Source organism: Asterias rubens, unplaced genomic scaffold (genome assembly GCF_902459465.1).
Source record: "Asterias rubens unplaced genomic scaffold, eAstRub1.3, whole genome shotgun sequence".
NCBI lineage: Eukaryota > Metazoa > Echinodermata > Asteroidea > Forcipulatida > Asteriidae > Asterias > Asterias rubens.
The window spans coordinates 1-121,826 of record NW_022985723.1 but is presented as its reverse complement, the minus strand read 5'-3'; the positions used below and the strand labels follow the sequence as shown (position 1 = coordinate 121,826).

General features: G+C 38.2%; 5 protein-coding genes and 1 pseudogene across 8 annotated transcripts; 3 read left to right on the top strand and 3 right to left on the bottom strand.

Annotated features, from left to right (window-relative positions):
* Positions 1 to 426: 426 nt before the first annotated feature.
* LOC117306370 lies at positions 427 to 2,505 on the top strand (annotated as a pseudogene).
* Positions 2,506 to 8,867: 6,362 nt separating this feature from the next.
* LOC117306369 lies at positions 8,868 to 17,643 on the bottom strand. Its single transcript, XM_033790974.1, has 8 exons — positions 17,564 to 17,643; positions 15,935 to 16,103; positions 15,151 to 15,268; positions 14,449 to 14,590; positions 13,411 to 13,622; positions 12,394 to 12,594; positions 10,319 to 10,460; positions 8,868 to 9,282 (listed from the first exon to the last, which is right to left on the bottom strand). The coding sequence occupies exons 2-8, from the start codon at positions 16,074 to 16,076 to the stop codon at positions 9,244 to 9,246; spliced, it is 996 nt and encodes a 331-aa protein (XP_033646865.1). The 5' UTR covers positions 16,077 to 16,103; positions 17,564 to 17,643; the 3' UTR covers positions 8,868 to 9,243.
* A 373-nt stretch (positions 17,644 to 18,016) lies between these two features.
* Positions 18,017 to 30,383, top strand: LOC117306371 (COMM domain-containing protein 7-like). 2 transcript variants are annotated; one of them, XM_033790977.1, is made up of 9 exons: positions 18,033 to 18,119; positions 20,735 to 20,788; positions 21,891 to 21,993; positions 22,708 to 22,764; positions 23,434 to 23,471; positions 24,128 to 24,218; positions 25,688 to 25,737; positions 26,717 to 26,765; positions 28,144 to 30,383. In XM_033790977.1, the coding sequence occupies exons 1-9, from the start codon at positions 18,033 to 18,035 to the stop codon at positions 28,218 to 28,220; spliced, it is 606 nt and encodes a 201-aa protein (XP_033646868.1). In that variant the 3' UTR covers positions 28,221 to 30,383. The 2 variants fall into 2 exon arrangements, with proteins under 2 accessions (XP_033646869.1, XP_033646868.1); XM_033790978.1 differs by lacking the exon at positions 20,735 to 20,788 and having other exon boundaries at positions 18,017 to 18,119; positions 28,144 to 28,220.
* Positions 30,384 to 33,231: 2,848 nt separating this feature from the next.
* On the bottom strand, positions 33,232 to 90,041 carry LOC117306366. 2 transcript variants are annotated; one of them, XM_033790969.1, is made up of 30 exons: positions 89,513 to 90,041; positions 78,488 to 78,538; positions 77,924 to 78,090; positions 76,990 to 77,100; positions 64,859 to 64,997; positions 64,091 to 64,408; positions 62,541 to 62,735; positions 61,418 to 61,511; positions 60,710 to 61,024; positions 59,707 to 59,942; positions 55,857 to 56,252; positions 54,985 to 55,145; positions 53,730 to 53,843; positions 53,133 to 53,385; positions 51,708 to 51,857; positions 51,024 to 51,312; positions 49,540 to 50,084; positions 48,756 to 48,916; positions 46,707 to 46,855; positions 44,764 to 44,828; positions 44,024 to 44,184; positions 43,349 to 43,459; positions 41,512 to 41,650; positions 40,134 to 40,394; positions 39,505 to 39,793; positions 38,303 to 38,847; positions 36,819 to 37,179; positions 35,713 to 35,823; positions 34,613 to 34,987; positions 33,232 to 33,753 (listed from the first exon to the last, which is right to left on the bottom strand). In XM_033790969.1, exons 1-30 carry the CDS (start codon positions 89,642 to 89,644, stop codon positions 33,497 to 33,499), a joined length of 6,651 nt encoding a protein of 2,216 aa, XP_033646860.1. In that variant the 5' UTR covers positions 89,645 to 90,041; the 3' UTR covers positions 33,232 to 33,496. The 2 variants fall into 2 exon arrangements, with proteins under 2 accessions (XP_033646860.1, XP_033646861.1); XM_033790970.1 differs by lacking the exons at positions 77,924 to 78,090; positions 78,488 to 78,538; positions 89,513 to 90,041 and adding an exon at positions 77,432 to 77,537.
* Positions 63,274 to 74,216, top strand: LOC117306367. Of its 2 annotated transcripts, XM_033790972.1 has the most exons (6): positions 63,274 to 63,343; positions 65,862 to 65,928; positions 66,892 to 67,613; positions 67,929 to 68,027; positions 70,310 to 70,375; positions 70,890 to 74,216. In XM_033790972.1, the coding sequence occupies exons 2-6, from the start codon at positions 65,909 to 65,911 to the stop codon at positions 74,027 to 74,029; spliced, it is 4,047 nt and encodes a 1,348-aa protein (XP_033646863.1). In that variant the 5' UTR covers positions 63,274 to 63,343; positions 65,862 to 65,908; the 3' UTR covers positions 74,030 to 74,216. The 2 variants fall into 2 exon arrangements, with proteins under 2 accessions (XP_033646863.1, XP_033646862.1); XM_033790971.1 differs by lacking the exon at positions 63,274 to 63,343 and having other exon boundaries at positions 65,774 to 65,928.
* A 2,915-nt stretch (positions 90,042 to 92,956) lies between the features above and the next one.
* Positions 92,957 to 115,736, bottom strand: LOC117306368 (the record flags this gene model as incomplete). The annotated part of the gene is given in 20 exon segments (XM_033790973.1): positions 92,957 to 93,273; positions 93,943 to 94,311; positions 94,673 to 94,771; positions 96,073 to 96,463; positions 98,181 to 98,725; positions 100,000 to 100,288; positions 101,672 to 101,932; positions 102,781 to 102,919; positions 103,773 to 103,883; positions 105,061 to 105,221; positions 105,820 to 105,875; positions 106,260 to 106,396; positions 107,134 to 107,294; positions 107,976 to 108,523; positions 109,936 to 110,224; positions 110,981 to 111,124; positions 112,157 to 112,267; positions 113,122 to 113,263; positions 114,302 to 114,409; positions 115,567 to 115,736. Coding segments are annotated over 20 exon segments (4,455 nt in total), but the record flags the coding sequence as incomplete, so codon positions are not given.
* Between the last annotated feature and the right edge of the window lie 6,090 nt (positions 115,737 to 121,826).

The following is a 121,826-nucleotide window of genomic DNA, read 5'->3' as shown; positions in this document are numbered from 1 at the left end:
TCTCTGGCTGACTTTTTAATTTTCGAGCCACCCAGAAAAGCCGAATTAGCGTGATTACTGCTTGCGGATACCCACCCGAGTGTGCCGGTGCAAATTTGAACCCTGTCAATGTTTTACTTTGGCGGTAATCGACGATTTTTGGTCAAATTATGACGTCACGTTTGCACCAAAGAGTTGTAATTCCCAAGGTTTTGCGAATTTTGCATGACTCCACACAGGAAAGTTGTTCAGGATGCTAAACTTAGTCGATTTGCTCCGTCAAAACGCGATTTCCAGAGTTGACTATTAGAAAAACAAGATGGCCGCTCTTCCCTTTCCCCTGCCCGGGGAATAAACTTTTTAATTTTCGAGCCACCACGAAAAGCCGAAATAGCGTGATTACTTCCTGCGGATACCCCACCCGAATGTGCCGGTGCAAATTTGAAGCATCTGTTTCTGTGCGAGTCTTTAGTATTCCATGTTGGTGATGAGTGGTTGGAATTCTTCTATCAGCTCTCAAACCATCGGTGCATTATATACCCGTGTCTAAGGATCTCAAAGAAACCAGGTAAATATATATCAGTTTTATGCAAGCATTTGTTATGAAACCCCAAATTTATGTGTATGAACTATGTGTATGAACTTTCTGAGATTTTATAAGACAAGCAGTTTTGAATCGGAGGCCTGATGCTTTTTTCTTGAAGGTGCAAGGATCTCTCTTTTGTAAAGGGCACCTTTATGAGGGAATTGTAAATAACTATTGGAATATGCGGTAACACCATGTGTGTATCTACTTGCCAGGTAATAATAATAATAAGACTTGTAATGCGCACATATCCTCCCTGATGGGTGTTCAAGGCGCAGTAAAAGAAAAATGTTTTTCTAACAGACACAACAAAATTAGTCCTTGATAACCTGTGACATAAGATGTTTTTAGAAGAAATTTGAATTCTGTGGTACAAAGACAAGATCTAAGGTTAAGTGGTAGAGAGTTCCAGATGCGTGGCGCAGCTGAAGAAAAATACTTGTCACCCCATGAGTGCCGAGACTTGGGTTAGATGAGGAGAACACATGGAACTTGATCGAAGATTTCTTGATGGAGTGTAAACTTGAAGCAGTTTAGGAATGTAGTGGGGAGCCTTGCCATTAAGAGCTTTGTGGACAATGAGCATCAGCTTGAAGATGATTCCTTGAGACTAGACTTAGACTTTGTCGTTATTAAAGTCAAACCAAATAAATGCTGATTTATATCTTTACTTAGACCATGTAGCTTTATTGGATTCAAACTTTTCAATTGTCATCAATATCCTCCAGTCTAATCCACACCCAACATGTTATTTAAAACCAGGGGTTTAAACTTTTATGAGTTTTTGGAAACTGCTGAAAGTGTTGTTGGTTGTTCCCATACATTGGTGTCTTAATGATTGCTAAAGTGAAAACTTTTACCAGCACTTGTTTATTCAGTGTAATCAGTTCCAGTAATATGTGAGTGAATATGTAGTGATGGGTTTTAGAATTTAAATTGTGTGTATTGATTTTCTCTGTACAGGAATTTGATAGAATTTGCAAAAGCCAATGATCAAGTTGCAAGGGATATAGCTTAACGGTAAGCTATGACCAAATCTTTCGATACATGTCAGGACTGACCCCTGTTGGCCTCAAGACATTTGGTGATTCCAAACTAATTATTTTTTAGATTGAATTGCATTATGATCTTTATGATAAATCAAACTGGTTTGAGGCCCTATTTCATACAGCTGCTTAAGCAGAAAAAAAATTCCGCACACCTTTATGCTAAGCAGAAATGAGCAGGATACCAGTCACATGTTAGTTTAGCTGGTACGGTAACCTTAGTCTTGTAAGCAAAATTTTGTGCTGGGACTCAACCCCACACTCTGCTGATCTGAAACACCAGAGCTTGAGTTTGGTGGTCTGATCTACTTGGGCACGACACGCCACAAATGATGAATGAGATTTCTGTCGGCGAGGCAGTTGTGTTTGCAACACACCATTCATAATCTAATGAATAATAATAACATACAATTTATGAGGCGCACAGTATCTGGAATGGTACCATTCAAGGGCGCCGGATGCTAGCAAGCAGACAAATTGAACAGATAAGTGTTGAGGTTGTGTTTGAATATTGACATATCAGGTTTGTCCCTCAGCTCGTCTGGCAAGAAATTCTAGAGACAAGGTGCGCAGCTGGTAAAGGCATGGTCTTCGTAACTTGGGAACATAGAGTATGTGTGATGATGATGACAATCTTTTACCTGGTATCACTGTAATATAATATTTATTGATTTGTGTGTTTTAGAGGGAGAGACTTCATCTGGAATAATCTACGCATGGAGGATATCTCTTGCTATTGGAGGAAGCTTCTTAAAGAATACTCAAAACTTATCAAATATAAAGTGGTTCGTAACAAAGAGCTGCAACAAATACTACCACAAGAGTAATGTACACACGTGAAGGCACTGGACACTATTGGTAATTACTCCAAATGATTGTTAGCACAAAACCTTACTTGGTAACGAGTAATGGAGAGCTGTTGATAGTATAAAACATTGTGAGAAACGGCTCCCTCTGAAGCAACATATTTTGTTGAGAAAGAAGTAATTTTTCACTGAAATATTTGAGTTAAATTTGAGACCTCAGGAATTCAAGCATCCGAAAGCATACAACTTGTGCGACAAAGGTGTTTTTCTTCCATTATTCTCTCGCACCTTCGACTTTGGAGGTTTGTTATTTTGTGCATTATGTTAAGATACACCAAGTGAGAAGACTGGTCTTTGACAATAACCAATAGTGTCTAGGGTCTTTAAAGGGGATGGCAGTACTTTGGCTGACAACCTCATTTCAACAATACTTAAAAAGATGTTATTTAGAGGTTGGCTTGAGGTTTACTATAACTAGGGAAACTTAATATTCTAACACCCCTGGCTTTTATATTTCTTTTCTAATAAGTGGTGAAGGTTGTAGATTTTATATGTCGGAAAAAAAACACCAAGTGTTTTTATGAAAAGTACAATATCTGAAGTTAACGTTGAGTAGTTTAGATGGTCATTTGTTTAAGATACCATGAGATTATCAGTTTATGTTGTGAGTCGTATGAGTTGCAATATGGGCTGTGCCACCCGGTTGGGAAACTGGGTTTGACATTAATTTATCCTTACCATTAAAAGCATTCATACATTTGACATGATTCAATATCCTTGGTGCATTGCACCTTGTAGTACAGAAAGTTTGCATAGTGAGTAATGAAAAGGCTGTCAAACAAAAATCCAGACTTAACAGAAGGACACGGTTTCAATGTTACTTGAAAATCTAAGTGATACATTTGTCATCATTCAAACAAGTTAAAACATAACAAACCTTCATACTTATAGGGGATTGTTATACCACGGTAATAAATTGTGAAGGTTTATTGGTCGAGAACCAATCACGTGATTTGATACAAAAATGCATGTTACATGGCTGAGGATGCCAATACGCGTAATATAACACTCGGCATAGGGTAACATGATTTTTGTTAACCGGTTTACATTACCTTGATCGTCCCCACATTGATCGATTCCTAGCGCTTTGTACAAAACAGCCCCAGGTTGGAGGGAAAAGTGAAGAATTGTTTCTTAAACGAACAACTGTTCGTCTGCTTATTAAACTATGCCTACACCGCACAATAATGTTTGAAGTTGACAACAGAACTTCAAGAAGAGGAATAATAATGTTGCCATGGTATAACAAAACAATGTTTGCACACTGTGATGAGTTCCATGGGTTTTGTACACCCTTGGGTACACCCTTGGGAGGCAAATACCATTTGCCCCCTCAGGTGTACAAACAACACACCATTGATCCGTCACGCGTGCAACAATTGTATAATGTTATACTTTTAATAATAATGACTTGTGTATCACAAATGTCCCCCCACCTCATGAAATGAGCCACATAATGTGCAGCATAAGTGTACAGCATTAACCACAGTGCGTCTGTCAAGTCCAGACACTTTAGGCCAGTGTTCATTCTTTGAGGCAGGTAGAAGCTTACGATTTGGATTGCCTGGCACTCCAATAGACCCTATGCACAAGGCGCAGCGCTCATACATGCGCGTCTCCCCCTGTCCGCTATTTTGGGTGTCAAAACGTGCACAAAAGAAATGGTCGACGCGCATTGTTTGGAGGTGCGTAAACAAGTGCACCATCCTTTTGTGCGTGTTTTTGGCACACCAGATGGTACAGGAGACGTGGGTGCAAATACGCTGGGCGTTTTGCAATGGGTCTAATATTGGTAAATTGCAATGTCAAAACACTATCTAGTTGTTGTTTGGTTATGCCTTTACATTTGTTAACCCATTAAAATTTCACTTAATTCAGGTATTTCAATTCACAATCATGTTTTATTTTTATGTCGAAGTGCCTTTTACAAAAATGGAGAAAGAATGTATATTTATTATGAGGTTGTACATGTATATATTGAGAAACATCATTTCATTGTTAGGTTGTCTTTTGTGATATACATGTATACATTTCATACTAGACGATGTACATGAATAAACCGAGATTCTTTGGAAAGGAATGTTTTTTGTTTCTTTTTAGTCTCCAATGATATCAAGGTACATATAGTACAAAGTGTTTATTTTGTTATTATAGCAAATTTCAACAAGTAAATAATCATGTTCTGTATACGTGCCATAGCAAATCATTTTATGACATGAACTATCAATTCCATGGTTACTCATGGTTTGACGGCAGCGAAATTGTGATCAACCAGGCTGTCGGTTACCATGGCCAGCAAAATGGCGAAGATGATTATTATATACAAAGCCCATGGAAGGGCAGCTTGCAATCACGAAAAGGGACAAGCTCAGGGTTAAGACACTATGGACACTTAGTTGTCAAAGACAAGTCTTCCAACTTGGTGTATCTCAACATATGCATAAAATAACAAACCTCAATTGGTCGTCGAAGTTGCGAAATAATAATGAAAAGGAAAAAAAACACCCTTGACGCACCATGGTCACACGAAGTTGTGTGCTTTCAGATGCTTGATTTCGAGACCTTAAATTCTAAATCCGAGGTCTCAAAATCAGATTCTTGGAAAATTACTTCTTTCGCGAAAACTACGTCACTTCAGAGGGAGCTGTTTCTCACAATGTTTTATACTATCAACCTCTCCCCATTACTCGTAATCAAGAAAGGTTTTATGATAAAATTATTTTGAGTAATTACCAAGTGTCCACTGCCTTTAAGGTCTGTGGGTTTTCATTACAACTCATTCCACGGTCTTTTCTCTATGGTATTTTGCACGCAGTTGTGGTTCCATGGAGCCATAGCCCAAGCCGGTGTTTGAGAAATGCCCCTTGGTTCCTGTTCCAAAACTTGGATTGTTTTCCAGACTCCGGAGTAACTTTAGTTCAGTGCTTGAGTTGTCGAGGTCTGTCTTTTAAAGCACACTTCAAGGCGCTAGACACGTCTTCCATACATAATTGGTTTACATAAATATCTGCTTTAAAACATCACTTCAGAGACTTACTTGCATTTTCATACAACAAAGTCTTCTAAACATGTTTATATTTCTATAAAATAAACTATTCTGCCACTAGTCATTAATTTTGTCCATGATTTATTGTTTGCTTGCATATTTCTGTGCATTGTTCTTAATGCTGCGTAGTCAATGTCAAAGATAGAAAGAAAGGAACTAAGAAATAAAACATTTAAAAAGATAAGTCTTCATTCAAAGATAAATAATGAAAATTGAAGAGTAAAACAGAACAGATACATATTGTCATACAGGGCTACATGTAAGTCCGGTTTATACTTCCTGGGAATGCCATACAAATTTTGACATCACAAAACAAATAATTCAAAGAGTTGAGCTGTGTTCAACTCCTGTGAGCCATTCGCACCGAAACAGCCATGTGACGTCAAAATCCGCTTCGCATTTGCATTTGCAGTGAGTATGTACCTGGCTTTAGGCCAAAGATTCACAAAAGCAATGCCTTTTCCAACAGCACAGCTCTTTATCATTGAATGTATAATAAGGAAATAAAAGGGTAGCGACGAGTTCTTACACGGCCGTTTAAAGCTGGCAGGGTCGAATTGCCGTGTCGAATTCCCATTAATAATGCCCTTTTGTTAATAAACGTTAAAAAAATACAATTACAGACACTTTTACAGTTGAATATTTGAGGTTAGAAACATTTTGTTCAAAAAATTTGTGCTGTGCGTGGGTTGTGTGTACGCGCGCGCACTTAAAAATAGATTACACGCGCGCGCTTAGAAGTAGGTTCCACGCTGTTACTAATAGCTATGAATTGCGTTCCGCATGATAATCTTGCGCGCCTGACACGCGGAAGCCAGCCGGTTATAAACACTGGTCATTATCAACCGTTTAAACACCCTCCACCAATAGGAGTAGAGAAACTGTCTGGGGTATTTATGAATAAGTATTAAAAGTATATTTTGGCCATGTGAGGAATGGGAATGTATTTTCAACACAAATTGATAATACCTGGGCCCAATTTCATAAACCTGCTTAAGCACAAAATTTGCTTAAGCTAAAAAAAAAACCTTGCTTAGTAAAATCAGATTACCGGCCAAGACCCCATTCAATTGTAATGCTAAGTAAACAACAGCAATATCAGTCACAAGCAATGTATATATTTTGGCCAGTATCATGTGTAAAATAAGCAAGCTATTTTCATGCTTAAGCAGCTCTATGAAGTTGGCCCCTGGTCAATTAGTAAACCACATGCAATATAAAACTTTAATTATTTTTTTTAAATACAATTATATTTACCATAATAGCAAACATACCTCCACTCTCAAATATATTACGAGTTATTATCATTAGTTGCTAATATAAATATCATACGCTCAGTTAAAACTATTGAGTTAAAAAGAATCTTCCAAAAATGTACAAAAGATGACATTAGAGCTACAAAATATGACCTAAATGGTCTAACACATTGAGTTGATTGAGCCGTTAGATTGAGTCATATTGGAAGAGCTTGACTGATGACTCAATCTTAAACAATACAATTTTGTCTTGCGAAGCATTGTTGTGTTTAAAGACACTGGACACTATTGGTAATTGTCAAAGACCAGTCTTCTCACACTTGGTGTATCTCATCATATGCTTAAAAAAACAAACCTGTGAAAATTTGAACTCAATTGGTCGTCACAGTTGCAAGAGAATACTGAAAAAAAAAATACCCTTGCTGCACAAATTTGTGAGCTTTCAGATGCCCAATAAAAGGCTTCAGGTCTGAAGTCTTTTAATATTTGAGTGAGAAATTACTTCTTTCTCAAACACTACATTACTTCAGAGGGAGTCGTTTCTCGCAATGTTTTATACCATCAACAGCTCTCCATTGCTTGTTACCAAGTAATGTTTTATGCTTTTTTGAGTAATTAACAATAGTGTCCAGTGAAGGAAAATCGAATCTGAGGAAATTTGGTTTCATTTCCTTGTAGGCCTACACTGCTTCAGCAGGAAATGAAAAGTTGTTAAAGTTTATGCATGTTATATTTAGAATCGCATGAAATCAGAAACCTAGTGACTCCTTTCACATTCTACAAAAGTTAACATTTTCCTACCAAAGAAACTATCAGTGGAAGAAAGTTTGTTTGGTCCCATTGCAATCTTGAATAAAGTTTGGGCGCCGTATAGCTGGGTCTCGGTTTATTTAAGATCAAAGACACAAATCTCAATCAAATCGAGACCCAACAACCCACGAGGGACAAAGCAACCTGGCACCATTTCATCAAAGCTGCTTCTACTATTCCGTCCAAGGACGAAGGATGATGATGATGAAAACGATGATGTATAGCAATAGTATGACAAACTTTCTTTTTAAAAATAGTTGTGTATTTCACAATATTAACGTAATGTCATTGTCATTAAGCAAGGCATATCAAAAAAGGTTCAAAATCAGTCAATTTAATCATTGGTCTATGTTTAATATGTTCTACCCATGCAAATAACAAATGTAGTTGTGTTTCATGTATTTAATATATGAAACAGCCATCAGCCCTTAACTTTATCATGGTGTTTTTATTTGGTACCCTTAAGCCCGGTTAATATTTCCTGTAAAAGCAAATTCGCAACGAAAATTTTTGTCTCAATTCCTGCAAAATATTCGCTGCCAAAACGTAGCTGTGACGTCCAAAATTCTGATTGCATTCACAGGAAGTGTGAAGCAGGCTTTACTCTTCTGAAAGAATTACGCTTCCAAAATACCTCAAGGACCAGAGTTTGTCACAGTCTTCAAAGCAGCAATCATTGTCTTGGTGCCCTTTGAAATGTACCCTCACAATTTGTATTCCCTCATAGCGGTGCCCTTTACTAAGCAAAATATACCTCGTCCTAATACGACGCTGAACCCTAAAGCCTGCATAGGTCTAGCACACAAACAAACAAACAAAACCAAAGACACAGCAAACAAACTGCTGATTTAAATTCTACTTCTCACAATACATAACTTAACTTAAAGGGTGGAGGTTCCAAATTGTCCATTAACATTGTTCTACAATGATTATGTGGACGTGATTTGTTTTAAAGACACTGGCCACTATTTGCAATTACTCAAAATAATTGTTAGCATAAAAATTACTTGGTAACGAGCAACGGGGAGCTGTTGATAGTATAAAACATTGTGAGATACAGCTCCCTCTGAAGTTACGTAGTTTTTGAGAAAGAAATAATTTCTCACTCAAATATTTGAATTTGGTTTCAAATTGGCTTTCAGAAATAGATTTTGAGGTCTTGAATTCAAGCATCTGAAAGCACACAACTTGACAAGGGTGTTTTTTCTTCCATTATTATCTTGCAACTTATCTCCACAACCAATTGGGTTCAAATTTTCACAGGTTTGTTATTTTATGTATATGTTGAGATACACCAAGTGAGAAGACTGGTCTTTGACAACTAACAATAGTGTCCACTGCCTTTAAAGCCACATTTAAAAAATGGTTAGGCTAAGTACAATGTTAAGTCAACAAAAGCCCGGTTCATACTTCCTGTGAATGCTAATGCGAAGCAATTTTTGTCGTCACATGGCTGTTGGAGCACAGCTCAACTGTGGCAAATTATTTGTTGCAAATTCACAGGAAGTATGAACTGGACTAAACTTTCAATGGTTTAGTGAAATTGTTATATTTAACATAATCACAATACTCAATGGTACTGATGCAATAAGAGATAAAAAAGAAACACATATGAAAGTAAGATGTAAGTAAAAAGAGTATCTTGGAAGCATTCTTACATGACGTGAGACTTGGTTCCTGATGCAGATTTCACCTGAAAAAATAATCAAACATAAATCTCCTCGTAACTTGTTCTCACATTGAACTTTACAAATCAAACCTCTAAAAAATGCAGTACAGTGCTAGTAATGTCATGAATGTGGGCAAAAACTTCTGATACAATAAAATAATTGTAAAGATATGCAACAAACCCTTCACAGAGTAATTCTCACTATTTTTTTTGTAACAAAAACAAATTGACTAGAGCGGGACTTGATAAATGTGTTGGTGCTCAATCAATTGAGCCATCTAGCCCTATGTTGGTGGTCTCCCTAGTTTGTCAAAATACTTGTTCTGGGGTTTCAGTCTACGAAAGCTACACAACTGTTAACTGCCGTAAAGCCAGGGATCACACCCAAGTTTACGATACAAAATGAGAAGCGGCAACAGAGGGATCACCTTTAAGGGGTTGCGACTTTCAATTTTAAATACCAAATATTACAAACCATTTGGGAAACTGGAGTTCCAAACAGATGCAGTACATGGAAAGAAGCCTGGTTCATAATTCAAATCTATGCGAATGCGATATATATTTTGACGTCACAAATTTGCAACAAATAACTCCTATCATTTGACTTGTGCTCAACTCCTGCGAAACGTCAAAATTTGTATCATATCACATTTGCACCGGGCTTAAAAGCAGTGGACACTTTCGGTAATTACTCAAAAAAAATATCAGCATAAACCCTTACCTCGTGTAATAAGGAGAGGTTGATAGTATAAAACATTGTGAGAAATGGCTCCATCTGAAGTGATGTAGTTTTCGAGTAATTTTACACGAATTTGATTTTGAGACCTCAAATTTAGAATTTGAGGTCACGAAATCAAGCATCTGAAAGCACACACCTTCGTGTTACAAGGGTGTTTTTTTCTTTCATTATTCTCGCAACTGCGACGACCAAATGAGCTCAAATTTTCACAGGTTTGTTATTTTTTACAAATATTGAGATACACCAAGTGAGAAGACTGGTCTTTGCAATTACCAAAGATGTCCAGTGTCTTTAAAGCTGCTAATGGTTCAATGTACTTACCTTGTTGATTATTTCTGACTCTATAAGATCTGATGATTCTGATGCATAGACAGTTACATGAGCTGGTAAGAACACTTGATCACAGTCACCTTTACGAGTAGCAACTTTGGCTTTGGTCATCGGTTTTACCATATCACCAACCCTGTTATAATAATAGTATAAATTATAATAGTGGCTTTGTATATAGCATGCCTCTCCTTCACTCAGTGATGCTCAAGGCGCTTCAACATAGTATTTCCTGCAAGGTATGTGGGACTACGTTTGAATTATGATAATAATAATAATAATAATAATAAGACTTGTAATGCGCACATATCCACCCTGCTGGGTGTTCAAGGCGCAGTAAAACCAAAAACAAAACAAAAACAAAAACACAACACGAAGAAAAAAACAGACACAACAAAATTAGTCATTGAAAACCTGTGACATAAGATAAGTTTTGAGAAGAGACTTGAATTTTGCAGTACAAAAGAGACCTAATCCTTAGCACCATGTAATGGTTTACAAGATGTTGTGGCGCAATAGGCTGCCAATCAAACCAGGAACACTCATTTGAACCCACACTCTGCTGATCAGAAACACCAGCGCTTGAATATGGTGCTCTTAACCGCTAGGCCATATGGTGACATTAAAAATCATTTCAACCAAATAAAGAGACCCTCATGAATGTGTGTTCTCCTCAACATGGGTGCATTCAACAAGCCATCCGGATGAAACCAAAACGAGAACTAACTGAACACCTTCCCCCAGCATTCACTTATGCATCATGGGACAGTTGAGCGGGACTACTTTCATTGCATACATTCATCCAAAATCCTTCAGGGATATCACAAAAAGATCCTAAAATAATTGTCCTCACTGTAAACCTGCAACGATAAATTAATTCTGGGTCCTAGAGGTGGAAGGCAAGGAAAGGTACATGTACCACTACACCAGCCCAACCACCCTGGGTTCAAAGTCGCTTTAACTCATGGTTCAACCCGATCGAGTTCAACTCTGTGTGTCTGAACAGTTCTAAATTTAGACCTAATCAAGTTCAACCCACAAAAGGGAGGGGGGTTAATCTTTAGACCACTTCCGGTTTATCTTTTAACACCATGTGTGGACTGAATAAAAAAGACCACACCTGGTTTAACTCACAACAGACTACCCATTGACCTCCGTAATCATTAGGTAAACACACGGTGACCAATGAACGGAGTAACGAGGTCGCGTTTACTTTGACCTCTTAAAACCAAAGATAAACCGGATCAGGCTTAACTCAGTGCTGTCTGAACGCGAGGGAATTTCCTTTTTTACGACCACCCCCCGCTGCTCATAAAAGTTAAACCAGTTCAGTAACTTAGTACGCTGTCTGAACATACCCTATATGAAGTAAGATAACAATTGTTGTTCCCATCACAAGAATGTATTTCAAATTGTCAGTTTGTCTTCAGGATATCCTTTGATAATCATAGTAGTAACAATACATGTAGTTATATTTATACAGTGTCTGACACATTCAGGAAGAGATAAAATGAAATGATACAAATATTGTTTCCACTGTAATTACAACATGAGCAATATGTTTCTTTGTCATTAAAGAAATATGACACATGACATAATAGATAGGAGGAAATAATAAACTACAGTTGTTAAATTTGCATCAGGAACAGGAATGTGTTTCATGTTTTAAAGGCAGTGGACACTATTGGTAATTACTCGAAATAATTGTTAGCATATAAACTTACTTGTTACTTGTTACCAGCAATGGAGAGCTGATAGTATAAAAAAATGTGAGAAACGGCTCCCTCTGAAGTGACGTAGTGTTCGAGAAAGGAGTACTTCTCAGCGAATTTGGTTTTGAGACCTCAGAATTAGATTTTGAGGTCCCGAAATAAAGCATCTGAAAGCACACAACTTCGTGTGACAAGGGTGTTTTTTCTTCCATTATTACATGTAGCTTGCAACTTGCCGACCAATTGAGTTCAAATTTTCGCAGGTTTGTTATTTTATGCATACGTTGAGATACACCAAGTGAGAAGACAAAATAACCAAAGGTGTCCAGTCCCTTTAAATAAACGTGAAACTCTTACCATGTGATGTAGACGAATTTGACGGTAGTGATATCATCAACTAGATCAGTGACTCGCAGTAATCCATAGAGAACCTTATCACTTTCTAAGAAGCCTTTCATTTCATCAAGACCATTATCTCCTGACCCAACGGTGACGATCGGTGCTTTGGGATTCCCTCCTTCGTAACCAGCTAGTAACCAATTTGTAGAACTTTCAGATCTATTACAAAAGAAAAGTGAAGAAAAGTGAAGGACAGTGTAGGTGTTTGGAAATGTGCGAGCGCCAGACAGGTGCATCAAGATGATCGTGAATCAAGGATTTAGGTGTGATGGATTGAGAGTAAAGCCTGGTTCATACTTCCTGCATTTGCGAATGCGATGCAAATTTGACGTGACTTGATGTGAATGTGACGTTACAACTCTGTTTTTTGCTGCGATATTCGCAAGAGAATTGAGCACAATTCAACCCCTGCGAATTGTTTGTTGCAAGTTATTTGTTGCGAATTTGTGACGTCAACATTCGTATCGCATTCGCATTCGCAGGAAGTATGAACCGGGCTTATGAATATTTGTTGCGTTTAAACTAGATCCAGAAAGGTGGATTGCGATCCGTCATTTTTTTAAAGACCGGAGATCAAGATTCAGTGTCGCGCTTACACCAGTGCTTGATCCGGCTCCAGTCTAAGGCCTCAAAATAACCCAACAGCACCCACAGCAATTGCAGCGGTGCCCTTTGACTTTGCTGTGGTGCTCTTTGCAAAGTTCCAATGCAAAACTAGCTTTTCTTCTCACAGCTTGCCCCTTACTTGAGGAAAACTGCCATGCCCCTTACTTGAGGAAAACTGCCATTCCCCTTTAAGAGCGTAGTTCACAGCCTGCAATCCTCCTTTTCAACCAGATGTTTATTGGCAAAAAAGTCAAGACTTATTTACTCAGAGTTTTTAGTTCCACCTTTCTGGATCAAGCGAAACAGTGTCTAACATGTCTAAGATTTAGAAAACGAGCAAATGAAATTTAAAACAAAGAGATGTCTTACCTAAGATCTTTAATGATTTCTGAAACTTCTGGGTCGACTGTTACTGGTGAACCTTGTGAACTAACTGCAGCCATTTTGGTGCTCGAGTTGGATTTTCCAGGAATACCGACCGCAGATTTCTTGGTTTGTGTTTGTGTAAAGCCTCGTTCTTGTACACCTTCTACTTCACTTCGCTCCCGCACTTTCGACCTTGTTCCTGCTGTGTCTTCCAACTATCACAAAATAAATTTATTTACAGACACTGGACACTATTGGTAATTGTCAAAGACCAGTCTTCACAGTTGGTGTATCTCAAAATATGCATAAAATAACAAACCTGTGAAAATTTGAGCTCAATCGGTCATCGAAGTTGCGAGAAAATAAGGGAAGAAAAAAACACCCTTGTCACACAATGTTGTGTGCTTTCAGATGCTTGATTTCGAGACCTCAAATTCTAAATCTGAGGTCTTGAAATCAAATTTGTGGAAAATTATTTCTTTCTCGAAAACTACGTCACTTCAGAGGGAGCTGTTTCTCACTTGTTTTATACCATCAACCTCTCCCCATTACTCGTAATCAAGAAAGGTTTTATGATAATAAATATTTTGAGTAATTACAATAGTGTCCACTGCCTTTAGTTCAATATAACAAATGTTCAATATAACAAATATTACTAACCACCTGGGGTATTGACAACACAAAGGTATTGACAAAATTGGGAGACTGACAAATATAGGGCTAGATAGCTCAGTTGGTGGAGCATGTGTTGTGTTAAGAACGCCAAAAGTACCCAGTGCACTTATCCTAAAGAGAAGGGATTCACCCAGGTGTTCCTGGTTTGATTGTCAGCATATTGCGCCACAGCACCAGGTCAAAGTTTACATGGTGCTATGTAAAAGGGTAGTTCATTATAACATAAATCCTCCTGTCTCGATGGTCGAAGGTCATTATGTTGAAGCATTGAGCGTCACTGAGTGATGGATAATAAGCACTATATAAAAACCACTTTTACTATTATTATTATTATTAACTAACTTTGATTGTTAAAACTATTTCTACCTTTTGCCGAATGACTTCTTCAGTGATATCAGCAGTTGAGTCTGTCTCCATTTCTAAGTGACATGGCTGGAAATATTTCCTAACAGATTCATGTACCACCCCAAAACGGCCTTTCTTTGAAAATGGCACATTGGTTCCAACCCTAAAGTAGAGTGCAAAAGATAAATAAATATTGAGCGAAATATGTATCAAGCACAGAATGGCACCTACTGGTGGTCAAAGAGTTGAGACTAGGGCCTCATTTTTAGGTCCTCCATTGCATCACAGTGTTGTAGCCACGAATGCCAGTCATTTTGCCCCCCCTGGCAAAGTCGCCCCCTGCAAAGTTGCCCCCTACGAAGTCGCCCCCCAGCAAGCTCACTCCCTCTTGGTACAAACTCAAATCATTGAAACAATAGGCAAAAATGTGTAGGGGGCGACTGTGTTTGGGGGGGGGCGACTTTGTTAGGGGCAACTTTGTCGGGGTTCGACTGTGTCGGGGGCGACATTGTGAGGGGGCGAGTTTGTACACGGAGGGGGCGACTTTGCAGGGGGCGACTTTGTAGAGGGCGACTTTGCGGGGGGCGAGATGACTGGTTTCCGTAGCCACAGTGAGCAGGCTGCCCAGAACTAACCAATTTCGCCCTGCACTCTGAGCAAACTACACTGTGCTGCCCAGCGGGACAGTGTAACAACTATAAATACCTTTAAATACTTACTTACCAATGAATATACACAAATTTCACAGTAGTTGAGAGGTCAAATGTCGTATTCAGTCTCGCCAGAACATACATCACTTGTTTATCATCAAGGACTTCATTTATCTCATTTATGTCTGGACCTGGCAAACAAACAAACCAAGAAATCTTTAGTTTTTGTTAGTTGTCAACAAGTTTAGGTTTTTTTCAGCAGATGAAAGGATTGTTTCCCTTTTTCCATTTGGTACGTTAAATGTAAATTTGTAAAATAATAGGCATGTAGGGCTTTAGAATCATTACTTGCCCAAAAACATAGACCAACTATTTGGAATCTAAGTATTAGCTAGAGGCGTGTCTGAGTGTCTTTTGGACACCCTGTTTTGAATTTGGACACCCTGTTTTATCTGTAATTTACACTTTTTACATGTAAAGTATTGTAAGTAAACAATTTTGACCAGCAGTTTTTTAAATTTCCAGCAACTGTTGACTCCCTTTTTTGACACATCCCTGCTAGTAGTAATACCTTGAATGGAATGCCAGGGGTGGATTTCACAAAGGAGTTAAGACGAGTCTTATCCCCTGGTAAGACGAGTAACTCATCCTAACTTAGGACTAGCCTTAAGTTTTTAATATCTCCTACCTAGGAAACTGACCCCTGACTCCTTGTAAGCATTGGCCTGCCAACCCAAGCTGCTTTTAAATCCTTCATTTTGGCAATTGGATATAGGAAGTATTGGGACTCAATGGTTTAAGCGTCTAGCAATAATCTCCCAAGTTTCATTAAAGTTTCAGATCTGTCTTCTATTTACCTGTGAATATGACATCTATTGCGTTGGGTTCATTGTTGACATGACCAACAATCACTAATTTGGTTTCTGTTTTATCATCTCGTACATCTTGAAGACTCATCTTGAAGGCATCCTCATCCACAAGCTTCACCTCGGTACTCATCTTATTCTTTGTCAATCTGAAATAAAACTAATCAGAAATGAAATGATAGATGTTAATTTGCTTTTTTTGCTTTGGGGATAGAGAATATAAAACTTTTCTTTTAGAAAAAGTTTTCATAAAGCAAATATTATGTTTTAGGAAATTTTAGAATTTTTATGTTATGTTTTTGAGTTGTAATAAAATACAATGTTAGAATAAGAAATGTTCTTTTGCGCCTGAATGAGCGGCAACCATTTTGTCTGTTTTGATACGTTTGTTGTCGGGAGGAGGGTTACGTTATCGCAACTATGATTTCGAGAGGTTCCCAAAAGTAGATCTCTGTGTTTCTTTTTCTAAACCCTAGACCCTCCAGACTCTGTTCTTTGAAGTTTGAAGAAGTACTGGTGGTCACCGTGGTCAAGTGGTTAGACTGCAGGACTTGCAATCACAAGGTTGTGGATTCGAATCCCCCAGCTAACCACTGACTTCACAATGACTAGAATAAATATTGTCGTCTAGTTACTGAATCACAATTTCTTGATTTGTGCAATTCATGATTATATATTCATAGACGTTAAAACAATGATTGTTTGAGAGATTGGTTGTTGCCAGCTTGGTGTTTATATCCCCTTGTGGGATTTTGCAGAGTCCTCTTGATGGGAAGATCACTCAAACAAACAAACAAACAAACAAACAATACACAGAAAGACCCGTCCACCACTCACACTCGAATCATTAAAACATGGCGGCGCCCAAGAACATGTCACAATAAATGTAATTTTTGTACACTATTTTTTGGACCAATTTTCAAATCATCACATCTGGACGAAGTCATCATTTAGTAAGCCCTGTTATGTGTCATAGTAATTCCACATGTAAGGAATAAAATGAGGTATGTTGGAGGAGTATTGGACTTTTTTAAATGGGAGAAATTTGCAATCAAACTACCACGCATTTTGCGACCTTTGAAAACTTAGCGTTTAAGACATGTATCGAAGGTGGGCTGTAATGGTGACAGTGATGAGACCGATGTTAAAAGCGGAGCCATTAACAGCTCAACAAGGTGGGCTAGGCTAGTATTTTTAGTAAGGTATCACTATCAGAGCATCAGATCACAACAACTTAATTTCAAGTTTTTCAAGTATTTCAAGTTTGCCCGCTTGATTGGTAGAAATGTATTTATATGAACAAGATGTGAACCACACAACTCAAAGTTCAAGCTTCATGCTAAACCGAAAAGCCCCTGAAGCAAGAATACAATACAATCAAATGGAACTTGATCAATGCGGAAATCCCGGAAGTGGGCATACACACAACACAAGCAGTGCAATGTTAATCAAATCAGCGTGTGGGGCTGTGAGTGCAGTGTCTGTTTGCACCCGGCCGGCTTAGTCAACTCAAATTCTTCATCTTGGTTGATTCAATACAATATTTCGAGTCTCAAGTAAACGACCACTATCAAGTGATTATCAAGTAACTTTATATTAAAAACAACAAAAGAAACTTACTCTGATGAGTCTGATTACTGTCTGTGTTCACTTTGCCTGGCGCGCCCCGCTCGCTCACTGTCATTCAATCTGTGTGTGGGTGAGGTGGGTGTGGGATCGAGGTGAGCAACCATGCCAAGCTGATGCAAACAATTTCGACCCCGCCTTCATTATCAACAAATATAGTTCGAGGTTGAAAAGTTTCGATTGCGGTTCACCGCAGAAATGCCGAAAAGTTTGTTTCTTTCTCAATGCAAACAAATAGATAATAACCCTACGTTTTGACCATAGCAGATTCTTTCTCGAAGGCCGAATGACAACACAAAATAGGTATCGTGGGGCATACGTGGGGGAACTTAGAAAAGTAAAAGCCTGTCAACCCCCTTCGACAGCCCCGCCCCCTTGAACGTCTGGTAACCAGTCGTTTCTCTGCGCATGCATCAATCATTTAGTAGACGGAACCACACTGTTCATACTACACACTTCCGAAATGGCTGCCACCTTTCATTTTGCGATGGAAACTCCTCCAGATTCGATGTTTTCAGAAATACAGACTCTCAATAAATTTAACGAAGAGGTAAACTGCAAGATGTTATTATGAAGCTCATTATGCATTTATGGAAATTAATTGTATATTTGGAGATTTTTCGTATCAGCGTAGGCCTATTTATTATGATGTTTTTGTAAAAAATACTGACTTGAGTGACTGACTGAGCTGTTGTGCGCAAGCATGCAAACGGCACGCCGCCACCATCGGCTGCTCTGACCAATGTTTGACCGTGATATGTGCTGGGTACAAAACTTTGGACCCGCCCCTGGCAAGATCCAGAGCAAAGCAATTTGCATGTCTAGCTTTGATAGAAATATCTACCGTCCTTTTGTGTTCTGAGCTCGGGATACGCTTCCGTATGGCACCACCACTTTTCCATTTGATATTTGATATGTAATTGTAACTTGTAAGTTACCTCAATCAAAGTCAAAAGAGATACCCCTAACCCTATGGATAACTTTCCGTATGGCGGCACCACCACTTTTTCACTCATTTTTACAAAAAGGGATATCTCATTGAGGTAAATTAGATACTATATAACTAAACTATATTATTTTATACCGAATGAAAAAATGGTGGCGTGATACGGAAACTTTCCCTCCCTATTTGTAAAATTGAGTGAAAAAGTGGTTGCGCCATACGGAAAGTTATCCTGAGCTTGTGTTGTAACCTCAACCTATTATGAACAAAATAAATGTAATATTGAAAAAAACACTTGCTAAGCACAGAAGAATAGTATTGCTTAGCAGAATCAGGTTACCAGCCCAAATTTACATTAGTTTGCATTTTTGGCTGTAGTGTAGTTGCGATAACGTAACCCTCCTACCGACGGCCGCTATTTCGACAGCTAGTCAACAGATTTGCTCCATTTTTACTAGGCCTGGGCGAGTTATTCGAATATCCGGTTAATGGCGAATAGGTTTTCCTATCCGTAACCGCGAATGCCTTTTTTTTTTTAACCAGATATCCGCAATGGGCGCGAATACCTATTTATAAACCGGATAGTTCTGTAATTTCAACCAAGTAACCGGATATTCTTTAATATCCGAATATCCGCAGACTGATAGGAATGTTTTGTCTGAATCCTTATGAAACTTCTATTAAGACAGCATAAAACAGCATAAATTAAGTATTTAACTATACTCACCTCCGTGAAGAGTTAAAACAATGACATTTCTGACGTAATTTGTTCAAAGATTACGAAAGTTTTCCTTCACATAGAGTCAATCATGATCAAAAGAAAAAAGAAAATCGCCTTCTTTAAATTAGATCCGGTTATTTTTATGAATGAACCGAGTGACACTGTCTAAAACTAATATTAATCCGCCCATAAGATCTTTTTTTATATATATATATATTTTTTTTTATAGCGCCCTCTAGCGGCGAAAAAACTATTTGAATATCCAGTTAATTTCACTATTCGCCCAGCACTAATTTTTACCACTCTCAAAAATCGTGACACAAATTCTAGGGACACGAACGTAATCCACAATGTCTAATGAAATGAATCCTTTACTAACACTCAAAACACATAAAGGACAAAAACTTACCAGATCCTTGAGCGAAACAGTCACAAATTTCCCAGGTTGATATTTGAATTTGTCGCACACTTCTCGATATGTTTAACGCTTTATTTTTTGGTCACCAAGCGCTGGATTGGATTGACGAACTGAATCAGGACTAAACCATTCTGTGAAATGGGTGCTACAAGGCAGTGCGTGTGCGATGTCCACTTACAATGCCCGCTGTTCACTCATATAGCGTGCACGCACTACCGCACTGCTTTGTAACACCCCTTTTACAGAATTGATTAGTCCAACTCGAGAATTGTGGCTTCTGTGCGTGCGTACTCCAAGTTAATACTAGGCATTCTACGCTTACAAGGGTAGCGCAGAAATTCGGCACTTGCACGTAAGCAGGAATCATGATCGTAAGCGCAAAATCCGGCGGTAAGCAGAGCCATGAAATTGGGCCCTGGTAAGTTGAGCCGATAGCCTTACCATCAGCTCATACTAGTTCTAGGAGTATCAATAAAAAAAGAAATTGTGTACAGTTACTGGTTTTGTCGAAGACCATTTTAGAGATTATAGAAAGTGGATCTAAAGAGAAAGACATGACTCGTGGCCGAGCGGTTAAGAGCACCGAATTCAAACTCTGGTGTTTCTGATCAGCAGAGTGTGGGTTTGAATCCCCAGCCGTGACACTTGTGTCCTTAAGCAAGACACATATAACCATTGCTTCGTCCTTCAGATGGGACGTAAAGCCGCTGGTCCCATGTGTTGTGTAAACGCATGTAAAAGAACCCAGTGCACTGATAGAAAAGAGAAGGGGTTCGCCCCGGTGTTCCTGGCTGGATTAGCAGCATGTTGTACCGCAGCCACAGCACCTTGTAAACCATTGCCTGGTGCTTAAGGATTAGGTCTTATATCTCAAAATTCGCCCCACTCCTTGCAGTAATAATACCTGGCGCTTTGTAAGGCGGCGCGTTATAAATACGGTTATCATTATGACTGGTCTTCAAAAGGTAACAAAACATCTGATATCGTTGTTAAGATTGCTAAGATGTACGGTGTAGGATAATTTAAATGAGTACCTTAGAGGACAATATATTATCAACAATTTTGTCTTGATTTTTCTTACAGCAATTCAAGCAAATAGTTACCATTGTCTTAACCTTCCTTCTGGAGCCAGCAAAGGTAAATATGATTTTAACTTAAAAAAAACGGATGTTTTTTTGTCACTTTTCTGAAAGGGTCTTGTTATCAAATTTGTTCACAATACAGTGTGCCCTCTAAAGGTTACTTAGGAGAATCAGGGAGAGGCATTAGTGAGCCTTCAATTTGGGACGGTAGGGCGTACAGGATGGAAAGTAACCAAACGCTCACGCTTCCGCCTGATATGTAAGCTGTTTTGATTTCTAGCAGGCTGTGGACCAAAAGGTGACACGGCCACAGGATCACAGGTAATTGCAGTGCATAACAACTATAACAACGTGGACAAAATGAAACCACTCGGTCGTGCTTATAGACCGGATGTTATTTTACCCCAAGACCATCCTCAAACTCTGCTGCAGGACGGAGACATGTTCAGTTTCCCACATGCGCAGATCAGTTTTTCAGCTCCCTTACCGTCCCCTTCCTCCTCCCGTCTGGAATCATTGGACAGTGCAATGTCATGAATGTGGGAAAAACATTTCAATGTAGCACCTGCTACACAACCCGGCTCAAACTAATTTGTCAGGTCTCAGTTGGAGATCACTGATATGTTTTAGCCCTCCACAGTCTTACATCAGGAGCTAGACTGAAACCACAGGGCGTTCAGACTGAGACTAGTCTTGGAACCTGTCACATTGGAGAATCGGACAGATACATCATGCAAAGAGTAAAATATTACAGCTTACAATAGCTGCCTTGACAACTATTCCATTTAGGCTGAAATGTTCAGGACAAAGCCCAATTTCATAGAGCCTGTAAGCATAATAACTTGCTAAAGCACAGACAAATTTGGTAACCCGTTTACAGAACCTGGTTACCAGCCTAAATCTATAAATTTTACATTGTTGCAACTGGTGCGCCACTAATTTTTTGCTCAGCAAAGACAGAGTAAGAGAGTAGTATTTTCTGCTTAAAACATGTAACAGCTTTTTGAAATTGGACCCTGGTTCCTGGGCTTAATGCAAGGCTTACAAGGCTAGCGACATATCGGGGAATCGTGATCGTAAGTGCAGAATTTGGCGGTAAGCAGAGCTATGAAATTGGGCCCTGATTAAGTGTTGTTTGCACTAATTTTTTATTTCAGTCAAGTCAGTTGGTAGTTCATCTTGATGACTTTGCCAGAGATGAAGGTATCAGTGCAGCCCCTTTAAGAAATATCGTCAGAAGCCTCATCACAATACTCAACAGTAAGTCAACACCCTTGATGTTTCAAGGACTGAGTGAGCTGTCTTTAACTTTGTTAGTTTTATCAAGTACCGGTAGTACACTACCAAGGAAACTGATGGGTAAATTTAAATGATTTTGTTCTGAACAAAGACAAATTTATTGAGACGACCTCTGGATTAACAAGCGACCAAATAAGCTACATCATGTACATGTAACCGGCCCTATGTTGGTGGTCTCCCTGTTAGTCAATATCTTTGTTCGGAGGTATCAGTTAGAAGCCATACAACTGTTAACTGTCGTGCAGTTTTAGTAATGTGTTATTGTTGTGTCAGTTTTACTGTAATCATTCCAATATTTCCTCACACTTGTCATGATCCTGTTTTGCATATCATGAACAAAGGCTGTTTTATTGTTATCACTAAAATATCTGGTCAATTTCTTTTCCCTTTTTTTACTGTGAATTTCTACACATCTTAGTGTGTGTGAGGTTCAGTTTTTAACATTGAAATAGCAGGTAATGGGGACCAGCTGATCTTAATGGCACTATTGGTAATTACTCAAAACAATTATTAGCGTAAAACCTTACTTGGTAGCGAGCAATGGAAAGCTGGTGATAATACTAAGTGAGAATACTGGCTTTGACAAGTACAAACGTGTCCAGTGCTTTAAAGTGATTATTATGTTCTAAATTGCATTGAATGATTTATGTATGTTTTATTGTTGAATATTTGTAGATGCAGTGAAGAGAAACATGACTCCATCTCAGCTGAATGAAGACCTGGTAAATCTTGGTAAGAACAGCCAGCCTATGTGTCTCATGCTTTGTCATATCTGTTGGGTGTGACCCCATTCCAATGTGATCATTTTACAATTGGTGCACTCTGTAATGGGGGTCCAAAGTAGGTGAAGCAGGCCGAGGGTGCCTGTTGCCCCAAGAGTCTTCAAATTCAAAGCCCATGGATCCCATCACAGCATGCAGCAATTGTTTTATTTACTTTGATAGAAGATTGCAGGAGGGATAAAGAAACATTAAGGCCGAGTCACACTGCATCGATAACGCAAATGATAACAATCACGACGCAAAGAGAGCACATTCTAATGGTTGAGTGAGCGTGTGCGTATTCTGCGTGGAGCAATTCAACCAAGAGACTGCGTTCTCTTTGCGTCGTGATCGTTATCGTATTTTTCATTGCTGCAGTGTGACTCTGCCTTTATGAATAAGTGTAATAGATTATAAATATACTAAAATAATTTATTATTGAAGACTTCATCTTGTTGTTTCTTTCTAAACAGGAAATCTTTGGTTGAAAATCAAATTTCTAGTCTGGTCTTTGGAACAGGAGAGAGGTTCCTCCAGTCTTGCTTGGGGTGATCTGTTGTCCACATTGCACTCATAAACATTCATTATTTGTATGTTATTGAATCAATTAATCATATGTGTGATATTGTTTTCTACACAGGTTTATCAGAAGAAAAATCATCTTATTTATCAGATCAGGTAAGTTGAAATCTTTCATTTAGTTGAGTGTTTTGATTAAGGAGTGGCTAGCTTACATGTGAGGAGAACAGTTAAAGTTATTACCAGTTTAAAGGCACTGGGCACTTTTTGTAATTACTCAAAATAGTCGTTAGCATAAAAACTTACTTGGTAACAAGCAACAGAGAGCTGTTGATAGAAGCAACATTGTGAGAAACAGATATCTCTAAAGTTACATAGTTTTTGAGAAAGAGGTAATTTCTCGCTTAAATATTGCCCGACTCAATCATGTGGCAACACAGCAACTTGGGTCAACTGAGTTAGTGAGTGAATATTAAAAGACTTCAGGCCTGAAGCACTTTTTAGGCATCTGAAACTTGAAAGCACAGAAATTTGTGCGACAATGGTGTTTTTTGTCTTTCATTATTCTCTAGCAATTTTTATGACCAGTTGAGCACAAATTTCCACAGGTTTGTTATTCTATGCATTGTTGGGCTACACCAAGTGAGAATACTGGTCTTTGCCAATTACCAAAGGTGTCCAGTGCCTTTAAGTTTCAAGTGTTATCTTTGAAGTAAAAGGTGAACACATCCTGAAGTTTCCTGTATAGTTTGTAATACATTTGTGATTTTAGAAGTTAGCTTGACATCTCATCCATGCTTTTTATTTTTGTCCAGTGGAAGAGCAATCTATTGGGTTTATCAAGAACAGCCGTTGGTCAGACGCTGATGGTCAACCAGCTCATGGATATGGAGTGGAAATTTGGAGGTACACAAAGCATTTATCACTTCATTCACTCAATACACTCATTTAAGTTTGAACACACGATGCTCTGATCGTCGTTCTCCAGGAGACGATCAGAGCATACTGATCGAAACGTCGAGTTAAACCAACGGTTCTTTTCAGAACCACCCCCAACTCATTTAGAGATAGTCATTACATGGTGTTACCGCAAACTCTTCTATATCATAGTTGTATAGTTGCGTAGCATCTTTGTAAGTTGTACACAAACATGGCGTTTCAGTGTCAGGTAACAACCCAGTTCCTGCGTTGAAACGTAGGTTTACAGCCCTTACTCAGACCGAATCTGAAATAATAAAATGTCAATGGGATAAGCACACATGAGGAGTTTTATGGTATGGTAAAATCTATTAGGTTCGGTATAGGGTGTGATACAGACTACATCTGGTCTCAGGAGTCTGTATCAGACTCGGGCAAGCGCCTTGTCTGATACACACTCCTCGACTAGTTGGAGTCTGTATCACACTCAACCTTTAAAGTGTTTGAAGTGTTTTATGGTATGCTAAAAACTATTAAGTTCAGTTTAGGGTGTGATACAGACTACATTTGGTCTCAGGAGTCTGTATCAGACTCGGGCAAGCGCCTTGTCTGATACAGACTCTGAGTCCTAATAGCTTATACCACATGCTTCTAAAATGTATGTCGTACCTGAAATATACATGTGCAATCTTGTAGCTATGCTTGGGTAGGATGCTGCAAGCTTAAATCCACGCAAAATTTTTTTGCAAGCTTAAAGGAACACGTTGCCTTGGATCGGACGAGTTGGTCTATGAAAAGCGTTTGAAACCGTTGGTTATGAAATGCATATGGTTAGGAAGATGTTTTAAAAGTAGAATATAATGATCCACACAAGTTTCACTCAAAATTGCACGGTTTTCATTTTACGTCGCAAACTAACACGGTCAGCCATTTATGGGAGTTAAAGTTTTGACTCCCATAAATGGCCGACCGTGTTTGTTGACGAGGTAAAACGAAAACCACGCAATTTCGAGTCATATTTGTGTAGATCGTTGTATTCTACTTTTACAACATCTTTATAACCATATCGATTTTATAGCAAACGGTTACAAGACGCTTTTGAAAGACCAACTCGACCGATCCAAGGCAACGTGTTCCTTTAAAAATTCATCAGCACACTTGCCACAACTTGCAAGTCCATGTGCAAGATTCCAGATAGAGAAACATGCTTTCTGGAAGCTTGAGGTTGTACATGTGTATATCTTTACCAAGCAACCGTTGCAAGCTTGCAAGTGTGTCAATTGCTTGCAGGTAGGTTGCGTGCAAATTGATTCTCATACAAGCTTAAAAAATTGCGATCTGGTATCGACCTTACAGCAAGCTTACTTTTCTGTATGGGGTTAAACACAAAGTGTGAACAACTGCCTTTGAATGAATGTAATTATATTAACAATTTTGTTGTGCGTTTATTTCTATAGTGACTGCAGCCAGTAGTGAACTTCAACAAGTTGGGAGTACATTCCTGCAGGTAAAGTATCAATGAAATCTTATGGTGCACCAACTGACCACAGTCTAAACTCTGTGGTTGAAGTCGATTATTTTCTTTTAACAAAATTTAGTATAATCAAAAAGCTGACTTCGTCATTTGTCAGATAAGAACTGTCAATGTGTTTTCATTCTTGCACTGTTATAATGAGTTATTGGTATCTGAACACATATTTTGTGAAAATGAAAACAAGACGCGCTCGTAGAGAGCACTGTGTACAAAACAATGCATTATGTCGGTTTATAAAACTTGAAGATGCAGAATGCACTACCCGTGTTTGGCACCTGAGAGTGCTATGGGTTTCAGAGAATAAATTGGTGTCATATCACTTCATGGAAACACAAAACGGCAAATCTAGAGATACATCGGTCTTGATAATAAGTGTAACTGTGAAGAACTATAGGAAGGTCCTGAAACTTGTGAACAAATATAAAAGTAATGAATTTGTCAGTAATTTGAGGTCTCGAAATGAAGCATCTGAAAGCACACAACTTCGTACGACAATGGTGTTTTTTTCTTTCATTATTATCTCGCAATTTCGACGACCGATTGTGCTGAAATTTTCACATGTTCGTTATTTTATGCATATGTTGAGATACACCAAGTGAGAAGACTGGTCTTTTACAATTACCAAAGGTGTCCAGTGTCTTTAAGTTATTGGCTCAACCGACAAAATCTTTCAATCCCTTTTCTATTTCAGGCTGAAAGGTGTCCAGTGTCTTTAAGTTATTGGCTCAACCGACAAAATCTTTCAATCCCTTTTCTATTTCAGGCTGAAACTTTTTACAATGTGAAACTCACATTACTTTGGTTTTATCTTTGAATTTATGGGTTTGATCTCCCCTGAATATTATGTGGATTTTGGTTTGGCATGACTTTGAAAGTATGGAGTTTATATAGTTGACCCCTACTGTGGCTCTTGTATTACTTTATGTTTTATCCCTCATTGTTTTTTCTGCAGCTGAAACTGGTTGTGAACAAAGGGAATAAGACAGAAAATGTATTTATGGGTAAGTTGATTTTGGTATTATCTGTCCTCGGAAGTTCATACCTCCTGATGCTACCCACCTGTACAAGGCAACTATACGTCCCGTAATGGAGTACTGTTGTCACATTTGGGCCGAAGCTTCTACCTGTCCTTATACAATTGTTGCACGCTGTGACTGGGGTCAATGGCGTTTTGTACACCCGAGGGGGGAAATGGAACCCGAGGCGAAGCCGAGGGTGCTATTTTTCCCAGAGGGTGTACAAAACCCATGGACCCCAGTCACAGCGCGCAACAATTGTTTTGTTATACCTTGGTAACATTAATATTCCTCTTCGTGAAGTTCTTTTGTTATCTTCAAACATTATTACGACGGAGTATTCATTGTTTAATAAGCAGACGAACAAGAAACAATTCCTTACTGTTCCCTCGAACCTGCGGGTGTTTCGTACACAGCGCTGGAAATCGACCAACACTGGGAACGATCAAGGTGATGTACACCGTTGTACATCACTTTTTATGCTACCCGCCGCGCTGTGCGTTACGCTTAGCGCGCATTCTTAGCCTTGGTACATGCGTTTTTGTTGAACGTCACGTGATTGGTTCTCGACCAATTAAACTTCACATTTTGTTACCGAGGTATAACAATAATGATTGTTAGATAGAGTGCAGAAGTGTATAGTTAATCTTTATGGTCAAGGGTGGGAAACAACAGTACCAGCTCTTTATACGGAAGTGTATACGGCCATCATGGTTATGCGTTACCGAGATAATTTATCATTGAAACACAGAACTAAATAGCCAGCCTTTGATATTTTCATGGTAAATGTGCCATAGTTGTGTCCAACCTGTAGTTTCTTCTATTAGGATATTTGATTAAGAAACCAGGCTTTCTGTCTGTTCTCACCCATACACTCTTGCATTGCTGAGATTTAAAAGAAAGAGCTGGATGTAAACGAAAGAGCCGTTCCAACAGCTTTATTATATCAATTTTGGTTTAACCCTTACCTTGAGGTAAACACGGTACGATCCCGGATTTTGTGAAAAAATCACAGGCATATTCTATGTTCTTTATCCCCGATGCAAATTTAACATATATTAAATCGTTGCATTACCTGCTGCTATAGAATTCAATCTGCCTGTGGCCACCAGGCAATCTCAGTGGTCTAGTTGGTAAGACACTAGAACAGCAGAGGTGTGGGTTTGAATCACACTTGAGTAATTAGGGCGAAGTTTCATAAAATCTCTTTACAAAGTTAATTGAAAGCTACAGTGAAAGGAGAATAATCTGCGTATTTCTAAAAAGTAACAGACAATGTTTTGTCATCAGGAATAGAGACAATGTGTACACGTTCTATACAAAATGATGTATTTATACTTTTTACTTTTACTTTTGTTGACAGAACTTTCAGTGCCACAGTTTTACTCATTCCTCCATGAGATGGAAAAAGCCAAAATGAGTCTGGAGTATTTTAGTTAGCAGCTCTTAGTATGCTCATCAGCATGCATGGACATCAGGTACCACTCTTTATTATTTCCTTTTCTAAAGAATTCTCACGTGGAGTCCAAGTTGAACAAAGACAATCTTTGCGGGGTCTATTGTTTTAAATAACTCACAAGGGCGAGTGGGTAGGTCCACTCAGCTGTGTGTGGTGCATACACTTTGTGGACGTTTCTTAAGAAGAAAAAATATTCTTCAACACTGTCATGACTGTAAAGTAACAGTGTGGATGTGTACGTGTATGTCCACATAGTGTTTCAAAGCCCTTTATTTTGTGGACCTCTTTTGTTCCCAGGTCCACAATTCGTATGTAGCCATTGAACACCTTTTGGCTCCCAAGTTGCAGGAATTTGCACAGGTTGTGTGACTGATACAATTAAAATGATCTCCATTTGTATTTATTGTACTCTAAATTTCTATTTTGTAATTGAATAACAAATTTGTAATTAATATTTTATTATGGCTAACAGCAATTAATATAATGTTTTATGCACAGTTGTACTGTTCATGAACAATGTATATAAAGTAAAGAAGAGGCCCAAATATTGGCAGCATATTGCGCCACAGCACCTTGTAAACCATTACATGGTGTTATGTAAAAGGAGTAGGTCTCGTACTGTAAATCAAATGTAGTTCCACATACCTTGCAGGAAAATACTGAATGTTGAAGAGCTTTGAGCGTCACTGAGTAACGGATATGTGCGCTATGTAAGAAGCCACCATTAAATATGCTGAGTAAGATTAATATTAACTCAAATTATTACATTACATGTAACAAAACTGCAAGACATCATGTAAATGAGGTTTGTTATTAAGCCTGGGCGACAAGTGAAAATTACCACTCGACTAGTCGCACCTCAAATAGTCGCGACTTTGACACTGGTCGCGACTAATTCTTTATTCCAAAGATCTATTCCGGCATAATGTTTGCCGGAAGCGCAATATACTAAAAGCAAATGTGCTGAAAGGATTGAAGGATTGTGTCACTGATGCCTGATTGTGTTTTCTAAGTAAATTATGTTGGGAGAGAATAGTTGAGAGCGACACATTGGTTCACCGAACAGGAAGTCGCGACTATTTTTGTAGCAAGCACAACTATTTTCGTGGTAGTTGTTAAGCACGATTAAGTGAGTAGTTGAAAAAAGGTAGTCGCAACTCCACTAAGCAATTAATAGTCGCGACTTCAACATACATTTAAGTCGCCCTGGCTTATAGTTACCATATATATTTGAAAGTAAGCTTTTGGATAGAAATTACAAAATTTATTTTTATTTTTTACTATTACTATTATTATTATTATTTATATTATCATTATTTTTTATTATTATTATTTCTTTTTTTGGGGGGGGGGTCATAATATGATCATATATTTAATTTCAAAAGCAGTTTTCTGCAAACATACATGTGAAATAAAATGCACCGTAGGATTAGTTTGTTCATTGGATGTCGCTAAAGCGGTGTTCGTGCGTGTTTTAAAAAATGGTACCACGATCATAAAGCGCATGACAAGTAGAATAGTGCCTGGGCTTCATGAGTACTCGCGTGCGGGCTTGGAAAATAGCAAGAAGAGCACCTATGTAGCACCTGATAATGAATGGACCAGTAAGAACTCTACTCTCGGTTATGAATATGTATGAGGTATAGTAACACAATATAATAACTTTACACCAAGTAAGTTCTAGAAAGATGTTTTAAAGAAATAAAAATGTGCAGAATAAAACCACTTTTACAAAGTATTGTGTTTGAAAAGTTTGGTTTAATGGCTTTTTTAACCCCAATATTATACAATGGTTATTATGAAGTAAAGCGTACAAAAATAAAGTTATACAAAAGTTATATTTTTGCACATTTGACCATCAGACAATAGCATTAAGCACTGCAAAGCAATTTCTCTAATAATGTGCATCCTTACCATAAATGATATAAATATACCCAAGTTTACACTGTATTTATATACAGTAATGTTTAAAGCCGCAACCCACAAAAAAAACTGCAGTAACTGCAAATACCTGAACCTACATTGGCAAATTTTTGTTTGTTGAAATGTTGGGCACCTCTGTTGAAGCTTAATAATAAAGCCATTGGAAACTTTCGGAACAGAACAAAAATAAAAGTTCACAGATTTACAAATAACTTACAGGGTATACAGAAGGTAATGGTGAAAGACTTCTCTTGAAATATTAAAGTCTCCTGAGCAGGTTTGTTATTTTATATATAAGTTGTGATACACGAAGTGTGGGCCTTTGGACAATACTGTTTACCGAAAGTGTCCAATGGCTTTAAGGGCATCGCAGCAAAAAGAGAAAACTTTCCCACAACTGCAGTAATGTAGGTCAAATTTTTGGAGTTAAATTATTCAGCACTCTTGTCTAAAAAGCCAAACAATTTACAGGTTAAGCCAATTTACATAAGCTTAACTTCCAGAGTTACATGGGTACAACATAAAAAACACACAGGTCAATTTATAAGCACAACCCTCTATTTCAGTTAAATAACCTGTAATGATTGACAAAATTCAAGGCTTAAATTTTTGGGGAAAATCCACATGGAGGTACATATTTAGTGAACCACAATTTGTTGTCAAGACCAAATCAAAATGGAAAAATTATTATTCATAAAAAAAATAATATGGCGTGTCATGGCCTAGCGGTTCAGAGCATTGAACTCGAGCTCTGGTCTGGGTTCGAATCCCCAGCCATGACCCTGTGTTCTTTAAAGCAAGACACTTTTAACCATGATGCTTCATCCTTCGGATTGGACGTAAAGCTGTTGGTCCCGTGTGTTGTGTAAAGCACATAAAATAACCGTGGGTTTGTCCCGGTGTTCCTGGTTTGATTAGCACCATATTGTGCCACAGCACCTTGTAAACCATTACATGGTGCTAGGTCTCATAATCCAAAACTTAGTCCCACATACCTTGCAGGAAAATACTGAATGAGAGCTTAGAAATAGCCGTATTAAGCGCCTAATAAAAGTTGTGTATTATTATCATTACGAGAGTTTAATGGCCCAATGATAAAGCAACTGGTCTTGGGCCTCTTAGTCTTTGGTCCATTGTAAATTTAGAGCCCTGAAAACCATGTTTAGACAAAACCAACTTTAATTTTAATCATCAATCTTTTTACAATGTGCCAACCAACTAAAAACTATAGCACCAAGCTTTTGGACAGAACAACGTTGATTCTATTTGGTTGTTACCACCTCATTTTGTAATTTTTTTTATTTTTTTTTTAAATACAGACACTAAGCGTCATGTAATTCTTGTTGTATAGAATATTCCTAGGAGTTCCTATTTAGTGTGTAATGAAATTTATTATTTTCAAATTAAAGGAACACGTTGCCTTGGATCGGACGAGTTGGTGTATTAAAAGCGTTTGTAACCGTTTGTTATAAAATGCATATGATTGGAAAGATGTTTTAAAAGTCAAAAATTTGACTCCCATAAATGGCCGACCATGTTAGTCGACGAGGTAAAAGGAAAACCGTGCAATTTCGAGGCATGTTTGTGTGAATCATTGTATTCTACTTTTACAACATCTTTCTAACTGTATGCATTTAAGAACAAACAGTGACAAATGCTTTGCAAAGATCAACTCGACCGATCCAAGGCAACGTCTTCCTTTAAAGTCACTGGACACTATTGGTAAATGTCAAAGACCAGTCTCCTCACTTGCTGTATCTCAACATATGCATAAAATAACAAACCTGTGAAAATTTGAGCTCAATCGGTCATTAATGTTGCAAGATAATAATGAAAGAAAAAACTAACTTGTCACACAAAGTTTTGTGCTTTCAGATGCTTGATTTTGAGATTTCAAATTCTAAATCTGAGGTCTCAAAATCAATTTCGTTGAAAATTACTTCTTTCTCGAAAACTATGTTACTTCAGAGGGAGCCGTTTCTCACAATGTTTTATACTATCAACAGCTCCCCATTCCTCATTACCAAGTAAGGTTTTATGCTGATAATTATTTTGAGTAACTACCAATAGTGTCCACTGCCTTAAAAGGGCAGTAGTAATGAGGAGAGGTTGATAGTATAAAACATTGTGAGAAACGGCTCCCTCTGAAGTAACATAGTTTTCGAGAAAGAAGTTATTTTCCACGAATTTGATTTCGAGACCTCAGGTTTAGAATTTGAGGTCTCGAAATCAAGCATCTGAAAGCACACAACTTCGTGTGACAAGGGTGTTTTTTTTCTTTAATTATTATCTCGCAACTTCGACGACCAATTGAGCTCAAATTTTCGCAGGTTTGTTATTTTATGCAAATGTTGAGATACACCAAGTCAGAAGACTGGTATTTGTCAATTACCAATAGTGTCCAGAGTCTTTAAGTAAAGTCTCCATAAAGCTTTAGCATCCATTTCATATAAGAAGTTTGATTGATGTATTGCATAGCTAACCATCTACATGTACATGTACATGTATGTTTCTATTTTTTTCTATACAAATTGTATGAAACTTATGGCCATTTAGTCCTAAAAAGAAGGTCTTAGAAATGCGTCCTTTTGTCCACATTGATACAATCTACATTATGGATTTTATAGTAAAAAGGCAAAATAACACTGATATAAAAAATTAAGATTATGAATTTAAGAGTAAAAACCAAGTGTCCAGTACTGGTAGTGATGGTATGAGGTATTGCATCATCACTTGAAGGGTCTTCGGGTACTTTTTGTAGGACACAAAACACAATATCCTCAGATTGACATTAAACTCACACAGTTTGAAAATAATGATGGTAGAAAGCTTCCCTTGAAATATTACTTGTTGAGGTGCTGTAGTCTTGAGAATTGAGTGCCAGTCACAAAAATAATTTTCGTCTCGTAGACGAAAAATATTTTAGCATGTTAGAAACATTTTTGTGACATTGTTTTACTCATTTCTCAAAAACTACAGCACCTCAGCAAGTAATATTTTCAGGGAAGCTTTCCACAATCATTATCTTCAAACTGAGCAAGTTTAATGGAAATCTGTGGACACTGTGTTTTGTGTAATACAAAAAATACCCAAATCCTGTAAGAGTAAAATTCAAGTGTCCAGCAGCCGATTTCACAAAACTTTACGCAACTGCGTAAGTCAACTTGTGCGACATTTATGGCGTTAGTTTACGCCATGGGCAACGTTTATGGCGTAAATATTCGCCATAAACGTTGCGCAAGTGGACTTACGCAGTTGCGTAAAGTTTTGTGAAATCGGCTGCAGTACTGGTAGTGATGGTATGAGTTATTGCATCATCACTTAATCATGTTAATTACATTGTCCCAAAGAGATCGGATAAAAGGTAGTCTGTATAATGACCTTTGATAATTCCATCTGCACTATCATGAGATGCCATCCAACAGCTAACTCTCTTCTTACGCACATCGTTGTTGCGAGATCCTCCCCGCACTTTGATATGGCGCCCTCGTATGACAAGTTCACCGCTCTGTCCATCGTGTGGTTGGCTGTTGTTGACACCAGGTACTCTGTCTGTGGTGGATACGTGCACTTTGGTATGCTGGAATTGGCCTTTATGGGAAAACAGAATTTATTAACATGTTATTAAATGTCACATAGATATAGGTTTTTCCAGCCAATTGCAACGAAAATCCATTCATTTTAACAACCGGGTTTTTCAATTTCTTTTGAAAATGAATGCTTGTTAAATCAGCATTTAACAGTCAAAAGGAGTAATTCAATTTCACTTGTCAAATCAGATCTTTCAATTTCATTATGTCCCAAGACTCATTCAATGTCATCAAAGCAGTAGCAAAAAAAGGTCAACCACTCACTTTTGTCAAGTTTAAATAGGTAGTAGAAATTCGACTAAAGCCTGGTTCATACTTCCTGTGAATGTGAATGCGAAGGCGAAGCGAATTTTGGTGATGCAAAAACTCGTAACGCGCTCCTTTTCCCTTTGTGACGCAATGAAATTCGAATCCAATAAGCATTCGCATGAAGCATGAACCAGGCTTAAAGAATGTCAAAGTGTAATCTAAAATGCCTATTTATGAAATCTGAATATCTTTTCAGAAATGGCAAGTACAATTTTAACCGATTTTGTTAAAATCTTTGCAAATAAAACCTGTTTTAAAAGATGTTATATTTGCATCGGGGATAAAGAATATTAATTTTGTTTTTTTTACCCATACACCGATGTGTGTTAGCACTGTATACTCAGTACTTTCCCGAGTCCTGTGAAAAAATATCACAGGCATGTTACTCGGGTGGGATTTGAACCCACGACCTTTGCAATTCTAAAGCAATGTCTTACCAACTAGACCCCAGAGATTGCCCGGTGGCTGGATGCAGTTCGAATCCTATGTTTAGCAGCGGGTACTGCAAACGATTTAATAGAACATGTGTCATTATTCAAAGTGTATCTTACCAATAAGTCCCTGTGCTCCATCCGAGAGTCCGCTCCCATCATTCATAAAGAATCCCATGAAGCTAGGTTTCTCTTTGTTAGAAGGCGGCATCTTGTGTCGAACAACAGTGAATCCGATACCCTCGCCTAAAGTCACCGTTGCCTGTCGACCATCTACAGCAATATGTAGTGGACCTAGTTGCAGTGTTGTCTTACGTCCCCATTGAATCCTATGATTAATGTTAACGGTGATTGTAGAAGGAGTAAACCACATCTCATAGACTCCTGTACTCTTTGGTGGGGAGTAGATGCCACCTATTTCACCGATGTATGTCCGCTCCTTTTGTTTGCTCTTCGGTGACGACTTGGCTATGATTTTACCGTTGATGAAAAGCCCTGAACAGAAACACATGACATGTATGGATAGTGGGTGAGTTTTTATCAAGGAACGTCACTTCATATTTTCCAAGAAAAAGGATGTGTGAGAGATAAAACAGTTTTCTTCCTATTTAAACCTTTTGTTTTTGCACACAAACTGTCCAAGAGATAAATGTCATGCCTGGCTGACTGAAATTTGTTTTGTGTCATATTACAGTTTGCTATCATGGAACAATATCTAAATTTAAAAATTCTTATTGCATTTTATTTTAACTGACCCTCTAATATCTAGAATGTCTACAAAATATAGGCCATCAGTTGTTTGACATCACCACTGATGGCACACTTACATAATAGATTAAGGTGCCAATTTAAAAAAAAAAAAAATCATTTGATGTATTTTTTTTCAATGAATATGTTTTGTGTCTATTTTTATGTTTTTTAAAGTGGATAGTATCAGATCAAACTAACCCTAAATGCTCTTTAGAGGGAGTCTTGGCTCTGAAAAGAGCTGGTGTGGTCTCGACGTTTCAGACAGTTTACTCTGCTCGTCTTTAGGAGAAAGCAGGAGAGCAGAGTGGTGTTTGAACGTCGAGATCACACCGGCTCTTTTCAGAGCCAACACTCCCTCAAAAGGGATACTATACTTCAGGATGCTATACTTGGTTGTACCCGCAAGTTTACTATTTATTTATAGTTTTTTTGCTATTTATGCAATATTTATATTTAGAAAGATGACATACCTCTTCTTTTATCTTTGACTAAGCTGAAGACGTCGTCAGCGTGTCCGTTGATGTCGAAGCACAGAGACACATTGCTCTTGGGTACATTGACTACAAAGTGAGGATCACCATCTGTAGGAAGAGGTTCACATCAATGCAGTGTTAGAGGTAACTTTTTTTCAGGCACTGAGTTAAGCCTGGTTTGCACTTCCTGTGAATGCGAATGCGAAGCACATTTGACGTCACATGGCTGTTTTCGGAGCGAATGTTTTGCAGGAGTTGAGCACAAGTCAACTGGTGTGAATTATTCATTGTGAATTTGCAACATAAACATTTGTATCGCATTCACATTTGCAGGAAGTATGAAGCGGGCTTTATACAACCTATCTGTATTACTTTTGTACATGATTCGGCTAGTGACCAAACTGCTGGCTCAGTCATATATTTGTAGTGGTTAAGAGCATTGACATTCTGGTGGTTAAGTCATCAGGGGTGTGGGTTCAAATCCCAGTCATCAACTTGTGTCCTTGAGCAAGATACATGTACATGTACTTTACTACAATTGCTTCTCTTCACCCAGGGGTATAATTGGGTACCTGCAGTGCATACAAATGAGATTGTGTATGAAAAAGCCTTTGGAGTGCCCTAGCAGCCTGGGGATGTATACTCGCCAAAGGGAGCTGAGAAAGATTACAGGAATGTGACTGCCCAATAACCAGGGCACTATTGTAAAGTGCATTGATACGGTTCTTGTAAAATGTGCTATATAAGAACTATAGTTAAATTATTTTTACCCTTGCTCATAATAATATTGTACCCGTAAAGAAGTATAATTAAACAAATATAACATTGTTTATTCCAGGTGAACAGTTTTGTATAAGTTCCCCTCAACATCGGAAGTTGACAAACCAGTTTAACATTGTTTATTCCGGGTGAACAGTTTTGTATAAGTTCCCCTCAACATCGGAAGTTGACAAACCAGTTTTCAAGGCGAACTAACTTCCAATACCTTGGGGTGGCTAATAACGAGTGTTCATTATCAAATCATGTTATATTTGTATACATCTTTCAGTAAGCTACATGTAGAGAACACAAGACATAAAGACTGTTTCCAGCACCACACATACCAACACCAGTAGAATCATCTCCTCCTCCGTTACCCACAGGCTTCTCAGGCGGAGTACTCGTTGGAAATGGACTCAACGCTAAACTCAGACTATCTCTGATTTCAGCTGGTAGCTGTCGATCCCATACCCTCATTGCTGCCGGTCCTCGTACCGATCCTAACTGCTCGCCTAGCGTCATCCTAGTGTAGGGATTAAGGTAAGCATACTGTAGGGCTGTATCTGTGATATCACGTTGGAGTCCTGGGGTTGGATTCACTGTTAGATCTCTCTTACGTTGAAGTGTTTGGATCATGACGTAGGCCCAGATACGCTCTATTAGGTCCCCAGGTATGGATGGACTCATAAGCACACTAGAAGAAATCTGATAAGGATAAATTGTTTCAGAATGTTTAATCTTTTCAATACTCCATGTTGCTAGAAATCCTTCGCTTTACACAGCTAAAGCATTACTTTGGTGCTTGCACAGTACAGTAAGCATTCATTCATTCAATAGTTTATTAAAAATCTATTCAATTCGCTGTCAACTGAGAGGGAGAAGTATACTGTACACTCTTATAGGGAGGAGAACAGTTACTTAAAATTGATTATTTAAATATCTGAGAAAAACATTACAATCATAATTTAAATGGTGTAAAAGCTATTACACTCAAAAACAGAGATGGTAAGCTGAGAATGGGGATCGAAAGCGCATGATAGACCGATCCATTAGGCTCCGCCCACAGCGCACGTGTGAGCAAGAACACGTGAGCCTCCCTCCGCACAACTCTGCCGCGCGCCAAGCATACGCCCACAAATGTTAGACCTTATTTTGTCTGACATTTGGTTGTGCAATGGGTTGTGATTGGTCAATACGCAATGGGGCGGAGCTTAAAGGCAGTGGACACTCTTAGTCCGGAAAAAAATCTTTCTTGGTGACGAGTAATGGGGAGAGGGTTGATGGCATAAAACATTGTGAGAAACAGCTCCCTCTGAAGTGCCATAGTTTTCAAGAAAAAACGTTTTCCACGAATTTGATTTCGAGACCTCAGATTTAGAACTTGAGGTCTCGAAATCAACCATCTAAACGCACACAACTTCGTGTGACAAGGGTTATTTTCTTTCATTTTTTTATCTTGCAACTTCGATGAACGATTGAGCTTCAATTTTCACTAGTTTGTTATTTTATGCATTTGTTGAGATATACCAACTGTGAAGGCTAGTCTTTGACAATTACCGATAGTGTCCACTGCCTTTTAATGGATCGGTCTATTCAGCAGTAAGCAAAGGAATGTTGGGCCAAAAATTGAACGGCCAATATATTGTCACTTTTCTTGAACTGATTTGAATTCAATAAACATCAATAAATGTATTGAAACTATGTTTGAAATCACTAAACTGAACTTGCAAATACCAATGTGTATTTGACATTCTGTGAATACAGGCAACATTCTGTTTACCCTTTCTTTAAAATTCCCAATTTTAGTAACTTTCCTTATAATACTCACAGCTGTATTGGTGTCGGTCGCCAGTGAGATTTCTTCACTTGCCGTCTTTCCATAAACAAACGACCGGAGAACATGACTTGAAAGTCGAGTCTCATCCAACTTGCCGACGACGACAATCTCCGACCCGTTGAAGTAGTTGGGGAAGAATCGTTCGCTGAGAGTGTTGGGTACCACGCCCTCTGAGTAATAGAACTGCACATCATATAGTAATGGTGTGGCCACCTCTTCATAGAAGCCTTCAAGAAGCATACTAGCATCAGCTCTCTCAGGTATCCGTCTAGCTACACCGTGATTGTTAAGAGCCAGACGATTCAAGAACTCAAAATCAGCATCTTCACCAAACGCCAGACAGAAGAGTGAGTAGTCCCCATTGATAGCATCCTCTACATTACGTTCTATTTCCTCAGTGTCCGTTTCTCCGTAGGTTGGTTCGCCGTCCGTTAGTACGATGATCATTGAGATGACTCTCTCTTCGCCTCTGAGTTTCTCTCCTTCTCGTCGCAGCATATTCACTCCCTCTAGAATTGCACGATTCAGGTTGGTGGCTAATATGAACATAAAGGGAAATCATACATATAAATAATACAAAGAATTGAAGAAAATACTTCAACTTCTATTTTCATCAGATCATTGAGTGTATTTATCCACATTCAGGGAGAGCCTTTGTAAAGGAATATACATGTAACTTCAAGATTGTCAGTATTTGAATGAGGTATACCGGGATACACCACCATGGTGATTCCCACCTTTGGTCGTTTCCATCCAGGGGCCTATATGATATTATAAATAAATGAAGGCCCGTGTGAGCAGAGCAAGGGTATGATGTAATCATGTGGTACTACATGTAATGTACCGGTACATTAGGTAAATTGACATTCCTCTGCAGTGTACTGTCAGGAACAGTAACAAAACAATTGTTGCACGCTGTATAAAATGGGCTCCATGGCTTTTGTATACCCTCTGGGGCAAATGGCACCCTCAGCTTCACCTCTGGTGCCATTTGCCCCCTCGGGTGTACAGAATTACCATGGATCCTGTCACAGCGCGCAACAATTGTGCAATGTCAATTTGGTCTGATATCTCTGCTTTGACCCTCTTGCCAGAGTGGAACTAGGTAAAGTTTTGCGGCCCTTTGCTGCCGCTAAGGGCATTCCGGTATGCTTTGGTCTCTTAAGGGTTAAATGCCTCGACTATATTCTTACCATCTACTTCTTGGAGATCATCTACATAGGTCTTGGCGTATTCAATATTAGCCTTTGAAGCTTCTACCATGCGATACCGATCCAGAAACTCTACTTGATTAGAGAAGGGTAAGATATTAAACTTATCCCCAATGGTGATCTCATCCAGGATGGTATTGAGTGCACCTTTAACCTGTGTCAGCTTGGTCCCTTCCATGGAACTACTGGTGTCGATCACAAAGATCACATGTTTACGAAGGACAGCAAGACCACTCGGAGAGAAAAACTGAACAAAGTAGTTATTCAGGACCTGCATAGAAGAAGAGATTCACAACTAGGTAAGTTGCTGGTGAGGTATCAATATATATTTGGTTTGCGGTATCACCAGGTGAATTTGGGAGACTTCTTACATATAGTTCCGAAAAGAACTGTTCTGCTTTTTAACTACTGCTTGTTAAGTGTCTTGCTTAAGGACACAAGTGTCACGGCTGGGATTCGAACCCACACTCTGCTGATCAGAAGCACTAGAGTTTGAATTTGGTGCTCTTAACCGCTCGGCCTCGACACTTCCACACGACATGATTATGTTTGGACATCTGTCTAAAAAAGAAGAAAATCTCCAAGTGTCACGGCTGGGGATAGCGTCTTACCTGAATATCTCCAGCATCAATTCCATGATTGACGTCGTACTCCACAACAAAGTCTCCCATAATACCATCCGGACTAAGCTGCCGTTGCTCTAGTGCAGTTGGCTGGTAGGCTAGTTGCCGTTTATGATCATTGATACGCTTCATAAGGTGTGGATACTGTGCAGGGTTGTTAGGTAGTGAACGATCCATCAGGAAGGCATTGGTTGCACGCACACCTTGAGGCTCTGTTATACTCACTGCGATATTCATGTCATCTACAATCTGTACAGTAGAGGATAAAATAAAACATTTTTTTATTTTTTGCAAGTCGCCAGACACACAAGGCCTGAAGGCCACTTCAAGGTGTGGGCTACAATTATCTTTTTCCAGAGGCCGTTGCCACTAAGGGCTGAAACAGGTTTTTTATTTGTTTTGATATTTTTTTATTTTTTGCAAGTCGCCAGACACACAAGGCCTGAAGGCCACTTTAAGGTGTGGGCTACAATTATCTTTATCCAGAGGCCATAGCCACCTACATGTGTACCCATAGGGCTGAAACAGGGTTACTCCCGTTCACAGTCCATATGGATGTAGGCTTGGGTATCATCAGTCCGAAGCCTGGCCGGTAGAGCAGGAAGCACTACCTCCCCAATTTTACGTAGCAAGTGTCACGACCGAGATTCGAACCCACACTCAGCTGATCAAACACAAGAGCTTGAATCCGGTGCCCTTAACTGCTCGGCCATGACACGCCACACATTACAGTAACAGTTCCACTTCATTCAAATAATAAATTTTCAAAAGATGATTTGTAAACAAAATAACTTTTCCATCAATATGCCATAAATATCTTCAACAGTTGACCTAAAGGGAACATTTACCTTTTTAGTTTGTTTAACCAATTGATGGTTTTAATCCTATATAAATATAGATAATATACAATAAAACTAACCTGGGAAAATTTCATTTCAAAAGGTGGTAGAGTTTTTTAGGTATCGTCGAAAAAATTAGGAACGGTTAAGTCCACACAGGAAGAATAATCCATAGTTGGAATATAAAATCTGAGAAACATATTTGACAGTAGCATTTCCCAGATTCACATTTTGAAGGGTAAAAACTGATATTCTTTTTCCATAACCACATTACTTTGAAGTGAAATGATTCTCATAATGCTGTATACTATCAACACTAATCAAAAGCTACTCTACTTCTAACCAAGTTAACTTTTTTGGCCATTACTTTTGAGAGTGATTATCAAAACATAGTTCCCTTACGTTTCAAACACACAAAAGAAACGCTTGGAAATTTTGCCATCTCTTCTTGAGAGCCTCTGTATTTTAACTTTCAAGTACAATATATATTTGTTTACAGTATTTATAAAAAACAATTCTAGACTTACCTGTCCAGGATAGAGACCAAGGTGTTGTTTAAACATGCCTCGTCGTCTTGGCAACAGGATTTGGTAAACTAGAGAAAAGTCTGCTGTATTAGCAGGCTTAAGATTGACGGACATTACAAACACTTTACTCTGTGGATCACTGTGGGAAATAAGGAAAATGCAATCAGTGTTAAATAAAAATAACAATATTTAGTTTGTAATAGCGCATTTTCACACCCAAAGGGTGTCCCAAAGTGCTTTAAATTATTACCCCTGGTCACTGGGCCTTAAATCATTCCTTAAACCATCTCAGCTCCCTGGTGGGGAGTATACAGTCTGTGCAACATTAATATGCACTACTTGGCTAAATCATTCACAAGAATCACAGGTACCCATTTACCCCTGGGTGGAGAGAAGCAATTATAGAAAGTGTCTTGCTCAGGAACACAAGTGTCACAACCAGGATTTGAACCCACAATCTGCTGAACAGAATCCACAGAGCATGAATTTGGTGCTCTGCTCTTATCCGCTCGGCCATGACACTCCATCATGCACTCTATCGTATTTGAGGTTCAATCAATCTCTTCTCGATCCGTCGCATATTGTATTGAAAACCCCTTACTAGGGTCTTCTATAACAGTCATTCGGGTTGGCACTGTGGTTTCTTTCCCTGCCGTTCACCTCTGTGGACCCTGGTTCGAATCCAACCTCAGACCGGAGCATTCAGGTTGGCTCTGTGGTTTCTTTCCCTGCCTTTCACCTCTGTGGACCTTGGTTCGAACCCCACCTCAGACCGAAGATTTCAGGTTGGCTCAGCAATTTCTTTCCCTGCCTTTCACCTCTGTGGACCCCGGTTCGAATCCCCCCTCCGACCTGGAGCCTTCAGTTTGGCTCTGTGGTTTCTTTCCCTACCTTTCACCTCTGTGGACCTTGGTTCGAATCCCCCTCCGACCTGGAGCCTTCAGGTTGGCTCTGTGGTTTCTTTCCCTACCTTTCACCTCTGTGGACCCTGGTTCGAATCCCACCTCAGACCGGAGCCTTCAGGTTGGCTCTGTGGTTTCTTTCCCTACCTTTCACCTCTGTGGACCCTGGTTCGAATCACACCTCAGACTGGAGCCTTCAGGTTGGCTCTGTGGTTTCTTTCCATGCCTTTCACTTCTGTGGACCTTGGTCAGAATCCCACCTCAAACTGGGGCCTTGCATGTGGATTGGGTTTTCAGTCTCAACCTGATTGTGACTGTTTTAACCCATTGGGGTTTTCCCCTCGCATCTAAAACTGAACATTTCTTCTTGTTTCCTAATCCCTCATCCCGTTATTGGCGCTAATTGTACTGTTGGATGTGTAATCAAATAAATTGGATACATATAAAAGGATATTCATAGGTTATCGACCTGTCTTTGAAGAGTACATCATGAGTAGAGAGTCATGCTTGTGGATAGGTCCTTTGTGTCTGTGGAGAGCTCTGTTGTGTTTGTGAGTAGTGCCAACGTGTTCACAAACTATAGAGGGCCCTCTCCACAAACAAGACACTCTACTCACAAACACAGCGAAAATGTCTACAATTACGCTGCTGACCTCACAAACATGACACAATCTCCACGTGATAACAGACAAGTGTCCTTTATAGAACACCATACATTTCCTTTTCAAAATTAACACGCAACCCTTCCCGCTTCCAATGATCATCAAATCAAAAGGATCTCAAACTTGAGCAACTTTTTCAAACAATTTACAAAATTACAAAAAAACACAAAACTTCAAAACCGAAAATAGTTTGGTTCTTCATGTTCATAGTGATTAGATTCTAAATGATTGTCAGTTGAGTATAAATTATAGTGAATTGAAACATCATCTTACAGTTCTGTAATGAAGGCACCACCCTGTGAGATTTCTAAGTTGCCACGATGTAATGTGATATTCTGGCTCTTCTCGTCTGCTACACCGTAGTATGTCTTACCATCTACAGTCCTTTGGAAAACAAAATCAACAGTTCAATTTCCTTTAATATGTTTGTAACAGATAACAACATGGAAAACGTATACTTCCACAGCTTCTTTAAGGCACTAGACACCTTTGGTCCTTGTCAAAGACCAGTGTTCTCACTTGGTGTATTCATATGCATAAAATAAGAACCCTAAGAAAATTTGGACTCAACTGGTCATTGAATTTGCAAGAAAATAATCACAGAACAACCACCCTTTTTGCACAATTATTTGTGTGCTTTAGGCCTAAAGTATGTTTTTTTATTTGAGTGGGAAATTACTTCTTTCTCAAACACTACATTACTTCAGAGGGAGGTGTTTCTCATGTCTGTACTATCAACAGCTCTCCATTGCTTGTTATACGAAAAAAAAATGTTTTAAGTAATTACTTATAGTGTCCAGTGCCTTAAAAACAAATAATTTTCCTACAATACTGGTTTTTTTTAATGTTACTTTGCCTGTTATAAGTTTCACATCAAGTTATTCCCGTGTGATCATTTGTTGTTTTGGAAAACATGATGTTGAACTTGATTATTGAGAATATACATACAAAGTAAAGTTAGTGATGTAAGCTGGTAGTGGAATCTTCTGTCTAAATACAGCCCAACCAGCTTGGCTTCCAGTATTCTCCAATGTAGAACTGATGGTGGTCGTAGCAAATCTCAGTACAATGTCAGAGTCCATGTTTAAACTCTTTATTTCAATGCCATCCTGTAACACAAAAAATGTTGGTCAGGATTTCATAAGTATCACATTGTTTGAATAAACTACAACTATTCTGAAACAACTTTACTGGCTCCCTATCTCTCAACGAATCCCTTTCAAGCTGATGTTCATTGTCCACTAAGTACTTTATAACAGCAAGGCTCCCCACTATATCTCAGAACTACTTAAAGTTTACACTCCATCAAGTTTCCTCATTCATGTCATTGAACCCAAGTCTTGACACTCAAGGGGTGACAGGTCTTTTTTTCAGCTGCCTCATGCATCTGGAACTCGCTGCTCATTAGAGCTTGTCTCTGTACCACAAATATCACAGGGTTTCAAGGACTAATTAGGTTATACTTGTTTTGTTTCGTTTTGTTTTTGGTTCCTCTATGCATTGAACACCCAGCAGGGCAGATATGTTTATTATTTGAAAGCAATTAATTGTGGCTTAGTTTACTTTATCACATTTCACACTTACTACATGGAATAGGCTGTAAAGGTTAGAAATAGCATGTTGCGTATAAAATGTGATAAACAAGTCATCATTATCTATAAACAATGTACAATTTGTAATCTACGTACAGAACTTGTTGTTGCTACACTGAAGATGTCTGGACTGGAATCCACTCCTGGTATGCTTGGCTTCCCTGAAAACCAATGTAAGGACATTTCTGTGTTTGAATTCATGTTTTAAAAGAACAATTTGTAAAAAGAGTAATAATGTCGGGACATTTTTCTTGGACGACTGCTGTTTTAGACAATGCAACTCAAAGAGTGGCTGTGTACAATCCATGGCCTTTGTGGCAGGCAAGAAACTTAAGTCATTTGGGAAAGTTTTACATTTTGTATAAAAGTTTCCACATACAGTCAAGAGTTACACAAATAATAATAGTTGCTTCTTATACAATGCTCAAATCCGTCACTTAAAATGGGGCTCCAACAACCTTTCCCTGCAAGGTGTGGATCTACATTTTAGAAATATAACACCTTTATCCTTTATTGCACCATGTAATGGTTACAAAGTGCTGAAATATAACACCTTTATCCTTTATTGCACCATGTAATGGTTACAAAGTGCTGAAATATAACACCTTTATCCTTTATTGCACCATGTAATGGTTACAAGGTGCTGAAGCACAATATGCTGCCAATCAGAACACCCCGGGGTGAACCCCTTTTTTACGAATGCACTGGGTTCTTTTACACCATTATCGTGCATACAGGAAGTCCAAGCTTGATCTGTGTTTTTTGTATCAACATTTGGTGTCACAATTAAGCCCGGTGGTTACATGCAAGTGTGGATAAGCCCAGTTCAATTAAGCCCGGTGGTTACATGCAAGTGTGGATAAGCCCAGTTCAATTAAGCCCGGTGGTTACATGCAAGTGTGGATAAGCCCAGTTCAATTAAGCCCGGTGGTTACATGCACGTGTGGATAAGCCCAGTTCAATTAAGCCCGGTGGTTACATGCAAGTGTGGATAAGCCCAGTTCATACATGTATGTCCTTCCTGCGACCGGAATGTGATACAAATTTTTACGTCACAAATTTGTAAATAATAATTCTCAACAGTTGAACCTTGTTCAACTCCTGCCAAACATTCGCTGCCAAAAAATTTGCTTTGCACTCGCAGGAAGTACATGTATGAACCGGGCTTATCATAGTCTATATAGATTGTGAAGTGACGTTAATAACGATCCACTATAAGCTATAAGCAGTAGTTCCAGCCGATTCTATACCTTCTGCCCAGGTAGTAGTTAAAAAGCAAGACGGTTCTTTTCAGAACTGAGAAGTCTCCCAAACAATCCGATAAATTTACTCCGCAGTAGTACTACATAGTAGAATATATAGCAAGACAGTTCTGTAAAGAACATTATATAACTGACATACAGATCCTTGTCATTTGATTGGTGGAACTTACTTCATGTGACATTCACTGTTACTCCCATCCGCACTGGCGATCAAAAAGACCTATTCGCCCATGGGGAATAGCATTTCCCATTCAACAGTTAGGATCATCCTTGTTCCCAATGTTTTTGAGCAGTACAGCGCCGCCGCGCCGCTGCTAAAACAAAGGAGCACCTGTGCAAAAGGTTGTGATCCGATTTGTGCATTGTTGCCGCTACCGCGGCACTATATGATTTTTGGTTGTCAGTAATTTGTGTGATTTTTCATAATGTTATACTTTTAAAATACATCAAATGACAAGGATCTATATGTATACATGTATGTCAGTTATATAAAACAAATATTGAGTGGCTTTAATTCGTGGAATGGAAGGAATATTATTGGTCGGTAAAATTTTGACTGTTCCATTTCACTGGGCTTCGCCTCGTGAAATGGAACAGTCCAAATTTTACCTTGCAATAATATTCCTCTCATTCCACTCTGAGCCACTCAATATTTGTATAATATCTACCTGGCAAGTAGATACACACATGGTCTTACCGCAAACCAAATAAATATTGATACCTCACCATGTAATGCCTCAAATCCTACATGAATACTATATAGATTGATTGTTTTACCTGGTAGATCTTGGAGCAGGCTGCGGAGTATATCCATATTAGTACCAGTGTGTAGAATAGTTGGTGGAGACAAGCTATCATCTATTACAGGTAGGTTATTAATCGGATCAGTCAGTAACATTGGGGTTAGTGGAGTCACAAAGCCATAACTAGAAATAGGAAAAATCAATTTAAGTTATGAATACAAAATGTACTAGTGATGATTGAATCTATTTGAATAAAAGACTTGTCGAATTCAAGGATTTGGGTACTTTTTGTAACACAAAACACAATGTCCACAGATTTACATTAAACTTGCACCCTATGAAGATAATGATAGTAGAAAGCGTACATGTACCTTAAAGTATTAGTTGCTTATGCTACTCTCACACTAGGGAGAATATGCTAGCAAATGTGCTTACCAACGGAAACATTGAACAGTCGCTCAAACTTCGCAATGTTCGCCACAAATTCACTACGTTCACAAGTCATTCTCCACCTCCTTACGAAGATTGGTCTCTTTATGCTGCTCTCACACGGCGAATATGCTAGCGAATATGCTATTGGAAGGACATATTTGACAATCGCTCAAACTTCGCAGCATCCGCAGTGTCTTCGCAAGCGTTGGTAACAAATTCGGAAAGTTCACAAATTATTCCCCACCTTCTTACGCCGATCGCTCAATTTACAAACCGGTTTGTTAATTTCAGCAAATGTTGCGAAGACGGTCATTCGGCGTGACTTTCGTAAGCATTGGCAAGCGTTGGTACGCATTCGTAATATACGCGTGAGATATTGGTAAGGAGAGGGCAGACCGAGGACGATCGAGGCGGGAGACCGAGATGACAATATTCACTATCCAACCGCCATTTTGGACGAATTCCACGCGCAGTTCAAATATTCATGTTCGCAAGAACATTTGCCATTCCTGAGAGCAGCAATACGAAGCGCTTCGAACGTTGTGAAGACGGTAATTCGCCATCGATTTGCGTAAGCAATTGGTAAGCCATTGGTACTGTTGGTAAAGCGTGCGTATTATGCGTAAGATATTAGTAAGGAGGGGTTTAGGGACGACCGAGAACATATTCACTATCAAATCGCAACTTTTGGGCGAAATCATCGCGAATTTCAAACATTCATATTCGCAAGATATTCGCCCCAGTGTGAGAGTAGCATTAGGTGCTGTAGTGTTTGAGAAATGAGTAAAACAATGTCATGAAAATACGTTTTTACATGCTAAAAAAAGTTTTGTCTAATGATCACTGAGATGAAAATTATGTTCATGACATTGTTTTACTAATTTCTCAAAAAACTACAACACCTCAGCAAGTAATATTTTCAGGGAAGCTTTCTACTATCATTATCTTCAAACTGTAAGATTAGTGTAAATCTGTGGACATTGTGTTCTTTTCCTACAAAAAGTACATAGACCCTTTAAAACATGTGTTTTGTTGTCTCAGGTCTTTGTTAGACATTTGCCTTTGTTTGGTCTGGTCTGTATGTATTAACTCTCTTTGTTTACATTGTATTTATGTTTATTGAGGAATTTGGAAATGAAAGTTATTGAAATTGATTTAAACAGAATGTACATAATAGTTCCATTTCTGTGAGGTCCCAAAGTACTTAAAAACCAGTTCGCTTCAGTATTAAAAATGTGGGATCATTTTCAGTCAAGAAGCCATTTTATTGTTAGCCATTAATAATTTGTCTTGTCAATGAAACTCTGTTTGGACACCCATATAAATAAGTTTTCTCATCAACAATTCCAGATTTCAATGGCTCCTACGTTTTTTATGGTTGCGTGTTTTTGAAGCATAATCAGACCATTGGAAAGCCATAATGTAACAGCCGTTATCATCAATTAAGTTTTTAATAAAAAATATCAACGTATTAATGTTTGACTCAGAACATGAATGTTTCTTTTTACCAAACAATTACTTTGCAGACAACTTTGGGTCAATAAATCCAAATTACCAGGAGGTTCAGAATGGATTTATCAAATCCATGTAAATACCTATAAATGTTCAAAGTAGACACTTGGCATACATGACATAATAACAACATAATTACCTTGTAGCAAGAAGAGCAATTCTATCGGCCAGGGCACGACGAGCGGCAGGATTGTCAGTTATTGCATATTGGTTGATAAGATCTTGAATAGTCTTCATGGCCCAAATATGTTCGGTAACTTTAGGCACTGTGTGCTGTTGTGTGAGCTCTGGGGTTGCTATCTGTAAAGGTGCATGAAAGTCATTGACAAATATAGATTCATAGGAAAATTTATAGATGGATTGCACACAGCACTATTGACTGCCATAGTTGACGATTAACATTTGATGAGAATTATGCCCTGCGCACAACTCAGCCAATGATGAGAGTCCTTCACAGGTGTCATTTTATCAAAGATGATGGTTAATGAGGTCATGTGCCGTTCATCTATTCAAGATATAGGCCTAGAGTAACTTAAAGGCAGTGGACACTATTGGTAATTACTCAAAATAATTATAAGCATAAAACCTTACTTGATACCGAGTAATGGGGAGAGGTTGAAAGTGTAAAACATTGTGAGAAATTGCTCCCTCTGAAGTGATGTACATAAAGTTTTCGAGAAAGAAGTAATTTTCCACGAATTTGATTTCGAAATCAAGCATCTGAAAGCACACAACTTCGTGAGACATGGGTGTTTTTTTCTTTCATAGTTATCTCGCAACTTCAACAACCAATTGAGCTCAAATTTTCAAAGGTTTGTTGTATTATACATATGTTGAGATACAATAAGTGAGAAGACTGGTCTTTGACAATTTTCAAAGGTGTACAGTGCCTTTCAGACTTCTGTCCTAGAATAAGAGCTTACCCTGATATCTTTTCTTGTGTTTCGATACAGCTCCCCTGTGGCTGTCTGGCCATGCACACTGCCTTCCAATGTATAGGTTGAAGGATTCTCATAGAGCTTCCCAGCTACCGAAACCTCTGATCCATCAAAGTAGTATGGGAACCTCCACAGAGTCAAGTCATCAGGATTAGACACGCCAGACTCATAAACCATCTCCACATCAAAGATCACCGGACGAGATACCTCAAAGTAGAATCGTTGAAGCTGTTGACTAGCATCGGCTGTCTCATGAATTTTACGGGTGTAGCCTCTATTCTGAAGACCAAGTTGAACGAGTAGATCAAAGGAGACATTCCTGCCGAAGCCAAGGGCGAACAGCGCATGCTTCCCATTGATTGCCGTGTTGACAGTGCGGATGAGTTCGTCTGGATCCCTGACTCCAATTGTCGGTTGTCCATCAGTCAATACATACATCATAGAGAGAATGTTTTGGTCTTCACCAAGGGATCCAGACTTCAGGTCCAGTAGATTGTCAGCTTGGAGGATAGCTTCACACAGGTTAGTTTCTTGGAAAAAAAAGTGTATTATGATCAATACTAAGGTTACAATAAAATAAAATAATACGTGTAATTGATTGAGTGGCACTTGACACCTTTGCTAATTGTCAAAGACCAGTCTTCTCACTTTGTGTCTCAACATGTGCAACAAACCTGTGAAAATTTGGACTTGTTTGGTCATCAAAGTTGCAAGAGAATAATGAATGAAAAAAAAACCTTGTGTGCTTTCAGATGCCTAATAAAAGGCTTCAGGCCTAAATCTTTTACTGTGAAATCACCTCTTTGTAAAAGATTACCTCAGGGAGCCCTGTCTCGCAATGTTTTATAATAATAACAATAATAATAATACCCAGTTTTTATATAGCGCTTTTCACTCCCGAAGCGAGGCGTCTCAAAGCGCCTCCAACATTATTACCCCTGGTCACTTGGCCTTAATTCATTCCTTAAACCATCTCAGCTCCCTGGGAAGTATACAGCCTGTGCAACAAATATGCGCTACTCGGCTAAATCAATCACAAGAACAATCTGTGCCCTCACAGGTACCTATTTTACCCCTGGGTGGAGAGAAGCAATAATGGGGGTACGAGTGTCACAACCAGGATTCGAACCCAAACTCAGCTGAATAGAAACACCGGAGCTTGAGTTCGGTGCTCTTATCCGCTCAGCCGCGACACCCTACTATCAACAGCTCTCCTATGCTCCTAAACTCAGCTGAATAGAAACACCGGAGCTTGAGTTCGGTGCTCTTATCCGCTCAGCCACGACACCCTACTATCAACAGCTCTCCTATGCTCCTAACCAAGTCAACATTTTTGTGCTAACAATTATTTTCAGTAATTACCAATAGTGTCCTGTGCCTTTATCTATTCCAGAAGCTCAAGTTCTATGTATTTTATATAAACAACTATCAATGAGTAGCAACGACTCTTGATGAGAGTTGACAATTACCTCCTTGATCAATCAATCCATCTATGAATATCTTTGCATCATCAATGTTCCTGCTTGTGGCTTGCACCAGGGCGTTCGGCCTCCAGTATTGCACATTGTCAGAGAAGACCAGAATGTTAAACCGATCCTTTGGTCCGAGATCATCAATAATGATCTTCAGAGCTTCTTTGACTTGACGCAATTTAGTGCCAGCCATTGAGCCGCTGACGTCAATGACAAACACGACGTGCTTAGCAGCATGTTGGAGGGTAGTTGGTGAGAAGAAGTGCACAAAGTAACCATCCTGAACCTAGTGTCAAAAACATGCACAACAAAACAAACACTTGAGTTTACAAAAAATAACATGATAATGGTTGAATATCTGTCTGAAAAAGAAGGAAATCTCTAATGAGTATATGTGATTTGAGGCATTGCATGGTGAGGTATCAATATATATTTGGTTTGCGGTAACACCATGTGTGTATCCACTTGCCAGGTAGATTATGTTCTTTAAGGAACTGTCTTGCTATATATTCTACTACCACTCAAGTGGTAGTCCAGGCCGATTTTCTACCTTCCGCCCAGGTATTAGTTAAAAATCAAGGACTACTACTTTAGCTTATAGAGGATCGTTTTTAACTGCACTATCAGGGAGTGAGTTCTTAATTGGTCTATGTATATATTAAGAGTTGTAGAGAATGTTACCTCAGTGTAGCTTCCCTCTCTAGTATGCATGACATCATATTCCAATACAATATCACCTGCTACCCCTTTGGTTGTGTACTGAAGCTGCTCATCAGGAGTGGGACTAAACTGCATATGTGCTCGATAGTCACTGCTGCGTCGGATTGAGTTCTACAAGTACACATAACGAATGGAGAGAATAATAATAACAATAATAATAATAATAATAATAGTAAGTTTTTATATAGCGCTATTCACGCCGGAATAGGCGTCCCAAAGGGCGTCACATTATTACCCGTGGTCACTGGGCCTGAAATAATTTCTAAAACCATCTCAGCTCCCTTGGGAGTATACAGCCTCGTGCAACAAATTCGCTACTCAGCTAGAAATCAATCACAAGAAACATCTCTGCCCATGCAGGTACCCTTTTACCCCTGTGTGTAGAGAAGCTTATAGTTAAGTGCCATGCTCAAGGACACAAGTGTCACGTCCGGGAAATCGAGCCCACACTCTGCTGATCAGAAACACCAGAGCTTTAACCCGGCGCTCTTAACCGCTAGGCCATGACACCCCACGAGAAGAAAAAATAAAATAACGACTGAGCTCACAAGTGGGCAATCCTCTATATTCTACTCAAACAATATTTTACGTGCCCCCAATTTAATCTTTCTTCTGTTCCACACAGGAAGGTCAACCAGATGGGGTGAGGGTATGAATAAGGTTTCTGTTGCACATGGTTCAGGTTCAGTTAAGATGAAGGTGGGTCAGATTCAAGTTCAGGTTTTAAAATCAGTTTTAGAGCCAGTATCAGAATCAAGATTAGTTTTAGGCTTTTGACCATCTTACCAAATGTGTCCATCACATGCCTTTAAAGGGTCTATGTACTTTTTCTTAACACAAAACACAATGTCCACAGATTTACATTAAACTTACACAGTTTGAAGATTATGGTAGTAGAAAGCTTCCCTTGAAATTTTACTTACTGAGGTGCCTTAGTTTAATATTCTTTATCCTGATGCAAATTACATCTACATGTTGCGGTACGCGCTACCAAAACATAGGATTCAAACTGCCTCTAGCTACCAGGCAACCTCGGTAGTCTAGTTGGTAAGACACTGCTCTAGAATTGCAAGGGTCGTGAGTTTGAATCCCACCCTAGTTATATGCCTGTGATATTTTTTTCACAGGACTCAGGAAAGTACTGCTAACACACATCGGTGTATGGGTAAAAACTAAAATTAATATTCTTTATCCCTGATGCAAATTTTACTCATTTCTCAAAAACTACAGAACCTCAGTTAGTAATATTTGAAGGGAAGCTTTCCACTATCGTTATCTTGTAAGTTTATCCCTGTAAGTTTGATGTAAGTATGTGGACATTTTGAAAAAGTACCCAAATCCTTTAAATCCAAACTGAAAAATCTCAACAGTAAGTGAGAAAATTACCTCTAAATCTTCTCCATCGCTTTCCGATGTTCTTGGATAATAGTTGAGAGCCATTTGAGCAATTCCTTGTGGCTCAGTAATGTAGATATCCATAACAAGATTGTCAACAACCTGTCCGGGCCAGAGATTTACACGATGCTCAAAGACTCCACGACGTCTCTCTAAAAGCTCATCATAAGTCAGGTCAAAGGTCACAGTAGATTCTGGAGCCACTCCAAGCACTCGCATTGTAAATGTATCTTTGGTTGGATCCCTTTAAATTTGGATAGTGAAGGAAGGGAATGGTTATTAGAACTGATGAGAAGTGGTGAGCGGTATAGAGTGATCAGAGCCGACTCTAGCCGTAGTCACATCAGGTTCCCAGTGCAACTAGGTTACTGAATGTTTTCTGTGGGTCTGCAACTTTTTACTGTTGTTATTTGTTGTTGTGTAGTCTAAACTCGGTTTTAGCATATAAGTGTTCTTTTGTAATTTTAATGTTTTTAGACTCGCAGACCAATGTGAAATTCATTGTATATGTATATAGTGAACTACAAATTTTATGTTTTTTGTGTTGTGCAAAAAGTACTCCAACTCAATTCGTTAAATAGTATTTACCGTTTAGTCACAAGTGCAATTGGTCTGCCATTGGTGCTTGAAGCAAAGGCAAGTTGCCAGTCTGGGTTGCGGATATCTGCTACTTTGCCTGTATATGTCTTCCCATTCAACTCTCTAAATAGCAAACAATGTGAAGATAATCAAAATCATTAGTTCAGATGTACAATGTATAAGAAAACACAAATTACAAGATTTGATGGTCAATTTGTGATTTAAATCAAATTCCTGAAACATCTGACGTCCAGTCTCCTTCATTAGATATGAAATAAGTCAATGAATGGAATTTATTCCAAAAGCTCAAATTGTCCGTATTTTATAAATACAAATGTTCATCAGTAGCAAAAACAATTGATAAGAGTTGCCAATTACCTCCTTGACCAATCAAGCCATCTCAAAAGTTTATACTTGTTATAATTTACTTATGTAGTGATCTTGATAAACTTTAAGATTACAAACTTGTTTCAAAAGTATCATTCAAGGTTTACAGTCGGCTCTGGTTATAAAGAGCACTGTTAAGAAGAGGCTCTGTTTGAAAATAGTACATTCCATAGAGCTCTATATATTGACTAGAGTGCTAACACCCCGTTATACAAGCACTAAGGTTTTGAAGCCGTGTGGGCGCATCCATGTTTATGTACAAACCAATACAAAAGCTTGAAATTTTGTACGGCAATTGTACGGCTATTTGCATGCGTGATAGTGCGTTTTGTTTTTTTATGTGCCATCGAAGCAAAAAATGCAGCAAATGTGAATGCGCAATCTGCTGATCAGCGTACAAACTGCGAGCATCATGTGCGTCATGTTTAAAAGGTGTTTTTTTTTTTCTTTTTTAGTACGGCAATCAAGTCGAAGTTACGGTTTTCGTAGCGCGGCTGTACGCGAGCTGGTACGTAAGCACACACGGCGAATGTAAAAAAAATGTAAAATGGCCGTTTAAAACTGCCAGGGTCGATGCCGTGTGATAAAGGGCAACGACCCTGCAAGGTTTTAAACGGCCGTTTAAGAACGAGTCACTACTCTTTTATTCCCATTCATGAATCCGTTTTTGGTTGAAAGGCGTAATAAAGTAAGAAACTCTGTCAAACTATCCAATTCTGACGTGCTTGAAACGTCCTGCACCAAGACTAGCGCGTAGTGTCCGAAAACAACCGGTTATAAACAGAGCCCCAGCTGGTCATTATCAACCGTTTAAACACAAAACTATAGCGAAACTGTCTGAGGTATTTATGAATGAAAAATTAATTGTTGTACATACACAGAAAATGCTGAGATAAATGCTCCAGGTGGGATTTGCAGAGTAAATGGAATATCTTGTCGATCTTCTGCTTTGTTGGTGACCTGACCATTCACCGTCGTCCTTGCATATCGGTCAGTTATTATAGACTCAATGTGGAGTTGTTGTAGATCTATCATCACCTGTTGAATAGCCCAGGTAAAAGCTTGGTTTTATCTCAAGTTTCCATTTGTTGTCCCTTGTGTTTTGTTTTAGGGGGTTAGAATGGTGGAGGAATAGAGGTTTCAATTGATCATGCTCAAGAAGAGGTGAACTTATCTTGGCCGCTTCAGATAGCTTGAGCCTTGATCTTAATGATGTATGCGAGAAAAAACAAGATAATGGCAAAGTACAGAATACAGTGAATTGAAAGAACATGAAGCCAAGTAAGTCTTGTCATTTTGAAATTTCTAAAAATTCTACCTTGTAGAAATGTTACAATGCTTCCCTTTACTTTTATCTATAAGCACAATACAATTTTCTTTAGAATAAGTTTACTAGACAAGCTACATGTCATGTACAACTTGTGACTATTATCCTGCTTATTTTAACTTAGCAAACAAATTTTAGGCTGTAATTTTTGCTTAGCAGCTCTATTAAATTGGGCCCAGGTAACGATTGTGTATAAACTGCTGAAATTGGGACCTCCTGCCCCCTTTCAATGTTGGTTCCAATTGGCGCTCTTCTTCTGCATTACAGTCAACATTGAGTAGGGGGACGAGGGGCGGGGGAGAAGGTGTTTATTGTCAATGGGAAGTGGACAGGGATTGGTTTTATATAACATTAGGAATGAGTGGCCCAAGCATTTTGGCCGGGATTGTAGGTTTGAGGCTAATACAGAATAGATTACATACGTTGTCGTTCTTGTCCTTGGTGTTGCGGTCAGTGCAAACACTGCCACCAATTCCAAATGTACTTTCACTCTGTCCACGTTGACCATACACAGACCCACTGATACCCCATTGTAGTCCTGGTGGAATGGTGACAGCACCCTGAATGTCATCACCAGCTCCACCATTACTACTACCACCTAAAGTCGGCGGAGAGTCAACGAATGTCATGGACATCAAAGGAGTCAACAGATTGTATTTCTCTGACAACTCCAGGGATTTGTCTATGATCGGTCCTTGCTCAAAAGGGTCGGCTACTGTGTACTGGTTGAAGAGCTGTGCTAAGCTGATAAATGCTGCTGTACGCTCAGCAAAGTCATCAGGAACATACTCTGAATTGCTCAGAATTGGTGGTTTTGTCTGTGAATAATAACAAAAACAAGGTGTTAATGTTAAAGCACATGGTGATTTACATAATGTTAAAACACATGGTGATTTACATAATGTTAAAACACATGGTGATTTACATAATGTTAAAACACATGGTGATTTACATAATGTTAAAACACATGGTGATTTACATAATGTTAAAACACATGGTGATTTACATAATGTTAAAACACATGGTGATTTACATAATGTTAAAACACATGGTGATTTACATAATGTTAAAACACATGGTGATTTACATAATGTTAAAACACATGGTGATTTACATAATGTTAAAACACATGGTGATTTACATAATGTTAAAGCACATGGTGATTTACATAATGTTAAAACACATGGTGATTTACATAATGTTAAAACACATGGTGATTTACATAATGTTAAAACACATGGTGATTTACATAATGTTAAAACACATGGTGATTTACATAATGTTAAAACACATGGTGATTTACATAATGTTAAAACACATGGTGATTTACATAATGTTAAAACACATGGTGATTTACATAATGTTAAAACACATGGTGATTTACATAATGTTAAAACACATGGTGATTTACATAATGTTGAAACACATGGTGATTTACATAATGTTGAAACACATGGTGATTTACATAATGTTAAAACACATGGTGATTTACATAATGTTAAAACACATGGTGATTTACATAATGTTAAAACACATGGTGATTTACATAATGTTAAAACACATGGTGATTTACATAATGTTAAAACACATGGTGATTTACATAATGTTGAAACACATGGTGATTTACATAATGTTGAAACACATGGTGATTTACATAATGTTAAAACACATGGTGATTTACATAATGTTAAAACACATGGTGATTTACATAATGTTAAAACACATGGTGATTTACATAATGTTGAAACACATGGTGATTTACATAATGTTGAAACACATGGTGATTTACATAATGTTAAAACACATGGTGATTTACATAATGTTGAAACACATGGTGATTTACATAATGTTAAAACACATGGTGATTTACATAATGTTAAAACACATGGTGATTTACATAATGTTAAAACACATGGTGATTTACATAATGTTAAAACACATGGTGATTTACATAATGTTAAAACACATGGTGATTTACATAATTTGCAAAAGCGTTCTTCCCTTTTCTATGTGCAACTACTCAATCAGTTTTTAAAGAAGCGTGCGTTTCCCGTGCGGTGCATTTCCCGTGCGGTGCCATTCAGACATAAATTTACAGTAATACTACAGCAGTGGGGTTTCCCTGCAACCAAGCTCCAATAGCGTTGAAGTAGAAGCCCTTTGCTTGTCAGGACAAGCAATGGCCTTCTATTCACTCTACAATTGAAAACATTATGCATTCATTAGCGGCAATAAAGCACCACAAAGCAACAAAGTTTTTCAGCAAATGAAAAATACTACCACAGCAGTATCAATCTGCAATAAAATAAGGGAGTAGAAAGGTAGTGGCGAGTTCTTAAATGGCCTTTTAAAACAAACCGAAGGAGAGGGCTTCTATTGCACTGCAACGGTTTTTAAACTGCCGTTTAAGAACGAGTCACTACTCTTTTATTACCATTCATAAATGCTATTTTGGTAAAAATGCATCATAAAGTAGGAAACTCTTTAAAAACTTAAAAACTTATCTGCTTCCGAAGTCCTTGAGCTAGCTTTGTACATGAGGTGCATTTTTATGAGACAGTTTTCGGATATTTATTTGTGCGCTTAGCAAGATCAATCACCCCTGGGAACAAGGTTGTGGGCTAACCTGCACAATGCTATCTGAAAACAATTGGTTATAAACAGCTCCAGCTTGTCATTATCAGCCGTTTAAACACCCCCCTTCTGACACGCTCTCCACCAATAGGAATCTCGAAACTGTCTGGGGTATTTATGAATGCAATCATATACTGGACGTCATTTAAAGACTAGATCAGATGATTCCTTGATGAAAGTGTTGATTCCTTAAGCCGATTCTGGATCAATGGAAGGGATTACTGTAGCACTGGATGTTCAGGATCCATTACATCGATTATGTGTACAGATGATCGATAGTGTTCCAATAGTGATGGATCAATCAACTAATTACTGGTGACATAAGATCACTGATATTGATTACTGTAGCATTAGATAACACTTTTGATCATTGTTGTAATATTGGATCAATGATAATATGTACAATGGATCAATTACTTGAAAATTTGAAAATTTATTACCCTGATCAAGCATTCTGATTCAAGACACTGGACACTATTGGTAATTGTCAAAGACCAGTCTTCTCACTTGGTGTATCTCAACATATGCATGAAATACCAAACATGTGAAAATTTGAGCTCAATTGGTCGTTGAAGTTGCGAGATAATAATGAAAGAAAAAACACCCTTGTCACACGAAGTTGTGTGCTTTCAGATGCTTGATTTCGAGACCTCAAAACCTAATTCTGAGGTCTCAAAATCAAATTCGTGGACAATTACTTCTTTCTCAAAAACCACGTTACTTCAGAGGGAGCAGTTTCTGACAATGTTTTATACTATCAACCTCTCCCCATTACTCATTATCAAGTGAAGTTTTATGCTAATAATTATTTTAAGTAATTATAGTGTGCACTGCCTTTACTCTGTGGTCAGGTCATTGTAATATAAATTATTCCAACTGCCTCCCACGTGCACTTGTCTAAACGGTTCGTGTTGAACTAATCATTACAGACAAAGGGACATTATAGGATTGAAGAAAAGTGGTGATCTAAAAACCCATCCTCAGACAGTACAAACTATCTTTTACTCATTTTTGAAAAAAAGTTGCTTCAAGGTGAGCAGAAAGTTTTTGTTCAGCTAAAGTAAGAGCTTTTTGGTACAGGCATGATATTTTCCTACTAAATACTGATTTTCGTTTTTTGTATTGCTCTTGGTAAAAAAAATGAAAAATTTGTGATTAAAAGGCCTGAAATGCCTATTAAAGCCTACACCAATGTAGGTCAGCCCTGTACTTGATAAAACAATTCACAACTTTTCAAGGACCGAATAATGTATTTTGAAAATACAGGCGATTTTTTTGACACACAAATAAACGATATGCATAAAGTCTTTAGTATGTGCTTATTTGTAGAAATTCATACAATTCATTGACTGGGGAATACACATTTTTTATGGCCACAGATCTTTTTCTTACGCCGCACCGTTTCTTTGGAATAGTCTTCCTGTGCATATTCGCCAAGCTAATTCTTTACAATGTTTTAAGTCCCTGTTGAAAACTGATTTGTTTTAAGCTTCTTTTTTTGTAATTAGCCTATTTGTATCTTGTATCTTTCTCTAATTGTTTATTTTATTGTTTCTTTTATGCGCTTAGAGGCTTTTGCATTAGGCGCTTTACAAATGTCTTATTATTATTATTATTATTTATACAGAATACACTTACTTCTGCAATGGGCACATACTCTTCTATGGTTATTTCTCCTGTTGCACTAATAGCAGTAATCCTGATTGGTAGATTAGCTGCTAGAAGGTTAGCCAATCGACCACTGATGGCAAACTCAGATCCTTCAAAGTAGTTCTGGAAGACTGTCTTGGTCAGTGAGTCACCATCAACAACATTACCAAGATATTCAATGGCAACATTGACTAGAAGGGGAGTTGCAACCTCATCATACACACCTTGGAAAGGGAGACCATAATGCATTAGTATCTGCTCTCAGTTCCTACAAGCTTTGAGCAGTTAGAAGATGTTTGGATAATAGCAATATTATACATGTTATATTCCAATTAGTATAGAAAGAGACGCATTTAAAGTGTTACCAGGTTGAACTCCTCTACAAAATTCTACATGGCCAAATAAATATAACTACAACTCCAAACATCATCCAAGAGAACAGCTGACGTAATCTGGCCATCAACAAAGCCTCATTTATACAAGCAACCCTTTGCCAGAGTTGACTGCTAATTCTCATAGCCCTTTCCCAAGAGCTGTCAGATTTGGAAGAGGCTACCATTTGCTGCCATCACTACAGGGGTTCCAGAGAGAAGCACTGCCAGCTATAAGAGGGAAGGAGCTGTAAATCTCTCTCAGGACAAATTGACAATAATCATCATCTTATAAACACAATATTGACAGCACAAGCACAGAGCACAATGTGGATTTTGAAACCCAACTTTTCCAGGACAGCATCAATGCTTTTAGGAGAGGATGACAATTCAAGATCCAAGACGAGAGTGTGGCGAGTTGAATGTTGCTGTGCGGCGAGTTGAATATTGCTGTTTGGCGTATTGGCATGGGAGTGTTATAAACACTCTCAGGAGTTATCACAGGCACCATGTGCTACATTTCCCTATTATCTATTGCTGATTGACTAAAACTTCACGGAAGCAATGAAAACGGTAATACCTATGGCCAAAACTGAATAATTTATAAATAAAGCTCTCACCTATAAGTTGTGTCGAAGCTTCATCATGCTCAAAGATCTTACGGGCAACTCCAGAGTTTTCCAGAGCTATCCGAGCAAGAAAGTTGAAATCGACATCAGCTCCGAAGCCCAAGGTCACAACAGAACACTTTCCCTGGTTACTGTCTTGGATGTTCCGTTCAATGGTACGAGGGTTTGTAACACCTTTAGATGGTACTCCGTCAGTCATGACAAAGAGAATGCAGATTCCTGGGTTGCTAGCTGAGATTGGGTCCATGGCACCAGCTAAACGTAACTGATCTAATCCTTCCATCATGGCATCGTTTAAGTTTGTACCTAAATGGTTGGAAGAGTTTTTATTGGTTACAATTTGCAGGCATGATACTTCACGGAGGCAACAAAGGGGAATGCCTCCATGCCCCGTGGTCATTGCCTCGATGCCCTTTACCAAGAAGAAAATGCCTGGGTGCCCATGCCCTTTCAAAAACGAAGCATACCAGGCCCGAATTTTGTTTTCCAATGGAAGTGCCCTTTGCAAAATGAAAATGGCCTTGCCCTTTCAAAGATGAAATTCAAAGCCATTCATCTAATTTTAGATTGGAATGGAGGATGCATAGGGATATTGTTTGTGTAATTCTTCTTCTTCAGTTATTGACTTCAATACTTGACAATTTTGAATTGTTAAACCATTTTGAAGTTATATGCCACATATAATAATTGATGTCTTACCAGCCTTTGATTCTAATTGGTTGATATATCTTTTAGCCTTGTTGATGTTTGGAGATAAAGCTTCAACCATTTCATCTTCTCTCCAGAAGTAAACCTGTAACAATAAAACATACGCTTTATAGACAACACATCTTTGCGATGACTATCAATATTTTCCCATGTTAATTTTTTCTGTAAGTATTGTTTGAAGCTTTGCCTGGTGTGGAGAAATAGGAAGAAACTATAAACAAATAGTATACTTGCAGGTACATCCATGTGTAAATCTCTTTTGTAGGAGTGTTGGCTCTGAAAAGAGCTGGTTTGGTCTCAACGTTTCGAACAGTATACTTCTTCTGAAGACGAGCAGAGTATACTGTTCGAAATGTCAAGACCAAAGCAGTTCTTCTCAGAGCCAACAAGTTTTTTTTATAGTTTCTTCCTATTTCTTTCAGTATTTAAATTGTCAACATTAACTACAAATCAACGCATGTAATATACAATCAGATAATATTTTAATTTTATTTGCATTAGTCACTAGTCGCCAATGCAAGATAAAGCATACATAAACTTGAAAGAGTATTTTTTTTTCACCCTGTAGCCCCTTGCCAAAAGTGGCTTTTATATTTGTTTCGGGCGAACTTGCATAAAAAAATTATAAACAAATTGATACACAAACATTTATAAAAGTTTAACATGCACAACATCATTGCATCCATTTAGAAAGGTTTGCCGTAACTATATGATAACTTTGAGAAATATGTTTTCATAACTCAGATGCTGCGGTGAGTTCGAGAAAGTGTTCGAGAACGAAGACATGCCACTGGTGTATGTACCATCCTTGATCTATGAGTTCATACCTCCCTATCAATATACTCAATAAATGTTCACCCTATGAAGGGTTTGCAATAACACCATGTAATCGATCTCTAAATGAGATGGCACACAGGCATAAAATAACAAATAGATAAACAATATGCGCACAATATGCAGAGAGACAATAGTAAAAAACTGCAAACCCCGAAAACAAATTAAGTAACCTTATTGCACTGGGATACAAACTATTGGAAGAAAGGTTGGAGTCGGCTCTGATTGCTCTATACTTTTGAATTATTATTGTTATTATTGAATCCATTTAAAACTTTACCTCATCAGAGAATGGAATGATATTGAAGCGATCATTGGGTCTCATTTGGTCCATGATGGTAGCCAAGGCTTCCTTGGTTTGTCGCAACTTTTGACCAAACATAGATCCACTGACATCAATTACAAAAGCAACTGTTTTACGAATTGGACTCAGACCACTGGGAGAGAAATGATGAACAAAGATGTCTCCGAAAGTCTTTTAAAAGAAAAGAGAGATTAAGAAAAAAACAATCAAATTGCTGTTATTATGCAAATATTTCAATATTTGTTGATATAACATTCAATATGACATTTATCCTTGATGTTGTTAAATGTAATAGTTAAGTTTTTATATTTTGGTAAGAATAAACTTTTGGTTTTAACCTTACACCGATGTGTAATTAGCACTTTATATCTTTCAAGAACTGAAGTATTAGTTAACCACTAGAACATCAAGTGTGCCTCGTGATGAGAGACATTCAGACTCGGAAAGAAGTACTAAAAAGGTTCTGGGTTTGAAGTGGTCATAGGTGTAAGGATAAAACCAGAAACAATTTGTTCACAGAAAAAAAAAAAACTTCTTTGGGTGGAATTTTTGTTGTTCTTGACAGAACGAGACTGGAACAGCGACCTCCAGATCAAGTGCTGGCACTCTACCAAGAGAGCTATCTAGCCAGAAAGTTAGCGGTCTTCCCAGTTTGGCGATGTCTTTGTTTGGGAATGCTAGTCAGCAGCCAATCAACTAGAAGCTGCCGTGTAGCCAGGGATCACACCCAAGTTGATGGGACAACCTAAGAAGCGGCAGCCATGGATAACATTCAAGGGGTGCGACTTTTTATTTCAAATATCAAGTAATAAACCACAAGGGAAACTTTCTGTGTAAATTTTGAATAATTTCTGGTTTAACAAAGACAAATTTACTTCACCGAGATTTGAACCTGTGACTTCCAAATGAATGTGCAGGTGCTCTACCAACTGAGTTACTTAGCCTAACATTGGTGGTCTCCCTATTTTGTCAATATCTTTGTTCATTTTGTTCAGGGGGGGGGGCCTATCAAAAGACATTCTGGTTCAGCTTCCCAGGTTATTTTAAATAACTTTGTAGTGGTCCAATGTCTATATAGGGTTTTGTCATGCAAGGCCTTTGTGGCTTGGACAGATTCGTAGAGCGGTGGTCCCAAACGACTGGAACGGGAGACCAAGCATGCGGGTGGCAAAGCCACGAGGGCCTTTTCCTACTGGTTTGCGGTTTCATTTATGCGGAAACATTTATGTTTCTTTAAATCTCCACTTTTGCTACCCCAAACCAATCAGAAGCGACGGGGGTCAGTGGGTCAGCAAAATTATGCACTTTTCAAAACTGCAAAACAAGTTGGAAAAGACCCTCGTGGCTTCGCCACTCGCTTGTGTGTTCTCCCGTTCCAGTAGCTTGGGACTGCGGCTCTACAAAGCTGTCCAAGCCACGATTATATGGTCAAATACCAGTATCTCAGACTGATAATGAAAGGCGCAGTTTGTCATAAATTACTAAGAACTCAATAAACAGATTGCAGAATAAACTTCTTTATTTACCTGTACATCACCAACATTTAGATCATGCTTTACATCATACTTCAAGATAAAATCTCCGTTAATCCCAGATGCTTGGCTTCCTAGACTCTGTTGTTCCCTTTTACTTGGTGAGAATTCCATGGTAGCTCTTGAGTTGCCAGTCTTACTGATGTAATCTTCCAATGAGATGTAGGAGCTTGTAAGGCTATCTCTCCCACTGCTGCTACTAAATGAACCCCCTCCGGATCCATCTCCAGTGATTTTTATTATCCCAGCTTCTACTTTGCTGATTCCTTGAGGCTCAGTTATGTATGCATTGATGGTGAATTCTCGCACAACCTTAACATGAGATGATTAAAGTTGGTCATTTTTATATGAGTGTATGATCATATTCTGATTGATAAAAAAAAAGAACCAAGCAATAAATGCACACATATGATTTGGTAGATTCTGTCATAGATTTAAAACAGTAGAGCTAGCAGTTACATGCCCGATACTTCACACTTAGGCAAAGAAGGCAATTGCCTCCATGGCCCCTGGTGAATGCCTTGGTGCCCTTAAAATGCTCCACCAGAAATGTACAACTTCCTCATCATAGAGTGCCCTTTTATACCAAGGAGAACATGCCTTGGTTCCCTTAAAATGATCCAGTAGAAATTAACAATTTCCACATCATATGGTGCCCTTTTACCAAGGAGAAAATGGTGCCCCTGCCCTTATTAAAAACGAAGCATATACAGGCCTTCAGCGAGCTGTTACGGTAGAGCTAACAGAGTAAACAAGACTTACTTGTTGTGGGTTGATGCTTATTTTCTGGGTGTACCATCCTTGACTTCTTTCCAGTAGCTCCTGGTAATTCACCACCACACCAACTCTATCATCAGGGGCTACATTTATAGACACCATAAATGTGTTCCTGGTTGGATCCCTGCACAAGGAAATAACATCAGTTAAAGGCACTGGACACTTATAGGAAACTACTCAAAATTGTTAGCATAAAAACTTACTTGGTAACGTAGAGGTAACTCACCCAAATATGGCACAACTTCAAGCCTGAAGCTTTTTTTAGGCATCTGAAAGCACATCAATTAATTGTCCAACAAGGGTGTTTTTTCTTTCATTATTATCTCACAACTACACCAAGTGAGAAGACTGGTCTTTGACAATTACCAATAGTGTCCAATGTCTTTAAAGTCTTTAACTTTAAATTATGTGACGATTTAGAAAAGGCTAGATTGATGCAGTACCTAAAAGTGTTTAGAGTTGGAACACAAAAAGTATTACAAAAGTATGATCCAGCGAATAGTTTATCTGCATAGCTTTTATTAAAGTTTGGAAAGGACGGTACAAATACATATATATATTTTTTTTAAGAAATTACTTTTTGAGGCATTTTGGCTTTATTTTCCTGGAATTAGCGAGTCAGTCATCATTTAACTCAAAGAATTGGTTTATCCTTTAATTATTTCCCAACAATATATATTTTTTTATTGTCATTAAGCCCTCAAGAATAACAATCAATACTGTTCTGTTTATGTTTTTGCATTGTCAAATTGTTGCACATCAGGGGGAATCCCCAGGCATGTATTGAGCTTTCATTGGTTAACAAGGTCACGTGACAGTGATGGTATGGAAATTATTCACACCTAACCTATGTTACATGTAGGCCCTCTTGTACATTGTAATTGCTATAGAGAAGGTCAATGGCGCAGAGAGGTAGTTACAAAACTATGTTGTGTTTGATTTTGTCAATTTATCTGAACCAATAAACCGAAAACACAATCAATTACAGGAAGGGCTACACAGCAGACATTACTTGAGATAACAGTTGCTCTTAACATGGGAACAACATGCACTCGGTAAGTTTTCCTGACAATGGGGTTATCCGATGGTGCTGCTCTATGCTGTCTGTGTAATACAATATCCATGAATGTTGACAGGGTACTGTTACATTGACATTCACTCCTGTGTGTTTTGGTTAACCGATTCAAAATATATTCAAACGGATGTAAAATATAAACTCATTCAAACCAAACAAAAGTCAACAATGAATACATTACATGTATGCCGTGAACATAGGGCAAACGGTCTGCTCATCATACTATTTTAGTCATGGTAAAACAATAAATAAAGCCTAAAGGAAACCATTTCATATCAATAAATAATGGCTCTCAGTGCACATGGGGAAAGAATTTAAGTCATAGAATATACTCTAAAAAGTAGATTCCTGACAAAAATGTACTCACCTTCGGCTCATACATTCTATTCATGAATCTACACTTTCTCGTCCCTTCTCCTTAACTGAACAGTGATATTAAATTTAAACACTTTTATTGTCAACTGATGTTTGAAGCTTTGCATGGTGTGGAGAATAAGACTAACTACATGTATAAATTATTTAAATAGTAGACTTGCAGGTACAACCATGTGTAAAAAACTCTAGTGACAAGCAGAGTATACTGTTCCAAAGGTCAAGACCAAACCAACTCTTTTCAGAGCCACCACTCCTTCAAAAGAGATTTTACTCATGGTTTTATACCGCAAGTTTACTATTCATATTTATATTTATAGTTACTCTTTTATCTCCATGTGCCAACAGACAAACAAAGAATTAAACTGGATACTGGAGGAATCCAATTAACAATTAACAACATCAAGTCTAACTTGCCAAGAGAAATGAAGTTTTTGTTATTTTTCCTTAAAATGATACCTGCCAATGGCGGTTATCCGAAGTTGGATATCGAATAAAACAATAAATAAAACCACTGCACAAAACACTCATAATTGTCAAGTAACCGTGTATCATTATGAACCCCAAACAGGAGCGCTATGAATGAGCTTGATGACTCTGTGCAACATCTCAGTATTTCCTCTGCAGTCATGCCAGCGCCAGTGGAGAAAACCAAAAAGCAACGAAGGAAAGGAAAACATCGCAAAAAGACTAACCAAAAAGAAAGGACTTTCATAGAGAAAGCCTGTGATGATGGGAGACAAGATGTTCATATACCCAAATATTCTTTATCTGCTGATGGGTGCATGTCTGAAGGACAATTGCAAGATGTTGATAACACAAGATGCAGTGAGACACCACAACAAGATGAACCAAGAACAGCGAGTGCCTGTGAGACACCACAACAAGATGAACCAAGAACAGCGAGTGCCTGTGAGACACCACAACAAGATGAACCAAGAACAGCGAGTGCCTGTGCTTGTGGAAACATTGAACCTGTGCAATTACCTGATTATGCAACAGGCGCTATTCCTAAGAAACATAAAAGTGTAAAGACAGAGAGCTCTAAAAAGCCTCAAACTAACGATGTTGATCAGAGCGCACTGAATGATGGAGCTGCAATACGTCATGATTCAGGACAAACCCTGGGAACCTCTGCTGCAGTGAAAAGCAATGAGGAACAAAAGGAATCAAAGACGATGACTTCAAGCAGTCAGCCTTTATCTCTTGAAGAACTTGCAGTCTATTCTACAGCAGGGAGTGAAGTGGAGTTGTTACCACAAAGGAATCCATCATCAATAATGCCAATACAAGGTTCAGTATAATACACTTATTCTTTATTTGTTTTGAAACCCAGAATACACAAATAATGGGTGACTTTTGGGAAGCTTGGTGGCAGCAGACTTATTACCAGGTAAAAATATATTGTTCTTGGTTATGGCATGCGCTTGCTCAGAACTACATTATCAATGAACATTTACCTGGTAAGTCTGCTGCCACCTAGCGTCCCAAAGGCAATGTGTCCCTTTAAGGATGAAATAAATTTGTTCTGTCAAAAGATTAGGATTGTATTCCATTCCATCATGGACACCTTGTTTAACATCAGCACATGTTATTTGTGTTCTATAGGTGTTCAGCAGATTGCAGCAAAAGTTGCAGGCAGGAATAATGTTATTGTTTCTATAAACAATAGTCCAGGAGCTACAATTAATCTCACTAGACCAACAGGTAATTCTTTAAGGAATTAAACAAGTTCTGAAAACAATTGTCTGACTAAAATGTTTATAAACTGCTAACAAAAAGTAAGAAAACTTTTTTCAATCCAGTATATTTGTAATATTAAATACTCTCTTTGTATATGGTATATATCATTGCAAAGCTGAACTGTTCCTCTTTAAAATGATACCACAATTGCAATGATTACATGTTGCTGGACTTGACCACGTTAATGAGAATGAGACAAAGTCACAAATCAAATGTGCCAAAATTAGCAATTTTGTGTTACTGTATGAACAATCAAATTGACACTGTAATTCAAACAAGCAAGACAACTTTACAGTAATTCTTAATCCACTTTATTGAGACAAGAAGTTTGGTATAGAGCAAGACAACTTACTGATCTTAATATACACTTTATTGATACAAAAAGTTCAGTAACGAGTGGATGATCCGAAGGTGTTGATGACAGCCTGGCAACTTCTTCTCATGCTGCACACAAGTCTTGTGATGCGCTGATGATGAGGGATGGCGTTCCATTCTTCATTAAGGAACCTGGTTAGGTCAGCCACAGTTGATGTGTTGGTGGTTCTGGCACGGACAGCGAGGCCAAGCTGGTCCCACAGATGTTCCATGGGATTCAGGTCTGGACTGTTAGCGGGCCAATCCATCCAGTGCACCCCAACATTTTTCAAGTAGTCAGTCACCAGTCGGGCTCGATGGGGGCGAGCGGTGTCATCTTGAAAGATGGCATTTGGTCCAAAGTCTGCAAGTTTGGGACTGCATTCGGCTGTAGAATATCGTCTTGCAAATACCCATCAAACAAGGTGTTTTTCATGAGATGAGGGTAAATTATTGTGTCCGATGAGCTCACTGGTGCAAATCATTGTGTAAACCATTAATGGTTCTGAAAAGCTTGATCGGTTTGATTAATGAGCATTACCTATTGACCATTCACAGACAACAGTATTTTTGGCACATTAGATTTGTGACTTTGCCTCATTGTTATGCATGTAGCCAAGTTCAGCAACATGTAATCATTGCAAATGTGATATCATTTTAAAGAGGAACAGTTCAGCTTTGCATTGATATATACCATATACACAGAGAGTATTAAATAATAACAAATATACTGGATTGAAAAAAGTTTCCTTACTTTTTGTGAGCAGTTTAGTTGATCAAGTGTTTTTAAATATCATGGCAATTTTTACATGGAAAATGTTAATGTGACTGAATATTTCAGATCCTTATTTGTGGGTAAATATTTAGGGTGTTTTAAACAATCTTGACAATGTTGCAAACTGTTACAAATTTTAGCTTTGTGGCAGGGCATTCAACTCTGCCTTGTACACCTTTGCTGAATTATGTACATACTGTACATGTGTTTCTTAAAGACATGGACACTATTGGTAATTGTCAAAGACCAGGCTTCAATTGGTTGTTGAAGTTGCGAGATAATAATGAAAGAAAAAAACACCCTTGTCACACGAAGTTGTGTGCTTTCGGATGCTTGATTTCGAGACCTTATATTTGACGTCTCGAAATCAAATTCGTAGAAAATTACTTCTTTCTCGGAAACTACATGTACGTTACTTCAGAGGGAGCTACTTCTCACAATGTTTTATACTATCAACATCTCCCCATTACTTGTTATCAAGTAAGTTTTTTTATGATAATGATTTTTTTGAGTAATTACCAATAGTGTCCACTGCCTGCGTGTGGAGCAAATTGTCGGTTGGTTTGTGTTTTTTCCTTGTGCAAAGGTTGCGGGTTGTACATGTTCACCTTATATTGAAGGTTTCCAACAAAAGCCAACACCAAGAGCAATTTGTCCCAAAAAACTTGGCGCAGAAAGTGACAACATACACATTGTTTCACAATTAAACAAATCAATCGCTGCACATCTTTTGGACTGGTGGCATGTTCATATGTCTATGACACTAAATGGTCTTTTTTGAGGGCTGCAGGTTTCACTCCTAAAGGTTTGTATTTAAACCTCAAATGGATGTACACCTCCTTACTTACTTTAAGCAAACTTTGGATTTTATTTCACTTTTTTATGTAATTTAGTGTTCTGACATAATTCTATTTTCTCATTTCATAATTTAAACTTAAGACGATGTCCAATGCATGGGACCTTATAAAAAATGAAACTTTTGTTTTTAGTTGTGTCTTTCTTTGATTGTTGAAATATGTATACATAGCATATGTTAACTGTACATTTTAAACAAAGTTCGCTGAAATGTTGTTCCTTTTTATAAATGTCAGTTGTGTCTCCTTATGACTAATTACAGACACAAGACAGCCCTGCTATGAAAGCAACGAGTTGGAATCTTTCGGAAACTCGGGAACAAAAAGTGGTAAGTTATGATAATTCTTATTGAGAAAAAAGGAATAATTACTATTGAAAACAATCACCCGTCAGACAAGATATTTTCATAATCATAAATAAATACCGGTACAAAATATCTTTATTGTTAGGGTGTTTTCTCAATCGAAAGTCCCTTAAGTTTTAAATCAATGTATCCACGCAATGATTTGTTCTTTGTTTGTTTGTTTGTTTGTTTGTTTGTTTGTTGTTGGTTTTTTGGGGGGGTTATTTGTCTTGTTGGGGTGTTTGTTTTTGTGTTTTGTTTATCCGTCTCGTTTTGATGTTTATGTTGTTAATACGCATTGTTTTATAGTTTTAATGATCTTTTTATTACTGTTCATTGTTTTGTTAAGGCATCTGAGCCTACAAGCTTTGCTTTAATGGGCCATGCCTCCATACAGTTTTCAGTCTTGTAACATCCTATTGCTTGTATTTGTATATATTGTGTTTGTATTGAAATAAATGTTGATTGATTGATTTGATTCTTATTGAAATTGAAACAGGGGAGTTGTATATGAATGAGATACTTGCACCCGACATGCAGACCAACAATGAAGGTAGCAGTGCTGCTGATAGGTGTAGCAAGGCTTCTGATATGTGTGAACGTCAACTAAAAACAAGGTACATGACCACAGGTAGATATATTGAGACAGTGCCCCGACGTGAAGACCATAAGCGAGATATGGAGGAAATTTATACAAATCTCCAATGGACACATGGCAAATCACAGTCAAGCGGGTATACTTTCCTCACAACGTGCGAGCTCGGTCCTAAACGGATCATTGTAGCTGGAACAGCTGGATTGGGCAAGTCTACCCTTTTGTGTAAAATAGCATATGATTGGGCAACAGGAGACGAAACACTATCCAAATATAAAGTTGTTTTCCTTCTCACATTGCATTCATTGGACGAAACATCGCAGCTTGTTGAAGCAATTTTTGTCCAGCTCTTAGATCATGACACGGATGTAAATCCATCTGATCTAGTGGCATTTATTCGAAAGGAACCACAAAAGGTGTTGGTTCTTTTGGATGGCTTTAATGAGCTTATGACATCTAACATCTATGATGAAAACCCTGGTTCTATCCTACAACTTCTGAACCGAAAGATAGGCAGAGAATGTTATGTTCTCATAACAACCCGTCCCTCACACATGAAGGACCTGGTCCATGAGTCTCTGATTCAAAGGCCATATACTCGCATTGATGTTTTAGGGTTTGCCTCCCAGGATATTGACAAGTACGTAAAGGGATATTTCCCAAAGGTACATGATGATGATAAAGCTGACCAGTTGCTGTCGAGAATTAAATCCCAAGATGTCCTTTATGATATGGCAAAGCGACCAATGTTTCTGCTGTTAATGTGTTTGTTGTGGGGAGAAAAAAATGAACTCCCTGACACAGTGGCAAGTTTATACAAGACAGCAATGAATAATGTATTTAAACGTAAGTCAAAGAAAGCAGCGTCTACAAATTTATCATCTGACGTTTTGACTAAAATTGGAGAAATTGCTTTACGTGGTCTTCTTGATCCGAAGATAATGGCTTCATTTCAAGAAAAAGATTTTGAGAGCAATCCAGGTCTACTTGAAGAAGCCATGCAGGCAGGTGTCTTTACGAGTAAAGAAACTGTTACGGCTGCCGATGTCCAGACTAGCATAGAGTTCATACATGGAACAATACATGAGTATTGTGCTGCTTTGTACATCCAGAGCTTGGTTGCTAACCATGACAAATTCAAACAAACTCTACAGAAGGTCAAAAGTCTAACAAAAGACAATCCCATGAGTTTTGAGTATCTGTTTCGATTTTGTTGTGTCAATGCTGAATGTATGATTGCAGTTCTGCAGATGTTGCAAGATTGCCAAGATCACAGGTTGGGTCTCCAATGTTATTTTGAATGTCAATCAGATGAGTTGCCACCAGTTGGTTTTATCAATTCCGTTATTTCCGACAGCGTTACCATTAGCTGCTGGAACAACGATTGCATCAAAGCATTCCTGCACTTTCTGCAACAAATTGCTGACCAGAAAAAGGTAGAGGATAATATTTACCTCGACAAAGTGCAAACATTGAAGATGATTACGTGTAACTTGTTCAATTTCAGTCCTCAACTTGCACGGTGCATTGACAAAATGACAAGTATTACGGTTTTACACTTAACTGGATGCTCCTTAACTTCCAACACTATGAAACCTATTGCAAAGTCACTTGGCAAATCGCACTTGGTTGAACTTGACTTGTCATGGAACAAAGGTTTACGGGATTCCATACAGTTGTGGTTTTCTAGTTTACAACGTGTTCGGAAGCTGGTCTTGAAATCGTGTTCTTTGACCGGTAATGATATACAGCACATTGCTGTTTCTCAGAAGGAAATGTCTACCATAGTTGAACTAGATTTGTCAGGAAATCCAGATGCGTTTGCCTCTGAAGAGTCTGTATTGCTATTCTGCTATGGTTTGGAGAACCTGACTTGCCTTAGTAGCCTGACATTAGAAAGCTGCTCTATAACAGGTACAAGTTTTCAAAATGTTGCTAATGCACTGGGTCAAATAAAAACACCCGTACTTGCTGAGCTAAATTTGACTGGAAATGCAAAGCTGGGTGGATCTGCAGAACTATGGTCTCTGTGTTTGAAGGAATTGAAACGCGTGGAAAAAATGAATTTCCGTTGCTGTTCAATTGAAGCTGGCGATGTCAGTAGTATATTAGCAAGTGGTATGCCTTCTCTGTTGTGTCTGAAATTGTCGGGTAACCATTCCTTGGGTGGAAACACAAATAGTTGGTGCTTGGAGATACCTCCATCGACATGTATTGAGGAATTAGAGCTGACAAAGTGTAACATGGACCTTGGTGATTTCACTTGTCTCATTTCTCTGATTGGTTCATTGCGGAGACATATTCAATGCTTCTTGGATGTTCAGGGAATTCCAAGTTTTCTTGTCATAACGAGGTTAAGTACTGGTGGTGTGCGGCTGGACCTCAGAAAGTGCTGCCTGTCTAAAATCATACTGGTTGATGTTTTGAAAGCAATAAGTAACAAAGATGATATTGTTGAATTGGCACTTGGTATGAATGAAGGACTCAGTGGTTCTGCAATAGTTTGGTCAAAATATATAACAGATCTGATGAAACTCCAGCATGTAGACTTACGAGGTTGTAATGTTTTAAGTAGAGACATTGAAGCACTCGCTACGTCGTTGAGTGTAGTTGTTGAACTGAACCTTTCAGAGAATGATGCCTTGGGTGGTTGCGCAGAAGAGTGGGCTGGTCATTTGGCGCAATTACAACACTTAAAGAAGCTTCACTTGAGCAAATGCTCATTGAGAAGCCGAGATGTTAAGCATATTTTTGATATATGCTCGCTTGTTGAATTGGATCTTTCTATCAATGGTCTTCTTTTTAATACAAGAGAACTTTGGGTTTATTTGAAACACATGGAACAACTTCAGAATCTTGACTTAAGTTGGTGTTCACTGATAACTGAAGACGCCGAGTACATTGCAGAGACACTGAGTTGTATGCCGAATTTGATACGGTTGAACCTCTCTGGTAATTGTGCACTTACATCATTGGATTCTTTGTTCACAAAGCTTCATTCAGATTCACACAATGTGTTTGTAAGGAAATTCATTGACAAGTGAAAACAAGAACTTTCCCAAATGCGTCACTGAGCAAAATAGATGTTTTTTCAAGTTTGAGTATCTTGATAACTGCAACAAGTAAAGTGCAAAAAGTAAATACTGACATGTTTAACACGTAACGCATCATTTTAAGGCAGTGGACACTATACCCTACTCAGAAGAATTATTAGCTTAAAACGAGTAATGGGGAGAGGTTGATAGTATAAAACCATAAGAGAAACAGCTCCCTCTGAAGTGACATAGTTTTCGAGAATGAAGTAATTTTCCACAAAATTGATTTCAAGACCTCGGTATTAGATTTTGAGGTCTCGAAATCAAGCATCTGAAAACACACAACTTCGTGTGACAAGGGTGTACCACTATTATCTCGCAATTTCGACGACCAATTGAGGTTTGTTATTTTATGCATATGTTGAGATACACCAAGTGAGAAGACTGGTTTTTAGCAATTAACAATAGTGTCCAGTGTCTTTAACACAAAACTCTAAATAAATATTGTGTAAAGTCAGAAAACTCGGTGATGCTCAAATGCAGTGATAACAAGTTCCAGACAAAATTGTGGTAATGCACATTGCTGTTGGTTGGGCATCTTCCACGCACAATATTGATGAATGGCGTTGTTTGAAATTGTATCTTGAAATTATATGGGTCCAAAATTAATCAGTAAAGTGAACCATGAACAACGGTATAATTTATCTTCTCACAACCCACTTTTAAAGTGCCGCCGTGTGTACAACATTTGCCCCATCAGTACTTTTATAAATAGTGTTTTATATTGTTTTTAAAATATATGTTGTTACATATATATATTGAATTCATCATCTAGTCCAGTCATGGGATTATTAGTGACTTCTTCTATAACAAAATATTTTTCTAAATAATTTTATAGAGATCTGTCGGTTTATGTAAATATATATATTTTTTTAACACTGAAAAAAAAAACTCCTACCAATAGAGTTGCTTTGGTCACCACCTTCCACCCCAAATTACCCAAACTTCCCTCAATTCTCAATAATAACATGCCTATACTTCACTCCTCCAGCAGGTTACACTCAGCAATCACTGAGGTTCCCATGGTTGCATTCCGCCGCCCTAAGAACCTTGGTGACATACTCGTCAGGGCCAAACTTCCCCCAGGTACAGTCCAAACACGACCCCCGACAGATATACTGGGCTGTCACAAATGTACCCGTTCCAAATGCAAAACGTGTCTGCACATTAAGCCCTCATGTAAGGTGAAGAGTCATACCACTGGCTCTTCATACAACATCAAGACCGACTCTGAATGCAGCACGTCTAATGTAGTCTATGTCATATCATGTAAGAGATGTGGGCTACCATATGTGGGAGAGACTAAGAGCAAACTTAGTCTTCGCTTTGTGAATCATGTCTCTTCCATAAAGACTAAGAAACCGTACCCAGTCTCTATCCACTTCAATAGCCCCAATCATAGTGTCAGTGATGTTGAACTTCTGGTGATTGAAGCTTGCAATGGTGATGACACACACCGCAAGAACAGAGAATCACACTGGATTCACCAACTCAAGACAGTCAAACCCTTTGGACTTAACATAAACACTGGTGTTAGATAACTTCTCATTACCCTCGACTTCACTTCTGCCTAAGAACTTATATGTTGTATATATTCTGTACATAAAGTATAAATTAACCTAGTTTAAAGTTGTTTTTATAAATTCATCACTGTAACTATCTGATGTAAGTAACCCCCCCCCCCCTTTTTTCCACAGGTCCCTCATACCTATTTTTAAAATCATCATACCTTTGATCTTGCTATTCTTATTAATTGACCATTGTTAGTTGCATCATGATGCAACTTGCTCTCTAATCCTACCCTTTCATGTCTCCCTGCATTGTTGTCGAACAATACATTTACCACTTTTATGGTTCAGTAACCCTTCCTTTCATTCTAAACATTCTTTGTCCTCGCCACTTCACTCCTATTGGTTCATAGCCACCAATATTGTTTCTGAAATAGAAACTTTGATTGGCTGTTATTTTCCCGCTTCTTTCTGGATCCTTTCCTTAATCCCTTTCCCCCTCTCTTTTTCTATAAATGGATATGTATTTGTTTGTACTTGTTTTATGCCTCTGAAGAAGGTCCGGATTGGATCGAAAGCTAAGGCCATCTACCCTATTCATTATTTTTTTAACACTGTATATTTGTTCAGTTTGCATCAGGGATATTTGAAGTATATTTTGTTATTTATTTGCATATAATGAAGAAAACAATGTCTTCCTGTCATGTGAAAAAAGAAGATGTTTGTTTATCCACCAGCATGTCCCATTCAACATATTAAGCTAAACTAATACAAAAGAAGAGTAACTCAACGCCTAGAACCAATGGAAACGCATCGTTATAAAAACATAAGGGTAAATGAGTATTCAGTTTGTATTATTTGCTTTGTTGAAAAATATTTAAAAATAATAAGTGGGTTGGTTTTATTAATTGGGCCATGGTCCACGGATTGATAAGTGCGGCTTATATTGATTCATTCAAAAACTGTGTTTTGTTATAATTGTTATAATAATTTACAAACAGTCTGAGACAGAAGGATCTTAAATGCATTGTGAGTAATGTAAAGTCGCTATACGCTAATGTAATAACGAATTTGTGGTCCTTCTGCAAGCATAAAGACTTGCTTACCACAGAAAAGTATTGCTTAACAGAAACTACGTCTGCCAAAATTCCATATAGTTACACTCTAAAACTATATTAGTCAAATTAACACTACCTAGTCGAAAGAGACATACTTTTAAAATCATGTCTCATATGACTCATTTGCATATTGTTTTTGGTTTACGTTGTACAAAATAATATCAACAAGGAATCAAACAGCTCTTAACCGTATCACATCTTGATCGAAAGATGTGTCTGAAACCTTCAATTTATAGATTGAATGTGTACACAAGGTGAACAAAGATATACATATTATACTTACAGTGCAGTAATTCTTCCACTTGATAGACCACCAGAAGCGTCAAATGTATTCTCATCTTCGCCTTCACATTTGTCTCGCACTTTGCCGTAGTAAGTTATACCATCCACCTCACTGTCAAATAATTCAAATGTTAAACCAAATGTTAGAGTTATTAATACGTTATCATCAACAATTCATTCAAAAAGATACAGAAAAGATTTTGTGGAAAGGAAATGTCGGCATTGTATTTGATTGTTGGTTCTCATTTAACTGAATGATTGTCCCACATGAATGGATTTTTGTGGTGAGAAATCTGTAATTGCTCAACATTCCCAGCGAAAACAGGGATAGAAGTCGAAATTCGAACCGGGCTTAAATCCAATTTGTGAAACAATAATTGCTGAAATGATGGGGAAATGTATCTTTATCAATGTTAGTTATTAATGTTATATGGAAAACTTACAGCGAGAAGCTTGCTATGTATGCACTCAATGGTAACTGCATTTGTAAATCAAAGGCAGTGGACACTATTGGTATGTGGCAAAGACTAGCCTTCACAGTTGGTATATCTCAACATAGGCATAAAAAAACAAACCTGCGAAAATTTGAGCTCAATCGGTCATCGAAGTTGCGAGATAATAATGAACAAAAAATAACCCTTGTCACACAAATTTGTGTGCGTTTAGATGGTTGATTTCGAGACCTCAAGTTCTAAATGTGAGGTCCCGAAATCAAATTCGTGGAAAATTACTTCTTTCTCGATAACTATGGCACTTCAGAGGGAGCCGTTTCTCACAACGTTTTATACCATCAACCTCTCCCCATTACTCGTCACCAAGAAAGGTTTTATGCCAATAATTATTTTGAGTAATTACCAATAGTGTCCACTGCCTTTAAATGATGGGGAGATGTATCTTTATCAATGTTAGTTTTTAATGTTAAATGGAAACCTTACAGCGAGAAGCTTGCTATGTATGCACTCAATGGTAACTGCATTATGAAATCCAATGGTTGAGGCGACGACCCTTTGTTGTTGATCCGGCTGGTTATTGTTGTACTTGCAAATCGCACTGCAATCTTTGTCTCAACTTGAAACAGTTGAACATCGTTCTTGTCTTTAGTCTGTATTTTCCAAATAAAAAAACACCACTATATTATACATTTACATCGTTCACAAAGTTAAACATATTATAACAGAAAGTGAACATTTCGTTGCTATTCAATGTCACTACTGTCGAGAGTGTCATCTGTAAGGCTCCCACCTCCCCCCCCCCCCCCAAAAAAAAAGCAGAAGAAAAAGAAAAAAAACATCATTAACAACAATACATTTTTATAGTATTTTTTCTTTTTCTAATTTGTCTTTGAGGCGGCCTTTTAAAAGGACGCGGGCGTGGATGCTAGACATGTTTTTATTTTTATTTGACCTACTTTATTGAGAATATTGATTGGTATGTACATGTAGGAATACATTGACTCCTCCATGGTATGTATGAACTCATAGATCAAGGATGATACTTACACTCGTGGCCTGTCTTCTTTCTCGTACACTTTCTCGAACTGACCGCAGCATCTGAATTGGGAAAACATATTTCACAAAGTTATCACATAATAGTCCTAAATGCTTTTTATAAAGTCGTGCATAAAAATTCACATAATTCAATGCAACAGCCCAATCCCATCACAACCATTAAAAACTGCCAAACCGCCGCTTTCAAGAAGTTGTATTATGGTTGCTTCCTCTCGTTAAAGACACTGCACACTATTGGTAGTTGTCGAAAACTACGTCACTTCAGAGGGAGCCGTTTCTCACAATGTTTTATACTATCAACCTCTTCCCATTACTCGTTACCAAGTGAGGTTTTATGATTGTTATTATTTTGAGCAATTACCAATAGTGTCCACTGCCTTTAACACATGCATAACTACCTCAACCTGAAGTTGGTTTTCGGCCCAATATACAAGGGGCGTCATATGAATGCATTACTAATAATATTTGAGTAAAATCCCCACGAAAAGAATTAATCGCTTAGCAACCCTTATTCTGGGGATTTAATTGATGGTACTTTTTTTATAAACACAAAACACATTGTCCACAGAAGATTCGAAGATACAATGATAAAAGAAGTTTTTGCGAAATATCACTTGATTGTGGATTTATCTGCTCCGTATAAAACCCTCTCTGATTGTATCAATCAAACTGCACATTATATCGATTGAACTCTTGAATATTTGGTATATTGAATATTTGGTATATGAAGTATTATAAATTATCAGAATGTTTTGACAAAAACAGCTGGACAAAAAGTTGCAAGTTTTGTGTACCCGTTTTGCATTTTTTATATTTTATTGTATCTTCCGAAGTTTTCCGTTCAACGTTTTACAAATATTGCTCCTTTATATAGTGAATTGAGTTCGCTTAGGGGCATCTATAGGCTGCCGTTCGTTTGTTTTTGGTGTTGTAATGATCTTGGTTTGATTGTTATTTAAGGTCTTTTGTGGGTTTTGTGGTGTTTTTAAAGCTTAAAGGAACACGTTGCCATGGATCGGTCGAGTTGGTCTTTGAAAAGCGTTTGAAACCGTTTGTTATAAAATGCATATGGTTAGAAAGATATTTTAACCAATATTGATCCACACAAATTTGCATCGAAATTGCGTGGTTTTCCTTTTACTTTGCGAACAAACACGGTCGGCCATTTATGGGAGTCAAAATTTGACTCCCATAAATGGCCGACCGTGTTAGTCGACGAGGTAAAAGGAAAACCACGCAATTCCGAGTGATACTTGTGTGGATCAATATTATCTACTTTTAAAATATCTCTCTAATCATATGCATTTTATAACAAATGGTTACAAACGCTTTTCAAAGACCAACTCGACCGATCCAAGGCAACGTGTTCCTTAAATTCATTCAGTGGTCTTTTTGAACTCTTTCTGAACAAAGAACCACTTGTTTACAATTTAAATATTCTCTGTGATCCTCTGTGATCAGCGAGAAGCATCGGAAAGTTAAATTTATTTTAAACTTAAAATGTTATTGTTTTGTTTCTAGGTTTGAAATTTATTATGACAGAAACAAAAAAGAAAGCCTGTTTTGTCACTGTTTTAAACTCTAAGTTGGCTTTAATACTAAGTGAATACAATTTTGAAATCAAATCAGTTGTCTGCTTTCGTGGAAAAGAACATGATTGAGGTTTAGGGTTCAAGTCTCAGTTAAACCAACAATTACCAACCGAACCGAACTGTTCAAATCTCCCCCACTGTGTCAGACAATCAACCTTGACTACTGTTGTTTGCTCGCGGATCACAAAGGTCCGCTGTGGTTCAAGTAGACGTACCCCTCTGGGTTTATTCAATGGAACAAAACATGAATCATCATTCTGAATGAAACTCTTGCGAATCGTAGGCATGTGGTTGTTCACACCTTTATCGGTGCAACACTGTTTTCTCGGTGCAACATTTTTTTCTCTCAGTTGTGATCCGACATTTTTAGTGACATTTCTCATTACCAACTCGGCAGATTCAGTTTATTTGTATCAATTTATGTTATCAAGCCATGGTTTGCTTTTAAATGTTTGACATAATAAGCTTTCACCTTTTTTTTTCACAAGTTTGCCTAATTGTTGTTTTGTTTTAATTTATTTGTTATTCCCTTCATGAATTCTGGCATATTTTGGTGTTTGATGTTTGTGTTTGATATATTCTTGCCTTGCCTTTAACACTCTAAATGGGAGGGATTAAAAGGTTGGTCCGGGGGATTAGTGAATAAAGTGGATTGGTCCCTGATTGCAGTCCTTTGGATTGACTGTAAATCCCTCCCATTTAGAGTTAACAGTTTTATAAACTCCCCGTTGTTGAGCGTAAGAGTTTTAATACCATTAAAATGATTAATGCTATGTTTTACTGAGATTTTTAAATTAATTATGTATATGTTCTCCTCCAATTTCTGTGTAAGATTTAAGGCCATTTTAATAATTAATGTTATGTTTTACTCAAATTGTTTTATTACTATGTAACTGTTCATTTAATTCTGCTGCTAGCAGCGAATTTACTAAGGGAATCAATGTGTGGTGAAGAGGTTCAACAACTAGTGGTTTAATCCCACTGAGGCCTGGTTCTTGATAATTTTACCGAGATGAAGTCGAGGTAAATTATCAAGAACCAGGCCTCGGCGGGTTTAAACCACTAGTTGAAAACCGATTCAACACACTTTGATTCCCATTCATAAATACCTTTTCGGTCAAAAACATCATAACTTTTTGGTCAAAAAGTAAAATAAATGAAAACATTATAATTGTTAAATGATTTCTTTCAACACAACACCCCTCCAGCTACAAAATGGTAAAGCCCTCCGCCGCCCTCGGGTAAACAACTCCTTATAAGGGAATGCTGTGCGCGTCGTGCGTATCGCGTGATGTGACACAACTGTTTCAGCCGTTGCTCTCGACCAATAGGAATGAAGAAACTGTCATAAGAACAGGTGCAAGGTCGCGTGTCACGCCCATGAATTAACACTTTTTACCGGTCATAAACAAAGGTTTATACACACCCACGTGACGCGCTCTCCACCAATTCAAAACGTTAATGAAGTTTGATCTATGGACATTGTGTTTTGTGTCGTACAAAAAGTACCCAACCACTTTAAAGACACTGGACACTATTGGTAACTGTCACGGATCTGTCTTCACTTGGTTTACCTGAAGATATGCATAAAATATGCCTGATTTCGAGACCTCAAATTCTAAATCTGAGGTCTCGAAATCAAATTCGTGTAAAACTACTTCTTTCTCGAAAACTACGTTACTTCAGATGGAGCCGTTTCTCACAATGCTGTATACTATCAAAAGCTCCAAATTACTCGTTACCAAGTAAGGTTTTATGCTAATAATTATTTTGAGTGATTACCAATAGTGTCCACTGCCTTTAAGGAAACATAATTTACGCAAATGTACTGTGAAAGCCCAGATCCATCTAATTTATCATTTTCATAACTTGTACTCGGCTTGTCCCATTCATTTCATCTGAAAAGTGGTTGTTGCTAAGAAAGCTTATGTAGTTTTTATGTAATTACAATGTTCGGGTAACTTTCTTATGCATACCTTCTTGCTATATTGTTTATTATCCAAGTGGTATGGTATTATGTTTGTTGCACAAATAAACTTATTTAACTGACACCAGCAAACATTTCCTCGTAATTTTTTCTCTCCTACCTCAACCTCAACCTAAATCATAGACATATTTTCTTTCAGTTTATTGTAAACTGTTCCTTTAACTAAGGTCCACCCTGCAGTAAAATACTTTTGTTTCTACGCAGCTAGCACCCCTTCCTCCCCCTCCCCAAACCAGGTTCAGTCCAACCATCCTTTTCATGACCCCCCCCCCCAAAAAAAAAAAAAAAAGGTCACCGTGATTTCTCATTCACGTCCTATCAACAAGCCACATCCCACTACAAAATGACTACTATCCATCTCCCCTACCCTCAAATCGAGCTCATAGTCCCACTCCCTGGCTCTAATCATCTACCAAGCTTGCTCCATGCCCATGTCCAACCAGCCACACCCCAGCAAAAGTACCACAAGTGCATTCCCGTGTCCTTAAAAAATCACATGACCTGCCCCACGTCATCTACCCAGCTTGCCAATACCCATGCCCAACAAGCCCCACCCCGGCAAAATAAGCACACATCCATTTCCCCTACCCTCACATCGAACTCCAAGTCCTCACCCACCTTGCTGTAACACACGTCCAACCATCCACACCCCAGCAAAATCTTCCCTACCCTCAAATCGAACTTCTAGTCTCTGGCCCCAGTCACCCACCCACCTTGCTCATGCCCATGCCGAACCAGCCACACCCCAGCAGAATTAGCACAAGTCCATCTCCCCTACCCTCCAATTGAACTTCCAGTCACCCACCCACCTTGCTCATGCCCAAGCAGCCACACCCCGGCAGAATTAGCATGTCCATCTCCCCACCCTTAAATCGAACTTCCAGTCCCTGGCCCCAGTCACCCACCCAGCTTGCTCATGCCCATGCCCAACCAACCACACCCATACAGAATTAACACAAGTCCATCTCTCCTACTCAAATCAAACTTCCCGTCCCTGGTTCCAGTCATACACAATAGCTTGCTCATTATAATCACGTCCAACCACTGTCACAATCCAGCAAAATTACTACAATTGTCCCAATACGCTATCTAATTATTAATGTGACCTCTTGAGGGAACCAGTTTGAATACTCGTGTGGTTTTGGACAGGCGCCGGTGATTGGAGCCAGCCAAAGCAACCGAAAGGTACCAGACTACCGCCTAACACCAGATAAACATGTAATAGGGGACAGGGTGCTTGACGGCTTGGTGCCGTGACGCGATATTCAAAATAGCCACCAGCCATGCTTGGTTTATGTCCACACCGTGGATGTATTACGACTATTTGATGTGATTTAATGTCTCTAGAGGTAAGCTTTATCATGTAATTTAGTTAAGTTTATAACGTAGAATAGGAACACTCAGAAAACAAATGGTAAAAAGATGTTTTGTAAAAAAAGTTATGTAAGAAACTACCTAACTTAAGTAAAACACGGCCAAAAATATACTGATTTGTAATGTAAAAAAATATATACATGTTTTGAGAGTAAGTATTGCAGTTAATCAAAGTTATGTAAGATTTACCAAAGTAAAGAGAAACTTTACATGGCATTGGTAGGTCTTACAAGGAACTGTGAAAAATAATCCGGTGTTTACATGCAAGTTATGTTTTCCCCGCGTTTGCGCACGCGCGTGTCTGCGTGACAAGTTGCTAACGTCTCAGTCCATGCAGTCATGTCGTTCGTGCTCGGCGAGCAAAAGTTACAAGAATGGGGATTTGTGCCCCTAGGTGGACGTATTAAAAGGTGAGTTCTCAAAAGTTGTTACGATCTACAGCCATATCTACTGATGCGTGTCGTATTATTTTTTGTTAGTTTTACAACCATTAAAATTTGGCCTACATGTTTGCCATGAACTTGAAGATGTATACAGCGCTATAATGCTGATATAGCAAGACAACATGTTGCAACACGTTACAACACATGCTCACTTTATAGCGCTGCAGACATGTTCACGTTTATGGCAAACGTGTAGGCCGAAATGGTTGTAAAAACTAACAAATAATAATACGCAAACATCAGTGTCTGTATATGACTGAAGATCGACATTTTTTTGAGAAACTCACCTTTCAATACGCCCATCAAAGAGCAAAATCCCCATGCTTGTAACTTTTGCTCAACGAGCACAAACAGGCAGTAAGGCCTTAGGGTCGTGTTAGAACAAACTCAAACGTTCAGACGGGAAAAGGGTACAAACAACGGTAAAAAGATGTAATTTTGTACGACTACAAACAATCCAAGTAAACATTTTACCTAAACAAACGGTAAAATAATAATAATTACACAGCTATAAGGTAAATCAAAGTTTTTGCCCATTAAAAGGGTAACGCGGAATAGTTTTACATGTAATATAAGTGTAAGGTTTACACAATCAATGTGTAATATTTTACATATCTAGTGTTTACTGAAAATTTAGGTAAATATGTTTACTCCTAAACGAAGTAAGTTTGTAAGTCTTTGTTGTGTAAGTTTTACCCTGCAACGAACTGGTAAAAGTTTACCTAACTGTTAGCAGGTTCACCCCCAGCCTCTAAAACATGGCTTTTTTTACACAAATTGTGTAAATATTTTTCTGAGTGAATAGGCCTCGTGGAAGCCATGTAAACCCCTAGATTGTCACTAACATGCCTTCATGAATGTAAAACAACGGCACTTGAAACCGGGCCCCGGAACTATTAGGCACTGGACAATATTGATAATTACTCAAAAATAATTGATATCATAAAAACTTCGTTAGTAACGAGCAACGGAGAGCTGTTGATAGCATAACACAGTGTAATAATCGGCTTCCTCTGTAGCAACATAGTTCTTGAAAAAGAGGTAATTTTTCACTCAAATATTAAAAGACTTCATGACTAATTGCGCGCAAGTTGTTACAGATTTGTTAATGTCCAGTGCCTTTAATTGCAATTTAAATAAAGGACCGATCGTAATCCGTTTGAAAATAGTTCGTGTAACTTTCTAATGTTAAACTATCTACTATGGTTAATTGTCTTAGTGGTATTTTTGGTATTATGTATACTGTTTTTTCACAAATAAACTATTATTTTAAAAGACATCAATAAACATGTTCTTCATTATATCCTTTTCCCCTTCTGCTTCTGCCCACCCACATTAGAACAATACCCTTTGTTGTCTTCCAAATATTGTGTTTCTTTTAATTTATTTCAAACTAAAATAAAGATGTCCATGGCTTTAAAAATGGTAAAACATGGACTCTTTGGATCATGTACGACCGATAATGACAACATGCTCACATTTTAAAGTTTTCGCCTTTTTTGTTGATACAAACTTATTAAAATTTTCAGTTTAAAAAGGTAGACATACATTTATTGTTATATAATCTTTGCCGTTGCGGCACACAAAGTGTGCTTGCTGCACAAATCACTGTAACCTCCCAAAATACCTTTGAATTATTTAAATAGGAAAATTTAACAATCGCATGTGAAATTACAGTATTTCCCCTCGCTCTTCAAATCACGTTCTTGGCCTAATTTCTTAGAGCTGCTTAACGGTTGATTTTAGTGCGCGATTTCCATTCGCTGCTAACCGCAAGCACACGAAGAGGCATGCTAACCTTCCGGTGCTTACTGCACGAAAATTAATCAACTAACATTGTAAATCCATGCTGAACGCGCAAAACGGTCGCCTGATACACTTGCTAACCTGTGAAATACGCTCACACTTTTTCTACAGTAAGCACGGACAATGTTTTTACCGTTAATCAGCGCCATGGAATTGGGCCATGGTCGTCAATGAGTCTCACTGACTGCCCCTCTCCGATTCAATGCATCATCCCTGACGGTATCACAGCGAGTACCCACCAATAACAATAGGGGAATCAATGCTGTTTATTCCCTATCCAGCCACCCAAACCAGCACCCAACCTACATCATACCCCGCGACTCGTCCAACGCAACCCTCACCTGCATGCAACAAACCCCCAATGTATTTCCATCAGTTGTCAATTCAACTTATTCCCATACAGTTTCCGATGTAAACTAATTTTCTTGAACTACAAACGTGTGTCTTAAACTCAAATACTTTTAAGTCCAAACCAAAGAGTTCCCCACGCCAATGTTTCCTTACAATATTGTTCAAGTCAGAACCAAAGACTCCCCTGTCTGCTGACCTGTTAACCTACTCCCGGGTATAGCATATACCTAGGTGTTGTGGGTAGGTGTCGGTCTCCGAAGCGAAAGGTCCCTGGTTCGAACCCGGCAGCAGGAGCGCCTCTCGATACGAGCCACGGTGGTGGCAGCCTGGTGAGTGACCGACCGCGAAGTCTCGACCCACCGCGCAGTGGCACCCACCGCTCCCACACTCGCTTAGAAAAGAAACTTAAAACTTAAAACGAACCTATGAACTTTTTTAATATGCGTTTTAACATTTGAATAAAAATCGTTTATCTAAAACGCCTCGAATTTGTCGAGAGCGGGATTCGATCTACGGACCTTTCGGTCCAGAGACCAGAGCCCTTCCACTGGGCCACCGCTCCTTTATACTATATGCGTTTGAGTTTAATTTTAAACCTTCGTATGAACAATTTTAAATTAAAACTTGATAAAAGAACACCCATGATTCGAACCCAGTACCTTTGGGTATGGAGTCGGGAACCCTTCCACTGGGCCACTGCTCCTTCTTACTAAACATGCGTTCGAGTTTGATTTTAATCCTTCGTATGAACAATTTTAAATTAAAACTTGATAAAAGAACACCCATGATTCGAACCCAGTACCTTTGGGTATGGAGTCGGGAGCCCTTCCACTGGGCCACAACTCATTTTCCTTCATATGCGTTCGAGTTTAATTATAAACCTTAGATTGAGCAATTTTAAATAAAAACGTATTATAGCGCATGCCTTCCAGTCGCAAACTATTAAGTATAATCCAATGGCCTTAAGCGAAAAAAGAACACCCGGGCTCGAACCCAGTACCTTTGGGTTCAGAATCCAAAGCCCTTCCACTGGGCTACCGCTCCTCTGCCTAATTTGCATATTTATCTTGTGTTATATCTTAGAATGGAAACACCGACCTGAACAGTTCCATGAAGATTAAAACAAAACCCTGGTTTGAGCCGTCTACCGTGGCAACTTTTTGAGATAATTATTGGCTGTATTCGGATATAACGATGCCTCAAAATCAAGAGTACAATTAATATTATTGACCTATCCCATTGTTCCAGCAACATGTAACTTTGAGACTGTCTACACATAAAGGACTTCATTTGGTTAAATTTTGAGCCAAATCGGAGAGAAAAAGTTTTCGAGGGTTAAAAAAAAGTCAAGTTATATCTACCCTTGTCGGTTTTTTCAAAATCGGCCGAAATTGTTGTTTTCCAAATCGCCTGAAATTTCATACACAGGTGTAAAAGGGTGCGAGGATCACAAAAAAAAATTGGTTTTATTTGTCTACGGTGTCAACATTTTGAGATATTAATGAAGTTCGGATATAACGACGGTTCAAAATCAAGATTAAAATGAATTATTGAGACCCATCCCATTGTTCCAGCAACCTGTAACTTGGAGAATGTCTTCAACACATAAAGGACTTCATTTTGGTTAAATTTTGAGGCAAATCGGAGAATAAGTTTTCGAGGCTGAAAAATCATATTTCATACACGTGTACAAGGGTGCAAGGATCACACAAATCTTGGTTTTAGTCCTCTACTACGGTGTCAACTTTTTGAGATCTTGCTATAATTCGGATATAACGACGGTTCAAAATCAGGATTAAAATGAATTCCATTTTTCCAGCAACCTGTAACTTGAATTCAGTTGCAAAAGAATAACGAAAGAAATGTTCTTACGTCGGCATACGCTGGTTTAAACGTCAAGGTGTTGAAGGGCCACACATTGTGTGCTTTCTCAGATGCCTAATAAATACTTGAGGCATACGACTCTCTATCACAGAGAACCAGCTAACTATACGGGTTCGCCGTCGTGGAATTATTCCAACCTTCATATCGAACTCCTGCCGTTTAACCTTGCAGACTCCTCATGTTTGGTTCATATTTGCAACTGATACGTACGGAGCTCTGGAAGTGCCATTCGACATGTTGAGATCCTCAGATAATTGCCAGAAGATGACATCATAATGTCGACATCCCGAAATGTTTCATCTCGGGACGATACTCTGAAGTGATTGATGTTGACTTTTACTTTAGAGGTAAAAATCTGGATTCATGCCGAGAATCCAAGATAAATTATCTTGTGGAGACGTCAACATTTCATGATGTTCCATCTTAACATAACATATATCAGGAAGACGACATTCTAACTTTAAGATGTCGTCATTCCGAGATAAATGTCGTCATGTTTCGTTACTGATGTCATCATCCATCCTGCATGATCTCAACGAGTTGTATCGCATTTCCACAGCTCCGTAGATGCTTCATGGGGAGGGAATGGAAGTGAGCTATACAAACTCTGACCATAGAGAAAGGACCCCTTCAAATGACCAGCATTGTACCGGTATATTACATTACGTAATGAATACCAGCTACACATGTATATAGGTCTACGCCTACAGGCACCCGCCTACACACAGGTTCCTACAGTAGGCCTATACATGTATATGCCATGTATTTTGTGTTGGATGGGAAAAGTTTCCGTATGGCGCAACCACTTTTCATTCGATAATATATTATCTAGTTTACCTCAATGAGATATGATTGAAAAACTGGTGGCGCCAAACGGAAAGTTTATCGTTGGATGTTTTACAGTTTGCACCAAATTTAAGTGCAAAAGCACCATGGATTGTTATCTGTCAATGTTAGCCAATGATGAAAGTGGAACGTTAAAGTTTTGCATATGCTGCAGAAACTCCTGGTTCTCCTACCTAATAGGCCTCGCGGGAAAGATTTTGCACTGATTTGGGGCATGTTGTTTGGGTTAACACAAACTAAACAAAATAATTGAGTTTTTTTCTTCTGTTTAACGAATGGAACAATTTGGTCAATTCCAACCTTTGCTGATAATTGCATAAAACAAGGTTACTTTGTGTGAAACTGTGGAAGTAACAAATTCCCTGTTATGTACTACCAGTTTTGGGTTTGGGTTTTTAATTAATGGACGAGAAAGTGTATACATGTATCGTGACTAGAATGTACGAGCCGAAGCTTGTAATCACTGTAGATTCGTAAAACTATGATTCACTTTCAACAATAGAGTGACGTCACAGAAATAGTTTAATACAGCTAATGAATGACATAAACAATCCCTGGTGAACAGTGACCATCACTTATTTTGACCAGGCGCTAGATTCGCATGTGTGCGGTTTATAAACAGAACAGGGCCTATAAATTTGTATAGTTTGACAAGGATGAGTGAATGACAGTGTGGTTTGCTTGTAGACTAATACCATGGAGGAATCTCCATGGCTAAACCGGCTATACTTACCTCATATTGCTTGGAGTGTTTGAGAGCTGTAACAGTCCATTCCTTGGTTCCTGATGGTGCTGATATGACAACACTAAACATGTAGAGTAACATAACAACGCCCACCGCTGATCTTCCTTCAAGATACACCATCTTGGCAATTATTGTACGAGCATGGAGGGGTGTGCCACTTCAAGACATGAATCCAAAAATCAATATGTATTTGTTGACCAAACCAATGTGTCTGTAACGACGTTCGTAGAGTAGTGAAGAGAATATCGTCAGTTTACTTTATGTTTATCCGTCGGTTTTGGGTGCTTGGTGTCCCCTGTGGACTTACTGCATGCTCCAACGCGGATTATCGTTTATCCAGCATACAGATTATATACCAGTAGCAAATAGCTCCAAGCGTGTCACATAGCAAAGCCACTCCAGTAAACGATGTGGCCACTCAAGGGAAGAAAAGTATGCCTCTAAATTCCAGTGGCAGATTCTATTGTACCAGAACTTGTGAGTTCTTGGAGTTATGATTGTGTTTAGGCATTTTAAGGTCTACTTGTCACATTCATGAAATTTCAACAACACCGCAGTGTCATCAAAGACAAGTTTCGGTGAAGTTGGCTGTTTTATTAAGTTATATTACTCCCTCTGGACCACTGACAAACTACCACCCATAACAAGAGAAACTAAACAGAACTGGCAGATATGATGAAAACTTACATTTGTTATAGATGGCAAGTTGAATATGAACCACTTATAGTGGAATGATTATGTTTAAAAGCAATCATAAAGTTAGTTATTACTGTCGGAATTTGTTCGCAAACGCAGGGAGTCGCAATGGCTAACGGAAGTTCCCACAATGTGCAGAATACCCCACCGTCGACCGTGCATGGAGCGTCCTTCAAAGGAGAACAATGAAGTTACCCGAGCGGTCATTGTTTGCTTTCCTCTTATTCAGGTTTACGGGAGTGTCTAGCTCTGTTGTATGGTGAATGGGGGGCCCCCAATGTTGTGGTTTTTCAGTAGAAGAGACTTTAATCTTAGGCATTATAGCGTGACCATGACCGGACAGAACGAAGGGTCAAATTGCAGTATTATGCATGCCTCTGGCAATGGTAACTATAAATCATTGGAAATGAGTGTCAAATAACACTGATTAATTGAAAACATATTTATTCGTAATGAGGAGGAATCAAGCCCGCGGTTCATACTTCACTGTTTAGCTCTCACAGCGAATGTATTAAGGAGTTGAACAAAGTTCAACATGGATTTGTGACGTCAACATTTGATCGCATTCACAAAAACACACGAAGTATATAAGTTAGTATATAGACAAACAATATCACCAAAAAGCAAAACAAAGCAATACAAGCAGAAGCAACTAATTTAAATAAACAAGACCACTGCAAAACAAAATGTACTGCACTAATGAATAATACAGCGAATGACTAAATTAAAACAATTAACTTATGGCTTTATGAGGAAATTAGTTGTAGGTCCTTTACTAGCACATATTGTCCTTTGTACGAGGTGTTTCTATGTAGTTTAGACCATTGTTTTACATCATGTACTTCTTTCTTAATTGAAATAGTTGTTCCTTTTGCGTTGTTACCCTTCCTTATGTTTATCATGGAGTGTTTATTAAGTCTGCTCCCGATAACTTTGAAATGCAAAACTAATTATTTTGCTCTAGTTTTTTTTTTTTTTTGCCATGGTTATGTTACAGTTAGTACCATTTGAAATGAGAGTTTATCACATTTTTCAAAGGAAATATAGTCTTACAATCATAAGGGGTCGTTACACAATTTAAAAAGAAATTCATGTCATTCGTGAATGTTTCAACCAGTCTCGTCCTATATTATTCACTGCTCTGTACCGACCTCGAGCAGCCATCTTTTTAGCCAAAATTTATTTGGCCTTCACTTGGAGATAATGCCAAATACGTTTCCCTCAAAGTATCTGCCTTTAAAAATAGGCTGCTATACGAATCAGAAAGCACATAACAAAGGATTTGAATTTAAATATAAACATTTGGAAAATGTTTGCTCATAAATGAAATTGAATGGTTGGCAGGTCTTGGCTTTTACGAAAGTGAATTGATTCTTGCGGCCTAGTGAAATTGAACGATCTGATTTGACCAGTGAATGCTAAACTGAAATTGAATTATATTATTCTTTTTGCTGATTCAACGGAGCATAAACTTCCCAATCACATCACTCAACACATTCAAGACACTTCTGAAAGCCCACTTGTTTGAGGAGGCCTACCATCAATGACTTTTTATTTCTTCAGTGCCTCAGCGCCTTTTGATTTAGGCGCTATACAAATTACGTTTGATTGATTGATTCAAACTAAATTGATTGAGCACCCAGGAGTCAAAATGAAGGGATTTTTTTGAAATTGGCCCGGAAAATCTATGGTTCACCAAGATTTCTGCCAAAATAGTTTTGTTTTAAATATTTGTTTAATAGATGTTAGTTTTGCATCAGGGATAAATAGGTTTTCTCTGTCAATTTCGGCAAAATGAGCAGCCAATTTAACCACCAAGCTATTCTATTTCGCGCGAAATCGAATGCAACTGAAAACGGTCATTCGAGTTCGTTTTATGACAAGTCAAATGTTATGTTGGTCATTCGATTTAACAAAATAATCATCAATTTAACAGTTTATCAAAGCACCATTCAAATTCGAAGACACTTCTTGAGGCGTGTGTGTCACGAAAAAGAATGGTGATACGCTAAATCGAACAGAGTGCTTAAGGAATTTGACTTGACTCAAAACGAAACTGAATGGCCGAATTCTGAATTTAAAAAGGGAGTAACAACTGGAGAGGCAAAACAGCTTTATTTCAAACGCATGGAAATGAAATTGGCTGCTCATTTGCTGAATATGATTGAAAAAACCTACAATATAGTTTGTGTTTACCTAGCCTGACACCGACGTTTTCTTGCCAGTTCGGTGAAAGAAATTCAAAGGTAAATCACTTGGGTGTTATTCGTCGAACAACGATCTTTACATCGATAGAACAGAATTATTAATCTTATAATCTGCCTTCATTTATTAAAAATTTACCACAACTTTTATATGATTTAGGACTATGCCATATAATGAAAACAATAATTCTATCAACTTTTTATGATACTAAATATTAAACACCATTTAGGACTATTTTTTTTAAGTTGGTTAAAGGCACTTGACACTATTGGTATTTACTCAAAATGATTTTCAGCATAACATACTCGGTAATGAGCAATGGAGAGCTGTTGATAGTATAGAACATTGTGAGTAACGGCTCCCTCTGAAGTAACGCAGTTTTTAGAAAAAAGCAATTTCTCACTCAAATATTAAAAGACTTCAGCCCTGAAGCCATTTATTAGGCATCTGAAAGCACACAAATAATTGTGCAACAATGGTGCTTTTTTAGTCAAAATTTAGTAAAAAAGGTTCACAGATTTTTATTTTATTTTATGCAAGTGACAATCACCAAAGGTGTGCAGTGCCTTTAACACACCATTATCACTATGTATTATAATTAATTTGTCTAAAACCAACATCATTTTACAAAACTGCAAAGACGTCAGACATCAGATAGTCAGCATAGCTTCCCTCTACAAATCCTTCATCGACATCAACGTTGGCAGACACCCAGCAATTACCATGACCTACATCATCCGACAGAGGGCGCCCCCTCGTGTCAATTTGTATCCCGCAAGTCTGTGATCCACCTCTGCCTGGTCGGTTATTATTCATGGAAAAGCGTGTTTCGCCTCTTTGGAATTGACCTGAAAAGTAAAAGAAACGAAGCTAGAACTATTTTGTACAAACATAAATCATGTGAAATTAATACTGATCGTACATGTAAGGGTAGAACATCACTTTAAATAGGGGATTTAAAAGTTAAGCCGGCTCTTTTCAGAGCCACCACTCCTTCAAAAGAGATTTTACCCATGGTTGTACCCGCACATTTACTGTTAATATTTATATTTATAGTTACTCTTAAAAGTTAATCCATTCAATTGTAGTTGGGGACCAATCCATTTTAGATTTAAAATTAAATTGTTCATAATTTAAATGCTTAGGAAATATTTAAATAAATTGCTTGGTCCCTATTATTACAATCCTGACTTTTAAATTCCTCCCATTTAGAGTTTAGTGTAACTTGAACATCAACAAGGCGATCAGTAGGTCAATATCAAAGCAGATGTGGGACACCAAATCTGGTATATGAGGATATATTGGTCGAGATCTTGCAAAACAAAAAGACAACTGGAGAAATAGAGAAATTGCTTTATTGTTTTATAAATTTGATTTGTTATTTTGTATTGACTCAATAATTTCATTTATGAAATAAGTAATTTTGTATATTTGTATAATTAATCAATTTCATTCTTTCTTGTAATTTTTGGCTCATCTGCTGTTGGTTTTGTCAATATAAAAACTACTTTACTTACCAACAATGCCCTGTACATCCTGTGAGAGTCCACTCCCTTTGTTCAAGTGAAATCCTAAAGACCTTGCTTGGTTCTGAGATGCTTGATATCGACTCACTGTAAACTCAATACCCTTTTGCAATGTTATAGTTGCCATGTGACCATCAACATTGACTCCAACATTTCCAACTTGCAGCCTGGTATTGACGTCCCATTGAAGACGGTAGTCTGTGTTAATAGTGATCGTTGAGGGCGTGAACCGTATTCTCATAGTGTTGCCACGTTGTCTGGTGCTAAACACTGCGCCTATTTCATCAATGTACGTTTTTTGCCCCTGAACTCCATTTTGTTGAGAGGGTTCTGCAATAATTTTGGCGTTGACATACATTCCTGAAAGTCAAATATTCTTGCTGTTATATTCGTCAAACATGACCGTTTATTCCAATTTACATGATTGAGATAATGTCCTAGGGAATGCTGTCCACCGGTGATTCTGTACCCCAAGATGAAAAATTAACATGGGCTGAGGAGGATGAGTCAATAGAGGGTGCTATCAGAAGAAGTGTATTCATAGCGTTCCATAATGGGGGGACCGAATCTCCAGGGGGACAGAGATTCGGTCCCCCCATTGGAAATTACGAGGGCTGTTGGAGGATGATTCAAAAGAGGGCGCTATCAAAAACAGAATCTCCTGCCAAACCAGCAACAAAGTGACTGGTTGTAAGATTGACAAAGAGTGAACCCTACGTACCTTTGGACCTGTCCTTCACTAAGCTAATGACGTCACCAGAATCTCCACCGATGTCAAAGCATAGTGATAGTTGGACCTTCAACTCGCTATTTCCACCACCTGTGAGGGAATGATATCATTTCAATATTTAGTTGTGTGTGTGCGCCTTTGGACACTATTGGTAATTACTCAAAATAATTATTAGCATAAAAACTAACTCGGTAACGAGTAATGGGGAGAGGTTGATAGTATTAAACATTGTGAGAAAAGACTCCCTTTGACGTAAAACTTAGTTTTCTAGAAAGAAGTTCCCCTGAATTTGATTTTGAGACCTCAGAATTAGATTTTGAGGTCTCGAAATCTAGCATTTGAAAGCACACAACTTCGTGTGACAAGGTTAATTTTTTAATATATATTATCTTGCAACTACGACGACCAATTGAGCTCAAATTTTCACAGGTTTGTTATTTTATGCATATGTTGAGATACACCAAGTGAAAAGACTGGTCTTTGACAATTACCAATAGTGTCCATATATTTCAAATCAATTCAATTGGGCCCAGCATAACAAATACTGCAATTTTTAGCGTAAACACATACTAATTCAATTTTTTTTTTATGTTTGTAAACTGTTTGGGTCAAACTGTCTTTTCAATTCAACAACTGGAAGCGGTATGAGCTTGGCAAAAACTGTGAAATCAACCTTTACAAATTAATGAGTTATTCACGTTTCCCGACAGTCTGCTGGCTGCAGTACATGACATTTGTGTAACTCTGACAGCATCAGAGGGTTACACAGGGAATCATTCGCTTCCAAATAACCTTCTGGTTGACTCAACGTATTTATAAATGGTATTCAGTAATTAAACTGTGATGTTTGTCGTACTGTACTCTTTGAAATGAGTTAGAAATAAAAGCGGGTGTAAGCTGCGTCAAACAGTCAGTACTTTGCCTGTATAGCCTGATATTTTTAATGAGTTGCCTATTGCCTTAATCTCCATTTTGTTGATGTTGAAGAAACACGTTGCCTGGATCGGATGAGTTGGTCTTTGAAAAGCATTTGAAACCGTTTGTTATGAAATGCAAATGGTTAGGTAGACAATTTAAAATTAGAATATAATTATCCACAGAAACAAACCTAAAAAAATGCACGGTTTTCCTTTTACGTCGAGAAGAAACACGGTTGGCCATTTTAAGGAGTAAACATTTTTACTCCTTAAAATGGTAACCGTGTTAGTTCGCGACATAAAAGGAAAACCGTGCAATTTCGAGGCATTTTTCTGTTGATGATTATATTCTAATTTTAAATTATCTACCTCACCCTTTGTATTTCATAACAAACGGTTTCAAAAGCTTTTCAAAGACCAACTCGACGGATCCAAGGCAACGTGTTCCTTTTACCGTGTACTCTACTGACATACCTCCTGAACCTGTGTTGGGTGAACCACCACCACCGCCATCGCCACCAGTAGAAGTTGATTCGTATGAGATAACACTGAGTGCTTGAGCTATTCCATCACGTACATCAGTCGGTAACTCCTGCTCCCATACATTCAAACCAACATCCCCCTGATGGGTGACATGAGATGAGCCTTGAGACGAGCCTATGTGTTGTTCACTGACCGTCATACGTGTGTAGGGATTCAGATAGGAGTAATGCAGTGAGGTATCAGTGATTTCTCGCTGGATGACTGGGTTGGGATTCTCAGATGCATCCCTTTCACGTTCCATGGACTGAATCATGAGGTATGCCCAGATACGTTCAACAATGTCATCAGGGATTGATGGGTCCAGGAGAATGCGAGACGGAACCTGCAGGTAGTAATAACAAATACAATTAACTAGATTTATATACCACAAATTACAAAGGATGCAATGCGCTTATATAAGGAAAAAAGATAAAGCAAACTGATGGTGATAACCAGCTACAGCTTTACGAACCGTTGTGTCTTGGCAGCCTTTTTGATTGGGACGGTGAGACCGTGCCTTCGAGGCAGCAGTTGAAAAAGCTCTCCCACCGTCTAGTTTGCGTGAATTGATCACCACATAAGATGGCATCATAGCTTCGAAGGGAGTAAGGGCAATTGTGGATTTCAAATAGTAAAGAGAGATTATCTGGAGCCCTGTGATGATTTACTGATTTGTAGGGCTACAGGTATGGCCAGTGTGTAGAACTTGATTTATTGGGCCATATGGAGCCAGCGTAATTGTCTCTAAGCGGGTGGTGTGGTATTGGCATCTGGCTGATTAGCCTGCAGACATGCCAACCTCTGGGATCACAAAACTGTATTCTGAAACCCCAAAACCTGTATTTTGCATCAAAAACCTGTATTTTTTTTTAAAACACGCGTAAACGTAGTTAAGCCCCGAGACAGGCAAAATAGAGAAGGTGTGAAGGCCATTTAGTTATCAAACAGCCTAATTAAACCAGTTAATTAAAACTTGAAGAAAAATAAATAAAAATAAAAATAAAAATAAAATAAAAAATACAAAAAAAAAGTCAATAACAAATAAAATAAAAAATAAAATAAAAAATTACAAAATTGTGCAGAAGTTTCCCTGCGGGTGGTTAACCCAATGGAACAGGTTTTGTACGGAAAAAAGATATTGATATCTTTGTCAAAAGAGATAAGTACAAAACGAAACCAATTTAATTTCAATGAAGAAGAAAAAAAAAAAAATCATCCCAAAAAGTTTTGTTTGTTGTTATATGGGGGCATAGTTCTTAAATTTATCTTATAAAAATCTCGCTTCAGGCGCTCTATATCTTTTGTGTCTTTATTTTGGCAAAAAATTCTTTTGCAAACTCGATTCGTCCGTTCACAAAACGACCGATACCATATAAGGGCATTTGACAACAGCGCCCTCTGTTGTTCAATGAATTGTGTTAGACTGGTTCCCTGTGAAATCGGGACGTCAGATAAACTGGAATCTCCGTTGCGCTCGCTCGATGTGTAGTGAAAGTTGAATAAGGAATACCCCCGTGGAATAATAAAGTTCACTGGATAATCATTATTGAAAAATATTGAACTTGAGTTAAAAAAGGGCTCGACGGCCAACTGGGATAAAATTGTATTTTTGCGGTGGCGATGCTCAAAACCGTATTTTTTTTGCAAAACCCGTATACCCGTATTTTTTACAAAAACCCGTACGAAATACGGGAAAAACGTACTAGTTGGCACGTCTGAGCCTGGCAGTCGTTGAACGAGAAATGTATTTCATAGAGACGCCATTCAGCAAACTAACGGCCGCAGTCCAGCTTGGACAGGATCAGGGCACGAATTGCATTGTGGCAAGCATCAAAACAAAACCAAAACCATCAGCTCATGGGACTACTCTCGGTGAATGTCTATTCCTAGTGATGACATTATTGCAAATTTGTACCGAAAGTCTCACCACAACAACAACATGGATTCCTTACTTCTTAAAAACCCCCAACTTTTACACAGATAAAAAAAAAGACCACAATCTATGAATGACAGAACGCTCCGCTTCAACAACAACATAAAATAGCTAAGACTATACTTACAGCTGTACTGGTGTCTAGTGCTAGCGATACTTCACTGCTGTTTGATGTCTTGCCATAAATAATCGATCTCAATACATGATTCGATAGTCGGTTCTCATCTAATTTACCAACCACTACAATCTCTGATCCATTGAAGTAGTTAGGAAAGAATCGCTCGCTGAGTGTGTTAGGTACTACACCGTTAGAGTAATAGAACTGCACATCATATAATAAGGGTGTGGCAACCTCTTCATAGAAGCCTTCAAGAAGCATACTAGCATCAGCTCTCTCAGGTATCCGTCTAGCTACACCGTGATTGTTAAGAGCCAGACGGTTCAAGAACTCAAAATCAGCATCTTCACCAAACGCAAGACAGAAGAGTGAGTAGTCCCCTTTGATTGCATCTTGAACATTGCGTTGTATTTCTCGTTTATCTATTTCTCCATATGTTGGTTCACCGTCAGTCAGAACCACCAGCATAGATATCACCTTTTCACCGCGGACTTTCTCACTTTCTCGTCTGAGCATTTTGACGCCCTCAAGAATTGCATCGTTCAAATTGGTAGCTGCAATCGAAAAGAAGAATTGTGTTTTATCAAGATGATTTTTTGGGTTAAATGTTTGATCTTTATGCTCCAGAGTTAAAGGCTGTCTAATTTATTCTGCTAGTTTTGAAATTTAATAACCTCAAAGAGACCACGTTTTGAGATTTAAAGACACTGGACACCTTGGGTAACTGTCAAAGACCAGTCGTCTCACTTGGGTATCGCAACATATGCACAAAATAACAAACCTGTGAAAGTTTGAGCTCAACTGGTCGTTGTTGTTGGGAGATAATAAAGGAAGAAAAAATACCCTTGTCACACAAAGTGTGCTTTCAGATGCTTGATTTCGAGACCTCAAGATCTAATCCTGATGTCTCGAAATCTAATTAAAATATTTTAGTGGAAAATGATTTCTTTCTCGAAAACTATGTTACTTCAGAGGGAGCCGTTTCTCACAATGTTTTATACTATCAACAGCTCTCCATTGCTTGTTACCCAGCAAATTTTTATGCTAACAATTATTGTGAGTAATTGCCAATAGTAAGGGTCTAGCACCTAAGTTTATTCTAGCCAGTATTGACACGCCCTACATAACTTCAGAGAGATCACGTATTGAGATTTAAGGATTATTTTTAATGCCTGTCATTCGTTAAACTTCAAATAAAACTCCTTTACATTCTCAATAGTTCCAATACACACCATGCAATTTCATCAATGAGGTCATTCCACCAGCGATTAGGCACTCATTTCGTTTTAGAAGTGTTTGATTCAATTGAAGCAACCTTAATAAAAGATGATGAACTTAGGTTTTCAAAATCTATATTATCAACTTCGACAGTCTTTGAGACGAAAATAATGTTGTGAGGTCATTGAAACTCATGTCTTTGTTAGATAATTAAAGGCACTGCCGTTGATTTCACAAAGAGTTAGGACTCGTCTTATCTCGAGTTAGGAAGAGTAACTCGTCTTAACTTAGGATTAATCTTAAGGTCTGCATGCTACAGTGCAGGGTTGGGACTCGACCTAAGTCCTAAGATTAGTCTTAAGTTAGGAAGGGTTTTGTGAAATCGACGGCAGGTCACTATTGTTTATTACTCAAAAATACTTGTAAGCATAAAAACATTCTCGGTAACGAGTAGTGGAGAGCTGTTGATAATATAAAACATTGTAAGAAACTACTCCTCTGAAGTGACATAGTTTTTCAGAAAGAGGTAATCTCTCACTCATAACAGGCCTGAAGCCTTTTATTAGCCTTTTACCCCAGTGCCTTTAACTATTTTGATTGGAAATCTCACCGTCTGATACTTGCAGTTTATCCACATATTCTTTGGTATACTGGATATTTGGCGGCGTAGCTTCCACCATCTTATAGCGGTCCAGGAACAGTACTTGATTTGAGAAGGGTAGAATGTTGAACTTATCTCCCGGAGCGATATCATCAAGGATCGTATGGAGTGCTGCTTTAACCTGAGATAGTTTAGTACCTTCCATTGAGCTGCTTATGTCAATCACAAACACAACATGTTTCCTCAGCACTGGGAGATGAGATGGGGAAAAGAACTGCACGAAGTAGTCATTTAACACCTGCGAAGAAATGATATCACAGCAAAATCAGACATCGGCAGAATGTTAACTTCACAACCCCCTTGTGACTTTAGAAGGTGAGATTCGGTATATTATGGGTTTTTAAATGGCGGTCATCTTGGAAACCCAAGATGGCCCCCGTCATGGTAAAGTGGCTCCTATCAAAAATGTAAAGCTCAGGTAATGAGGAGCATGTAGAGTAAAAGTTTGTGCTTTTATCTGGAATGTCCAAATCCATTCGCAATAGACCGATCCAGTAAGCTCCGCCCACGACGCACGTGTGAGCAATAACGCATGGAACTCTCCAATGCCTTTCTGCACAACTCTGCCGCGCGCGCCAAGATATGCGCACGCATGTTGGACCTTATTTGTCTGACCTTCGTTGGGTTGTGATTGGTCAAAATGCAATGGGGCGAAGCTTAGTGGATCGGTCTATTGATGCCCGAGTTTTTTGGAATGAAACACATCACACACCTTCACATTGTTTCCCTTAGCCAATCCATACATGTATGTCCTAACCTAAATCTGGTTAAAGGCCCTAAACGGCAACGTTAGCCGCGAGGACTTTGATTCGGTCACGCCCGCTATACACTTTGAAAACATTGTTTCTGAAACCTTCGGTCACTTACGTACGGAAGCGTTTTGCCACCACATGAATCAAACAAATTTCTTATCGTGTACTTACACGATAAGTTATCGTAGAGATATTTTTTATTCATGTGGCAGCAATGCGCTTCCGTACTTTGGTTTGCATCATTCCATGCAGTTTCTGTTGGACTGTTTCTTAAGAACTACACACCTGATTCTGAATTTCGTTTCAGCTCTTAAAGACTCGTTGAGCATTCAATATATATAAGCCTTGTGATGACCCTATGTTGACTTTTACTTCCATATCAATCGTTGGACAATATCGCAAGAAGTACACACCCGATTTTAAAACCTTTTTACTTTAAAACAGTTGACACTATTGACAATTGTCAAAGACCAATCTTCTCACTTGGTGTATCCCAACATATGCATAAAATAACATACCTGTGAAAATTTGAGCTTGATTGGTCGTCAGAGTTGCTAGATAACTATGAAAGAAAAAACACCCTTGTCACACGTACTTCTGGTGCTTTCAAATGCTTGATTTCGAGACCTCAAATCCTAAATCTTGAGACCTCAAATCCTAAATCTTGAGGTCTCAAAATCAAATTCGTGGAAAATTACTTCTTTCTTGTAAACTATGTCACTTCAGAGGGAGCCGTTTCTCACAATGTTTTATACTATCAACAGCTCCCCATTACTCGTTACCAAGTAAGGTTTTATGCTAATAATTATTTTGAGTAATTACCAATAGTCTCCACTCCCTTCAAAGACTTCCCTTGCGTGTTTACCTACCTGTATGTCGCCAGCATCATTAGCATGGTTGACATCATATTCCACAATGAAGTTACCCATGACACCATCAGTACTAAGGTGTTGCTGTTGCCTTCTGCTTGGTCTGTAAGACACTTTGCATATGTGCTGGTTAGGGCGTGTCGTTGGCTGTGGTAGGCGAGCAGTGCTATCTACGAGTGACCGGTCCGTTAGGTAGGCATTACACCAATTTACACCCTGGGGTTCAATAATGCTCACATCCACGCCTAGGTTGTTCACAACCTGTGCAGAAAACACAATATTAAAAAGCATGTTTTTGGGGTGTTCATGAAAAGTTACCATGTCATTATAATTAATTTGAAATGTTCTGTATCAAATTTTGATGTAACATTCAACTACTGGGTGTGTCATGGTAAAGCGGTCAAGCGGTCAAGAGCACCAAATTCAAACTCTGGTGTTTCTGATCACCAGAGTGTGGGTTCGAATCCCCAGCCGTGACACTTGTGTCCTTAAGCAAGACACATAACCATTGCTTCATCCTTCGGATGGAACGTTTGCCATTGGTCCCCTGATGGGTTGTGTAACACACTTAAAAGAACCAACTGCACTTATTGCAAAGAGAAGGGGCTTGCCCCGGTGTTACTGGTTTGATTGGCAGCATATTGCGCCACAGCACCTTGTAAGCTTGCCCCGGTGTTGCTGGTTTGATTGGCAGCATATTGCGCCACAGCACCTTGTACACCATTGTACATGTTGCGTTTATAATTCACAGGAAAATACTGTATTTTAAAGCACCTCGAAGCGCACTGAGTGGTATGAGCACTATAAAGTATAAGAAGCCACTGTTCATTATTCAACTATTTTTCGATCAGGGCCAAATTTCATAGAGCTGCTAAGCACAAATATTTGCTCAGCAGGAAATTTCTTTCTTGATAAAAACAGGACTACCAACCAAATTTCCATTTGTTGCACGTTGCTTGTTACTGGTATTCAGCTGTTGTTTGCTTATCCTGAAAATCACTTAGAAGTTTGGTTGGTAATCCTGTTTTTATTGAGGCAAGATTTTCATACTCAGCAAATTTTTGTGCTTAGCAGCTCTGTGAAATTGGGCCCTGGTCGTTTGACTGTACCTGCCCTGGGAAGATGGGTATGGGATGATAGTACATGCCTCTACGTCTTGGCAACAACATCTGGTAGGTTAGCTCAAAATCAGCCGAAGCACCAGGCTCAAGCTTGACCGACACTAGAAACACTTTGCTCTCTGCGTCTCTGTAATGAGGCATTACATTAGATGAAGATTAATGGGGTTAATAATAATACATAATAATGATACTAATAATAATAACAATAATTGATTGAACTTATATTGCGCCTGTTAGAGAGCGCATAATAAAATCAATTCTAGTAAGAAACTTAAAATTATGAAAATTAATCCAATCAAATCCTTAACATGCTTAATGAGGAATACTTGGTGAAAAGAACATGCATATGGAACGAGGATAAAAGTATAATCAGAGTGTGCTACCAACAATAACTAACGAAACAGAAACATGGACAACAACAAAACTTATACAGCATAAACTCTGTACAGCTGAAGAGCAAAGGAGAGACGAATGCTACACATCTCCATTAAAGACAGGATTGAATAATTAGAATTACGAAAGAAAACTGGAGTAAGAGACATACTGACAATAAAACAAGCTAAATGGAGCTGGACTGGACACACTGCCCGAAGAAATGACAGTAGATGGAAAACAAGAATAACGGATGGCAACCAAGGACAGGGAAAAGGAACAGAGGTAGACAGAGAAGAAGATGGAGAGATGACATCAGGGTATATGCAGGAACAACATGGACTAGAACTTAAAGAAAAACAAATGAGAAAAACAAATGAGAAAAACAAATGAGAAAAACAAATGAATCACAGTGGATTGGGACCCAGACATTTCTTTAGAAAAAAATTATAGTTTTTGTTAATGCTTTTACTGGACATATCTAATATTACTTTTTAAATAAAAAACAATTTTTGAAATCACACCGAAATTGACATTTCGTTATCAAGCCTCTTCAATCATATGGGGAATCTTCATTTATTATTATTATGAGCTTTGAAATATCTTACAGTTCTGTAATGAAGGCACCACCCTGTGATATTTCTAAGTTGCCACGATGTAATGTGATATTCTGGCTCTTCTCGTCTGCTACACCGTAGTATGTCTTGCCATCCACAGTCCTATGCCAAAACAAAATGCAGTCCTCATCAGTAACAGAAATATGCAAAGTGTAATGGTCTCAGGACTATTGAGTTCTTGGCTTGAAACGGTAATCTGATGTTTCTTCTCTAAAGGCACTGGACACTATTGGTAGTTACCCAAAATGATTGATAGCATATCAAAACTTACTCGGCAAAACAAGCAATGGAGAGCTGTTGAAGTAACAGTTTTTGAGAAAGAGGTAAATTCTTACTCAAATTTTAAAAGACTTCACGCAAATTTGTGCAACAAAGGTGGTTAGTCTGTCATTATTCTCTCACAACTTTAACGACCAATAGAGTCCAGATTTTCATAGATTGGTTATTTTATGAATTATGTTGGGATGCACCAAGTGATAACAATGGTCTTTGGCAATTACCAAATGTGTCCAGTGCCATTTAAAGTTGTGTATAGCGTTGATGAATGAAACTGATCTGAAGAGAGAACACTAGAGGTCTAAAATATCCACACCAGTCGTGTTCAGAGATTTGTTTGTCTGACATAGGGTGTGGTCTACCATTGCATCATATTTCAATAAATTATAGGCCAAATTTTGGGGTTTGAAAAAGACAAAAATGGAAGATCGTCACAAGGGGAGAATCAGAAAAATGTGAAGTTCTCGATATTTCGTATATCTATGCTAATACTTGTCAACGCCTTTCAGCATCTGGACAAGGTGAGAAGGCAATCAAGAAATTTCAGTTTTAGATGTGGGAGGAAAATCCCAGAGAATCATCCCAGGGGACACCCACCCAGTCCGATAGGGACTGAAAACCCGATCCACAAAAGGCGAGGCAAGACACCACTGCACCAACCCGACTCCCTAAACTTGACCAATTCAAGAACCGACCCAGCAGTAGTGCAGTTAACTACGATCCTATAAGCTAAAGTACACCGAGCCAATTTTCTATACCTTCTGCCCGGGTAGTAGTTAAAAGGCAGGACAGTTCTTTTCAGAACTGAGAAGTCTCCCGAACATCCGATAATTCTAATCCGCGGAAGTAAAATAAGAAAGACCGTTCTCTAAGAACAAACTCTACCTGGCAAGTAGATACACACATGGTGTTACCGCAAATAAATATTGATACCCCACCATGCAATGCCTCAAATCATACATATATACTTCTTTGTTATTTAGTTTAAAACTAATATACATACAAAGTAAAGTTAGTGACGTAAGCTGGTAGTGGAATCTTCTGTCTAAATACAGCCCAACCAGCTTGGCTTCCAGTATTCTCCAATGTAGAACTGATGGTGGTCGTAGCAAATCTCAGCACAATGTCAGAGTCCATGTTTAAACTCTTTATTTCAATGCCATCCTGTAACACAAAATGAAATCAATTATAGGTTGAGCAAAATAAAATCAACAACTTTCATACACATTGTTATGCACAAAACCAAACGCCATCCTGTAACACTACAGTTTATCACACAAGTGAATGGATTACGAAAAGTGTATAGCGCTTCTGCGTCCCATATCCAACGAGGTCGAAAACGTATTTATCTTCAACCAAATTTGGCGCTCAGTTAGAATACACAAGAACAAAAATAAATGGTGATATGGTCCATGCGATATGAGTTTATATCACACTTCTTGTTGCCATGGATCGACCAATCAGAATCAAGGTTTCAAGCATACTTGAAGATAAAAAATGAAATCAAGTTTGGGTTGAACAAAATAAAATCTGCAACATTTATACACACCATTATGCAACAAACGAAACTGTTTGCTTCAAAACAAACTTGCAATTCAGATGCTTAACACTGTACTGTTATAAGAAGTTGTTAGATAACGACTGCTTACTGTTGGAGCAAGAGTTGTGCTTCGCAATAGTCTTATTAAAATTCAATATTGGACTGATTTGTAATTCAAATTCTTCCAATAAACTGTTTGTTATAACTCAGTTATTTACTCACCGAACTCTGCGTAGCCACATTGAGGGGATCGTCATGAACCACCACTGGAGGTTGCACTAGAATCCAAACACAAAACATCTCTTATAGACAGTTAAAACATGGGCCTAATTGTAGATGTGTGTGTTATAAAGTATTCAATCATCAGACAGATTTTTGTGAGGCTTTTAAAGCCTTGTAATATATTTGTGATCATATATATTCAACTGTTTAGAAATTGAAACCAGTCTCAGAGAGTGTGCCAGTACCGTGAAAAGCCGTATGCTTTGGTGTGAGCAATTTTGTTGCGCTTAGCTACTGTTTGACTGTATAAAAGCAGCTCTATGAAATTGGGTCATGGTATCATTATTCAATAATTGGTTAATCAATCACATGAAAACAAGTATAAGAAAAGTAAGTGCAGAATATATAAAGAACATGTAAGGCTGACTGCTGGACTGTACCTGGTATTTCTTCGAGTAGACCTCGTAGTATATCCATAGTTGTTCCTGTATGTATGATGGAGGGTGGCTGTACGTCAATTCTTGACTGGCCTCGACTCGTCAGAGACAATGGAGTTAACGGAGTCACAAAATTATAACTGCAACAAATTTAAATCCAAAAAAAAATTAAAACACATTTTTAGTCCATTTGCTATCACAATCAACATTTTGATTCTTGGGTCGAATAATAATTTATCATCGTCATAGAAACCAAATTTTGCGTAGTTGGGCAAAGGTAAAGTTTAAATTCATAAAATAATTTTTCCACTATATAAATTACTGTTAATGAATCTTGAGCATAATTTTCCAAACTCTGTTAGTTCGTTTATTTCTTTATCTAAAGGCACTAGACTTATTACTTAATAATTATTAGCCTGAAAACTTACTTGATTGACGAGCAACGGACAGCTGTTGATAGTATAAACCATTATGAGTGAAGTAACATAAATGGTCTTTGAAGCTTTGCATAGTGTGAAGAATAAGAAGTAACTATAAATACCAAATAGTAAAAAGAAATAGAACCATCTCTTTTGAGGAAGTGTTGGCGCGGAAACATAGCTTTTTTACAAAGAGGTAATTTCTCACTCAAAAAATAAAACTTCAGGCCTGAAGCCTTTTACTGGGCATCTGAAAGCACAACACATTATTTATGCAACAATGGTGTTTTTAATTGAGCCCAAATTTGCACAGGTTTGTTACTTTATGATTACTTATGTTGAGATACACCAAGTGAGAATAATGGTCTTTGACAATTACCAAAGGTGTCAAGTGCCTTTAGAGTGTTGTTTGTCTGACAGAAATAAAACACTTTTCTAACAACCGGGTATTTTCTTACCTTATAGCCAGTTCAGCAATTCTATCAGCTAGTGTCTGGCGTATTGTAGCATCTTCAGTGATGGCATATTGATTGATCAAGTCTTGGAAAGTTTTGATTGCCCATATCCTCTGCACAACATCAGTTACTGTATGATCACTATTCAGTTCTGGTCGAGTAATCTGCATTTGCAAACATAACGGTAGTGGGTTAGTATATTGTTTAATAGTTTTGGGTTGAACAAAGACAAATTGAACAGAGTGGGACTCGAACCAGCAACCTCCGGTTTAACGTGCCGGCGCTCTACCAACTGAGCTATCTATCCCTGTGTTGGCGGTGTCCCTATTTTGTCAACATCTTTGTTCAGGATGCCAGTCAGAAGCCATACAACCGTTTACTGCCAGGGATCACACCCAAAATATGATCCGACCTGGGAAGCGGCAGGCAGGGAATCACTTTAAGGGGATGCAACTTTTTGTTTCAGATATCAAATATTATTAACCACAAGTGATACTGACTGGGTATATTGTTAATAACTTTTGTAACCCACGTTTCAGACAGCGGCGGAAGAGTTGCGCCAAACAACACATTAGGAGCGACTCTAGGTCGACACAAACAAATTTTGGTTTCAGACAGGCAAATCACGCTTATCAATGGCGCGAATCATGACAAGATCAACGTCTGAAACCAAGGCGTTCCTACGACTTCTAGCACGTTCAGTAGCACCTATAACAGTTTCAGGCGCTAAACTTTTCATGTAGGCCTACTTAATTCAGAAGTTGGTTTGTCTTGACTCTGGAGCGCCTGTCTGAAACGGGTGTATACATTCTCTTGTCTGTGTGTTAAAAGTGACCTATGCTTACTCTGATATCTTGCCTACTGTTTCCTTGATACGCCTGTCCCGTTGCTGTCTGTCCAGTCACGCTGCCTTGTAACATATTTGATGTTGGACGATCAACCACCTTCCCAGCGACAGATACCTCCGACCCCTCGAAGTAGAATGGGAATGTCCATCGAGTCAGATCCTCGGGGTTAGAGACCCCCGACTCATACTCAAAGTCAACGTCAAAGATAACTGGGCGCGATACATCAAAATAGGCATTTTGTAGCTGTTTGCTAGCATCAGCTGTTTCGTAGATCCTTCTCGCAGAGCCTTGGTTCTGAAGAGCCAGTTGTATAAGTAAATCAAAGGATACATTACGTCCGAACCCAAGGGCAAACAGTGCATGTTCACCATTGATAGCTTGAGTAATAGCTTGGATGAGTTCTCTATGGTCTGTGATACCAATCGTTGGTTGACCATCAGATAAGACGTACATCATGGATAAGATCTGGTTGTTGTCACTGGTAAACCGCGATTGAAGATCCAGTAAAGCGTCTGCTTGTAACACGGCATCACCCAGATTAGTTTCTGCAACACATTCAATATAATTCATAACATACATGTATTTATATGACATGACAGTTTCAGACTTGAAGTCGAATAGTTTTTTTAAGATTATTTAAATGAAAATGCTACCTTGGATTGGTCGAGTTGGTCTTTGAAAAGTGTTTGTAACCATTTGTTATAAAACGCATACATGGTTAGAAAGATATTTTAAAAGTAGAATACAATGATCCACACACATTTGCCTCGAATTTGCGTGGTTTTCCTCTTGCTTTGCAAACTAACACGGTCGGCCATAAATTTTGACTCCCATAAATGGCCGATCGTGTTTGTCGACGAGGTAAAAGGAAAACCACGCAATTTCAAGTCATACTTTGTGTGGATCATTATATTCTACTTTTAAAATATCTTTCCAATCATATGCATTTTATAACAAATGGTTACAACGCTTTTTAAAGACCAACTCGACCAATCCAATGCAAAATACGGATGGTCTATGGGTCGTCGAGACACGTCTTACTACAATTTGTTATTACTTATCCAAATTGCCGCATTTGCATTGTTGCAAGGTTAAAAGAAATTTTAGAAATAATTGCGAGTTTGAATTGAATTAGATTGAATTGTCTTAAAGGGTATGAATACGATTGGTTGACTATGGAAATTAACGGCAATTTAACTTACGGGACATGAAGAAGTAGGCCTTGTACAGCACTTTTGGATAGTTTAAATGCATTTTGATGAATATTTCACTTCGAAGTACGGTTATGGCAAAAGATATCACTTTTGTCCCAAAAATTTATATAAGAAGCATTTCCGCGGTAACGCTTTTCAGATTGTGTATTCCTATGGGGGATTATTCTTCCTGCATGGACATATTCACTACGGAGTTTTAGGGATATCCTAAAAACATGATCACCTTTTGAACTGATATTTTCACAGATTAGTGTACCACTACATTCGTCCTAGACTAGATTGATACAATCGAAAAACTAACATGCATACACTGACTCTAAGGCCCATTATGTCACACAAGGCAATCTACAGGCAACCAGTTACAGGCAACCAGTTACAGGCAACCAGTTACAGGCAACCTCTATGAAGAAAAGACAATCGATCACATTTCAATGTTCACATAGTATTCTTGGGGTTATTATTCATGTGCTGCTAGCATACACTGCAGTTGGTTGCCTCCAAGGTACCAGTAAAAGTTTTCTCGTGTGAGAAGGCCCAAAAGGTAAAGGACCGGCAGCCGATTTCACGAAATGCTAGGATTAATCCTATCCTGAGTTAATGCGTCCTGACGCTTATAGATACAGAACTTAACTCGTCCTACATGAAGTCCTAAGATTAATCCTAATTTAGAAAGAGTTTGGTGAAATCGACGGCTGGCACAGTAAGGTAATACAACCCTCAAAACTGGCAACACAATACTTTACCTCCTTGGTCTATAAGACCATCTACAAATGTTTTGGCAGCTTCGATGTTCCTTCTTGAAGCCGTGACCAGTGCATTGCGTCTCCAGTATTGAACATCGTCTGAGAATACCAGGATATTAAATCGATCGTTGGGTCCCAGATCATCAAGAATAATCTTAAGAGCTTCTTTAACTTGACGTAGTTTAGTTCCGGCCATGGAGCTACTGATGTCAATGACAAATACAACCTGTTTATTGGCATGCTCCAAGTTACTCGGTGAAAAGAAGTGCACAAAATGCTCATCATCCACCTGTATACACAATGTAAAAGAAGTGCACAAAATGGTCATCATCCACCTGAATACACAATGTAAAAGAAGTGCACAAAATGGTCATCATCCACCTGTATACACAATGTAAACCAGTTGATGGTTATTCGTCTCAAGCATTTTTTACAGAACTTCAAACAATACTTCAGCTAGCTTAAAAGCCTGGTTTATACTTCCTGCGCAATTATGTTTATTCTTCGTTTTGCTTGTATAATGTCGATCAGTTTTTCTGGAGAAGTGCACATTATAAATTCATATTATGTTATTATTATTATTATGCGATAAGAATTTTGACGTCACAAATTCGCAATGAATAATTTCAAAGGTTTGAGCTGTGTTCATCAAGTCCTACAAAACATTCGCAGCGAAAACAGAGCTGTGACGTCAACATTTGTATCGCATTCAGGCTCGCAGGAAGTATGAACAGGAGTTTAAAATCATTTCAAGCACATTCACCAGACTTCAAACAATACTCTGGCTAAAGCCTGGTTCATACTTCCTGCGAAGTGAATGCGATACGAGTTATGACGTGACAGTGCGTTTTTGGCAGCGAATGAGTTTTTTAGCACAAGTCAACTGATGCAAATTTTTCGCTGCAAAATTATGGCGTCAGTATTCATATCGCATTCTCATTCGCAGGAAGTATGAACCTGGCTTTCACATGATGTAAGAAAAGTGTTCACTATTATCATCGTCCGAAAGACGATACTGGGAAAGAAACTACTGTAAATTATTTACCTCCGTGTAGCTACCATCGGCAGAATGCCTGACGTCATAGGTTAGAACCATATCACCAGCCAAACCATCGGATGTATAGGCTAGCTGCTCATTTGCTGATGGTGCATAGCGCATATGCGCCCTATAATCACTTGAACGTCTCACCTTAAATTGAAATAGAAAAATTTAAACAGTTTTTATAGCCAAGTATGGTTGAAAAAAGTAGTGTTATTATACCAATCACAGCCTTGCTCCAATATGAAGTTGAAAGATACAAGATGTTTAAAGGCACTGAACACCTTAAAAGCATTTGTCAAAGACCAGTATTCTCATTTGGTGTATCCCAACATGCTTTCAGTCACCTAATCAAATGCTTCAGGCCTGAAGTATTTTATTATTTGAGTGAGAAATAACCTCAAGAACTTCTTAACTTCAGAGGGAGCCGTTTCTCACAATGTTTTAACTATCAGTTCAGCTCTTCATTGCTCAGTACCATAGTTTTTATGCTAACAGTTTGTTTGAGAAATTACCAATAGTGTCCAGTGCCTTACTTTTTCTCAAAAACTACAGCACATCAACAAATAATAATATAATAGAAGCTTTCTTCTAGCATTATCTTCAAACTGTTTAAGTTTAATGTCAATCTGTTGACTATGTGTTTTGTGTTAGAAGTACATATACACTTTAAGACCCTGAAACAAAATGTACTTGTTAGAATGGTGTTAACACTCTCCAAATAACCACTGTGATTGATGATGTGGGTTAACCACTGTGATTGATGATGTGGGTTAACCACTGTGATTGATGATGTGGGTTAACCACTGTGATTGATGATGTGGGTTATCTATTGAAGCAAATACACCTTTGTAACCCTTTTTTCAGCACACCTCATTCTCATTCTAGGTATATGAAAAAAGCACAAAAAAAACTACCCGTTGGCACCTTTATCCCTCCACCAAGTATACAAAGGTTTCTGGGCGTACGGTTAGCGCAGCGACACCTAGAAGTGGCTGTGCGACAACACTATTTCTATTATAAAATTTAAAACGAATTTCTATGTATGGATGTCAGTATATATATGAGCCTCAGTAACTTTTTCACCATGTTTAGGTTATCTCTAGTTTAGGCATTTTTTCAAATGAAGCTGTTTTGCCGTACGGTGGGCTATACATGTTACCCTGATTGACTAAATATTACCTGGAAGTCTCGCTGTGTACCGTCCGATGTACGTGGGTAATACCTGAGAGCCACATCACCTAAACCCTGGGGTTCAGTTATGTACATATCAACCTGTAGGTCGTCAACCACCTTCAAAATAAAAAAACATTAATATCATGAATGTAATGGTATGCTTAGAGAAATTTTAACAATGTTCAAGTCACTACTGTCGAATGTCGTCATCGTACCTTTGAAGGCACTGCCGTCAATTTCACCAAACTTTTCCAACCTTAGGATTCCGTATCGTAGAGACGCAATGGACCCATCCTAAGTTAGGACGAGTTACTCGTCCTCTAGCAATTCGTGAAATAGGCTGCTGGACCCCTTTGGTAATTGTCAAAAACCAGTCTTCTCATTTGAAGTATCTCAACATAAGCATAAAATAACAAGCCTGTGAAAATTTGGGCTCAATTGGTCTTCGAAGTTGTAAGAGAATAATGAAAGAAAAAACACCCTTGTTTCACAAATGTTTGTGCTTTCAGATGCCCAATAAAAGGCTCCAGGCTTGAAGTCTTTCGTTATTTCAGTGAGAAATTACCTCATTTTTATAAAAACTACGTTATTTCGGAAGGAGCCGTTTCTCACAATGTTTTATACTATCACCAGCTCCCCATTACTCGATACCAAGTAAGTTTTTATGCTAACAAATATTTAAGTTATAACCAATAGTGTCCAGTGCCTTTAAAGCATTTAAAAGTGTGTTTAACATTACCAAAGAACAAAAGACTGTTCCTTGCTGTATGGTACAATATAACAAACCGCAGAGATAAACCAGCACTATTAAGATGTCCATAATGGAGTGGGAAAAGTCAGCCATAGTGCAGAAAACAGCTTGATTAAATAATTGAATCGTTGGTTTATGGTTTATTATGTTATAAAATATCATCGCAGCATACTGCTAATTTGTGAGATAATTCACGATTAATATTGATCGTTATTATCACCTGTCCAGGCCAGAGATTAACTCGGTGTTCAAAGACTCCACTTCGTCTCTCTAGAAGCTCATCATAGGTCAGGTCAAAGTTGACTGAAGATTGTGGAGCAACATCCGCAACTCGCATAGTGAATGTATCTTTGGTTGGATCCCTAGTGGGTGTAAGATTATAAAGCATTAGAACTTGTACAAACAGAAGCAAATTGCCGAAATATGAATAAAAAATATCTCTTATCGTGTACTTTCACGATAAATCCAACCGATAGTGTACGTACTTGATAAGTTAAGACTTATCGTGACCGTACACGATACCTTATTTGTGAACGAGTCTAAACTTATAGTGTACGTACACTATATGCTTGGATTTATCGTGTACATACAACGATAATATATGTTTTCATGTACGTTCACAGTCACTTATCCTGTACGTACATGATAAGAGAGAGACTTTTTTATTCATGTTGCGGCAATACGCTTCCGTACATTTTTGTGCTCAATACAGAAATATTTTACTTTCAAAAAATCAGGTTACCAGACCAAGTAATAACTTTTTTCAAGAATTGCTCGGAAGCAATAGATGGTATATCATGGTTTGATGCACAAATAGTTATCCTGAGTTGTCTATCTGTGGTTGACTATATTTTGTGAATAATAGGCCAGATGCCACTGTATGACGTTAGTTTAAATACACGCCATAAAGCAAAACACCACAAGGAAGTAATCGCAATGCAATGACACCGATGTTCGCTTGCATACTTTCAAAAGCAATATTTGGCACTTGGTCAATTATAATAAAATAAGTCGCATTTGGAAACAACTTGGTAATTCGTATGACTCTGGAGCACCATGGTTTCATCAGCAGAGCCAATGAAAATAATTTTGTTATAGTTCGTCTGTCTGAAACCAAAAATTATTTGAGTCGACTTAGAGTCGCTGGTTTGGTGTGACTCTGGCGCCCCTGTCTGAAATGGGTGTTACCAACTTAGCAGAAACGTTAATTATCACCCTTGCAGAAATGATTTGTAAACTGAAGTAAAATTAAATACAGACCTTTTAAGAATGTAGTTCAACAAGGAAGTGATGCAACGTGGCACATGACTATACATGAGCTTAAAAACAATAAAGGTTTTATGACTCATTTTTTAGACAGTTTGGAAAAATAAAATACGCAGGTTGAAATGTGACTTTACCTTTTTGTTACCAGTGCAATCTGTTGGCCGTTTGAAGGGAATATTTGCTGCCACTCAGAATCGCGGATATCACCCACTTTCCCTGTATAAGTACGTCCATCTATTTCACTGCATCACAATGGTAAATAAGAAACAGCAACATTCATGATGTCAGATTACCTTAGCACCAAGTCGGATATTAAAATTTACTAGTCGCATTTCATTTGTTTCTTAAAACGATTCTTTTTAAATTCACTGTTGCACTGAACACTACTGCTAATTACTCAAGATGTTAGCATAACAAATTTCTTGGTAACGAGAAATGGAGAGCTGTTGGTGGTACAAAATATTGTGAGAAACGGCTCTCTGAAGGAACAAAGTTTTTGAGAAAGAGGTAATTTCTCACTCAAATATTTAAAAGACTTCCGGCCTGAAGCCCTTTTTTGTCATCTGAAAGCACACAAATAAATTTGTGCAAGAAGGGTGCTGTTCTTTCATTATTCTTTTGCAACTTCGATGACCAATGGAGTCAAAATTTGTCACAGATTTGTCATACTATACTTAATTAATTTTGGTTGTTACCCATACACCGATGTGTGTTAGCACTGTATACTCACTACTTCCAAAAGCATATTAAGAATTACATTCTATACTATGTTTGGCATACACCAAGGGAGGATACTGGTCTTTGACAATTACCAAAGGTATCCAGTGCCATTAATAGCTACCTACAATAACAACTTCAGCAAACTTGTTTGTGATATGTTTAACAAATTTTCCCTTTTGAATCAAACACACAATGTTTAACAGCTACTTGAGCAGAATGTTTTTAACGGAAATGCTATTTTAACTTGTTTTTAAAACGTTTGTTCACCATTTAAATGTAATTTTGATATTTATACACTTTTGCATTTAACTTAATTTAATTATCAAGGTAAAAAAAAAAAAAAACTTCTGTCATTGACGGCGCGCGTCAAAATGACCATGCATTGACGTCATGCGTGGGAGTTTGCTTTGTTATACTTCAACGCTGTAACAAAGAGGCTACATAAATTGGAGCTCCCAACAATGACTTAACATGAGTCTTTTCAGAAAAGCGCTGGATAAAAGAGTATTCGAAATGATTGTGTTTTATTACACAATTAAAATCTATTTATAGTCAAAATGTTATGACTCAATTTCCTTATTGATAAAAAACATTTCAAAAGAAACTCAGCGAAGTTCAGGACTTGACATTTTTGTTCAAGCTGTTTTTTTTACAATTTAATATATTATTTGTTACTTACACTTTAAAGTCTGAGATGAATGCACCTGGTGGAATGAGGAATGTGAATGGGATGTCCTGATGCGCTTCACCTCTGTTGATTAATTCCCCAACTAAATTGGTTTGTGCATAACGATCAGTGATTCTGGATTCTATGTGCAGTCGATGAAGGTCAATCTCTTGCACAGGCTCCTGGAGGAATATTAACGGAAGAATTGTTATGACGTCACACCAAACTCGGTGTGTGATCATGGCCTAGTGGTTAAGAGCACCGGACTCAATGTCTGGTGTTTCTGATCAGCAAAGCGTGGGTTTGAATCCAAGTCCTTCAGCAAGACACTTAACCATGACGCTCTGTCCTTCGGATGGGGCAAAAGCCGGTGTGTGATGTGTTGGGCACGTAAAATAACCCATTGCATTTACCATAAAGAGAAGGGATTCTCCCAGTATTCCTGGTTGGATTGGCAGCATATTAATGCACTACAGCTTCTTGTAAACCATCACCTAATGCTATGTAAAATTAATAGGTCTCATAATTCAAAAACATAGCCCCACATACCTTGCAAGAAAATACTGTTGAAGCCCCTTGAGTGTCACTGAGTGACGGATATAAGCGCTATATCAGAAGCCACTATAGTTATTAAAATGGAACAGTTTACAAAGCACATGAGCGGATATTGGGTCCAATCAACTGAAATTATTAAGTGCTATATCAGAAGCCACTATAGTTATTAAAATGGAACAGTTTAAAAACCACATGAGCAGATATTGGGTCCAATCAACTGAAATTATTAAGCACTATATCAGAAGCCACTATAGTTATTAAAATGGAACAGTTTAAAAACCACATGAGCAAATATTGGGTCCAATCAACTGAAATGGAACAGTTTAAAAACCACATGAGCAGATATTGGGTCCAATCAACTGAAATGGAACAGTTTACAAACCACATGAGCAGATATTGGGTCCAATCAACTGAAATTATTAAGCGCTATATCAGAAGCCACTATAGTTATTAAAATGGAACAGTTTACAAAGCACATGAGCGGATATTGGGTCCAATCAACTGAAATTATTAAGTGCTATATCAGAAGCCACTATAGTTATTAAAATGGAACAGTTTAAAAACCACATGAGCAGATATTGGGTCCAATCAACTGAAATTATTAAGCGCTATATCAGAAGCCACTATAGTTATTAAAATGGAACAGTTTAAAAACCACATGAGCAGATATTGGGTCCAATCAACTGAAATGGAACAGTTTAAAAACCACATGAGCAGATATTGGGTCCAATCAACTGAAATGGAACAGTTTACAAACCACATGAGCAGATATTGGGTCCAATCAACTGAAATTATTAAGCGCTATATCAGAAGCCACTATAGTTATTAAAATGGAACAGTTTAAAAACCACATGAGCAGATATTGGGTCCAATCAACTGAAATGGAACAGTTTACAAAGCACATGAGCAGATATTGGGTCCAATCAACTGAAATGGAACAGTTTAAAAACCACATGAGCAGATATTGGGTCCAATCAACTGAAATTGAACAGTTTAAAAACCACATGAGCAGATATTGGGTCCAATCAACTGAAATGGAACAGTTTAAAAACCACATGAGCAGATATTGGGTCCAATCAACTGAAATTGAACAGTTTACAAAGCACATGAGCAGATATTGGGTCCAATCAACTGAAATGGAACAGTTTAAAAACCACATGAGCAGATATTGGGTCCAATCAACTGAAATGAACAGTTTAAAAACCACATGAGCAGATATTGGGTCCAATCAACTGAAATGGAACAGTTTAAAAACCACATGAGCAGATATTGGGTCCAATCAACTGAAATGGAACAGTTTACAAACCACATGAGCAGATATTGGGTCCAATCAACTGAAATTGAACAGTTACAAGCTATCATGAAGCACTATATGGGTCCAATCAACTGAAATGGAACAGTTTACAAACCACATGAGCAGATATTGGGTCCAATCAACTGAAATGGAACAGTTTACAAAGCACATGAGCAGATATTGGGTCCAATCAACTGAAATGGAACAGTTTACAAAGCACATGAGCAGATATTGGGTCCAATCAACTGAAATGGAACAGTTTAAAAACCACATGAGCAGATATTGGGTCCAATCAACTGAAATGGAACAGTTTAAAAACCACATGAGCAGATATTGGGTCCAATCAACTGAAATGGAACAGTTTACAAACCACATGAGCAGATATTGGGTCCAATCAACTGAAATGGAACAGTTTAAAAACCACATGAGCAGATATTGGGTCCAATCAACTGAAATTGAACAGTTTACAAAGCACATGAGCAGATATTGGGTCCAATCAACTGAAATGGAACAGTTTACAAACCACATGAGCAGATATTGGGTCCAATCAACTGAAATTGAACAGTTTACAAAGCACATGAGCAGATATTGGGTCCAATCAACTGAAATGGAACAGTTTAAAAACCACATGAGCAGATATTGGGTCCAATCAACTGAAATGGAACAGTTTACAAACCACCTGAGCAGATATTGGGTCCAATCAACTGAAATGGAACAGTTTACAAACCACATGAGCAGATATTGGGTCCAATCAACTGAAATTGAACAGTTTAAAAACCACATGAGCAGATATTGGGTCCAATCAACAATGGAACAGTTTAAAAACCACATGAGCAGATATTGGGTCCAATCAACTGAAATTGAACAGTTTACAAAGCACATGAGCAGATATTGGGTCCAATCAACTGAAATGGAACAGTTTACAAACCACATGAGCAGATATTGGGTCCAATCAACTGAAATTGAACAGTTTACAAAGCACATGAGCAGATATTGGGTCCAATCAACTGAAATGGAACAGTTTAAAAACCACATGAGCAGATATTGGGTCCAATCAACTGAAATGGAACAGTTTACAAACCACCTGAGCAGATATTGGGTCCAATCAACTGAAATGGAACAGTTTACAAACCACATGAGCAGATATTGGGTCCAATCAACTGAAATGGAACAGTTTACAAAGCACATGAGCAGATATTGGGTCCAATCAACTGAAATGGAACAGTTTAAAAACCACATGAGCAGATATTGGGTCCAATCAACTGAAATTGAACAGTTTACAAAGCACATCAGCAGATATTGGGTCCAATCAACTGAAATGGAACAGTTTAAAAACCAAATGAGCAGATATTGGGTCCAATCAACTGAAATGGAACAGTTTACAAACCACCTGAGCAGATATTGGGTCCAATCAACTGAAATGGAACAGTTACAAACCACATGAGCAGATATTGGGTCCAATCAACTGAAATGGAACAGTTTAAAAACCACATGAGCAGATATTGGGTCCAATCAACTGAAATGGAACAGTTTACAAACCACATGAGCAGATATTTGGTCCAATCAACTGAAATTATTAAGTGCTATATCAGAAGCCACTATAGTTATTAAAATGGAACAGTTTAAAACCACATGAGCAGATATTGGGTCCAATCAACTGAAATGGAACAGTTTACAAAGCACATGAGCAGATATTGGGTCCAATCAACTGAAATGGAACAGTTTACAAAGCACATGAGCAGATATTGGGTCCAATCAACTGAAATTATTAAGCGCTATATCAGAAGCCACTATAGTTATTAAAATGGAACAGTTTACAAAGCACATGAGCAGATATTGGGTCCAATCAACTGAAATGGAACAGTTTACAAAGCACATGAGCAGATATTGGGTCCAATCAACTGAAATGAACAGTTTACAAGCCTATCATGAGCAGATATTGGTCAATCAACTGAATGGAACAGTTTACAAAGCACATGAGCAGATATTGGGTCCAATCAACTGAAATGGAACAGTTTACAAACCACATGAGCAGATATTGGGTCCAATCAACTGAAATGGAACAGTTTACAAAGCACATGAGCAGATATTGGGTCCAATCAACTGAAATTGAACAGTTTACAAAGCACATGAGCAGATATTGGGTCCAATCAACTGAAATGGAACAGTTTACAAACCACATGAGCAGATATTGGGTCCAATCAACTGAAATGGAACAGTTTACAAACCACATGAGCAGATATTGGGTCTAATCAACTGAAATGGAACAGTTTACAAACCACATGAGCAGATATTGGGTCCAATCAACTGAAATGGAACAGTTTACAAAGCACATGAGCAGATATTGGGTCCAATCAACTGAAATGGAACAGTTTACAAACCACATGAGCAGATATTGGGTCCAATCAACTGAAATTATTAAGTGCTATATCAGAAGCCACTATAGTTATTAAAATGAAACAGTTTAAAAACCACATGAGCAGATATTGGGTCCAATCAACTGAAATGGAACAGTTTACAAAGCACATGAGCAGATATTGGGTCCAATCAACTGAAATGGAACAGTTTACAAACCACATGAGCAGATATTGGGTCCAATCAACTGAAATTATTAAGCGCTATATCAGAAGCCACTATAGTTATTAAAATGGAACAGTTTACAAACCACATGAGCAGATATTGGGTCCAATCAACTGAAATTGAACAGTTTACAAAGCACATGAGCAGATATTGGGTCCAATCAACTGAAATTGAACAGTTTACAAACCACATGAGCAGATATTGGGTCCAATCAACTGAAATTGAACAGTTTACAAAGCACATGAGCAGATATTGGGTCCAATCAACTGAAATGGAACAGTTTACAAACCACATGAGCAGATATTGGGTCCAATCAACTGAAATGGAACAGTTTACAAAGCACATGAGCAGATATTGGGTCCAATCAACTGAAATGGAACAGTTTACAAAGCACATGAGCAGATATTGGGTCCAATCAACTGAAATGGAACAGTTTACAAAGCACATGAGCAGATATTGGGTCCAATCAACTGAAATGAAACAGTTTACAAAGCACATGAGCAGATATTGGGTCCAATCAACTGAAATGAACAGTTTACAAAGCACATGAGCAGATATTGGGTCCAATCAACTGAAATGAAACAGTTTACAAAGCACATGAGCAGATATTGGGTCCAATCAACTGAAATGGAACAGTTTACAAAGCACATGAGCAGATATTGGGTCCAATCAACTGAAATGGAACAGTTTACAAAGCACATGAGCAGATATTGGGTCCAATCAACTGAAATGGAACAGTTTACAAAGCACATGAGCAGATATTGGGTCCAATCAACTGAAATGGAACAGTTTACAAAGCACATGAGCAGATATTGGGTCCAATCAACTGAAATTGAACAGTTTACAAAGCACATGAGCAGATATTGGGTCCAATCAACTGAAATGAACAGTTTACAAACCACATGAGCAGATATGGAGTCCAATCAACGGAACAATGACAGTTAAAACACATGAGCAGATATTGGGTCCAATCAACGAATGGAACAGTTTAAAAACACATGAGCAGATATTGGTCCAATCAACTGAAATTACAACGTTTACAAAGCACTGAGCAGATATTGGTAATTGAAATGGAACAGTTTAAAAAGCACATGAGCAGATATTGGGTCCAATCAACTGAAATTGGAAGCGTTACAAAGCACACAATTTGGTTCATGAAATGGAACAGTTTACAACCAATGAGCAGATATTGGGTCCAATCAACTGAAATTATTAAAGCGCTATATCAGAAGCCCAATATCTTAAATGGAACAGTTTAAAAAACCACATGAGCAGATATTGGTCCAATCAACTGAAATATGGAACAGTATACAAAGCCATGACAGATATTGGGTCCAATCAACTGAAATGGAACAGTTTACAAAGCACATGAGCAGATATTGGGTCCAATCAACTGAAATGGAACAGTTTACAAAGCACATGAGCAGATATTGGGTCCAATCAACTGAAATGGAACAGTTTACAAAGCACATGAGCAGATATTGGGTCCAATCAACTGAAATGGAACAGTTTACAAAGCACATGAGCAGATATTGGGTCCAATCAACTGAAATGGAACAGTTTACAAAGCACATGAGCAGATATTGGGTCCAATCAACTGAAATGGAACAGTTTACAAAGCACATGAGCAGATATTGGGTCCAATCAACTGAAATGGAACAGTTTACAAAGCACATGAGCAGATATTGGGTCCAATCAACTGAAATGGAACAGTTTACAAAGCACATGAGCAGATATTGGGTCCAATCAACTGAAATGGAACAGTTTACAAAGCACATGAGCAGATATTGGGTCCAATCAACTGAAATGGAACAGTTTACAAAGCACATGAGCAGATATTGGG

Coding starts and splice junctions, on each gene's coding strand:
- LOC117306369 (XM_033790974.1), bottom strand. CDS start 16,076: ATGAGTACCGAGGTGAAGCTTGTGGATGAGGATGCCTTCAAGATGAGT. Junction 15,269..15,934: donor AATAGATGTCATATTCACAG/GTAAATAGAAGA, acceptor TTTGTTTGCCAG/GTCCAGACATAAATGAGATA. Junction 14,591..15,150: donor AAATTTGTGTATATTCATTG/GTAAGTAAGTAT, acceptor ACTCTACTTTAG/GGTTGGAACCAATGTGCCAT.
- LOC117306367 (XM_033790972.1), top strand. CDS start 65,909: ATGGGAACAACATGCACTCG. Junction 67,614..67,928: donor ATCAATAATGCCAATACAAG/GTTCAGTATAAT, acceptor TGTGTTCTATAG/GTGTTCAGCAGATTGCAGCA. Junction 68,028..70,309: donor TAATCTCACTAGACCAACAG/GTAATTCTTTAA, acceptor GACTAATTACAG/ACACAAGACAGCCCTGCTAT.
- LOC117306371 (XM_033790977.1), top strand. CDS start 18,033: ATGGCTGCCACCTTTCATTTTGCGATGGAAACTCCTCCAGATTCGATG. Junction 20,789..21,890: donor TCCTTCTGGAGCCAGCAAAG/GTAAATATGATT, acceptor TTTTTATTTCAG/TCAAGTCAGTTGGTAGTTCA. Junction 23,472..24,127: donor CATCTTATTTATCAGATCAG/GTAAGTTGAAAT, acceptor ATTTTTGTCCAG/TGGAAGAGCAATCTATTGGG.
- LOC117306366 (XM_033790969.1), bottom strand. CDS start 89,644: ATGGTGTATCTTGAAGGAAGATCAGCGGTGGGCGTTGTTATGTTACTC. Junction 51,858..53,132: donor GCGATGGAGAAGATTTAGAG/GTAATTTTCTCA, acceptor GTGTACTTGTAG/AACTCAATCCGACGCAGCAG. Junction 44,829..46,706: donor CCTGCTCCAAGATCTACCAG/GTAAAACAATCA, acceptor ATTGGTTTTCAG/GGAAGCCAAGCATACCAGGA.